The sequence below is a fragment of the Pinus tabuliformis genome, chromosome 7 (genome assembly GCF_031772625.1).
Source record: "Pinus tabuliformis cultivar Carrire ecotype Pingquan chromosome 7, CPIR1, whole genome shotgun sequence".
Taxonomy (NCBI): Eukaryota; Viridiplantae; Streptophyta; class Pinopsida; order Pinales; family Pinaceae; genus Pinus; species Pinus tabuliformis.
In genome coordinates, this window is record NC_142293.1 from 830,681,710 (window position 1) to 830,825,888 (window position 144,179).

At 37.5% G+C, this 144,179-nt stretch overlaps 1 protein-coding gene across 1 annotated transcript; it reads right to left on the bottom strand.

The window, feature by feature from the left end:
* Positions 1-44,368: 44,368 nt before the first annotated feature.
* Positions 44,369-45,355, bottom strand: LOC149250189 (uncharacterized). The gene has a single exon (XM_089453573.1). The coding sequence runs from the start codon at positions 45,353-45,355 to the stop codon at positions 44,369-44,371; it is 987 nt and encodes a 328-aa protein (XP_089309699.1).
* Positions 45,356-144,179: the final 98,824 nt, after the last annotated feature.

Below are 144,179 nucleotides of genomic sequence, written 5' to 3' on the forward strand. Positions count from 1 at the left end.
GTACTTGCAATCAGATCTACCTAATCATCTCAACTATTTATTTATTTATTTATATTTATATTTTTTCTCTCTCTCTTAATGCATCCCCCATGGTATCCTCCATCAATCTTCCTTGTTGTCCATATACAACATCCAAGGTGAAGGTGGAAAATGGGGACTTATCAATAGAAGTGTAAATTTCTCTATTATAAGAGTGTTGTATATATACTAGATTTTCATCCCAAAGATTTAGATGCTTTTGATTGTAACCCCTCAAAACTTGCACCAAATTCTTACTAATCACTTTTCTTTTCCCAATTGTATTTGGATGGAATGTTGTAAATATCTTTATTTCCATGTCCATATTCTCCCGCAATGTAGTCCCAAATGAAACAAGAAATATAATGGTCCTATTTGAAATGATACTCCTTAGTATCCCAAAGTACCTCCATATATATTTAAAGGACAAGTTTCTTTTTTGATGGTCTTTTTACCGGGCATGAGAAGGCAGATCTTGTGGATCTTTTCAACTAGCATGAATGGGTATTCATGTCCCTTCCTAGTTCTTGGTAATTGTCCCACAAATTCCATGGAAATGTTTTCCCAAGGATGAGTGGGTACATGTAAGGGATGTTATAGACCCTATTTCTTGTTACTAGGCTTGCTAGAACAACAAAAATAATTTTAATGAATTTTCAAGGAATTTATTGTAATGAATATTTCTACATTTTCTTGTATTATGGAGCAGTACACATATTGTTGGAAAAGTAACTAGGTTTGGTCTTTATATTAATTTGTATCTTATGTAAATGAAGAAAATTAATTTTATTTGTTCAAGCATGAGTTTCATGCTGAAGTTTAGGTTAATCATTTTCTTGATGATTTTAGGGATTATTGAGTCAAGAAGAATATTTGTAATTCATTAAAGTCCCATTTGGACTCTTTGTAACAAAAGAAAAATATTAATTTTTGAGTCATTTTGTCCTCCATACACCAATTCAAACATGCCATGATAAGTAGGCTTTGCTAGGCACCTTTTATCTCTCTTGGATGACTATATATAAAGGAGACCTTATCCTCATTTGAGACACAAAATTGAAGTTCGATGTATGAAATTCTCAAAAGTAAGGAAGAGGGAAAAATAGGAAGAAGGAGAGGCCTAAAGAATAAAAATATGATATTATTCCTTGAGCTGTTCTACCCACATGTGTGAAGATAACTATGGTTTTTGTGCAAAGTTTCAGGGCTGGAGATTGCAGGCCGAATTGTAGAACTGAAGAAGATGGATGAAATTTTGACTAGGAGGAGATTTTGTGAAGCGTGACCATCTTTGACTTGATTAAAGAATACTTTTGGATGGATAACTTGGTTCTTGGATAAGGTCTTGGTCTTTAGATCTTGGAGGTTTCATTTTGATCCAATTCTATAAGAAGAGGATTGTTTGGGTTTTCCATAGTTGTGGGGTTTTTCCCTGGTCTGGATCCTATATCTTATGTTCTTTGTGATCTTCATTTTTTTGGTAATTTCTTGATGAAGTAGTAAAACTAAATAATAAAAGGCCAACAAATATCACAGGTAATTATCAAGTTAAAGAGAATCAAGTTTAATCTACAAATATCTTGATTTTCTAACACGGTATCAGAGCTAAGGTGAATGGAAGATAGTCTGAAGGTCACAACTTGTTGACATTTTGAAAATGAATAAAGACTATTGTTCTACTACAAGAAGGATTCAGAAGAAGCAACAAGTTATGTAGATAGTAGACTGTATAAAAGTTCATGCTCTAGGCATAACAAATAATATGAAAATCCCTCTACAATAGTAATACAAATCTGATAGATGAGTTTTGGAGAACAACTATACAAGTTATCTTGTGATACGAATTGATGCAACTATAATATGAAGTCTAAACCTTCAAGTATGATCCAAATTAGGATGCTAGAAGTGATAATCAAGGTATAATATAATAATATAATGCAAATAATGATGTGAGATATGATGCAAGCTATGATGCGAGATCTATATATATATATATATATTCTCCAAGTAAGGATGATATAAAGACCTGTGATGAATACCTGTAGATTGATATGCACTAAGGATCATTTAATTACAGTGGCATTCATTATTTATATACAATATGAAGGCTCGTTCTATGATGGACCACTACGATGGCACCAAGGATAGTTTAACATTGCTTCCTCTCGTGGCTCATATTGGATTGTGGACAAAAGTGGTTCAATGATTTACCTTGTGACACAAAAATATCGCTAAAAACTCTACAAATTCCATGTGAAGGTTGATTTTTGAAAGTCAAGGTGGGTTTCTAAGGAGACTGTAATCTAATCTTCAAAGTGAAACACATCAAGGAAGATTTCTCTAATTTAGCCATAGATCTGAAGGACCCCGGTGAAGGACTTTTCAAGACTGTTTGGAGGATCAAGTATGAAAGGAAGCAAGCTGATGTAATAGAGGAGAAGTTTGGAAAATTTGGTGCACAATTGAGGAGGGTTTCATCTCTGAATCATGCAACAAAATTTCTATGTTGATTCCAAAGGACATATCACCTTTTGGAGGAGGTCAATAGGCCTAAGAGGAGGCCTAACCTAGGACACAAGCATAGGAAGAGGCTACGAGAAAGACATGTTTGTTTTGGAGGGTAAAATGCAATATTTGCAACTGTGTGTTAGTGTTGACATGTGCCCTGACCAGGGCTAAATGACCTTGGTAAATGTGCATAGGAGTCAAGGACAAGAGGAGTAGAAAACATGGTATATTTCTCTCTTTTTTTGATGTGTTTCCAGTGGATAGAAGGTCCATATTTGGGAAATGGTTGAAGGTCATATTAAGGCTATCAAGAGGGAAGAAACTAGGTGATATTGGGAGACGTAAGTGGATATATGAGAATGACGTTGAGTTTGCTAGGAGAGTCAGTGATTTGGAGGCCTAGTGGTTGATCCCTTAAAGGAATAAGTGGCATCCTAAGTAGGCTAGTGAATCATATCTAAGTTAACAATTGGAAAAGAACATTTGGCTGAAGTTTAGAGGGCTAGTTATGAGCAGAAGAAGGAAGATTCTCATAGTCAAGAAGGGAAAAAACCTCTATGTGGTTGCAACTTGAAAGAAAGGCCTGTTTTGGAGGTAGAGTTTCCTAGTAGGTCTTCCAAAAAAAGGTCACACTATCTATGGAAACTTCTCAGGAAGAAGGCCCTTTGGTGAGAGTTTTCTACTGTGTTTTGCAGGTACAAGGAAGCCCTAGACATAGCTAAATGGTGCAGGCTCATATCTGAGATTTTTTAGAGGGCATACTTGAAGAAACTCTTTGTACAGTGAATACAAGAGTTGGCTCACTTTTGTGTGAGAAAATGTGTGAAAAACCCTAAAGACAATGAAACAATGGAACTTCACTATCAAGTTGGTTGTGCTTGGAAGACCTTATGATAGTAATATTAGAGAAACTAAGTCACTATTGAAAGGAAGTTTGATTGGTTCCTTAAGGACTGGTAATTTGAAGCAACGATAGGATAGTTAGAGGGCTACTTGAAGGTTTATTTGAAGACCCTGAGAGTTAGATATTTTGGAAAGATGAGAATAGTAACTAGGAGGAAGAATTATTTGTGACTATAGTGTTGTGTTCACTGATAGAGACTGATTGGAAAGGTTAGACAAGTTGTGTTCAAAACAATGGAGTGGCTAACCTTGTGATAATTAGCCAGTTGAAGGAACTGTGTGATGGACTATCTTCAAGGTAGAAATCATTGTAGGAAGAAGTGTAGTTCAAGAAGTATTGTTGGACAAAGTTGAGAATGCAATACTTGAAGACCTCAAGTAAAAAATTATAAACTGACATTAGGAGGTAGATTTGAAGCCCTAAGTTCAAGAAGTTGCAAGATGAGAAAAATCACCGATAAGAGCGCTAGTTGAGGAAACTACAATTATAACATGTAGTTGATGCAAAGGGAGTATGAGTACTTCTTACACACGCTGAGGCTTGTTGATGAATTCTCCCTATTTAAGAGGAAGTGAACATGGATTCTCCTTTGAGGCTGAGAGAGAGTAAGGTTGGAAACTGGTTCTCCCTGTATCATGTAGTAGGCAAGGACTAACCACCGTAAGTCTAGTGCATGCATCACATATAGGGAAAATGGATTGAATAAAGCATGGTTCTCCTTGTGCCAGGTACTGTGACAGATCGGGATTTATATCCTAATTCAAGTACATGGACATAGATAGGGAGGATGGTGGATTGGATAAGCATCTTGGACAAACATTCTTGAGTCTTGTACTGTGACAAATTAGGATGGAGATCCTGAGTTAAGTACATGGACTTTGATAAGAATGATCCGATGGACAAACATTTCCTTGAGGGAAATAGTCTGATGGATGACATACTTTGGGTATCCTAGGTGGAGTATGTATCTTGTTGAGGCGGTGTGGTGTCCCATGAAATTCCTCCCAACATTGTGCTTTGATCTTCTAGAAAGATAGAGCGTACCTTTCAAAGCCTTGGTAATGCGACAATGCTGGCTACGATGATAATATTTATTCTTATCAATATAAATCCCTTCTTATGAGAACATTTCAACTTGAGATAGACTTGTTGAGTTATTATGAATACCTACCTAGTTAAGGAGTGTTGGAAAAGTAACTAGGTTCAGTATTCATATTAATTTGTATTTTATGTAAAGGAAGGCAAATAATTTTATTTTTTCAAGCATGGATTTCATGTGCAATTCTAGGTTAAGCATGTTCTTCATGATTTTAGGGATTGTTGAGTCAAGAAGAATAATTGTCATTCATTAAAGTCCCATTTGGACTCTTTGTAACAATATAAAATATTATTTTTGAGTCATTTTGTCCTACAAACACCAAGTTAGACCTCCCATGATAAGTCAGATCTTTTGGGAACCTTTTTGATCTCTTGGATGACTATATATAGAGGAGACCTTGTCCTCATTTGAGACACAATAATGATGTACGATGTATGCAATTATCAGAAGTAAGGAAGAGGAAAAAATATGAAGAAGGAGAGACCTAAAGAAGAAAAATATGATTCAAGCTCTTGAACTATTCTACCCACATGTGTGAAGAGATCTAGGGTTTCTGTGTAAAGTTGCAGGGTTGAAGATTGCAGGCCGAATCACAAAACTAAAGAAGATGGATGAAATTTTGACTTAGAGTAGATTTTGTGAATCATGATCATCTTTGACTTTATTGAAGAAGACTTTTGGAATGCTGACTTGGTGCTTAGAAGAGGTCTTGGTCTTTGGGTATTGGAGGTCTCATTTTGATCTGATTCTATAAGAAGAGGGTTGTTTGGGTTTTCCCCAGTTCTGGGGTTTTTCCTTCGCATGGAGCCTATATTTTGTGTTCTTTGTGATCTTCATTGTTTTGGTAATTGATTCATGAAAAAGTAAAACTAAATAATAAAAGGCCAACAAATATCACAAGTACTTATAAAGTTAAGGAGAATCAACTTTAATATACAAATACCTTGATTCTCTAACACATATCACCATACATTGGTCACTGTCTTCTCTACACAAAAATTCCCTGAAACCATGGAGGTGTGAGCCTATTTGATTAGCTGTAATAGATCACTTTTAGGAACAAAAATATTGTCTAGCCTATAGAGTAACCAATTCTAGAGATGATAGTCAATTGTGCTATCTCCATTGTCTACATGAATCTAGCTTTGAAATTGTTCAAACTTTTTCTTAAAGTCCTCATCCTCTACACATGCCTCTCTATATGCACCATGGATGAAAGGATTCACATGCATTAGATTTACCAAAACTATAATTTTTGATGTGGATGCCCTTGAAATCATGTTAGCCAACTAGATTGCGCCTCCCTTATTATACTTTATTACTAAATGAAACTGTTGTAAGAACCCCATCTACATGTCGTGTGTAGTATTTTGTAGATTACTCAAGTCCTGTATATATTGTAACAACTAGTGATTTGTGTGGATGACGGTATGCTTTCCCATCATATAGTGTTTTCACTTTTTGACAACTTGTACTAGGGCATAGAGCTCCTTGTTGTAGGTAGGGTATTTGAGAACCAACCCATGAAATAATTCAGAATGGTAGCATACATTCCTCCCTCCCTACATGAAGTCTGTTTCAATGGAATTCCCACTAGAATTTGTCCACTAGATTCTATAACTTTGGTAATGGGAGAAATTGCTTGAATGATATTCTTCTTCAAATATTCAAAGGCATTTTGTTTACCTTCCCCCACTAGAAGTTTTTGTGAATCACTATTATAGCATGGAGTGGGCAACCACTATTAAAAATGATGCTATGAATTTCCTCAGGTATTGTGCTTCCCCAATGAAACTCCTAACTTTAAAGACATTTCTAGGCACCAACCACCTCATGATGGAATCCATATTTTAAAGAACTATCTTGATTTCCTCTCCACCAATCACATAACACAAATACACTAATGACAATTGTGCAAACTCACATTTCTTGAGAATTTCTAGTAGCTAGTGCTTCTTCAAAGTCTCCAACACTTCCATTAAGTGAAATATGTGCTCCTCCCAGATGATCAATAAAAAATGAATATAGATAAGGATGCAACACATCATTCATTAATATCATGAATGTACATGGTGCACTGCATAGACAAAATAGCATGACCATCCACTCATATAAACCTTCTATGGTTTTGAATGCAATAGTTTAGGCGTCTTATTTTTTGACTTGAACTTGGTGATACCTTGATTTTAAATCCAGCTGGGTGAAATATTTCATTTTGCTACAATTGATTTAATAGATCATTAATCTTGGGTTAGGGGTACCTGTTACCAAGTGTAATCTTGTTTAATCCTTTATAATAAATGAAAATTCGCTAAGTCCCATCCATATTTGGAACAATTATGATGGACGACCCATAAGGTGAGGTACTTGGTTGAATCACACCTTACTCTATCAATTGCTTCTTCACTTCACTTGATTCTAGAATGGACTATTTATATAACACAAATTTGGAAATGGAGAGTCCAACAACAATTAGATCTCATGCTCCACTTTCGTCTTGGGTGGTATCCCTTTAGGCTCCTAAAACACTCCCTTGTATGCATGTGAAAATTGTTTCAGTTGTTATTTTTTCTCTTTAGTACACCCTTCAAGAATTAATTTACCCTTATTGACTCCTCATTAGATTAATTTTCTCTTAAAAACGTTAAAAAAATTTTCTTTCTAGAACTGATCAATTTCTTGTATTGGTTGGCACTTACCAGTGAAATATTGGACTTTCTTTGTTCACCTTGATGATGAATTATTTATAATCCTTGAGGAGGTGGTATTTTTTGGTTCTATGCATGAATATTTCATCTCACATGTATGTATAGGGACTTCCAAACACAACTCCACATACATGAAGTGGAACTATATCCAATTTTACTTCATCAATAAAATTAGCACTGATAGAAAATTTTATCCTAAAATGTTTTGTTACCTCAATTTATGCATCCTTATTTACCTATCCTAATGGATATGGGCCAGGATGATATTGAACCTCCAATCAAGTTTGTTGACTAGATTCACTACTATGAAATTAGCTTATGAACTTGGGTCGAATAGGGCATTGATGTTGGTCTTCTTGACCTAAATATCAATGTGGAAGAGCTTGATCATTTCCTTCTCTTCCTAATGATCAAGGGTACTTGGATTCACTTCCTTCTATGGTGAGGCACATACAATATTTTTTTCCGTGTTAGAGACAATTTCCACTTGATTTCTCGAATTTTTGGTGTAAGATTCTTTTCTTCATATGATTCTTCCGGTTCTTCTAGTTTAGCTGTGGATGTAATTTCCAACAGTTCTCCTCTATGTGGCCATCAATGTTTCAATGATTATTAAGATCCTTGCACTAATGTGAAATGGTTGTTGTATTCTTACCCTTTCCCTCTTTCCACTTCTTCGTTTCTTGGAAGCTTCCCAATGCTCTTTCTTTTTCGAACCACTTGACTTCTCTTTATTTTGGCCCATGTTTCTAGGTATTGTGCTTGTACACAAGCCTCATCCATTTTTCTGGTCTTGAACAACATCACCTACTTTTGTATATGGGTGTAAACCCCCCAAATACATAAGGAGTACATTTGGGCTCTTGGGAGAGATACCTAGCATGATGTCCATCTTCCGAAATTTAGTGGTGTACTCCTGTACACTCTAACCTTGCCTTTAGTTGAAGTAGTGCCACCAAATCCATTCATCCTATACATACCCAATATGGAAGAATTAGGAATTTATGATGGTTTTAAATTCCTTCCATTTAGTTACTATGGAATAACCCTCTATCATATTTGTATCCATATGGATTTCCCATTGGGTTATGGTATAGCCCTCTCACTTTAATCTAGAAAATGATGTTTTTGTTCCTCATTTATGTGGCTAAAGTAAAGCTTCTAATTATTGAAACCAATGATTTAATTTTAAAGTATCAATATCACCTTGGTACAACTTTATTTCCATGTTTGATTTTATCTTTAGGAGGGACTTTTAATCATTCATGACACTCAAACTTGACTACTCCTTTTTGGGTTCTATCATTGACTCCTCCTCAGGATCTTCTTGATTCCATGATTTTCCCTCTAATTTGTCCCCTGAGTTGGAACCTCTATCCTCTCCAGTCAACCCAAGCTTGTTGTTTAGGGAAACTATGAGGAGGTTCACATTATAGGATATATTTGTGCCTTGTGCTTCTTCCTTTGCTAAATCTCGAGGGTTATTATGAAAAAATTCTTTAGCCATGGCTAGGGTTCTATAAATTTGTTCTTAAACTACTTCTTGGATCCATTGAAACTTCGCACAATATTACCTGAAGAAACATGCTCTGATGCCAATATGATACATAAGATACCATGGATATTTCACTTTACAATTCATCACAAAAAAATTGATAAAAACAGTTTGAAATCTATAGTATGAGGGTTAATTTCCTCAGATTCTAGATTTATTAATTACTATTTTTAGCTTATGCATGTAATAGATAAAATACGCAAAATAGATAACAATAAAAATACAAGCACACCTTAACTACAATGAACATAAGATATGCTCTCTAAAGCCATTACAAGAGAAAATCCAACTTAAATGTGAGGTCAATTTTCTCTCTCTTCCTCTGGAATGGAAACTATCCAATTACAAAAGGAGAATACACTCTTTGTGGAGTTACCTAAGACCCGTGGCTTGATAGACTGCTATAGACACTAAACTACCTCTGTTAGGATCTCCCACTCCCACTCCCAAGTTTTTTTTCTACTATAAAACATGGTACTTGTGACATCCTTGGCCCTACCTTGTTTTTGTAATATTTAATTATGACTAAAATGCCAATGTGGAGAACACCGACTAGTTGGCACCTTTAGTAAGCATTAAAAATAATTATTGAAAAATTAGTTAATTTCTGACTAATGGAAAAACTACCTTATGGATCTATATCCTGATGGAATATTGCTTGCTTGCATGCCTTGCAAGTCATAACCCAACCAAATTAAATCATTGAGCCACTAGTTGCAGGTTAATCACACCATCCAACATATTTTAGTAAGATATGTGATTGAATAGAAGCCACTGCTTGGAAAGCGTTCAATAGATTGGATTGGGGTGCTAAGGGGAAGAGTGCTATGCCCATTCTCCCTCGTGAATTGAGGAGAAAATGGAAGAAAGAGGGTAGTTCCTAATTCTAGAAGGAGATCAAAGAGTCAACGGAACACTTTCTAAGACACACAAAGAGTTGCAGAAGAAAAGTTTATATATTAACATCATAAGAAAAGTGAGATAATCAAAGTGTGATGGATCTAGATTCATCATCTATCTGTAGTGATAATTCGTTATGTTGTAGTGGATCCAAAATTTTCATCTAAGAGTATTAAATTGGATTTGTTTAGATAAGGAGGTTGTTCATTATTTTATCTTTTTGGTTCCTGGGTAAGATGATAGTCATATGCGTGAGATTTATCTCTAAATCTTCCTCGCGGAAGAATTGAGGATACTAAAAGTTGAGTTTGGAGTTGTGGGTCAAGAGTGTAGAAGAAAGAGAAATGGTGGAGCTAATTGTTGAACCCCATGTTTGATTTGAACTACTCTAAAATTGGGTGAATCCTGTGAATCAACTTAGAGAAGAGTGGGCCACTGTGGATTACTACTAGAGAGTAGAAGATAAACCATCCAAATAGTGAACTCTATCTATCGATTCTTTAGCCTTTGGTATGAAATCCTTGAGAAAGTAACATCTAAGAATTTGGATCCAACTCAGGGGTTGTCAGCTGCAAGAAAAACTATAGTGTAACTGGCCTATGGTTGGGTGGAGAGTGGAAGTCCCCCATTTTTTTGCCAACCATTCTAACACACTTAGATAAGTATAAATGTTATGCATATTTGGATTATGGGCTATGGAAATCCTTGTTATGTTATTGACTAATGCATGGTATTCTATATTCATGAATTACTACTTAACGTTCACTATTATATTCATGATTGACAACTATCTTACGTATCTAGGCTTATAATTAATGTTTACACTGTGAATTTTGTTTACATCCTCATGGTTGGGAGGCCATATTATATGTTATGAGTTGAATGAATAATTGGATTGTTCTGGTGATTACTTAGTTGATGAATGATGTAATAATATGTGGGCTTATCACACTCATATTAGTGCTATGATTGATGTACTCATCTCTCATTGAATAAGTGTAACCAATCCGAAACAGATAATAGAGATACATTATTATGCATGCTTCACCTTGCACAATGTTGTGATGAATGTGAATTGATTTTTCGAGCCATGGTCTTATCTCTCATTTGGTTTGGTGAATTTTGAGCCTTTATAGGGCCCAAGTGTTTATTTTGGTCATGGAATGGTACTTTGAAGGTTGAGTTTCAAGGCCTGGTCCACGTCTACTGGGAATTTCAGTGTTTGGGATATTTTCATTTTCCTTAGAAACTTTTCCATTTTCCTCATTCATTAGTGCATTGGTAGAATCCATAAATCCAAGGGTTCAGGCCTAGTAGGGAGTAGCCACTTTTTGTGATGGCCCATATTTCTCCAAGACTAATTTTCCTTCTAATTGAAGTTCACATCCAAAGGTGTCATTCCTTGTGACCCAGATATGACTTGGGTCAAATTTCATTTTGTGGGATCTATATTGAACTCAATGTACAACAAACAAATCTAAGGGTCTAGGGGTTTAGAAGTGGCTTGAGCTAACACATATGTAGAGGCTCATATATGACCTAGGATAGATATCAATTAGTGGGCCTAATGTTGGACTAAATACACAAGAATTAGATATGGGGATTCAGAGGTATGGGGATGGCGAGGGTGGATACCTTTCGATAGCCCATATACATTTTGAACCAAAAATCGTTCTCAACGTTGGAGGTTTGGCCCACCAACACAAAGTTCTCTTAGTAAAACCTATCCATAAGGTTATCTGGGAGTATGGGGATCCTGGTGTGGCAAGTTATCTCCCAAATGTGTAGGCCCAGATCTAACTAAGTCTAGATAAACTTGTGGTGTAGTGGATGGTTTTGTGGACATTATGCAGTGTTGGCGTGGAAGTTCGACGAGATCCAGGTAGGGACTAGTGGGTGCCACATGGTGTTCTTGTGCTGACATAACCTATTTTAATAGGAGAAAAGTTCTAACAATCATAACTTTTGATTCAGATCTTGGATTGAGGTAAATCTTACATCATTAAAAATCTCTCTATGAGATGGTCATAATGGAGGTATCAAAAAATTGATTTTTGAAAAGTTTGAAAAGTGAGGTTTTTAGTAGCCCCATCTTCATAACAAAGATTGGAGGTTGAGTCAAAACAAACAAATAACACCTCCCACATCCCAATATGAGCCAAGGGGGTGGGAGGGAGTGTTATAGAGTGTTATCAAAGCAAAGATTCAACATTGGACCCTTGGGAATAAAATTAGAGCTATGATATAGAGTTAGGTTGGAGATTTGGTTAAAGCTCTAAGCCTAGTGGGCTAAAACAAATTAATTCGTTATATGAATACCAATTTAAGCCAATATTTTATGTACTTAGTAACTTGATGAATTTCCTATATGTTGTTTGTTTTCTAGGATATGTAACTAACATGAGTTTTGGTTGTGTGAATAGATTTATATCAACATGATTAATGATGACATACCAAGTCCGTAGTTAATATGGTTATGTTCGTGTTTACTAACAACTATGTGTGTGTGATAGTAGATAAGAGTAATAACTTGAAGCTTGATGTAGCAAGATAAACATGCAAGATTAACATGTAGAATGTTGACTAGATTCCCTAGAGCGGTCCAACAAATTGCAAAAGTTTGTGGCATAGTGATGGTACCATAACTATGAAGGGGGATCTCTTAATTTATCTATTGCTAGTCTTAATACATTTCTTTAATATTTTGAGAAGTTTTCATATGTTGAGGCATGATAAAATGCAAGAGATGAACTAGTTCAATGATGCATGACCATTGTATAGATATTAAATAAGGATATGCTAGATGCATGAAGACATGCTAGGTGCATATTATAATGGATACACATGAATAAAGGGTCAAAATAGTCTATTTTCATAACATGATTCAGATGACCCACTAGAGAACATAATAGGAGCAACAAAGCCTATGGTTAAGAGAAAATAAGCGGTTGCTTCCATTCAATAGTTTCTCTAGACAAGTGTTCTAAGAATTATTAATTGTGGCCCTTGTACACTTAAAGCATTGTTTGCATGCTATAATTAAGTACATGATACAAGTATATTATTTGAGATTGAATGAAATAAGGATAATTTTATAAGGAAGTGGTATTGATATAATGTAAAATGAGACAATTGATATGCATATGAGTGCAAGGAGTGGAAGTGACATATTGTAGCTGCTACAAAAACCTCCAAAATTTTGGCTTACACTCAATTTTGGAGCCTTCCTTGGTCTTGCACATTGTTGTCGCAAACACTGAAACTCATTTCATGTACTTTCTTGAAGTATTTTTCTCCCCTTTGCAAGTTGGGTAAACTATCATATTTTCGCATGATTGGTTGTCGCACAATGTGTAGAAGCTTGTTCTAGTGGTTTCAAGGGTTTATATTTGTGTATATGAGTTTTTCTAACCATGTAATTGCAAGGTGTATCTTAAGTGTCGCACTTGTCGTAACTGGTCATAAAGTTGTCGCACGGAGTGAAATTCATTTTTCATGTGTCCTGGCTGATCTATGTTGTTGTGTCATCAGATATTCCAAGTGTGAGATCACAATATAAGTCTTATCACTGTTCACATCAGTATAACTAGTCTTACACTTAGTTATTTCTGAGAAGTCTTCCCGACCAAGCAACTTAGCTTCATCTGACCTCTATGAATTGCGCACTGCACAATTTCAGTCCTCTAACTGTGACCTTGCCCCTTGGCACTTTGCAATGCATAGTTCCTATCTCCTAGGACTGCTGCACTGCGTAGTTTCTGGGCTCAAGCTTTGTCTTTGGCCTCCAAAATTGTGTAATCCTTTCTCTCAGCCTATCCCTAACTATGCACTACACAATAACAAGCCTCAAGCTCATTCCCTGAGCCTTTGAACTGTAGAATTGTGTAATTTACTAGCCTCCCTTGTCTCTCGATACTACGCAGTATGTCCTCTCAGAGTCCACCCCCTTAACCTGTCTCACTGGCTCCTAGAATTGCGCAGTTTTATTCCTTAGTCCAACCTAAACTAAGCACTGTGTAGTTTCATGGCTCAAGCCTCACCCTTGGCTACTTAAACTATGCAACTATGTAATCATTGAGCCCTCTCTCCCGACTTGTCACTTTTTTTGACTCAGTCAATGGATCAGAATGAACCATCTTAAACTAGGGGGTTTTCGAACTAATTGCATCTCGTCATGAGTGAATTGCAGATATAGGTACCTTACCATGCTATGGCGAGATAATAAAGAACGAGATGAAGGAGGGAGACATGCCAAAAGACACTCTTGTAGTTGGACATGAAAGTTGATCAATCAAAAGAAATCAAAGGGACATCAGTGTACGATCACAACTCAAGACTTAAGATCATCGAAGATTCCTTATCACCAAGTCATACTAAGGTGAAAATAAGAGCATTCTCAAGAAAACACTCAACACACAAAAACAAAAGTGGCTTGAGACTGCCACAAAATCAAGCAGTCCATGTCAAAAGTGTCATTTCATGTCATGTCATGAGTTGTCATATGCCACCACATCATTGTGGATCATGTAAATGGTATTCAAAATGTATTGTAAAGTGGAAGTCCAAAGGACACACATGGAATATAAAAAGTCATGTAATTTGAAAAGTCATAGGAAGTCAAACAGTCATGAGGGTAGTCAAAGAGTCATAAGGAAGGGTAAGCATCACCCCTTGGTTATATGTACTCCCTCATTGTATGAGAAAAGGAATTTTCACCTTGGCTCCTCCCGCAAAGCATTAGAGAGATAAGATAGTTCTTTTGGGGAGTTAGGAGAGGCTCCAATGCTCCACTAGTGGAGCTAGTGATGTTCATTATATACATGTGTCTTGGAGATTTTACTTAATAACATAAGCCTTATAGGCCACCACGTTCTTCATGCATGGATTATGAATGTTTGTAAGACTATTTTGCGGATGTTTGTACTTCATGTTTTCTTTCACACATGCTAAGATAGTTGAACTATTTCGATTGTTTTAGTATTTATCTTATTCAAAATGTGTTGTAATGGTTGTCATTGTTGTCCCATCCTTGTGGACTACTCCGCGGGATATTGAACAAACCTTTCTCATTTGTTGGTTGTAATGACCCTCACATTCCTTTTGGACTATTCCACTAGATTTTAGATGAATATTTTTGGTTCAAGTGTGTCGCTTCTTGGGTGGTACTATTACCTCTCTCTTAGAGGCTCACTTTTCTCCCCTCTCCGCAGTAGAAGAACTTTGACATATTTGCAACTGAACACTCACCAGGCATACCTTCTTGCTTTTCGAAGACACCATTTCATCCCTCTCTCTTGCTGATAGTTAGAGCCAAGGAAAATATTTAAGGATTCGGCAACCAAGCCTTTATACTAGATGGGACTCCTACACCAAATGGTGTGAGGTCTAATTGGGACTTAATATCGGGGAGATCCCCTTAATGTTGGTGGGTCCATCACCGTCAACAAGACCCTATGACTATTACAAGAAAGAAATTTAGTCTTAGAGCCTACAAAGAGTTTGAGATAATTTATTTTTACATGTACTAAAATTTCTATGATTATTCATGTGATTGATAACCTTGATTAATTACTAATGAGGACTATAATTTTAGCTTACAAAACTGCATCAAATGGAATATGTGAATGAAGGATAAATCAAGAAGGACTTGACTAGGCCCACAATGTTACATCTATAAAAATGGCTTGAGAAGGGAGTTTCTCTTAACTGAAATTTGTGCTTGGCTTATATATTTTATTTTCAAAATAATATGAATGCGTGATGTTAAGCAAATAAGAAACTTGTAATTGCTATGTTTTGGGTTATACAACAAGGTTACCAAATGAATTCCATGTCACATGAAATATTCATATGGAAAGTGCGCAAGTATGATTCCTTGTGATTAACTACAGCATGAAGGAAAGTACCATGCTTACACTTATGGTTTTGAGATTTGTTGTGTGAATAATTGAAAATAACAGATGATGAAAGTTGGCTCTAAAAATAACAATGCATGGATAAAATGGAATATGTGCATGTATGGCACATGCATGATGCAATGTATATGCACATCTTTAGGTAGTTGGTAAAAGATAATGTCTGAATATGTAAATTGGATACTTATTGCTAATGCCCTTTATGAAAATCTCATGGAAAATTGTAAGTTGAATTAATAGAGCTATAACTAATATGTGAATTTGAGATAATTTCAGGGAATGTTGAATATTGCAACAACATGTATACTAAAATTCAACTAGAATCCTTGAAAGTGCTTCAACTGAGAGTTCTTGTACTGATAGCCAAGTAAACAAGGAAAACAATAAGCAAAGGTTAAAATGTAAAGAAAAGGAATTTGGTATCTTCTGGTTTTCAAAATTAATCTATGTATTGGATGAATTCCCATGTTGGAGTATGGTTAAGGTAGGAAGCTCTCAATGTGAAAATACTACAATGACTTTGTAATGCACGTAAAACAAAATGGAGAACTAACTTGCTCATGAATTTGAAGATTTGCATCTCTCATTTTTTTATTCCTTGCGGTTGTCGTAATAAATGTTTGATTGTATTGTGAAATGCTTAGAATGAATGAAATGTACATATATTATTCTATGATAGTTACATTTGAGTATCTTTAAAAATAGTTGAGACTAATAGAATTGTTATGTGTGTAATAATTTTGATATCACTTAAGGATGTTGTAAAATTTTGCAATAAAGAGATTGTATGTGTCAACACTTACAACTGTTTGGCTATTTGAAAGTTTAAATTACATGAAGAGTGTTGGAATGATATAGAGGCCACCATCACATAATATCACCAATTTCAAGGTAGCCAACATCATGACTAAAAGTCTCATGTTTATGAGATTTGGCTTCTTAATGAAGCAAATTTGGGTAACTAAAGTGTTATGGTTTGAAATTTTTTGAGTATATTTCATGGGAACAAAATGTTGTGACACAGTTGGAATGATGGATCAAGGAGCCCATGAATAAAATATTGTGGTGATATTGAATCCCTTTGACACATTGATCACTTGTTGATAGTGCTGGACCCACCAACATTCAAGGGATCTCCCCAATATGAAGTCCCAATTAGACCTCGCATCATTTGGTGTAGGAGGCCCATTCGGAATACGACCCGATTTCCGATGCAGTGGGTTTTAATGATGTGCCTTGCCTGCAACAACGCATAGAGTGGTGTATGATGACTTTGGTGGGAACAAGTGTGTGACTCCGCGGAAGGTCAAGTATGATGAATGAAGGTTCTAACACATAAAGGGAAAATGTGCGAGTCCCTTAGAAGCCTGTAATAGTACTTCACTTGGAAGGAACACACAAGCATAAGTCTATCACATGCTAGCTTGTAAAATAGTTCACAAGTTAATTGAGATGGAAATATACAACAACACACATTCAAAAAGATTCGTACCAATGCAAAATAAATAGTTCATAAGCATAAGCATAATTGAAATAACATACATTGCAAACATAACAAGAATCATCCTACTATATTCACAACATATGCATGAAAACGTGTTGGACCTGAAGTTCCAATCATACATATATCATTGATGGAACAATAGCCGCAATAGTGAAACCTGAAGTCAACCCATGCTCCTCCAAATAAAGATACTCCCTCTATGCTACGGAGAAGCCAAGGCTCTCACAAACTCCTAAGCTCCTAATTCTAAGTGTACGTCTAGCCAAAATCTTGGCTCCCCAAAATCCCTTTACATGATTTATGAGGGTCTATTTCTAACAAAAGGGGTGACCATTCACTTCCCCTTGTGACTCTTGGACTTCCCTCATGACTCTTCAACTTCTTTACAAGATGACTCTCTACATTTATTACATCATGACTCTTGACATTCCAATATTGACACTTGGAATTCCACATACAAATTAATTACAAAATAATATTATAATACACTCGTACCCATATAAGAAAAAAATTGGTACAACCAACTAGACATCCAAATAATACAAAACAGTCAAGCTTGAGTGTGGGGAAACTGCAGCTCAACAACTTCCACTTGATGTTTCTCGATTACGTAGTGGTGCCAAGCTTTGTACTGCGTCATGAAATCCCCAAACTGTGTGATGGTGTCAGGATAAAACTGGACTCTAGCCTCCATGGCATTCAGGTACATTGATTTGGAACAAGTTTGTGTTTCCTTCTTGAGCAGAACCAACATCGTGTTGATTTGGATAGGGCCAAAAAAGTACTTCTGCATATTTTGTCTATTTACTTCAAGATATTCCTCGATGCATATCTGTCTCAAATGTTCCAATTATTCTTCAATCTCCTTCCTGACCTGATTCTTGTGTTTGGTCTCCATGAGTGAGCCAACTGATGGGATCCCATGTGATTTCACCAAGAATTCCAGGCTGTTGTAAAATCATGCATATGAGGCTTGGGTGTTGGAAATGAATGAGGAGAGCCATTTTTTTTTATCCTAGATGAGCATCCGAACCTTTTCTTTCTCCAACTCTGCCTATTGCCTTGTCTTCTTTACCAATTCAAGCGTTGCCCCTTTGCATTACATTGACCATTCATGCACGACAACAATAGATGATTGTACAACCTTGAGAGTGTTGACATGATATTTACATTTTTACTGCAATCCATGCGAGTGGATAATTTCCTTATACACAGTAACAAGCTCCTCATAAAAATTTTGCATGGTCTCTCCCAGTGTCGATACTTCACCGAGTATCATTGCCTTTAGTTATTCCTGATAGAATTGTGTGAGAGTTGCATTTTATAACTCTACTCGGAGTTGTTGTACCTCTTGCCTAATAGCTTGCAAGTTCTTTGACAATTGTTTTTTCTCGGCCATCAAATAGTCTATGTTTGACTTTGTAGCATCTGCAAAGGCTAAGTTGGTTGCAACAATGGCACTTGGATTTATTCTAGTGTGTGTCATGATTACCCTTTCTCTGGTGAATGTAGGAGATGCGAGGTCATCCAGAAAATTTTTCTTCCTTGTTTGTACAATTTTTTTCTAAATCTTGTCATAAGTTAGATTGTACGTGTCCATAACCGGACAATCATCGAGAGGAACAATTTCATCTTTCTCTGCTAGAGGATGGGGAGACTAAATGGTGACCTACTATATACTTTGCATCAGGTCAACATATTGATTTTGTGGCTCTGGGTCCTCCTCCATGTCTTGTATTTTTATCAACTCTTCAATCTCTTGAGTGAGCTCCTTATACTGCATCTGTTTGATCTCCTCCTCTAGGTGTCAGTTTTGTTCTTTGGCTTGTCTTCATGCAACTTATCCTTCTTCTACTCTTTGCCCTTCTTCTTCTTCCTACCTTTGAATTTATTCTGCCAATCTCTTATGCTCTCATTCTTCCCTCTGCTTCTCTTCTGCTTCATGCATCCTTTGTTTCCTCTTCTTCTCTCCTGCTATGCTCACTTTAATTAAGAATTGATCTACTTTCATCTCGCGACTTCACTCTCCCCCTGGACTATGCACAACTTTCTTCTTTCCCTTATCTCACACTGGGTTGTGCTCTTCTGTTGGTACTGCCTCTGGAGCGATTTCTTTCTATGAAGTAACTTGCGATGTTCCAACAAAGCTGATTGGTTCATGGGACTTGGAGGCATTATAACAATTCTTTCATGTTCCTCCTTTGGTCAGTGAAAGGTTCCGCTTAGCCACTTGAAATGGATCCACACACAATGGTCTCTAAAAACATTCTGGGGATCGTATGGATTGAAGTCCAGAGTATCGAATGAAAAATTTTGTATCGCCTTTCCTTCAATATCCACGAATTTCATATTATTGATCTTGTACAATCTGATTTTCATAGGAAGAGTTGGCCAAGGTGATTTCTTCTGCCCGTGTAAAGTTTCTAACAACCCTGTGGATAGATGATACACAACTTCTTGCATGACTAACTTATCAGTGTCATACCTAGATAAAAGACACAGAGACTTCTGTCACCGAACACCCTGAGGAACGTGCCATTCAGTGAGGAAAACCAATCTTCTATCTCGGACACTACTTCCATTACCTCACGTGACCTAAAAGGTGGCTCTTCCTTAAAGATAAACTTGTACAATAGAATGAGGAAGTGACCAGTAAACTTCCCCATTACTCCTCTATGGTTGCCCTTCGAAAGTATCTTGCAATGAATGTGCACGGCAGGGTCTTTTGGTGTCCAAGCCCAATTCATGCCAGGGAATGCATTATATGTGCATATTGCATCTAATAGATATGTAGACATATAAAATATAGCTTTTCGCACTTGGGAGGATTATGGGAAATTGCTACATGGATCTTCAGCTGTTGAGCCAACAAATCTGACCAATTGACTGGTTTAGCTTCATTTACAACCTGGTTCAGCAAAAATTCCCACCCTTCAGGGAAGGTCTCAGTGCTCTATTGACCGTATATTCTGCAACATAGAATGATCAAGAGCTAATAGGCCCTCTTGAGAGACTTTGTCTTGTAGGTGTTAGTGAGTGTTTGAAAAATTTTTGTTAGATCTTTCACCCAACCTTTAACAATATCGTTGGTGCTCAAGTAGCTGGTAGCAACATAAAAGTAAGAATCCATGAGAAATTCTGACTTCAAAAAATGATACATGAGATGATAATCTAGCACCAGAAAAGAAGAAAGCCTTTGTTCATTGGCATTGGTCAGAGTCATAGTCTTTGGATCTGTATGAGAAACTATGCAACTGACAACGTCTGCACATGGGAAAGCCAAATAGCTACATGAAATATTTTGTAACCTTGATTTCTGGACATTAAAATACACCTGCTGGTCTTCAAGGTTCTCTTCAAATATTTTTGATGAGAATTCTTCATTCACTTTCTGCCATATGATATCTGATTCCTTTTCTATGAACAATTGAGTATCTGTGTAAACTGGCAAGTTCATTGGCATACTCTCAACTACCTCCCTAATGCTGATTTTTGTGGTATCCTTTGAAGAAGATATATTTGGTGAAAAGACAAATTAACTTCAACAAATCAACTTACAAAGCAATATAACAACATCAATCATTAGATTGACTGGGAAAATTACGCAATTCTTGAGGTGAAGGAGGGATACTGGCTGCGTGAACTGCACATTGCGCAGTATTAGTGGCCAAGGGATGGGCTTGAGCCCATTAACTATGCAATGCGTAGTTGGGCCAGCTAGGTATTGCGCATTGTGCGTCTCAGAGGCCAAGCTAATAGCTTGAGCCTTGGACTTGCGCAATGCCCAACTATACAAGGAAAACACTGACCAAGGGATGAGTAGATCTTCCCAATAAGAGTGTGGGAAACAAGTATATATGAGTGATGGTTCAAGTTGAATTGTATATCTAACTTAGTATGGATAGATCAATGCAAAACAAGTGCAAAATATCAACATGCAAAAGGAAAATCAAACATGCATGGAGAGTTGCTGAAACGACAACCACTAATGGGAAAAACAAGAAAACGAATGTGACACTTGTGAAAGGAGAAATATGGATCAAACAAACACTTTTACAAGATAATATACATTAAAAAACCCGCAACCATTAAAATAAACAAGTAAAACAACACACACAAAATCCAAACGACAAAAAGTGACAGAAAAAGCGACAAAAGATGACAAAAGAAAAACTCACCCGGGAAAGCGCTCCAAACTCCACCGAAGTATCCTTGATCTCCTTGGGAATGCTTGAGCTCCAAGATCAAATATAAAAATGAGCTCTAGGGTTTCCATTATATAGATCTAGTTTCATTACGGTTCAAGACGCGCATGCCTAAAATCAAGGAAAAAGCGACACTTGGTGGAAAGTTCCAAAAATAGTAAGTGTGCCACCTTTGGGAAACTAATTTGATTTTTTCATTTTTTAGAAAACTTTCCATGTACATTTGCAATAAGGATTGTGCAATTCCTGAGAATGGTCAACTTCTTGGCTTAGTGCTTTGCACAGTTTCCGAGCTCATGAGATGCTTTGCATAGTTTCCATCATCAAGGCTAGGTTGCCATTTAGAATTGCACAATTTTCATGCTCAAGGATGGCCTACCAAGATGAATTGCGCAGTTTCTAGAGGTAAGGTTGACCTCCTTCCAATATTGCGCACTCTCTGGAGGGAAGCCCAACAATGTTGTAAGGTTAATTCAAAAGTTAGCTTGTGATTGAAAGATATCAAACTAGGATCAATACATCACAATAAAAGCATGAAAAGATAAGTCTTTTATCATAGCATGAATAGTTGACGATAATGAAAGATAAGCTTTTATGGATGGAAGGAAGGCTCCAAAATCTAAGCATGGGAAAAATTTTGCAGGGTAGTTGTAGCAGCTACAACACTTGGCGACACACTAGTAGAACTCCAGTTCTCTGTATGGGTCTCATCTCATGCAAAACAAGTATAACTCTTTAGGAAGTATTGTTCAATTTATTGATCACCATAACTTTTTCACTTAGCTTGAGTTAAAGATATAGTCCCTCCCATTATCTTCATCGGTGGCACACTTAACCAAGCCAAGTCAAACTCATTTGTTTCGATTAGGGATTAGGATCATATAGATATACAAGTGAACATGATTATCATAGTTTTAGTTTTCATCCCTGGTGTTGCTCCGCTGCTAGCAGGCCTGGATAGTACCCTGACAAGTCACTTCAGGAACACAAACATTTCTCCACTGCTAACGTGCTTGGACAGTACCCCGACGGAGTTGCTTGCTTCACCTCTCTGTGTATGAATACTTTCTCTTCTTTCGCCTTTTATTATTTTTTTCTTTTCATTTTGTTCAAAGAACTGTGCATAGGCACTTATTAATTTCATAGGGAAGAATATGGATCTGACTTATTGAGAGCAAAATAGGTTGTCCCTTCAAAGAAGGATATTTATACACCTCTGACATACTTGTTAAAGTTTTCTCCCCTCCTTACTGTACTCAAATTAGCTGAAAAACAACCAAAAATCATAAAATACTGATTAGAGTAGGTGGTACTAGTGATAATTTCAAGCATCGTGATTCCACTATGGTTTTCTCTGAGAAAGATCATATTTTCCATCAGGGTAACATTGACTGAAAAATGCAAGATTCACACAAAGAGAGAATAAGAAAATAGCCAAGCATTGACAGTAGCACAACTTCCTCTTGAAATTCACCATGCTTGCTTCGGAAACCAAACACAATCTCGCATGAAAGCTACTCTACAACTGAAAAGAAAAGGAAGAACGGGGCAAAAAGTAAATAAAACAAAACGCAAGAAATAAAAGAAACAAACTAGCCCTACTCTTACACTAACTGAGAATAGGCCATACTTACATAAAATGAAACTTCCAATGTAACCACCGATGCATTGACTGGCCTATATGGACGAGGGAATGTATATCAAGAAAGATATTCAAATATAACACCAAGAAAGAAATATAGAGTGATACATATCGTAACATTCGAAGTTTGAAAATATACGCAGAAAAATATGACAGAAAAACACATGGAAGAGAATTATGGTGTTCGAACACACTACAAAAATATCTCATGCAAGAATAATCTTTCAAACTTGCAAATTGGGCGATTATAAAGAAAGAATAAAACTTGTGTTTCACAACAGAGCTTGCCAAGTATGAATCTTCCAAATATTGAGTGATAGGATCATGCAAAACAGATGGAGGATGCGAAAATCGAGCTACATACTAATTTGCAATTTGCACAGAGGAGTGATGAGGAGCCTTGAAAGATACAAGATTATTCTAATTAGGACTGGAACTGGCCTTAAGGCTGTGAGAACCTGACATAACCATCAGCTCAGGCTAAAGTTCCTCAACAACTTGCAGAAGTTCCAAAACATTAGAAGGTAGATCATAAAAAACCGGTGGCTTAGAAATATCAACAACAGAAAAATTAGATTCATGACTAGATGAATCAGTGAAAAGATCACGACAACCATGATCAGAAAGTTCAAGATAAAAAACAGAGGCATCCTCATGATCTGATGAATCGTAAAGAGGGGAAGATTAGAGACAATAAATTTCACCCTCTAATTCTTCACAAAGATCGGATGATGGATTGGAGAGATAAAGAAGAGAAGATTTTTCCTCTCCACATTTGGATGTAAAACTGACGTTCTACTAGTTCTGAGTGTGATTAAAAATGACATCATCAGAAACTGATTCTCTGGAAGATTTAGCAGGGATGAAAAAAATGCGGAATATGTCAGGATAATTAGGGAGAGGTGCGAAAGGATAAAAATCAACCTTCATCACAGATTCTTGTTCAGAGATAGACTCCCACACATAGTCATTGTAAATAATATCATAGGTTCACTACTCAACATTGAATCCATCCTGAACTTGATCCCAATGAACATCAAAATAAAAAGTTGAAACATGTGAACCAAACAAATCATAATTATGAGGACCAAAGGAACTAATGGATGGAGGATGAGGAGATATCACATCATCGTAGATGTCAGATTCGTAGTCCAAACCTACGTTAAAATTCCGAGTATTTGGGGTGGGATAATATGGTGATAAATTAGTGGAAGAATTCTCAAGTTCTCCCAGTTCAACCTACGGAAATGAAGTTGTTTGATAAGGGGAAGATGAAGAGTCACTTGGAAAATTGACTTTGTTTGTCACTAATTTTTGAGCTCCATAACTGAGGTATGTTGGGAGACTTTCAAAAGACTCATATTCTTGTGGATCCATCGAAATATGAATAAGAAATTCAAATTTCCCTTTCATAAAATTCCAATTAATATCATCTTCAGAAAATTCAAAATAGAAAATGAATGAAATGATCATGAAAATCGTTAAGAGATTCATAAGGTGCTTTTCGCAATTGCATGATTTTTTTGAAAATAGATTTGTAATCATATCTGTCAAAGGCACGGTAAATCTCCTTGACAAGATGTTCGAAAGAGTGAATGAAATCAGCTGGAAATGTGTAACACCATTCCTTTACACGTGCTTCAAACGTGAGGACAAACAACCTGCACGTAGTATCCTCACAGTGAATATTATGTTTAGTGCAAAATTCAAAAAAACAAGTGGTGTGCTCGAGAATGGTTGTTCCACCCTCGCCATCGAATTTCAGATTTGACAAGTCATTGATTATTCCCACGGGCACTTTCAAATTTGTGGTTCTAGAAAAACATGTCGGGGTTAATATTTGGGAAGAATCCATTAAAGATACGGAAATTTCAAACAGACTTCATGGGCTCAACTTGTCATCTGGCCCTCCTTCTAGCGCCAGAAATGTTGACAATGCTAGACCTGCCAACATTCAGGCGATATCCTTGATATTAATTCCCAATTATACTTCACACCATTTGGTGTAGGAGCCCCATCTGGAATATGACCTGGTCACTGATTCAATAGGTTTTAATGATGTGCCTTGCCTGCAATAATGCAGAGAGTGGTGTATGGTGACTTTGGTGGGAACAAGTGTGTCAATCTGCATAAGGTCAAGTGTGATTCATGAAGGTTATAACACACAAAGAGAAAATGAGTGAGTCCCTTAGAATCTTGTAATAGTACTCAGCTTCGAAGGAACACACGAGCATAAAGACATCACAAGGTAGTCTGTAAAATAGTTCACAAGTTAACTGTGATGGAAATATACAACAACACACATTCGAAAAGAATCTTACCAATGTAAATGAAATAGTTCGCAAACATAAGTGTAAGTGAAATACCATACATTGCAAACATAACAATTATAATCCTACTATATTCGCAACATATACATGAAAATGTGTTGCCTCTGAGCTTTTATTAAAGTGAAATTTCCAATCATACATATGCCATTGACGAACCACTAGTGCCAATAGTGGAACATGATGTCAACACCTTCTCCTCCAAAATAAGATATTCCCTCTATGCTACGGAGAAGCCAAGGCTCTCACAAACTCCCAAGCTCCCGATTCTAAGCCTAAGCCTAGCCAAAAGCTTGGCTCCCCAAAATCCCTTTACATGAGTTATGAGGGCATATTTATAACTAAAGGGGTTACCATTCACTTCCCCTTGTGACTCTTGGAATTCCCTTGTGATACTTCAACTTCTTTACAAGATGAATCTTTACATTCATTACATCATGGCTCTTCACATTCCAATATTGACACTTGGAATTCCACTTACAAATTAATTAAAAAATAAAGTTATAATTGTCTCCGAGTCAGTTCCTCATCATTGTTGGTGCACTACGGTCTGGGACTGGAACTGTTAAGTCAAATTAGTATCCTTATCCAAAGCTAGCACGAGTAGATCCAGGTCCAAATTCAGTCGTTGATCCAGTTGACCAAGTGAAAGCACTCGTACCCATATAAGAAAAAATTAGGTAGAGCCAACTAGACAACCTAATTAGACAAAACAATCAGGCTTGAGTTTGGGGAAACTCCATCTCAACAACTTCCACTTGATGTTTCTCGATTATATAGTGGTGCCAAGCTTTGTACTGCATGATGGCATCCCCAAAATATGCGATGGTGTCAAGTTGGAAACAAAATATACCCTCCATGGCATTCGGGTACACTGATTTGGAACTGATTTGTGTTTCCTTCTTGAGTAGGAGCAACATCATGTTGATTTGAACAAGGCCACCAATGTACTTCTACATATTTTGTCTGTTTACTCCAAGATCTTCCTTGATGGATATTTGTCTCAAATGTTCCAATTATTCTTCAATCTCCGGCTTGACCTAATTCTTGCATTTGGTCTCCGTCAGTGAGTTGACTAATGGGATTCCGTGTGATTTCACCAAGAAGTCTTGGCTGTTGTAAAATCATGCAAAATGAGGTTGGAGTGTTGGAAATGAGCAAGGTGAGATGTTTGTTATTGTAGATGAGCATCCAAACCTTTTCTTTCTCCAACTCTACCTCTTGCCTTGTCTTATTTCCCAATTCAAGCGGTGCCCCTTTGTATTGCATTGACCATTCATGCATGACAACAATAGATGATTGTACAACCTTGAGAGTTTTGACATGATATTTACATTTATGCTGAAATCCATGCAACTGGAAAACTGCCTTATGCATGGTAACAAGCTCCTAAAAAATATTCTGAATGGTCTCTCCTAGTGCTGCTACTTCACCGAGTATCGATTCCTTTAGTTCTTTGTGATAGACCTGTGCGGGAGTTGTGTTATGTAGCTCTACTAGGAGTTGTTCAACCTCTTTCATAGTAGCTTGCAAGTTCTTTGCCAATTTTTTATTCTCAGCCATCAAATAGTCTGTGTTTGACTTTGTAAGACCTGCAAAGGCCAAGTTGGTTGTGGAAATGGCACCTGGATTTCTTCTGGTGTTATTACCCTTTCTCTGATGAATGCAGGAGATGCGAGGTAGTCCAGAACATGTTTCTTCCTTTATTGTACAATCTTTTTCTGAAGTTCGTCATAAGTCATATTGTACGTGTCCGTAACTAGACCATCATCGAGAGGAACAATTTCCTCTTCCTCGCTTGGAGCTTGCTTTGCTGGAGGCTGGTGAGACTAAATGGTGATCTGTTGTGTACTTGGAATCAGGTCGACATCTTGATTTTATGGCTCTAATTCCTCCTCCATCTTGGATTTCAATCAAATCCTTAATCTCTTGAGCGAGCTCCTTATCCTGCATTTTTTTTCTCTCCTCCTTTAGTTTCTAGTTCTTTTCTTCAGCTTGTCTTCATGAAACTTATTCTTCTTCTACTCTTCACCTTTCTTATTCTTCCTGCTTCTACCTTTCTTCCTCCAATCTCTTCTGCTCTCGTTCTTCCCTTTTCTTCTTTTATGCTTCCTGCATCCTTTGTTTCCTCTTCTTCTCTACTGTTATGGCCACTTTAAGTATGACTAGATCTATTTTCATCTTGTAGCTTTTCTCTCTCCTTGGACTGTGCACAACTTTCATATTTCCCTTCTCGTGCACTGGGTTTTTCTCTTCTACTAGTACTACCTCTAGAGTGATTTCTTTCTGCGGAGTAACTTGCAATGTTGCAGTGAAGCTAACTGGTTCGTGGGACTTGGAGGCATTATAACAATTCTTCCATGGTTCCTCCTCCAACCAGTGAAAGGTATCGCTTAGCCACTGGAAATGGATCCGTGCACAATGGTATCTACAAACATTATTGGGATCATACGGATTCAATTCGAGAGTACCGAATGAAAAATTTTCTATCACTTTTCCGTCGGTATCTATGAATTTCAGATTCTTGATCTTGTACAATCCAATTTTCACAGGAAGAGTTGGCCAAGGTGATTCCTTCCCTGGCAAAGCTACTGACAACCTTGTGGAGAGATGATACATAACTTCTTGCATGACTAACTTATTGGTGGCATATCTCGATAAAATATACAAAGACTTATGTTCGCCGAACATCTTGAGGAATGTGCCATTTGGTGAGGCAAATCAATCTGCTATCTGCGACACTGCTTCCATTGCCCCACATGACATTCAAGGTGGATCTTCCTCAAATATCAACTTGTGTAATGGAATGAGGAAGTGATCAGTCAACTTTTCCATTACTCCTCTATGGTTTCACTATGAAAGTAGCTTGAAATGAATGTGCATCGTAGGGTCTCATGATGTCCAAGTCCAATTCATGTCAGGGAATCCATTATGTGCACAAATTGCATCTAGTAGATATGCATACATGTAAAATCTAGCTTGCCCACCCTTGGGAGGATTCATGAAATTGCCTACATGGATCTTCATATGTCAAACGAACAAATCTAAACAGTTGAATGGTTTACCTTCATTCATAACCCGATTCAAAAAAAAATCTCACCCTTTAGGAAAGGTCTCGATGCTCTGCTGACCTTATATTTTGCAACATAGAATGATAAGGAGCTGATAGGCCCTCCTGATAGACTTTGTCTTGTAGGTGTTGGTGGGTGTATGACAGAATTTTGTTGGCTCTTTCACCCAATCATTAAAAATATCCTTGGTGCTTAGGTATTTGGTGGCAGCATAAAAGTAATAATCCATGAGCGATTTTGGATTCGGAAAATGATACATGAGATGATAATATGGTGCTAGAAAAGAAGAAAGCCTTTGTCTGTTGGCATTGTTTAGAGTCATAGTCTTTGGATCTATATGAGAAACTATCTAGCTTACAACATCTACACATAGGAAAGCAAGATATCAGCATGCAACCTTATGTAACCCTGACTTCTGGACATAAACATACACCTTCCAGTCTTCAAGGTTCCTTTTTGAAGCTTCTTGCTAAGAATGCTTCATTCACTTTATGCCATGTGATATATGATTTCTTTTCTATGAACAATTGAGTATCTGCATAAACTAGAAAGTTCATTAGTTTACTCTCAACTACCTCCCTGATGCCACTTTTTGTGGTATCCTTGGAAGAAAATCTCTTTAGTGATATAATGTCAGTGACTGATGAAGAGAAGGGCTCAACAACTGTACTACATGCAGGAGGAAAATACACTAATGGAAAAGACATATTAGCTTTAACAAATCAACTTGAAAAGCAAGATCACAACATCAACTAGTGGAATGACTGGGAACATTGTGTAGTTCTTGAGGTGAAGGAGGGATACTCATTGCTTGAACTGCGTAATGTGTAGTCTCAGCACCCAGTGGTGCAACATGAGGCTAGATACTGTGCACTGCACAGTTCTGCCTGGGTAGACTAAGGTTGAGACTGCGCATTAGGAAATCTCAATGACCAAGGGATGTGCTTGAGCCTTGGAGCTATTGGGCCAGTCAGGTACTATGCATTATGCAGTCTCAGAGGCCAAGCTAACAGCTTGAGCCTTGGACTTGCGCAATGCCTAACTAGACAAGGCAAACAATGACAAAGAGATGAGAATATATGGCCGATAAGAGTGTGGGAAACAAGCAGATTTGAGTGATGGGGCAAGTTGAAGTGCATATCTAACTAAGTATGGATGATTAATGAAAAATAAGTGCAGAAAGTTAACATGCAAAAGGAAAAATAAACATGCATGGAGAGTCACCGAAACAACGACCACTGACGGGAAAAACAAGAAAACTAATGCAACACTTGTGAAAGGTGAAAAAAAGATCGAAACAACATTTGTACAAGCTAATATACATTAAAACACCAGTAACCATGAAAAGAAATGAGTAAAACAACACTCACAGAAGACAAACGACAAAAAGTGACAAAAAAAGCGACAAAAGATGATAAAAGAAAAACTCACTTAGAAAAGCACCGCAAACACCACTAAAGGCTCCTTGATCTCCTTGGGAATGCTACAACTATAAAATGTACAAATGAGATATATAGGTGTCCATTATATACATGTAGTCCTATTAGGGTTTATGACACGCATGCCTAAAATTAAGGAAAAAGTGACACTTGGTGGAAAGTTTCAAAAGTAGTAAGTGTTCCACCTTTGGGAAACTAATTAATGACTCCCTATTTCCTAGGGATGTTTTTTTTTTCCTTTTTCCTTTTTATTTTTCGGGACACTTTCCATGCACACTTTCAAGAAGGATTGCACAATTCCTGATGACTAGGAAACTTCTTGACTCAGTGCATTGCGCAATTTTTGAGCTAATGAGATGTTTTGCGCAATTTCCATCATCAAGGATGTTTTGCACAATTTTCATGCTCAAGGATGACTTGCCAAGAAGAATTGCATAGTTTCTGGAGGAAAGGCAGGTCTGCCTTCCAATATTGTGCAATTTCTAGAGGCAAACCCAACAATGCTACAAGGTCAAGTCAAAAGTTAGCTTGTGTTTGAAAGATATCAAACCAGGATCAATACATCACATTCAAAGCATGAAAAAATAAGTATTTAATGTTAGCATGAATACTTGATGATAGTGAAAGATAAGCACCTATGGACTGAAGGAAGGATCCAAAATCTAAGCATGGGAAAATTTTTGGAGGGTGGTTGTAGCAGCTACAACATCACCTCATGGTAGCAAGTCATAAGTAACACCTTGACTGTAAGACCCCATGAGCAATGCAATGGAGCATGAGAGACAAGCACTTGGATATGATACTCCATGCACAATATAATAGAGCATGCTAGATTGAAACTTGACTATAAGACTGTAACAATAACCACATGCGGGAAAACCCTTGGCTAGGTAGACTACTGAGAATAGGGGTTTCCTGGGCTCAGAAGGGTGAGTAGATGATGATGGCCCATGCAGGAAAACCCTTGTATAGGTGGACTACCCAAAATGGGGGTTTCCGTGGCTTGGAAGGGTGAGTAACTAATGGGAGAAGAAATTCATCACACACCCACAAGGATGTGATCATAAGAGAGCCTTCTCAATCGAGACAGTAAAATTAACTTGTTACTTGGGAAGCAAAATGAGGCTAAGAATAACCATAGAGATAATTATCGAATTAAAGTGTTACCTATTAAAATTTCGACTTAATTTGATTTAAATTTATTATGGTTAATCTCACGAGAAATATATGCTTGTAATATAAGTGAGTTTATGAATGATTCAATAAGGATAAATGATGTTGATTACAAGGTGACATCTAAAAAGTGCAACGAGAGTGTAATGGAGCTAAACACCGTAGGGATTAGGCCATTGTGGTGACATTGGAACCCAATGCATTGGGTGTATCCAAGAATACAATGAGATGAATATGCTCTCTCTAGATTCCACGTGGAGAAACATACAACCAGGCTAGAATGTGCTCGAATACCAGATGGTCTAGAGGTGACTAGACCATGGAAAATGAAATGTAATGGATAAAAAATGGAAAATTGGGATAAGAAATATGTCATTGATGTAAGGGATGTAATTGTAAATCTAAATTTTGTTTATATTCATTATTTATAGAACAACAAGGATGGTGTTCCTTTAAGGGAGTGGGGTTTGTGAAATCCCTCGCCTTACCCTGTTTTTGTAATATTAAATTACAACTAAAGTTCTAGTGTGGAGAGCCATGACTAGATGATACACTGATTAAGAATTACAATTAATTATTGAAAATTAATTAATTGATGAGTGATGTATGAAATACATTATGAATCCATAGTCTGATGGAATCTTGCTTTCTTGCATTCCTTGAAATACATAACCCAACCAAATTAAATTGTTGAGCCACTAGTTGCAAGCCAATCACACTGTCTCACATATTTTGGTAAGAGATGTGATTGAAGAGAATCCACTGCATGACAGGAATTCAATAGATTGGATTAGGGTGATAAGGTGTAGAGGGCAGTTCCCATTCATCCTCGTGGATTGAGGAGGAAATGAAAGAAAGAGTACGATGGCTAATTCCCAGAGGAGATTGGAGAGATAAAGGAGTACTTTCTCAGACACATGAAGAGTCAAAGAAGAAAAATATATATGTGAAAATTATAAGAGAAGTGGGATAACTGAAGTGTGATGGATCTAGATTGATCATCTAGCTATAGTGACCATCTATTGTGTAGTTGTGGATCCAAACTATTCATCTAAGAGTGTTTACTTGGATTTGTTCAAATGGGGAGGTTATTCATCAATTTATCTTTTTGGTTTATGGTCACATGTGTGATATTTCTCTCTTAATATTCCTTGTTGGAGAATAGAGGATGTTAAAAGATGAGCATGGAGGTATGGAGCAAGATTGAAGAAGATAGAGCAATGGTGGAGCTGATTGTTGAACCCTATGTTTGATTTGAACTACTGTAAACTTGGGTGAAGCCCATGAACGAGCTTAGAGGAGAGTGGGTCACTATGGGTTTATTTCAAAGAGAAGATGATAAACCATCTAGACTATGGACTCCCTCTCCTAAGTGTTAACCTTTGGTGTTAAATATCTGAGAAAGAAATCCTTCAGGCTATGGATCTAGCTTAGGGGTGGTATGTTGTAAGAAAGACTACAGTGTACTAGCCTATGGATGGATGGAAAGTGAAAGTCCCTCTAGTTTCCAACCATTCCAACACACAAATAAGTATAAATGCTATGCATATTTACATTGTTAGCTATGATAATACTTGTTATGTTATTGACTAATGCATGGTCTTGTATATTCATAAATTAATGCTTGAGGTTCATTGTTATATTCACGATTGGTAACTATCCTAAGTATGTATGCTTATAATGATGTTTGCACTATGAATTTTTCTATTGTACTCATGGTTGGGAGGCCATATTATATACAATGAATTGACTAACTACATGGATTGTGTTGGTGATTAGATAGTTCATGAGTGATATGATAATCTATTGGCTTATTCTCACTCGTATTAGTGCTATGATTGATGGACTCATCTCTCATGGAACAAGTGTATCCAGTATGCAACAGACAACAAAGCTAGATTATTATTCTTACTTCACCTTATACAATGTTGTGATTTATGTGAATTATTTAGAGCCACGATTTTATGTCTCATTTGGTTTGGTGCACTTCAAGCCTTTCTAAGGTACAAGTGTTAATTTTGGTTATGACATGGTACTTTTAGGGTTTAGTTTCAGGGCATTGTCGAGGTCTACCAAGAATTTTTTCATTTGGGTTATTATCCTTTGCCATAGAAACTCTTCCATTTTCCTCGTTCCTTAGCATGTTAGTAGAATATGGGAATTCGAGCATCTGGGGTCAGAAGGGAATAGAAAATTTTGTGACTAATTAGATTTATCCAAGATCAAATTTCCTTCTAAGTGAATTTTCAACTAGAGGTGTCATTCCTTGTCATGGCCCATATATGACCTAGGTCATATTTCATTTGGTGGGCTCTACACTGAACTGAATGTATAATAAATGCATTCATCGATATAGGGGTCCAATAGTAGTGAGGGATAACACATTTTTAGAGGCCCAAATATGATCTGGCTCAGATATCATTTGGCGGGCCCCATGCAGGACTTAATACACATGAAACATATTCAAGGATTCGGGGGTCTCAGGACGGTGAGGATGCATACCTTTTAATAACTCAAATATATTCTAAGCTAAATATTTTTGTTAGTGCTCTAAGGCTGGCCCAACAATAGAAATTTGTCATATCAAAACCTCTCCATAAGGATATATGGGACTTTAGGGATTTGGGTGTGGAAAGTGATTACACAAATGTGCAGGCTTAGATCTACATAAGGTCAGATACACTCATGGTGTAACAGAGGGTTTCTTGGACCTGTTGTCGCTGCAATCAACACCCTCCAAATTTTTTCTCACACTTAAATTTTGGAGCTTACTGAGGACCTTACAATCTGTCACTCCATGGTTACTCCATGATTGTTTGATGTTTTTCAAAGTGTTCAAGTCTTCTTCCTAGTTTCAAACTGTCAAGTCACTTGCACTCACATGCACAATCTTCGATGATTTCATGAGAACACTTCCTTTATGAATGTTTGATTAGGCATATCATCATCCATCAAGATAGCTCCTGTGCAATTTTCAACTCAAGATGACAACCAGTGCACACTTTCGTCGACAATCCCCCTTACTTTGGTTATGTATTACACAGAGTTTTCTCAACTATCGCTTTTGCACACCTTCTCTTTCACAAGTGTCACTTCCACACTTGCAACTGTCCCTTTTTATTGTTTTCAATTTCATAAGTGGATTTTTTGTGTTATCTTAACTTTGGCATGTGTCACTTTCAAGGTCATTCACATTTTGCAAGTGTCGTCTTTTGTTTTCCTCATGTGACAAATGCGCCTTTTTTTATTCTCACTCCTACATGTGTCACACCTTTGCACATCACCAAATTTAGTTCTGGCGCACTATTCTACATTATATGGTCTTACATATCATTAGAATATGCGCTAGACACATTCCTACAACTTAGCGAACCATTTGGTTACAATCTTAATAGTTGTTGTAACTTGTGTTCTAGGTGTCATATTGTGTCATTTCAACTGTCGCACTTAGACATCAGTGTCACCTTTTTGTCATTTAGAGGTGTGATTGTCATTCATGATTCCTGTGTATCTTTTTGACTTGTATTGGTGGTTCTGTGTGTGTGATCCCTCTTTTACTTTGTTTATCCCACACTCAGTCATTTCAGAGCCCTTCTTGGTCCTTTAGCCCAATGCAAGTTGTGAATCTGTTTACCCTCTTATTTAGTGTGTATCTCAATCTATCCATAGGCCTCAATGATGCAATCCTACTCCCAAAGGTTGGTGCAATAAGTCCCTCTCAATATTACCCCAAATATGTTGCACATTATGATCCTCCCAAGGGTAGTCACTTGACCCTTCTTGCTCATACTGACTCACTACACTGAATTTTGGTCATTTTTCCTTGCATGGTACATAGAGAATTCCTAGCTAACATCATGGACCTCTTTCATCCATTTTTAGATGAAAAAAAAATGCAATATTAAGATACTCCTATCCTCCCAGTGTAGTGAAAACCCTCCTAGGAAAAGTGGCTTCATCCCTATGGCCTCCCTCAATGAAAATCGCACTCCAAATGGTCAAGCACCCACTGTTGGGTCAAAATACACTATCCTAGGATGAAAATCACACTAAAAGCAACAATGACCCCTTTTTGAAGAAAATTGCGCTTTCTCTCAAGCCTCCTCTTCCTTTGAGCACATGGTGCACTCCCGAAGGTTGAAGCCTCACCCTTCCCCCTTCCCCAATGCGCTCTGTGCCCAAGAATGGTCTAACCTCTTCCTTTAGAGTACATGGCTTAGTAGAGAAGGCTGAAGGGGGCCTCCTCTTATCTTTTACCAACCAAACTATGCTCTCCTTGAAGTATCCTTTCCCTTTGAGTGCATAACGCAGTCCTGAAGGCTTAACCTTTCACCTTCCCTCCTTCCCAATGCACTCATGCACCCTAATCCCTCCTTTGACCCTTCCTTTGAGTGCATGGAATAGTAGTGAAGGCTAAAGTGTTCCTCCCCTCATGTTTGAGTGGTCAAACTACACTTTTAAGCTTTCCTCTTTTTTCTTTGGAGCGCATGGTGTGACCTTGAAGCATGAAGCTTTCAACCTGATCCATTTGAATTCCCCCACTACATTAGACCAAGGACAACTCTTCTTCATAGTGCATGGCATAGTGAAAATGAAAAATTGAGCCATCCTAAGCCACTAATGAGTTTGATTGGGCCCTGTTAATCAATACTACTTCATTTAACCCTCTGTTGGAACTCGTGTCTCATAATTGTAACTGTGTACTTGGATATTTCACCTTATAATTGAAGCTTGATGAGTGCCATATTTTCCTGCATGTATTATGAATGTATTAGAACTATTCATTGGATGTTTTCTAATATGTTTCGTTCACATGTACTAAGGAAATAGAACTATATTGGTGGCCTCAGTACTTGTCATGTTGAAGGTGTGTTGTATGCGGTTTAATGATCGTTGTGTCTAAGCAAACTATTTCGCTAGACAACTAAAGAATATTTCTTTCCTCGTGTGTCTATCTTGAGTTAGTAATATTACTTCCTTCTAGAGGCTCACCTTTGTCTCCCTCCTTGTGGAGGTCTCCTTTTACACATTACAATTGATGTTTCACAATGTCAACTTAATTGCTTGTTCAAGGGTTATGTATATAATCTTTTATGTTCTTCATTGAAACTAAGGTAAAACTTATGGTTACGATGGCTACAACGATACTGTGAATGAGGTTCCTACTACAAAAAATTTGAGGTATAATTGGGACTTCACATTGGGGATACCCCCTTTATGTTGACGGTATCCAACACCGTCAAAATTTTGGCACTAGAAGGCGGGCTAGATGACGAGTTGTGCTTGTTTAGCCTGTATTGAATTTCTTATCTTGAATGGATCTTTCCCAAAAAATAATTCCTAGATATTTTTATAAAGAACTTGATCTTACCATCCCTGCGGAAATCATTCAGTGACTTGTCTCAATTTAAGTTTGATGGCGAGAGTGAACTAACTGTCTATGAACAATTCTTTCAATTTATGCATTTTTGTATCTCTAATGGAATAAATTGTAAAGATTCCATGGCCAGGTTGTTCACCCTTACATTTGAAGGTCAAGTTAAGAAATGGTTTCATACATTATCTGTTACTTCTATCCATTCATTCAAGCAATTTTTTAAAGACATTCATGAACCCTTTGACAGTTATGATTATCAAGATGTATATGATAGAATCAATTTTCTTAGAATGGAACTTGGTGAATTTGCATAGGGTTTTCTTAATTGGTTTCTTCACCTTTTTTATGAATTTCCTGAAGGAATGGTTGATTCATATTTCATTATGGAAAAATTTCAAAATTTGATTCTACTCTCTTTTATATCTTTTGAATCTGAACCCTTGAATGATTCTCCCTCCCTAATTTTGTCTAACCATGAGACACCTAAATCTTCTGAGGAGGAACCTATTATTCCTTTTGTTCCTTTTCCTCCTCCTTTTCCAGTACCAATTTGGGTGCCCCCTAGTGATGATGTTAAAGTTGGGAGATCTGAAAATCAAACTGTTGATCTGTCCATTCAACCTCCATCCAATTCTTATGATCCACATCCTACTGAGGAAAACTTGGAATGGTTCAATAATTGCATGGAGCCTAAAGTGAAAGTTGATCCCTTGGGTTTTCAAGATCATATTAATGCACATAAGTCCAATCTTGAATCTGATCCAAATGAAAACTTGATTGTCTCCAGGGATACTTTAAAACCTCTACCACATATGTTTCATGATTCCTTGCTTCATGATCCGCTTGTTTCACTTACTTCAACTCAAAATGATAATTCACCGGTTGTCTCAAGAGGTAATCAAGAATTAGGTAATTTTATTTCACATGAAGAGGAGTAAAGTGTTGAAGATATGTATTATATTTCCTCCCTCATTCAATCTGACAATCTTGACTTTCCGACTGATCTCTGATATTTTAATATTGATAACCTATCGAGTGACTCAAAACCTTGCATCTAAGTTGAGACTTTGGATAACCATCACCATGAAATCCTTGTTTCGATTAACACATATGGTGGTGAATATCCAAGTATATCGAATGATGTGTTTTATTCTTCTTAGGGCTAGGATTTGCAAGGCACCGATTCAAAATATGTTCCTCGCGTTTTAAAATCTCCATTTGTGAAATGGGATGCTCTTTTAATTCAGAATGATACCAAATATTCTTTAATTCATACATCCTTTGATTTCAAATATGAAGTAGTAAGTTGTCAGGTTTTTGAATCTTTGGAAGATCCTAGTTAATTTGAGTGTCATATTGACCATTATACTGATGATAATGATGTTGATCCGTTATTATTTCAAGTTCAATCTTATTTAAGAACAATTGCGGCTCCTCCTCCTCATTCCTTCAATATTTCTTCATCCTTACAACACCATCTGACTAATCACAGTTGCAATCAGGTACAAGATGGTACGATACTACAATCAGAGGATGAAAGGTTTGAATCTATTATTCATGATCTATTCAACTGTAAATCCTATGTAAGTCAAGAGGAATATGTTCCAACTCTAAATGGTGAAGGGATTCTTCAAATTGATGTATCTAAATTTTATATCCATCAGGAATTTGATGTGTTTAATCCTAAATTTGATCAAGCCAATGGCATTGATAGTGTTTTAATTAATACATCAAATTATAGTGGTGCATGTATACATGTTTCTAAGCCACCCAAATTTGATGATCCACCATCAGAAAGTTCTGAAACCTGTCAAGAAGTCGAGGCACTTCAACTCCTATTGATGGTTATGTCAGGTCCTTACAATCTTGTTGAGATCTCTGAACTAAGTTGGATCCATATTTTCACGCATAATTCTTTCCTTAATATTCATCCATTGGTCATGAGTTCATTCTTAAAGGAATCTCTGTATTTTCAATTTGATCTTCATGATCTCCAAGATATAATTTCTGATTAGATGAAAGGTTCTTGTTTGGTTATTTCCTTTTCATCTCAAACCATTGAACTAGACTAAGGGTTCAAAAACACATCTTTCATAGATCCTTACAGTTTCAAGGCCCGTCATTTTGATGATCAAGATAAAGGTCATTTTGGGCGGAAGGATTTTTCTCTGTTAAACTCTTTTGAATCTAATCATATTATCATCTCTTTTGTGCATATCATGAAGCTAATAATATCCATGGCACATTTCATTTTCTGGAGTATTTTCAATTGCTTCAATCATTCAACCAACCAAAAACCTTGTGTTAGCACTGAGTTTGATTTAACATATATTTCTAATATTTTGTCAGCGCAGTATCCTGATTGGTTTCCTGGATGCACAATGTCAACAATTGTCTTGAATGCCCTAAAATTTCTTATTATTCACTATCCATGTAATTGGATACAAAGGGATCCGTTAGATTCTCGAGAATATTATATGTTAATCGGCCAATATGATCATAACATCAGATATTATCATTTTGATTCAAATGCATTAATTAAAAATTCATTTTCCTACAAGTCCCAGGGTCTTCAAATTGGTTGTAGTTAATATCATGATCCAATTGTTGAATGATTAGAGCAATCTTATGTGAAAATCTCTTATGCAAATAACAATTTTCAATCCTTTTTAATGTTTGCAAGCACTGAGAGTGAAAATGAATGTGTATTCGCAAGTAGCCTACAAGGTTTGTATAATTGACATTTCAAACAAAAAAGTAAAGCTAGAAATTGGTTCGAACCAGTTGATATGCCACATCCTTTTGGTAATAAGAAAGATCTTCAGTCTATTGTGCAATTTTTCAAGGTTCTTATATTTTCTATTGCACACAACTTCATATTGCTTTTAATTGCTCGTATCTTTGTGGGGGGCAGGTTGGGAACGATGATGGATAGATTGGAAATATCATTACACTTATCCCTGACGTGATAGTTGATTTGGTTAGGAGTAAGCTTAGTTGAATTTAGTTTCCTTTCCATTGTGTCCACTCTCTATCCTGCTCACCATTGAGTCTCCGCTTTTGTTTGTTTTCTTATTGTATATTCTTCATGTTGTTTTATGTTTTGCCTCCATTTTCTTGGTTCTTTTTGGATTTCTTTCCCTGTTTCGTCATGTATTTTCCTTTTTCTTTGTTCAATAAGATTTTGCATGAAAGATGCTTCTGTTTGGCTCAAAAGAAAAAGTGGAAAAAACTTAAAACGGGAAATTGCGATGACGAACAATGCTTGGATAATATGTTACCTCTTCTCTATCTTGGGTTTGTATATCTTTAAAGTCAATGATGTCTGAATGGAAAATACGATCCACTCGAATGAAAAATCCTTTGGTCGAACTATAAAGCCTGTATTTATTGTAGGATTCTCATTCCTCAACTCACCACTGTAAGTAAATATTGTCTTTCTTACTAATCTGGTATAGTAGAGAAAGGATAAAGGGAAAATATAAAGTGGACAAAACAATATCAAAAGTTATATAAATACTTCTCTAAAGGTAAAACCTCCTCTACTCTCCATAACTTGGGATCCCTCTTCCACCGATTGAAAATAATGAGTGCCAAAGCACAGTCCTATTATAAATAAATTAAGGGTGAAAGAAGAGAAAGGCTTCCTGCGCAGGGAGGTGAAGCAAGTGATTTTTCCGGGGTACTGTAATGATCTTTGGTATAAAAGCAATGTTTGTGGTCCTATAGTGACTTCGTCGAGTTACTGTCCAGGCTTGCTAGCAGTGGAGCAAAACCAGAGATGAAATTCATACTCTAAATATCTTAAACTTGTGGTGCATATTACCCTGTCCTAGATTGAAAAAATTGCGATATGACATATCTTTTGTGTGTTTTAACCGAGTAAGGTAATGAAGGGGATTATATATCTAAACGAATGAAGTAGGGAAGCCAAGTTAATTTTCAAGTTGAACCAATACTTCCTGAAATACTGAGACCTTTCACTTAGAATTAAACCTAAATAGAGAAGCTAGAGTTCTACCAATGTGTCACCAAGTGTTGTCGATGCAATAAACACCCTCCAAAATTTTTCTCACACTTGAATTTTGGAGCCTACTGAGGATATTATGATCTATTTCTCTATGGTTGCTCCATGATTGTTTGATGTTTTGCAAAGTGTTCAAGTCTTCTTCCTAGTTTCAAACTGTAAAGTCACTTGCACTCACATGCACAATATTGGATGATTTCATGAGATCAATTCCTTTATGAAAGCTTGAACAAGCATACCGCCATCAATAAAGATAGTTCCTATGCAATTTTCAACTCATGACGACCATTAGTGCATATTTTCATCCATAGTTCCCCTTACTTTGGTTGCGTATTACAAAGAGTTTTCTCAATTGTCGCTTTTGTGCACCTTCACTTTTACAAGTGTCGCTTCCACATTTGTGACTGTCACTTTTTCTTGTTTTCATTTTCATAAGTGGAGTTTTCATGTTATATTCTCTTTATCATGTGTCTCTTTCAAGGTCATGCACATTTTGCAAGTGTCATCTTATGTTTTCCTCATGTCGTAGGTGCCCCTTTTGTGATTCTCACTCATGCATGTGTCACACCTTTGAACATCCTCAAAGTTAGTTCTAGTGTAACATTCCACATTAGATGGTATTAATATCATTAGAATATGTGTTAGCCACATTCCTATAGCTTAGCACACCATTTGGTCATTATCCTCATAGTTGTCGTAACTTGTGTTCTAAGTTTCATAATGTGTCCTTTCAACTGTCACACTTAGACATAAGTGTTACTTTGTTGTCATTTCGAGGTTTGATTATCTTTTCCAAGGAAACAAAAAACACAATTTTCATTAAAGTAACTTAAGAAAATTACATGTTGTATATTCAACATGTATGAGATGCATTCTCTGGTGAAACATAACAATCATTGTTCATTACAATATTTATAGATATCATCACAAAGTAAATATATAAGCAGTATTAAACAAGATCCATATGGAGTCCATAAAAACTAAGTAAGACAAAAAGAAAAATAACATGGAATAATCATGAGGATTATTATGAAAAGTTCCATCCAGCTCAATGAATGGACGATGAAAAAATTGAAAAAAGTCCCCATCTTTGAATTCCTAAATTATCCATTGTCCCCTGTTCAGCTGTGCCACCTCTTTGGAAAGACGATCAACGATCTCATTCCTTTCCCTATATATGTGAGAGCATACAATAAAATAAAAATGTTATTTTAGAGTAATGACATCATCCAGTGTATCCATGAGTGTGTTCAAGTGACAGTGATAAGCCTTGTTGATCCAGTTTATAACCAGCAGTGAATCCCAAAAAATTTGAATCCTGTGACAATTTTGTTCCAGAGCAAAGAGGAGGAGGTGTCTTAGACTGTTTGGCTCAACATAATTATTATTTCGACTTCTTAGCCCCACTTTGATTTTGAAATACAGGTGCTCGTTTAAATGGAGTACTGCCCCCCCCCCCCCCCCAACAGCCCATGGCCTATGCCGAGCCATCAAAATAAGCCCAAGGAGAGATTTTATCAATGCTTTTGGGTGTGATGACCCGAGCTTGCTGACAGTCAATGTCCTCAGGAATCAGGTTGTATATGGCAGCAATGTTGTTACAGGTGGTGGACCATATGCTTTGAGCATTTTGAAAGATATGGCGATTCCTATTTAGCCAAATGCCCCAGCAAACAATCAGAGGGATATTTCTTGCTTTTTGGGAGGGAGCCTCAGACCACCAATGCAACCATGCTTCCTCAACGTTTTGTCCCTCCCATTTTTTCTTCAAGTTGAGAGAGTTGGTTATGGATGACCAAACTTGAGCAGTAATGGAACAATGAAGAAATAAATGGTCTGTGTCCTCGGGGTTGGAAAGGCAAAGGCAACATTTGGAGGGACCTTGGAAATCCCACTTCATAAGGTTTAGCTATGTTGGAACCTTGTTCGAGAGAATACACCACATGAACAACCTCATCTTATGGGGGGCTTTTAGTTTCCAAAGGTGGCACCACCACCAACAAATGATTCCCATGTCCTGTGCATTCATTATTATCGCATAACCAGCTTTTGGGGAGTACCTGCCATGAGGAGCAGGGGCCCAAATGAGTTCATCCTCTCACCCAGATAGCCTTATGTTTGCTTCCTCCAGTGCACCAATGAACTGGTGCCAAACTCCATTCCATCTATCCGGGATCCCCAGGTTTCTAGCGGCAAGCCAATGTTGCGGGGCCCAGGGAGGATGCCCTGCCTCGACAATTTGCGCAATCTGAGTGATGCTTATTCCTGAAAGAAAAAGTCTCAAATCCCTCAAGAGAATGTGAGCATTTCCGCTACCTGACTAGGGATCAATGCCTATTCTAACATGTTTACAATTTCCAATACTCCATGCCAATCCATCCTTGATTATACGTAAGGATTGGATGATGGCCTTCCAGATGATGGAACCACCCGGTATCGATTGGCAGGGTCTGTAGATCCAATCAATTATTGAAAGGGGATGGATAAACTTAAAATAGACCACCACTTTCCATAAGCTCTCATATTTGATGATTTGACAGCCCATATTGGCCACCAGAGCCTTTGCAAAGATGTGGAGGTCCTTTATTCCCCAACCAATATATTTTTTAGGCTTTCCAATCCTGTCCCTGTGGACCCAAGCAAACACTTGACCCACATTTTGACCCTGCCATATGAATATGCAACAAATCTATTGAATCCTATTGGGAATACCTTTGGGAATCCAGGCCAAAGTCATCTAGTAAATTGGGTTGGCCTCCAACACCAATTTTATTCAAGTTAGCCTGCCAGCTGTGGAGAGCCAACGTCACTTCCAGATGTTTATGTGACTTTCGATTTTTGCAATGAGCCAAGACCAGTCTGCAATGCGATACCCATTTGGCTTCAGCCTGAACCCAAGATATTTTAGGCCAGAGTCCAGCTCTTGTCTCACAAAAGCAAAATGTTGTAAAGCATACCTTTCCTCATTTTGTAGGCAGGCCACACAAATGATGGTGGATTTGTCATAATTAGGCTCCATACCTGTAGCTTTACAAAATAGTGATAGAATGTTCTTGAAACAAGAGGAATCACTGAAAGAACCATTTAAAAAAATAAGAACATCGTCTACAAACAATAGGTGGGAGAGAGATGTCATGTCTGAAATCATGACTCCCCCCAACTCTCCAACAGAGCAAGCATTTTTTATCAATATTCTTAGACCTTCCATGATTAACAAAAAAAGTAGGGGGGATAGAGGGCATCCCTATCTCAACCCATGTTCAACATGAAAAAAACCAGACACAACCCCATTGATGAGAATACTAAAAGATGTAGAAGAGAAACAACACATGATCTAGTTAATGAAGGAATGAGGGAAGCCAATATGAGTGAGGATGAGGTGTAGATAAAACCAGTTAGCCCGATCAAAGGCTTTGGAGAGGTTGATCTTGAGAATAATTGATTTTTTGCTTAGTTTATTGATCGAGTGAATGCCCTCTTGAGTGGTCCCTATGGCTTCATGGATCTAACAATGGCCGAGGAAAGAAAATTGTTCCTTGGAAATCATATTGGATAAGATTGGTTTTACACAATGAGCAATAATTTTGGATATAATTTTGTAGATGCAGTTATAGATGGATATTGGTCGAAAATCGTAAAAAATAAGGGGTTTTTCAACTTTGGGGATGAGGGCCAGGAAGGCCGAGTTGAAACCTACATACATCTAGCCTGTAATTCTACATTCCTCGATGGCCTATAAAAATCCAGGCCGATGAGCACGTTAAAAGTACTGTAGAATTCCATGGGCCACCCGTTTGGACCTCAGATTTTGTCCCTATTAAATCATTCCGGAGCTGCTTTTAATTCCCCCAGCGAAACCAACTTGGTTAAAGACTTCGCTTCTTCCATATGAACAAATCTAGGGAGAACCTTGGCGATGCAGAGAATATCGGGGAGGGTAGTTCCCCTGGGGGCCTTGTAAATATGAGAGAAATGGTGCATACCCATATCAACCAGCTAATTGAACAAACTAGCCTCCCTGCTCGAGTTGTCACGTAATTCCCAGATTGTATTGATGGACTTTCTCCCTCTGGCATATTGTTGAAAGAACTTGGAATTCTCATCCCCCACCTTTAACCAGATTGCTCTGCTTTTTAATCTCCAAGTTTCCTCTTTTTGTCTCAGCAGTCTGATTTTTTCTGATTCCAGTTTGATTAATTGATCCTTTGACTCAACAGTTGAATAACTGGAAAGCCCTGTGTTTTCCAATTTTTTAAGGACCCCTTCAATCCTTTTCAGCTCAGCCTCATCCATTTGCTGCTTTTTCCTCGCCCAGCTGATGGTTTTTGATTTTAAACGGGCCAAGTTGTTTGCAATAACCTCATCCGGGGGGACTCTGTTATCCGGGCTATAGTGAGTCCAATTTTCTCTTACTAGATTGTGGAAGTCTGCTTCAGAGAGCCAAGTTGAATTGAACTTAAATGGCGAATGGGGCTTGTGGTTGGCATCCCGAATCTCCAAGAAGATTAGGGAATGGTCAGATATCCCCCGAGATCCCACCCATTGATGAATGCAATCCAGACTGGCTAAGAGAGGGGCTCTTATTAGGAAACGGTCCAGTCTTCTGGCCAAAGCATCCACCCCAGTTCTTCGATTCCTCCAAGTGGGCAGTAGCTTTGCTGTTTCAATGTTCAGTAGGTCATGTGAATCCAACAATACTTCGAAGAAGGCTGTTAAGGGGTCGATCTGGGCTTTATTACCCCAGGATTCCGCCAGCCCTAAAGAGAAATTCAGGTCCCCTCCAATGATCAAATTTCCAGCTTGCATGAAATCAACTTCCAGGAGTCTTTCCCAAAAAGGTTCCCTATTGTGGCAAGGCCCATAGGTGTTGATGAGCCTGAGGGGGGAATTGATGTCAGCAGAGATGATATCAGCACCCAGGTAACCCTCCCCTCCCCAAACATTTTCCAATCTTATTGATCTTTTGTTATACCCCAGGGACATCCTCCCGAGCATCCTCTTACATCCAAGAAATGAAATGCCCAATCTGGAAGAATTTTTAAGAGCACATTGTTTAGAGTGCTCCCTTCCCCAGAGTTTCTTGCAAGAAAATTACATCCAAACTCTCCAAATAACATAACCTTTTTAGCGCTAGTTTCTTGTCCGAGCTGGCCAAACCCCTGCAATTGAAGGAGAGGCACTTCATGGGGTAACCTTTGTAGGGTTTCCCTTTGCTCTAAGGACCCCATCAATGGGAGACTGAATGCCCAAGGCCACCTCAATGCCATCCCTATTGATGGATTTGGATAAACAGGATTGTCTACCCCTTGGGGGCTTCAAGGGAAAGGATGGGAGGGGGTCCACATCCAGGCCGAAGGAAGAGGTCTGTGTAATAGGTAGGGAATGCAGGTTGTAGCAGTGAGAACCACTAGAGCTAGGGCAGCCTTTGGAAGCCAAGGAAGGACGTCTTGAGAAATGGTCTGGGAGGTGATGAGGGGCGAAGGAGGATCAAGTACCACTGGAAAATTTAAAGAACATAGTTTTCTAACCCCAGATCCCAGACTCGAAAATAACACAGAAGCAGATGCATTACTAACAAATAGATAATCATGTGTAAACATAGGAGAGGGAGGAAGAGTACTCGAAAACGACGTTGATTCTCTAGAGCAGGATCTGGTGGTTAGAGCTGCAATTGTCCCAGTGTCCATCCGTGAAGGATCTACCCCAGTCACGTCCCCACTCGGCACTGGAACACTAGGAAGGTCCACCAGAGAAGGTATCTCCACCTCCATTATTTGGGTGCTTTTCAAAACAAGTGACCTCAGGGGATCCGACTGTTTCCCAGAGGGAAGATCGCAGTCTTTGTAAAATTGTACTACCTCGTGGCATCGCTTGTGTCGAAAAGGGATGTTGTCATAGTCTAATATTTTCCACCTGTTTATCTCACCCATCTGAAGGCGATAACTCTCCACCATTCCTTCCCTAGTGTCTAGATGCACCAGAATTCTTGCGATTGCCATGTAGCCAGTGTCCTGATAAGAACGGTTGTGGTTTAGGTATACTCCCATGTCATCACCAATGCACCAGAAAATTTCCTCTGCCTAGAATTGGAGAGGGAGGCCAGGGAGACACAGCCAAATCGATCCTACTCCCATATTTTCTTTCTCAGGGTCAAACAACAATTACCAGTTCTTGAGAAGAACATGAGTTATTTCATTGTGCCAGTACCGAGTCAAGACCCAGTCACCCTATTACGGTTGTGAAAACATGAGGGCAAACCAGCCCCTAGAAATTGTGATGACGACATGGAGTTGCATCATTAGGTTCCCCCAAACCTCTATTGTCAATTTGTTTAGTCTTTCCAGGGTATAATTCCGTCCACTGGCTCTGCCTACCAGGACCGTACTCTGTCAGCACCGCTTGGTCCATGCTAATGCCAAACTCAAAAACTAGAAGTCATCCACGCTCCCGAACCTTAGATAGATTTGATCTATTTTCTCCCCCTGGTTTGGTTTGTAGTTTCATAGGTTGATGTGCTCCCTCATCCTGAGGGTTTTCATCTGAATCCGAGAACCTGTTATCTTTTGGCCCTAAATCCTACCTGGAGATGCCATTGAAAAACCTCAAATAATGGGTGTTTGAGGCAATAACTGGGGGGAAAACATCCTGTGCCACCCCAAGAACTCTATGGGAATCAACCAAAATACATCGCAACTCTGGTGCCATTTCACAGACCCCTACTGTAGCCACACCCGTGTAACCCTGAATAGATTCTGAAATCTACTAAGTATGAGCCTAATTTTGCAATTCCGAGGGGGACAGAATAGAAAGAAAGGGCGAGTCAGTACCTTCACCTTGAGAGAAAAGGATCTCGGACCCCGCAGCTATCGGTTGAGAAAACCCTAAACCCTGGAGGGTTACCTCCATATCTTCCATTAGCGAGGCTAGTTCGGCGACCTGCGCATCCGGTTGAAGGGTTGATTCTGGTTCCTTCACCACACCTGACATGTGTTTATCTTCCACCTAGATGTTCGACGAGGCCAAGGTGTCAGATGAATAGTCAAGTTGTTCCATATCCATGAATAAGCCTAATGTCATTTGGATGAGCCATTACTGTCCCGAGAAGACTGGGTGAAACCCTCGACAGACAGACCCCAGATGAAGACTTCAAGGAAACCAGCAATAACAGTGAAAACCACACCCTAATCATCGCATCTGTTGGAAAACCAACCCAAACTTCATCAGATGAAAACCTAAACAGAAACCTCAGGTAAAAATACAAGGTCGTTCCCCAAACTCTGTCTGAGAAAAAACAAAGGTTAAAACCAGGAAGAAAGGAAAGTTAATGATAATATCGGTCAGAAACCCTTTACCGACCGCGTCCTGAGCCCAAGTGCAGGAATAGAAAAACCGTCACCGGGAAAGGAGAAACATGAGTCACGTGAAAGCCCAGTAATGGTCATAGGAAGGTTACCGTTGAGGGAGCCTTTGTTACAACGCCAGACCCTGTAAAAAACCTGCAAAACCTAGCCTCACCATCAAAACCTTCAGACTCCCGCAGGTAGTTTCATTCCATCTCTAATTATTAGATGATGATTTCTAATTATTAGATGATAGAGGTGTGATTGTCATTCATGAGTCCTATGTATATTTCTGGATTTTATTGGTGGTTCTATGTGTGTGATCCAAGTTTGGGCCATGTCTAAATGCATTTCCCTCTTTTACTTTGTTGATCCCACACTTAGCCATTTTAGAGCCTTCTTGGTCCTTTAGCCTAGTGCAAGTTGTGAAGTGTTTTTCCCTCTTATCAAGTGTGGATATCAAACTATCCATAGGCCTCAATGATACAATCCTACCCCCACAGGTTGGTGCAATAAGTCCCTCTCAAGATTACCCCAAATATGTTGCACATTATGATCCTCCCAAGGGAAATCACTTGACCCTTCTTGTTCATAGGGACTCACTACACTTAATTTTGGTCACTTTTTCCTTGAATGACACATGGCGAATTCCTAGCTAACAACATGGACCTATTTCAACCATTTGTAGAGGCAAAACATACAATATAAAGATTCTCCTATCCTCCCAGTTCAATGAAAACCCTCCTTGGAAAAGTGGCTTCATCGCTATGGCCTCCCTTTAAGGTAACCCTAAATGGTCAAGCACCCATTTTTGGGTCAAAATACACTAGCGTAGGATGAAAAGTGCACTAAAAAGAAATAATGAACCCTTGTTGAAAAAAATACACTTTCTCTCAAGCCTCCTCTTCCTTTGAGCGCATGGAACACTCCCGAAGGCTGAAGTGCTAATGCGCTCTACGAAAAATCTTGGTATAACCTATTCCTCTAGAACACATGGCATATTAAGGAATTATGAAAGGAGCCTCCTCTTGTCTTTAACCAGTCAAACTGCGCTCTCCTTGAAGTATCCTTTCCCTTTGAGTGCATAACACAGTCCTAAAGGTTGAACCTTTCACCTTCCCTCCTTCCCAATGCGCTCATGCACCCTAAGCCTTCCTTTGACCCTTCCTTTGAGCACATGGCATAGTATGGAAGGATAAAGGATGCCTCCCCTCACCCTTTACTGGTTAAAATGTGCTTTTAATCTTTCCTCTCTTTTCTTTGGAGCGCATGGTGTGACCTTGAAGCGTGAACAATTCAACCTTGTCCCTTCGGCTTCCTCCACTGCGTTGGACCAACGATATCTCTTCCTCATAGTGCATCATGCATTAAAAATGAATAGTGGAGCCCTCCTAAGCCACTAATGTTTTGACTATGCCCTCTTAATCAAGTACTTCTTTTAACCCTCTCACAAGCCTATCACGAGCAGATCATTCCATGAGCTAGGTAGTGATAGAATATATGTTTTTAAGACTAATATTGCCCCATCATGAATGATTTTCATTGGCGGGAGTACCTTCCAAGCATGGAAGGGTGATACTCAAGAGAATATAGCAAGGATAAAGAATGAAGAAACCCCTGCACAGAAGAAGCACTATGGGAGCTGTCACGAGGAAATGAAGTAGATCATGGACCAAGATAGAAAGAAGATAATGCGTGATGACTCAAAGGATTCCAATATTGATCAAAGGCCCTTTGGAGGGTGAATATGAGAAACAAAGTAGATATTTTGTGAAGACAAAGCATAGAATAGATCTATCATCAAGAATCCCAGATGAAGCAACAAGAAATACAACTTGGCATTGCCACCTCATCATAAAGTCCATGTCATCATTGTCAAGTTGTAACTCGTACAAGTGTCATCATAATGGTCAATGTGTGTCCAAGTGTAATTCCACATCATCAGGTGGAATGTAATGATGTAGTTTCAAGAAAAGGACAAAATGTAATGTGTGGAAGTCCAAGAGTCACATGTGGATCATGAAGAGTCACATAGTCATATATGGAAAAGTATTGTATATAAGTACAAAAATCATTTATAAGTTCAAGAGTTGTTTAGAAGTCCAAAGGACACTAGAAGTCCAAGAGTGATGAGGGTAATCCAAGATTCATGGGGATATGAAATTTCACCCCTCCTTGCTATGAAAGAAACCTCATAACCCAAGCAAAGGGATTTTTGGAGGCTTAGGCTTTGTAGAGCGAGTGTTGGATTCTCTACTTGGCATAGGAGAGAAAAATATTCTTTGGAGAAGAAAGAAGTGACTTAATGTTCCACTATTGGAACTAGTGTCTCATCATTGTAACTGTGTACTTGGATCTTTCACCTTATAATTGAAGCTTGATGAGCCAACACATTTTCATGCATGTATTGTGAATGTCTTAGGACTATTCTTTGGATGTTTTCTATATATGTTTCGTTCACATGTACTAAGGAAATTGAACTATTTTGGTGGCCTCGATACTTATCTTGTTGAAGGTGTGTTGTATGTGGTTTAATAATCATTGTTTCTAAGTGAACTATTTCGCTAGACAACTAACAAATATTTCTTTCCTCATGTGTCTCTATTGGGTTAGTACTATTGCTTCCTTCTAGAGGATCACTTTTTTCTCCCCCGCATGGAAGTCTCATTTTACACATTACGATCAGTGTTTCACAATGTCAACTTACTTGCTTGTTCAAGGGTTATGTATATAATCTCTTATGTTATTCATTGAAACCAAGGAAAACCTTACAGTTACTATGGCTGGGTCGATATTCTGGATGTGGCTCCTACTCCAAAAAATGTGAGGTATAATTAGGACTTCACATTGAGGAGACCCCCATATGTTGGCGTCATCCAATATTGTATATAGGACCCTATGCTATGTTGGCGTGGAAGTGCCATGGGAGCCATAGAGGGGACATGTGGGTGCCACATGGCATTCTTATGCTGACTTGGCTTCTATTAATATGTGAAAAATTCTAACAGGCATAACTTTTGATCCAAAGCTCAGATTGAGGTAAGTTTTATATTGTCAAAAAGCTCTCGATGAGCTAGTTGTAATGGTGGTATCAGAAAATTATTTTCCACAAAGTTTGAAAGGTGAGGTTATTGGTAATCCCATATTCATAACAAACCTTGGAGGTTGGGTCAAAATAAACATGTGACACCTCCTATAGCTCAATGTTAGCTAAGGGGGTCGGAGAGGGTGTTATAGTACCATCGAAAATGAATGTAACCCATTTTCCTTCTAGTGATCCGATTATAACATAAATTTGTAGACAACTATCGATCAAGTTTGAATCCTTCAACTCTCTATTAGATTTACAACTTTAACCCTTATGTTGTCTTCTTCTTATTTTCCACATTGCTAGCCCCTTTAACATGAGTAATAGGGGTTAATGTGGCATCCTCTTGAACCATGGTGGTCAATCAAAATAGGTGAACATGTGGGAGGCATAAATTTTGAATTTGAGTCTGATTGACATGATTCTTGCACTTCATATTGATTTTTCCCTTATATATTTTTTGGCATTCTACAAAGAAAATAGGAAGTCAAATTGAATTAAACCATAGGCAAAATAATTTAAAATAAAATAAATTGAAACACAATTTGAACAACTTATAAAACCACAAAAATGAACCAAACAAGATTTAAAACAAAATATGTGTAAATCCGATAAGATCATAATTAAACCATTGAAAAAAGGAAATTTTAAGGGTCTCCATTATTTAATGAAGGATTCATCAAATAATGGGGGGTTGTTGTGAAAGATACACCAAGTGGCAACATACCAGAGGAAACAATTATCTGTGTATATCATTCTCCCCCAAAATACTTACTCACACAATGTTAAAGATAATCCTGCATGACCATAAGAATATAATTTCAGTAATGGGTACCACCATGTTTCCTCGAATAAGAAAATATTCTCATGAAGATAAAACATCAAGTAATTGACATACCACTTCTTTGAGCAAATTTGTGGGGTAACTATTCTTTAGCTTTAAAACCACAAATAATTACCTTTAAGAGTAATATGGAACTTTCACTCTAGATGAGTAAAACAATTACCTGTGTGTGTTCTTCACCCCTCTTTGACTTGGCATTGCTTTTCTACTCGTGGGAATCCATAGCCTCGACATAGGTGCCTTAGTATCATATAATCATGGACCCATTGCAAGCGGGAATCCATAGTCTCAAAGGGTTTCTTTGTAAAGATCACACTTTACAGTGTTTAAACTCCTTTTTTTAATTTTGATAACCCATTTGATTTGTATATTGTGTATGCAATATGTGTATAGGAAGTGCGGTAATAGGGAATCATTTTTATTTTCTTGCAAAACTCCTAGAGTTTTTCCTAAGGTTCTTCCCATTGTTATTCAATCTTCAATGCCATCAACTATTTTAATGTGAGTTTTATGGAGCTTAAAAGAAAATTCTTGTAAAAAACCTCAGGTTTGATGTGCTAGTGTTATATATATGAATCTTTGAAGACATAAATGTTCGACCATAAATATAGAAATTTTAAAACATTAAGTTGTGATACTTTTGGATTACGTTGTTAATAATCATTAAAACATAGTTCAAATATAACTGATGACATTTGTCTAGTATTAAAATTTCCTTCTAGAACATCATAATGATTAAGGGAAGCAAAGTATATAAACAAAAAAAAGAAAACCATAAAAGTGAAAACTAAAATATATTATATGTAAAAGCCCATAACAAGAAAAAACAACTTTGGTTGAATATGTCAATGCTAAAATGCAAATACGAAATGAAATCAACAAATAAATTAAAAGATTCCAAAGTTGTTTATTCAAAGATAAATAAAATTGGAATATAAAAACTAAAATCAAATTTTCTCTTACTTCAATTTAAACCAAAATAACCCGGATGCGGGTGAATTAACTGCGCATTAATGCAAGGGAGATGGAATGACGACGCTCAGCCCAGCCAGCTGGTGGCCAGCGCACCATCCCAGGCTCGGCCTTGGCACCTGCATACTCACCTCAAGCGAGAGCAGGCCAGCATGCAGAATTTCATAAATGCTCGCTCTGGCCGAGAAATTCAGATAGAACAATTCATTATGGCGCCTATTAACCCCTTTGCTCGCCCTCCGTCCTGCAGTGTCTGCCCGCTCCAAGCTGAAATCCCCTGCAATAGAACTGTTGTAGGAAAACGTTGCTGCCTGCTCTGTTGTCTGGCCTTCGGCAATGAATTCCATTATTCTCATTCCCAGTTCTGCCTCTGAGCCATTCCCCGGCACCCTCTGCTCATTCTCAGATTTCTTCCCAAGCCCTCAATTCTCTAGAGCCTCTCATCCGGCGCAGCGAGATGGTTCGGCATTGTATGCGGAGTCGCAAAGGAGGGGACTGTGGGGGCAGCTCTCGCTCTCAGGCTGCGCGCAATGAGGCTCCGCCTCCGCCTCTTGCTTCTCCTCCGCCTTCTCAGACTAGCTCTCTCCCTCCCAGTCCGCCTAGACGTCACTACCCTCACTCTGCCTTCCACTCGAACCATTTCAGGTTCCAGAGCAACCTGAACCGGCCCATAATTTCGGCTAATGTCACCATTATCTTTTCTGAAGAAGAAAGCTAGCTTAGTGCTCCTGCGCGCTTCTCTGCGAACCAAACTCAGAACATTCGCAGAATGGAATTCTGTTTGGGCCCTGAGCAGCCTCCGATGGATGAAGGCGGAGTTGCCTGCTGTGTCGACCTGAATGTTGATGGTGATTCTGGAGGCTACACCTGGCACCCAGGTGGCAATGCTTGGGGAGCCACCACTTCGTCTACCTTCGTGGGTAGCTCAAGCGGCACTCCTCCAGTTACGGGGATCCCAGGTGGCAACACTCCTGATGCCATTGCTGGCGGCTCAAGCGACTTACCTCTGGCGACTGGTCCTCCAGCTGGCAGGGCAGACGGTGATGCGGCGACAGAAGGCATGGTTTGGTATGGAAACGAATGTCCAGTTGTCGAGGAGGCTCCAGACTAGGATTTCCCAATGTGACGACACATGGCCTCCCAAAAGCCACCTCAGAGTTCTCATGCTGAATGGTCAGGTCCTGGTTTCTGTGGTTTTGTATTTAGTTCTATCTGGTCTTTCAACTGTTTCAGAATGGTGATTTCTCATGTCTTCATTCTGGTTTTGTTGTTGTTCTCCCGGTCTTTAATATGGTTTTTTGAAATTCCAAATTGGTTTCCCCAAATCTGGGGCAGTTATGTTTTCCAGAAGGGACTTAGTTGCTCTATGTTGAGGCTACAACCACATTGTAAATATTTTTGCCTTCCTTTTAATAGAATTAGCTTTTACAGAGAAAAAATAAATAAAAAAAATAAAAATAAGCAAATTAGTTTTCCAAAAAACTTGATGCACTCAAAATCTTGATAAGATACCTGCAAAAGCATGAAAGAAAAGATCTAAAGGTTTACAAGGTGTATTTCAAAGAAAACAAAATTTTAAACTTGATGTAGCTTCAATATTCATCTATTCTCGCAACTAAATTATGTTTACCTTTCATTATTCATATGCAAATCAACTAAGATTTTTTGAAGTGGAATTCCTTTCTATCATGACCAAGATGTTCAATTTACAAATATTTTTTATTAAAAATAATAAATGAGAAATAAAATTAGCTGGAATTAAACCATTCCTAAATAAAGAAAAATAAAAATGAAATAAATATTAACCTATTTTAGTAGCTATGAAATAAAGTGAAATTTATGTTATGTCCTTAACACAACTTAGATATTTCACTCTTTCTTTTACAACTAAACTTTTTGGAAACCAAAAATTAAACATATAACAATTAATTGCGCAATAGAAAATAAACTAATCTAATCTAATCTAATCTTCCCTACTACTATCCTACAATGCACTAGTTGGAAGTGAACTAAGTAAATTCAAAATGCCAATACAATCATTCGTGTAACTCCAAACTTGTATCCAAATGTTCATAAAAAAATAAAATGAATAGCATAAATTGGCGTAATATAACATAAGCAATAAAAGAATTATGAATCATGTTACTTAGAATTGTATCCATCATGACGAATATAAAAATATTACTATTTATAGGAAATTTTATTTGAAAATATTTCTCTAATCATGTTTTTATTATATTTTGGAATTCATTATGGTGAACATGAAATTGATAGTAGTAAAATATAAACAGAACATATATGTAGTGAGAGTTATCTAAAGTAATTTTAAGTATTATTTTTGATAAAATCAAATCATAATATTGTTAAAGGATTTTAGCTCAAGTGGTTTGTGAACAAATCGTTTCCTCAAATGCGTAGGTTCAAGTCTCTAGAGACATGTTGTAATTGGCCATTTGTGACATTTATGAAATAGTTTTACCTAGTGTAATAATGGAAACTGATCTTTTGAAGTTACTGATTCTCTAGAAATTCACATTTCGGTCTTAAAAAAAAAAACGTTAATATTGATGATATTTTTAATTCCATTTACATAAAACAAAGTGTTAACATTATTATACAGTGGGAAGATTTCCGAGAATGATTCTTCCAACCGAATTTCAATTGAATCGCCAAAATTAAATTGGAAGTTTATTGAGGATTATGAAGAGGTCACAGATTAATAGTAGAGTCAGTAAGAATTATATGGTGCAATTTCAAGTAATAGATCTTATGGAAGAGTAATTAAATTGATAATATTAATTTTGGACTATAAAGCAAGATGATGAGGCATAATCACTGATTGAAATTTCAATGTTTCACTCTCTTGATAGATCCTCCAATCCTCGTATTTTAATTTCCATCAATTTAGAAAGAATTAATTTGATTAGATAATGTGTAATATTCCACCAATTCATAAGGTATACTACCATTACTAAAACAATTGGCATACCAACATAACGTACTAAACAATCGAAATTATGTAGTCATATATACATTAATAATCATTAGTACAAAATGAAGAAGAATTACATTAAAAATGTAAAAAAATAATTTGCATGTGTGTGTGGGTGGGTGGGTGTTTTTTTTTGGGTAACCCAGCGGAACTCGGCAACTTGCACGACACAGGGCTATCAATAAACCTCTAGGGGTCTATAGCCTTTCCTCCTCTCCATAAATTGGTTCACAACCATGGGGATTTGAACCTTGGATTTCTTAGCTACCATGGAATCACATTACTTTGATCACCAATTGAGCTACCTCCTTGGGACAAAATAATATGTGTTTTTATTTATAAGAAACATATCATTTTTTTGTTGATTAAAAACTTCTATTGAATCATGAACATTTCCTTAAAATCAAATTCCTACCAACTTACCATTGTGGTCTACCACAAGGGAAACCAAATCGACGACAATGCATGATACTATGATCTTGACCCAACATCAAAAATTTCTAAATGAAATGGTGTTCTAGCTAGATGCCTGATAAAACACGACTTGAGAAGGTTGAAAAAATAACAACATAGTAGTTGTCATTTACCTTGGGCATATGTCTAACTAAGAAAAATAAACTTTTGAAATCGAAACTCCAACCAAGATTTTTGAACACTCATCATTGGTCGGAGGATTGTACTAGGTCTAGGTCCCATGCACTAGAGCCTATTGGAGGTTTAAGACCAAACTGGAGATGGACATAAATATGCGCTAATCAAGCATCAAGGTTGATCACGCAGGAGTGATGGTGGCATATGACTCTGTGAATTTCATTGATGCATCTAATGATCACATTATGGTCCTCATATTTATCTTTGAGCACTCGGCCAAAGAGTGTCTTCATTTTACAAGGGAGAGTAATAACATCAAAATATTGATTTCTCCTTCCCTTGATGTGACTAGGATCAAGCACTCAACTAGCAACTTGAATTTGGATTCCTGAGTTAGAATAAGTTTGGTGATCATTGGTGGTTAAGGGTTCCAATTGACGAATATTACCCTAGATTTCAGGGGGTAGAGGAGTGGAAGATGACGACAGTAAATTGGACCTATGTTTAGGCTTAGGGCATGCATGAAGGTCCTAAAACCCCAAACCCCGTTGGGATCTCATTCTATGATGTGGTATGGTAGTGAAGAGAATTCCAACTGTATAAATAAACAACCCCCATAAGAGATGAAATCCAATAGTAAAAACAAGACTTAGCCAGGGTAAAGCTAAGAAGATGATTAAGGGTTGGACCCAGACAAGTTGAGGGACAGGGTGAGGTGACCAACATAAAGAGGGAAGAACCAAGGGTAGGCATCAGGTGTAGATAAAATATTGTTGACGTCTAGAATTGTTCTTTTTTACTATCCTTTTTTCCCTCTTATTTCACCTTCTTATCACCATTTTGTAGCAATCTCAACATGTTCAAGGTCAAGTTCAACTCTTAAAAAGGTATTCATCATCCATAATTAGAATATCTGCTTCTTAATGAATTATAATGAAAATATTCTTACAATGACAAAATCACAAACATTCTGCAGCTAATATTGGTTTCCACAACAATGTTCATTGTTAGACAGGTTGCAACACTTCAAATAAAGGATGAAGACTACCTGGAGATGACAATTTTCCACCATATGGATAACCACCTATCAACACAACTTGGCAAGCTACAAGGATTGAGAGATCTAGAAGTCAAATTCAGAGTCAAACTCTAAAAATGACATGTAGTGATCACGTAAAAGTAGCAAAGGAATAAAACAATTCAAGCGAGCAAGATTGAAGACCCATTCAGTAGTTAGATTTTGGATCGAGATAAATCTCCTATGACTTTCTCTTTCAGTAGCAAGTCATAAAGGGATACAATTTTAAAGTGAATCTATCTCGTAGATGTCAAAACAGTCCATGTCGTGTCGGCATAAAACTCTCAAAATTGTTTTATGAAATTTGTATAAAGGTTGTAAGCCGAGACCTAAGACATAAGTTTTGAATATTAAAGTTTATAGTTGTTTTACTATGAAGACCGATATACTCTGTTTCAGCTTAATATAAGTTACCTTGCTCTCAATGCATACATGAAGATCTTGTGATTATTAGCTGGCCTGCACTCACGGGAGGCCCCCTGTCGAGCTGTGAAGTTTTGTTCATATTTTTATTTTGCATTACTTATCTTTAATATTCTAGTTTGTTTGTGAATTTTTTTTTCCAAGAAAAAATTGTACTTTTCATTATATTGAAATATTGAAAATTACATGTTAAAGTTGCTTCATATATAGAATATGCCAAAATTGTGGCCCATATGCCACTATACCGTAAAAATTCTAATATAGTTTGTTACATAGAGTCGTGCTCAAAAGGACAATAGCATAAATATGTACATAAATAGTTCAGCTGATAAAAAACATGTGTAGAAAAAGGATTTTTTCAATAAAAAAATGTGTAAATCATGATGCTTCGTCAACCAACTCCTGATGTTCTATAAATGGCTTGTGGAAATACTGATCGAAAGACTGCCCCTATTGTTCCTAAATTATCCAATGACCATAAGGTTGTTGCGCTGCCTCCTTGGAAAGGCTATCAGAAATCTGGTTCCTTTCCATGTATATATGATGACATGAAATAAAGTCAAATTGTGCTTTAAGAGTCATAATTTCATCCAAACAACTTCTGAGTGTGTGCACGTGACAATGGGCTTGAAGATTGAACTAATTAATAACGAGTTTGGAATCGCCAAATATCTATAGTTTTCAACAACCTTTGTCAAGGGAAAAAATGAGGAGAATCCTGAGGGTATTAATTTCAGAATAACTGTTGGTGTGCCTGCCTAAACCCATCTTCATTTTGAAGAAATGATCTTCAACTAAATACATGATGGCTCCACCTCCACATCCTATTTCTTGAGCCGATCCATCAAAATATGCCCAGGGTTTCGATTTGTCAATAGATTGTGGATAGATGATATGATGGTGTTTGTATTGTACTTCATCCAGTATTAAGGAGTATAAAGCCTCAATATGAGAACACACATATATCCAATCAAGTCTCTTATCTTGAAAAATGCATCGATTCCTTCCTAACGAAATGCCCCAGCAAACCAATATAGGGAGATTGTGCATTTTCATAATTTGTTTCCATTGTAGTTACATTTATGATAATTCTCATTTTGATTGCAGAGTACTCATAAAGAAAAAAGCACTAAAAAGATTTCAATTATTGAATGCATCTTCTTTCCAGCACTTAATCATTTCATAGCTTAAATCGATTTCTTAATTGTTGATAAAACACTCTTTAGAGGATAAGTACGCACACAAGTAATCATTCTCAAGTTGTAAAGATTTTCATCTCATTTTCTACAAGTAGATCCTTTTATGGTAATCTCTCTTTCATGCAATTAATATATATTTTCTTTGCTGCAATTTAGTGTAAGAATTTCCTTCTGCAAGTTAGTGTAGAATGATTTCAATTCTGCAAAATAGAATTAGATTGTTTCTTTCTTGAAATTTTGTTTTTAAGAATTTTCATTTTGTACAATTAGAAGAAAGTTTGAATTATGCAACCTATATAGATTTTCAATTTCTACAACGAAGTGGATCTGAATTCGGTTAATTAAGATTTAATATAACTTTAGATTGAAAGAACATGTGCGTAATTACTCTCCAATTTGTATCCATGCTTAGAACTAGTTTCATTTCTAGAATCAATTATTCACAAGAATAATCATAGCATATATAGTGCACATACATTTCACAAGTACACGAATCCTGGTTGACAATTAATGAAGTAAATTAAGAACAATTAATTTACCAAACAAGAACCAAGAAAAACATAGCAATAAAAAAGATTCTAAGGTCACCAGATCGTCTTGTAGACCAAGTACTAAATGCCACCATGTAGAGATAAATGAGCTAAGACTCTGAAAAATATTGGACATAGGAATGTTACCCATTTCTTCGCAGCCCATTAGAAATGTTTGAGTCCCTTCTTTCTCCTAGACAATGTGAATTCTCAGTTGAATTCCTTGCACAACCTTGCACCCGGTACCAATTCCTATAGAATTGAAGCTGCTAAAAAAATATAATCTCGGGGTATCAGGGCCTTTAGTTCCCGATAAACAAGAAATGTTAACGATACATTGAAATTTCCCCACCTATGGGGAGGATCCTTCGCTTGTAGTGCAAAAAAACTTGGGTCCACAAGAGGGAAAGAATGAGCTCCCAATGAAGGTTAAGTATATGATCATAGTGCCATATAATGATCATGAGGTTGTTGACGTGTGATTGCATGAAGAGGGATGGACACGCCACCCTGTAATATTCATAATTGGAAAATAACAGTAAATATAGAGCTATGAACTAGGAATAACAAGCAAAATATAAAATCGAGTACCCAAATTGGAATACTAATAAATATGAGCCATTTTATTATTCTGGGGAAATATGAGTACAAAATGAGAGAAAAATGGATCATGGGATTTCCAAGCAAGCTATGCAAACCCCAGGTGAAATTTTGCTGACCCAACTGCTAAAATAGCTCTAAACTAATAATATGCATTGCGCAGGAAATATCCTACAGATTGCCAAATGGAATTGGATGTTCTACTAAAAATGATGCCCAAAATGCTCTAAAATTGTAGCTGTGAGCTCCTCTCCTCAAACCTAGAAATACCCAGAAAAGGTTTGGACTATCTCCAAGCTAAAATCAAACCCACAATGTGGTGCAAATTCCTCAACTAACTAGCAATTTTCCATGCTATAAGAATGGGTATTTCAGGCCTGAATATAGCCCAGAAAATTATGTAAAATTAGCTGGAGACTCCTGTCAATAAACCCACAAAAACCTACATAGGTTTTGGGCTGAATCCATCGACCCCCAGTGATGCCAAGTGCAAATAACCCAATTTTGCCAAAAAACGTCCCACGGTACTATTACAGTTGAATTAGGCCCAAATCCACCACTAGAAATCTATCCTAACTCTGGCTAAATTCTCCATTGAGGAATAACTCCAATATTTGGCCCTTATCTCTCCTTAACGTCTATTCCTCCAACCTCTGCGCAAGCCTTCCTGGAGACCTTACACATTTACAGAAATGTAGAATTTCAACCCCAAGAATTCCCTCAAACTCAGCCTTGTTAATCACCACAAAAATCTCCATCTAAAATAAGGGAAAATACCTGCAAATCATTTGGCATTTTGCTCCTCCATAATTGATCTCCCCACAAGAAATTCGAGCCACCTCTACGCCCTAGAAGGAACAAATACTAGCTGAAGTAACTTGCAATTATGCCAATGGAAACTCTGAGCTAAGCTCCCAAAATTGCCTCACTAGGGAGACACTCTAAGTTCTCCAAAATGAGGGTGGGATTCCCACTCATAAATTCCTTGTGATGAAAAACATGGTTTTCTTGGCTAAGCATCTCAAGAGAAATAATGTTAAATTATCAAATGATCAAAGATACAAAAAGGAGGCCTCCAGGCTCTATTTATAATATTGGCTCTCTCTCCCTTGGTGGTCTCGACCTTCCACTAATTCACACCCCTTCCTTTCTCTCTCTCTTCTCACTAGTGCGAGTTTCCACTTGGGTTGAATTTTCTCTCCTTCTAGTCCCCACTCTCCATTAAAGATATAATTTTCCTTTTTCCTATGAACCCTGTTATAGACATATTTGTGCACTGCAACCCCAATCACATATGTCCATAAACCAAGGGCTTCTAAGTCCCTAAAAGTGTTGTTTCATACCCTAAAGGAGCAAGGTTAGCTGATTACATCATCTCCCAAAAGTTCTCCCTGAAAAACTACTTAGAACTGGTCAAAACTGGACCATACAGATTGCTCAGTGCTAAGGGTGCGATGCATCTCACCTGCCACATGCAAAAAGTGTGATGCATACTGGAAAGCCCTTCTGTAGGGTGTGATGAGCGAGAGCAGACAAATGGCAGAATCAATTTGCTAGGTGGAAACCCAGAGAATCTTCTAGAAGTTGCTCATTCGACACTTGCCTCTCTAAATTTGCCCAGGGATGAGTAAGAGATCATGAAATCTCCAAGTGGAACCAAGAACTATCAGAGAGATGACACTAATCAAAATCCCAAAAGCTGACTCACCCCCTTGCAAACATCTATATATGGATCCCTCATCCTAGAGATCCAGAGGCTGGAATCTTGTATTTTGTAAGGAAGTGTTGTTGGTTTCTCTGTGCAACATTGTATTGTTGGGTGATCTAAGCTTTTCATGAGGTGAAGAGGGCTTTCATGCTGGGAGGATGGCGTTGGGTCAGACCAATGGGTTGTAATCCTCTCTTCTACTACTTCTATCAATAAAGCTATTTTAGTTTTCCTCCATATTCTTGTATATCTCTTAATCGTGTATTGATATATGCATTTGTATGGTTGATATACATCTGATCCTATATTGTTTATGGTTATAGATCTCTATGATTTGATGGTATTATTCTACTTTGACTCTACAGGTGCTCTTTGAAGCGGGACAAGTAAGGAAGGAGTGGCGAATTTCTGTCAAAGGGGAAAGGAAACAAGCAAGGAGCCAAGCGAAAGACTGAGGTTGGTACTCTCTGCTTCTTTCTCATCTATCTCTCATAAAGGAAAACACAAGTGACTTTAGTTTGTTTGTTTCTAAGATAGCTACCCGTCTTAGTGGGAGTAGCAGCTTTGAATGGACACTAGTTTTCCCGATAACAAAATGGCGACTCCACTGGGGAGCGAATAGTTTGGTTGCTTGTCTCTATTTGCTTGCTTCATAAACTACAGACGGAGCCTGAAGTTAAGCCAACTAGCCTTCAAACTGCATTTGCTATGCAAGTGCAAAGTAGATCAACGTTGCTTCAATCAATCCTCGGGTTTGTTTATGAATTGAACAACTAACTTGTAAACATCCTAAGTGCCCTGGTGGTAGCTCAAGTAACCTCATTAGATCAGCCCCTATACTTTGTATTTACTGCCTATCATTAGCTCAGCCTAAATCCCTAAACTAAGCTGCAAACTGTGACCAAAGACCAAGTGAAAGTCTCATCCCTGGATCATCGCATTGTCTCCTTTTGACATTCTAGATGCATCGCACCTCCCATGTGCAGTAGGTGGGATGCATCCTTGTTTCCCAGTGTTACATGTGCGATGATCAGATAACACTGTTTCTGCCTCCAGATTTTGGTTTTTTCTTCATTGTCTTCAGCTTTATTAAGGAGTTTTGTTGTCTGTGATCAGTATACCACTATTGAAACTCCCTTCCTTTGCATTATTCAGCCTCCATTGTACAAAGAATTGTGAATGTTTTTATGTATTTTTTTCCATTTACAGTTCTCCTTTACAAAAAAGTAGCTTAATCGAATTGTCGTCTTTTGATTTGAAAGTGTCACAAGTGTCGTTTTCAATCAAAGAAAAGAATCCTACTCTTTTTTATGGTCGATTACACTGTTACTCTTGTATTTGATTTGAATTAATAGTATTTCAAGTGTCGAAAGCAGTTTTCAAATTGAAGTTGAAAGTGTCGCTCTTAGCCTTCCTTTCGTTTTTTGAATTCAAAATCGCAAAGTGTCGTCTTAGTCTTCCTTTCGTTTTTTGAATTTGAAATCGCAAAGTGTCATCTTGTCTTCCTTTCATTTTTTGAAGAGAAAATTGTTAGTATTGTCGCTTTGAAAGAAAAGATAGTTCAGATTTGTACTTAGCATTCTTTTTGTCATTCACACATTAAGAAAGCGGAAAACAAATACATGCATGTGCATTTGCATTTAGACTACTTGTTGATTTTGATTTAGGACAGTGCATCTAGTGTGTGCTCTCTGCTCTATGTTGAAAGAATTTCAATTCTCTTTCCTTAGTAGCTAGGATTTTCATTGCAAAAAGAAGAGTAAACCACTTTTTATCATCTTAGATTTCATATTTAGGAGTTGTATATCTACATCACGCAGTGAACCTTAAAGGCAAACTTCTTAAGAAAGATCAACTATAAAATAAATTCAATGAACATAAAAACGTTTTGGAACCTAACGCACAACATCTAGAAGTCTAGGCTAGAGACGTATTCCAGCGTCGTAAATCCTGGTAACTGTTGCTTTCATCATAGGTTGGGTGATTCCTCCTCTTTGAGACGACAAGTGCCAGTATGGACTTGTGCTCCCACATACCGTCGAGTATATATTGGGAGACCACAATAGGCTATATCCTTTATCCTTAGGAAGCCATGTATGCTGCCCTATCGATCGCAATGCACTAAACACAGCATTCGGGAAGATTGACTGTCGTACCATAAAAAGTATTCTGCAGTTTTTCAATTGGTTTGGTAATCCCTCTGTCTAGATTTCCAGAGTAGTCTCTTTTGTTCCTTTTCAGAATCCTTAAAGGAAAAGGTCCATCTGAGCACTTGTCACTTCAGGCTCCTTAAAAATCGAAGGTGACTAGAGTCATATTTAGTTTTTTCTCGACTCTTAAAAATTGAAAAAGAAAGTTGTGTCAAAGCATCATAAAATTTATTTTAATCAGAATAACGTCACTGCTCCCTTGTTGATCTTAGGTTGAGAAAATGGAGTCCACCAATCAAGGATTTCCCCTTGGGGGAAATCCTAGTCCTTTCTCCTCTTGGGGAGATGTTGGTGCAACTCATATGGCCAAGTTGTCCCTTCTAGGACTGACAATTGGCCTGCCAGTATGTCTTTTCTCGACCTCTGTCGTTCAAAGCACCGTGATTCCTCAGCAATCAAATCAGCAACTATATGATACTAGAGTTAGCCCCCAACCTTCTACTTCATTTGTTTCTCCCTCTCCTTCTTACTCTTCACTTGGTGAAGCTAGTAAAACTAAAAACCAAGTAACTGAGAAGAAGAAGAAAGGGAAGGAGAAGAAGAAGAAGGAGCCAACTGCGAAAAGGGGCAACCATACATCGTCTAGCGAAAATCCACACACTGCACCATCCAAACCTAAATCTCCATGTGTCATTTGCAAAGGGGACCATTATCATCGAGATTGTCCTTGCATCCCACGGATCTTAAGGTACTGGTCTCCCCGCTTGCACAATTCAGTGTCATCAACCTCTGACGATCATGTTGAGAGTACACCGTCAACTAGTGAAAACGAAGTCAATGGACAGAAAGGAAGATCTAAATTTCCTTGCAGACTGTGTGAAGGCGATCATGCCCTCCACCATTGTCCCTTCTTGGACGAAGCTAAAAGATTCTTGGATAACCGTCCTGCGTCACCACAGCAACTTCCTCCTGGATACAAGAAACTCTTGCCGAGTCCATCGCTAGTTGAAAATCCGACTGACACACCTTTGTTGTCGGTCGAAGCACCTATCATTGAAGATAAACCCTCTGAGTCCACCTCGGACCAAAGTCAACAGGTTGAGACGACAGTCGACCCCATCTTGTCTTTAGAGGATCCACCTTCAGATGATACTGTCACCAAAGAGAATGAGAACGACACCGTTCAAATTCTTTTCGTAAACACAGACTCCGATGAACATGGGGGAAATCTACCCGTTCCTTTACCACAGGAAGGAAGTTCGTCAGAGATTTATCCGGCCATTTATTCGGTCCCACCTCCAAGCAACCTAGTCGTTTCCTTCGATTGGAATCTACTAGGCAGACCCCGTCTACCATCTAATGTACCATTCCGAATCATAGTACAAGCTTACAGAATGATCATGGTTGGTACTATCATAGATGAAGGGGCTTATTTGAGTATCCTTTCCTCAACTGCTCGGAAAGCGCTTGGCTCGCCATCGCTTCTGCCTTAGATTCGAAATCTGATAGGCTTCAACAAAGGAACCAGTCGACCGTTAGGGATCCTTCCAAATTTTCCTATAACTTTGAGAAGGAAAACCGTTCATCTAAACGTGATGGTAGTCCAAGGACCTTTAGATTACAATCTACTCCTTGGGCGTGACTACATTTATAGCATGGGAGTTATTGTTTCCTCACTCTTTCGAGTGATGTGTTTTCCACATGAAGGCAGAGTGGTCCAGCTCGTAGACCAGCTTTCATTCCCCGGTTCACACATAGCTAATATTCAAATTCCATTCCTAATTGGTCTTTTTGCGCAAGGAATGTCTCATCAATCTCCAGTCCGTCCACCTGATGAGCGCGAGTGATTCGGTGATTGTGACTGAAACCCAGGGGGCATGCACCCTGGTCTGCTTCGGCAGGAAAACCTCAAATATAAGGTAGGTTTCCGCGTAGGAATATGACTAGTCTGACTATCCTGTCCGTTTAGGAAAATGGATCAGACTGGAAAAGGATTCCTCCGTGAGAAGGTAGGCCTTTCCCGATAGAGCCAAGGAAGTGTTTTGTCTGCAAATTGAATGGTAACCTGGAAACTCTACTTTTTTATACCTAGAGGCATGCAAACCTTTTTGCATGAAAGTGAAAAGCGACCATTTATTTTCTTAGTTTGTAGGTTCTTAACCCTTTAAACTCGTAGGATTGGTCGTTCCTAGCTTACATAATGAAAGGATCCGGAGCAAAGTTTCGAATGGGGCAAGCTCCCTAAAAAATGAACCTATCGATGAGACATCCTTATTATACGATTGGCACAAGTAGTTTTACACGAAGTTCAAGCTTGTTAAAAAATAAACCTAGCAATGAGCATATGTTCCACCAGAGTTTAAGCTCATTAAAAAATGAACCCACCTTAGGTAAATAACCACTGCGATCACATAATTATCAGCTTTTAAACCTTGGTCGTGTTCTTACCATCACCTCCACTCTTTTTTAGCCGATCATACGCCTCCATTTGATTGTTTACCCCTTTTGAGGAACAGTTGCGACGAGTGATCCTATTAGCCACTTTCTCTACACTACCGTGATTGAAAAAGTTCCAAACCTTATCTGGAACCAGCTGCTATCCAAAAACATCACTCGTTCCTCAAAAAACGAGTCTCCTTTAAGCTCTTTTCATCTGACTCGTAAAATATGAAAAGATTGCCGAGCAATTGGCCTCTCCAGCTCGTTAAAGTGATTGGAAGTGCCATCCCTCCTCTAGATTTTAATCTTTTTGGACCTGAGGGATTATTACACAAAAAGATCGAGCGTTTGTCTTGTTCGGCTCATTAAAACTATCAAAAAGTCATCCCTTTCGCATTATTTTATACTTTTTCGGACTTAAGGGATTATATTGGAGTTTCGTTTCCGTCTCTTTTCAGACTCTCTAAAATTGAAAATAACTGAGTTATCCTTGTCGTTAAACTTGTTAAAACAATAGTGACAAACTTGTCCATGCAGACAAGAGCGAGTCTCATTGTCGTTAGGCTCGTTAAAACATAGTGACAGGTTTGCCTGAAGAGAAAATTATAGAACAAACATATGTTATCCTCCTCAAGCTTGACAAAAATAAAGAGGTACTAGTCAGAAATGACTGGGGAAAATTGGGAAGAAAACTTGAAGAAACTTTATTGGTAACAGGTCGCTCTTGAACATGACACTTTCACTCCATCACCATGTTTGAGTCAGGTTGGGTTATTTCGTTTATCGGTCATATCACCATTGGTCCACCGTACCATCCACTTTTGGGGTTAACACTACCAATCCATTTCAATGTCGCCGATATGTTCAAGAGAAGTCGCTTAGAGAATTCAACAACCCAGCTTGTGTCTCATCCGCTACAATACCTTCACGCTTCATTCTTTCATGACCGCGACCCTGAACCTTGTATCATCAGATCATTTTCACCTCCACAAAATAATTTGCTCCATTCCGTGTCGTAGACGTGGGATTCATTAATGCCCTCCTACGACGGGTCACTTCTTGTCGACATTAGCTCATTATCCAAGAAGTAGACCTAGGAACAACCCTTTCAGTACTTTGAAGCTTGCATGCCTCAATGGCAAGTTTCTCACTTCCGGCGACATGTTTACATTAATGGCCTTCGACCGAAAGATTTTGCGTGGTGTTCGACATCAACTCATGTATTCACACCACGTGAATTGTATTGTAGTACCTTGAGGGTCATTATCATTATCGGTGATTCCTCTCGCGCCTGTTAACAGCTTACATCATTGGCTGGTAATCACTCGATGTATTTCCATGTTCGACGCCAGAACATCTTTTCACATGGACCGACTTGTACTTCGGGCGAAGATTGAATGAGTTTTGAAGAACCCGGATCTAGTTTCATCCATCCGGGCTGCGATATATTCAGGAAAATAAAGACATCAAATGTACATCATTGCTGCACAGATAATCATCCAAACCAAAGGATGATGGCTCTACCATAATCATCAGTCTGCTACACAGACGATTGTCTGTCCTATGTACATGAAAATGAATTTATAAAGCTGAGCATGGGAATGCCCGCCTCAGCTAGATCATGAAAATATTATGAAGATAATGTATTGTATTGTATCTTATTACAGGTCACCTTCCAGTTCGAAAAACCTCGGATCCTCATGATAAAGCATTTCACCCAACATCAAAAAGATTTACGACCTCATGCTTTAGGGGGCAATTTTTATAGACATATTTGGGCACTGCAACCCCAATCACATATGTCCATAAACCAAGGGCTTCTAAGTCCCTAAAAGTGTTGTTTCATACCCTAAAGGAGCAAGGTCAGTTGATTACATCATCTCCCAAAAGTTCTCCCTGAAAAAACTACTCAGAACTGTTCAAAACTGGACCATACAGATTGCTCAGTGCTAAGGGTGCGATGCATCTCACCTGCCACATGCAAAAAGTGTGATGCATACTGGAAAGCCCTTCTGTAGGGTGCGATGAGCAAGAGTAGACAAATGGTAGAAGCAGTTTGCTAGGTGGAAACCCAGAGAACCTTCTAGAAGTTGCTCATGCGACATTTGCCTCTCTGAATTCACCCAGGGATGAGTAAGAGATCATGAAATCTCCAAGTGGAACCAAGAGCTATCAAAGAGGTGAAACTAATCAAAATCCCAGAAGCTGACTCACCCCTTGCAAACATCTATATGGATCCGTCATCCTAGAGATCCAGAGGCTGGAATCTTGTATTTTGTAAGGAAGTTCTATTGGTTTCTTTGTGCAACATTGTATTGTTGGGTGATCTAAGATTTTCATGAGGTGAAGAGGGCTTTCATGCTGGGAGGATGGCGCTGGGTCAGACCAATGAGTTGTAATCCTCTCTTCTACTACTTCTATCAATAAAGTTATTTGAGTTTTCCTCCATATTCTTGTATATCTCTGAATCTTGTATTGATATATGCATTTGTATGGTTAATATACATCTGACCCTATATTTTTTATGGTTATAGATCTCTATGCTTTGATGGTATTATGCTGCTTTGAATCTATAGGTGCTCTTTGAAGTGGGACAAGTAAGGAAGGAGTGGCGAATTTCTGTCAAAGGGGAAAGGAAACAAGTAAGGAGCCAAGAAAAAGATTGAGGTTGGTACTCTCTGCTTCTTTCTCATCTATCTCTCATAAAGGAAAACACAAGTGACTTTAGTTTATTTGTTTCTAAGATAACTACCTGTCTTAGTGGGACTAGCAGCTCTGAATGGACACTAGTTTTCCCGATAACAAAGCCCCAATGTCAGAAATTTCTCCCCTTCTCCAAAATTTTCTCTAATGTGGAAAATTAAAATTAGGGATATTACAGTCCTCCCAAGTCCCCACCAAAAATTGCTTATCCTCAAGCAATACCTAAAAAATCACCCTCTTGATTAGTTGACCCAAAGAGTTACTGCAAACAATAACGAGGTCCCAAATGTTCCATTGATTCATCTCTCATCTTTGCATTGTCTTGCCATTGGGAAATCCCTCGATACAAGGATCTCAAGCCATCATGATCAACATGAAGCATCCCTAGCTCCAATCACTGTCCAACTTGAAATATGCACCAAACACCCTTTGCTTACCACCACTAAGTAGAGCATCATGATAATGTAGGAAATTTTCCAACTCCCCATGGAGTTACCCTACCGAGTAGTCCACGTGATGCACTCCAGGAGTAATCTCTTGAAGATACAACCCAATCCATGTGAGGATCAAGTCTCTCCGGCATGAGCTTACCCTGATATCCTCCAGCTAACCAACCTCCCATGTTGATGAAGTTCCCATGCCATTAGCGAGTCACTAAAGCCCATTAGAAGATCTGAATGATCGTCCCCTATAGTATCCAACTCATCCCTAAAGGTTGCTGAGCTATCAAGTACTATGATGCTTTGGTCCCATACTAGTCTCAGAAGGGTGCCACCATATTTTCGTTGCACCACTCTAATTCTAAGAGGATGTCCATAGGGCACACACTGTATCATCCTCCACTAAAACTTAGTGGAAAAATATCGATGAAGGCCAAGCTCATCCTACCCATGTATTTGTATGATGTCAATATCTACCCTTCCATTGATAATCTTGATCCTTAACTACAACTAGAAAAACTTCCCTCGCCATATAATGGAGGCGTCAACGATCCCCCATGTGTCAAGCCCAAATTGAGCTAGATCACCCTCTACTCTAGTCTTGCACCCCACGAAATGGAGTGGCATGTCAGCAACTGAATCCATGGATCCCATAACCAAATATGTTGCAACATATTCCCAACGACTACTGAAATCCACCTACACCACCTCTTTTCTCCATGCATGCAATCGATATATAGGCTCTAAACAACATGAAACAATCTAGCGCATGCAAAACTACCTTGCACCTTCCATACCACATCATGGGATTTGTTATCCTGTCTCCTGAAAGTGCACCCCAATACCACCTGGAGACTAAACATCTACCCATAAGAAAGGTCAACCACCTATTGTATATTCTTTTGTGACACCTCAAAGTGGCTCGCCCAAAATCTGTCATGCATCCCCTTAAGTGTGAACTCAAGTGTGGAACATACATACGTCCACAACAATCCACGCACTCCCCAAACCTGTACCTATTAGCTCATGCCTTGACCCAAATCCACCAATGAGAAGTCTCTTCCCTAGTGCATAGAGTCTCATCCAAATATCTCAAGTGACCTCCCCACACCCTGCTGCTCATGCATAGAGTGTCAAAGGGAAACAACCAAATCATTTGTGCCTGTAGGCGATGTAAGAGGGACATGCATGTGAGTCACTATGGATACCCTCAAATGTCGCTCATTTACATCCCCATCCCTAAGTCGCCTTGGAGGCAACACTCTAAGACCCCACTATGTAGTACCATACATTCTTGCATACCACCGAGTATCCCTATACTCCTCAGCATGCCACTCTACACTATGGCCTATCCCTATACACCATTGGATACCCCATGAGACTAGTGTACCATCTTGTACCGTCTCATACCCTTCCTTTGTCACTTTATCGGATAATCCCTATGTGTACTCAATGCAAATTGAGTTGCTACTAATCCATAGCACAAACCACCACACTATGACACACCACGATGCATCTCCATACCCACATGAAAACCACTGCTCGACAATGTATGCTCCTACACACCACTGGATTACATGGCCTAAAGCTGAGACAATGTTTGTCCACCTGCATCACCACCTACACCATCACATCACCATACCATTTGATGTATGGATTTTCCCTCCAAATCCCTCTTGAGGACCCACAAGGTGAATCTCCCTATGTACCACTAGCAATACAACCACTGCTCTATTCCTCTGTCTTCCTTGTGCCCCACATAACTGTGGAAAATCCCTAGCCCCATACAAGGAACTATCTAGTGCCCTTTTGATGCTACCTCCTTTGACAATCTCATGCATGAGTGTGTTGATCATCTACTAACCCCATCCATAACCATCATACCAAGATGGCCCATGGAGTCCCCTCTCAAATTGACTGGCCACTATTGTGAACTGAAACTCCCCTAACGATTGCATGTGCTCGATCGTTGGGTCAAATATGCCACCAATGTTATAGTCAATCTATGTGTCAGGTAAATGGTAAGTAGACCCACCATGATCCCAATGCCAACCTGGGCCTCCAGTATCCATGATTTCTGATGACCCTCACTCTAAACATGACAAACTCCATATTCCTAGCCCACTCCCCCAGGTATCAATTCATGATCTCTCGCCATCCACCCCCAAGGGAATGATTGAAATAACAAACTAATGTACACGAAACTAGCCCCCCATCCCATGAATTTTTCCCCCTGTGCATCTCATGTTGTCTCATCTCACTGGTCTGGTTGGCACAAAAATCCTATCGGGGTAATTTGGCATCTCTCTCTCTATTATGAAAAGGTAGCCTAACAATGTTTCAAGCCCCATCTAGATAATCCCAAAGAGAGCTACTTCCTGGAAGTACTACAACTCTGTTGATGGTCTGTGCATCTATTTGCTATAAATCGGTGGCTGGCCCAAAATACGAATGCTCGTCCTCCTCCACCATGGGCTCAACATGAGTCACAGACTAACCCTCCATGACTAGCTCACATTCGTCTATGTGTTATCCATGCTGCTATAAGCGTACGGGAACTCAGTAATGGCTTCGGGTACCTATGTGTCTCCTGAAACCCCATCTAGGAAGGGCTCCTCATCAATAGATGGCTTTATGGCGTATGCTCTGCTCTCTCCACCAAGATGTCAACCAGTGCTATCAAATAGGTCCTCACACTCTTGTGTGTCCTGTACCTCATTCTCAACCTTCTCCTTAGGCTCCTTATATCTAAATCTAGTTCTCCACCATTAGAAGAACCCCCTGGTCTTACCCTCTAACTGCCCCTATCTTGTCCACTCCTTTTGAGGAGATCTGGTGCCCTCATCCTGTTGATTTTCCCCACATGGTGTAAATGGTTGCACCCCCATGGAATGCACACCCCTAATGTCTTTGCTATAACGATGAGGATGTTTGGTCCATCACCTTCCTCAATTGGGCCAACCTCTCATTGTTCCAACAGATTCCGTCCTAGAATTCCTGCATATTGGATCTTCCTTTGGCCATGGGTTTGTCAATGGTTTCACCCATAACTATGCATACATGCCCAACACCTTCATGATCTTGCTATCTTCCCCACATCTGGCCAATATCATGCTATGATATCACTGTAATATTCCTAATTGGAAAATAATAGTAAATATAGAGCTATGAACTAGGAACAACAAGCAAAATATAAAATCAAGCACCCAAATTAGAACACCAATAAATATGAGCAAAAAATATGAGCCATTTTATTAATATGGGGAAATATAAGGACAAAAAAAGAGAAAAATGGAACCTGGGCTTGCCAAGCAAGCTATGCAAACCCCAAGTGAAATATCGCTGACCCAACTGTTGAAATGGCTCCAAACTAATAATATGCACTGCCCAGAAAATCTCCTATAGACTGCCAAATGGAATTGGATGTTTTGCTAAAAATAATGCATGAAATGCTATGAAATTGTAGTCATGAGCTCCCCTCCTCAAACCTGAAAATACCCAGAAAACGTTTAGCCTATCTCCAAGCCAAAATTGAACCCACAAAGTGGTGCATATTCCTCAGTTAACTAGCAATTCACCCTACTATAAGAATGAGGATTTCAGGCCTGAATATCGCCTAGAAAATTCTATAAAATTAGTTGGAGAATCCTCTCAATAAACCCATAAAAACCTAGAAATGGTTTGGGCTAAATCGACCAACCCCCCGCTACGCTCAACAGACTACCGCCCGGCATAAACCCTTATTCCTCATTCAACCTTACCATGTGTTATACCCGGTAAGGACATGAGCCATCCTAATCGTATCTATTACCCGTATCTATTATATATTCTCCTTGAAAGGCACATCCCATCACGTTTCAGAAACCCAATGAGGAATCCATCGTCTCGGAACCCCATCTTACGTTTCCTTTTACAAATCATAGCCAATCACAGTGACCCCCAACAAGTGAAAATCACCCAATTTAGCTAGAAAATGCCCCACAATACTGATACGAATGAATTAGGCCCAAATCCACCATTGGAAATTTATCCCAACTCTATATAAATTCTTCGTTGAGGAATACCTCCAATCCCTGGCCCTTATCTCTCCTCAACCTCTATTCCTCTAGCCTTTGTGCAGGCCTGCCTGGAGACCCTAGCACACTTCCAGAAATATAGAATTTCAACCCCAAGAATTCCCTCAAACTCAACCCTGTTAATCACCAAAAAAATCTCCGATTAAAATAAGGGAAAATACCTACAACTTATCTGGTGTTCTGATCCTCCTTAAGTGATCTCCCCACAAGAAATTCGAGCCACCTCTTCACCCTGGAAGGAACACATACGAGCTCAAGTAACTTGAAATTATTCCTAATGGAAACTCTAAGTTGATCTCCCCAAATTTCCTCACTAGAGAGACACTCGAAGTTCTCCGAAATGAGGGTGGAATTCCCACTCGGAAAATCCTTGTGCTAAACAACATGGTTGTCTTAGCTAAGAACCTCAAGATAACTAATGTTAAATTGTCAAATGATTAAAGATACCAAATTGAGGCCTCCAACCTCTATTTATAATTTTTGGCCCTCTCGCCCTTGGTGGTCCCCACCTTCCACTAATTCGCACGCCTTCCTTTAATCCAAGGAGAGGCAGTGGGGTGGCTGGCCTCCCCCTCCGCCCCCCATTACCGCTGACTCTTTATCCAACACCCCAATTGAGCAATTTCTAAGAAATACATCATTATTACAAAGTAGTGGAAAAATATTCGTGGAAAAATATTCATGGAAAATTATTCCAAAAAAATATTAATTGATATATTGAGATCACATTGAATATCATTACATACTTATGAATAATTTTCAAGAACAACACTTACCTCATCAATATCTTGAGTTGTAAGTTTGGACTCATATTTATGTATGGATGCTTTCACTAGAGAATTGGATCATAAATAACAAGATGAGAATTTATTATAACTTTTTGTACTATGACATATCTCATCTTGTACTATAAAACCTTTAGAATTGATGTCATGAGAACCTGACATAACCATCATAATAAGGTGAAGTGCTTCAATATCATCAATATACATTGGTTCATTAAAAATTGTTCATATCTCTATACAAGACAAATCAGGAGTATAAACACCATTAGATTAGTATGCACTGCGAAAACCCCCAATACTTAATTCAAAAGAGTGAAGGGAACTCTACTTGAATGGTTCATGAGGCACAATGCTTGCTAAGGTTTTGCAAATGGGGTAGCAAGCTAAGTGGGCTTGATTGTGGGGAAAACTCCACAATTAAGCGCGCTTGAGCCAGAGGCGATTTGGGATGGGTGACCTCCCAGGAAGCCCTGGTCACTGGGTGCAAGCCTCGGAAGTGATGATTGACACTATGTGATTCATTTCACTAGTTCCAATCCCACTTCTTCACCCCAGTGAGCATCACCTGATGCAATGAGTGCTAAGTGGACTATTAAAAATCATGAGAAATTAGTCAGTTACAACTACCTCTCATGGAAATGGTCATAGATGAATGACTTACTTAACACAGTTGAATCCAAAAATGATATCTAATATAATGCACTGCGAAAACCCCAAATACTTAAACCATTAGATGAACTAAATTCACATGCATGTAATTTTTCAAAGCTTTCCATAGAATGATAATTTTTTATTTCATAATCTTGAATATGACTAATATAAAATTCATAATTACCTTGATTTATAATAATTTCCTTGTCTTATGAGTAAGAATTTGTATATGAAGGGTTTTTAATGAAAAAAACAATTATCATAAGGATTACAATTAACAAATAAACCAAGATATAATGAAGAAAACTTTCAGAGCATACATAATTTATATTTCTCTGTTGGTTAAATGATTATCATTATTAGAAACTAATATTGAACTTAGTGAAATCAATTCTTTAGTGTTCATTTCAACACGGGAAGTACCAAAATGTAAATCAAAATTATCTCAAATAATTTTAGAGGCGTCATCAATATTTTGGTAATCATTATCACATTCCTAAAATTGTTCTATATTGTGTGATTGAATAACGATGTTAATATTATCAGTGAATTCAACATATTCATCACTAATATCTTTTGTAACATGTGTAGAATGATCTTTTTCTTCATTAAACTTTTTTATCTCTGTATCCAAGGGAGTGAGCAGAGATAGAGAAACCCTTCTAATAAATCCTCAGTAGAAGGTTTATTATTAAGAGGAGATCAATAACACATTAATCTAAATCTAAGAGGAAAATCTCCCATGGACTCACCTTCATACTTGCACAAATTTTCCAATTCCAAACATAGTTCTTCATAATCATAATCATCATGTGCAACATAAAATAATTTCATGAATTGTTTCCATGAATGAATAGATTCACCTAGTAATTATTGAAAACGGCCCCTGATTCTTCCTCTAAAGGTAAGAGTAAATTTTTTGTAGATATCGCTCTCATCAAATATATGTTAATTTTTGTAGATAAGATTAAGGTAATTATTGAAATTAGCCCCTGATTCTTCCTCTAAAGGTAAGAGTAAAATTTTTAAGGATATCACTCTCATCAAATATATGTTAATTTTTGTAGAGAAATATGATGAAACATAGTGATTTCACCTTCTCCATTAAAACTCAATTTTTGCAAGAGATTGGCTGTCTCTCTGGAACTACTCCCAATAGGCCTAGGCAAGTTGAAAGCATGTTCTTAAATAGAAATATGGGTCATTATTGATTTATTTTTTTAAATCAATACTCTAAATGGTTTTCTTGTTGACCCTCTTTCTAGTGGTAGTTGTTGATAGATGGAAAAAATCCTCCTTCAATAGTGATCATCACTCAATCAAGGCCCCAATCAAGTCTAATTAATTTGGTATGGTGATTTCCACTAGTATGTGGGCCTGGTTGTCACCAAATTATTTTGTAATCATTCTAAAATACCATCCAATTTAGATGAAATGATATTAATCTAAACTAAGACTAAACTACAATATTGTAAATGCAAATATGGTTATTACTATATTTAAGTAACCATCCCCTAATGGGAGCATGGGTAAATAATATCAAATATGACAGAAAAGGTCTATCATTGCGTAAAAGAAGAAATTCATTTACTCAAAGAAATAACACTCATAAAACTAATATCATTACTTTTTAGATAAATGGTTATCTAAAAAAAGTAAGATTGTGTTTCCTCATTTTTTCTATTTGTATTCATTAACACAAAAAAATGGTTTATGATAAAGAATCACACACCAAAACACTCAAATGAAATTTTTTAATCATCTTTCATGATAAAATAAAAAAAATGCATCCATCATTTAAAAAAAATTAGTCTGCTTAAACAAATGCAAGGTGCAAACTCTTAATTGAAATTGTAGTAGGAATACATAAGTTAGAATTCAAAATTTATGGTATTTTACAAAAGAGAAGAACTCTTGCTGAAAATGAGAAAAATATGGTCATAACATAAGAATTATCTTCTCATAATTTAGGAAAGAAATCGAAGTATTTCACAAGAATAATCTGGTTATTGTGGCATGAATATTCCTCTAATCTAACCATGGAAAATTATCTACTATTGAATTAGAGAAGTCTGATTTATTCAGCAATGATTTCATTTACTTGCAAAGCAACATATTTGGAACTTGTGGAGCTACATTGAGCTAATTGTTTCACTTTCCCTTTCCATTGAAAGATATTGGTATTGTTTATTTGAGCATTGTCTTTTATTTTGAGCACTAATATCAATACTTTCTTAGAAGCAATAACACTCACTCATGCATTTCATCTAGGTATTTTAGTGTAAGAAGGCTTCCAAGAGAGGCCCCAAGCCTCACAAAAATTAATCTCCGAGCATAAGCTTGGTTGATAGAAAGTATATGGAAAAAGACTTTGTTGGAAAGTTCTTCCATCTGGTACGAAGTAAGGTAAAAGTGTGTGACCCTATAGTTATGAAGGTGGATTGTCCCCTTGTAGGAACGAAGACACACGCTGGCTCATAAGGCTCAGGGGATGGGTATCATTAATGACAACTCCGTGCCCTCGCCCCCGTTTGAGCTATCTCCTAGGTTAGCTAAGGGGGGTGGTCCCTAATGAAAAGTTCAGTTAAAAAGGATGTGAGTTTCTTTTAGGAAACCAACTCACAAAAAGATAGAAAAGATAGATCAACGCCTTAGAATTCAGCCTCTTCAAGGGGGCAACCTACTTTACATTACACAAATGAGTAATTCTTGGATGATACAAATGACTAAACCTCCCTTCTATATATAGGAGTCTAAGTGGTCACAATATAATTAAGCTGACATAATAGTAATAACATAAGGGCACAAAAATAACAATAGTGGGTTTCTATGGGGCATACTAATAACAATATGGGGACAATAGGGGTACAATAATAACAATAAGGGATACAATGACAATAGTAATGGGGGAATCACTAGTATTATAGGGGGCTAACATGCCCCTCTCCTTCCGAAAAGCGTTGTCCTCAACACTTGAGTAGTTCTGGATGCTTCTGTATAAAATTCTCATCCTCCCATGTGGAATCTTCAACAGATAAGTTCTTCCACTTGATGAGATACTTTGAAATTGATTGATTTCGTAGCTGTCGAGTTCTTGTTTCTGTGACTGCTTCCGGTTCCAATATGATTTTTCCTTCCTCGTCAAGTTCTGGCAATATTGTTTGAACTGGGAGTCACCTATAACCTTCTTTAAACATGAAACATGGAAAACTGCGTGCACTCGAGAAGCTGCAAGAAGCTCAAATTTGTATGCCATAGTACCAATCTTTTGCAACACCTTGTACGGACCATAATACTTTGGTGATAATTTATTTTCCTTCTTAGCTTGCTTGAGGGACATTTGTTTATATGGTTGTAGCCGTAGGAATACCCAGTCACCTACATCAAAACTTCTTTTGATGCGATGTTGATCTGCCTATTGTTTCATTCTATTCTGCACCAACGTGAGGTTATCCTTTAAGAGTTGGATAACTTGTTGTTGATGCTCGATGTGATGATTCACTGCTTGAACCTTAGAATTTTCTCTTAAATATGATGTGATGGATGGTGGATGATATCCATAAAGTGCCATAAATGGGGTCATTTTTGCTACAGTATGGAAGGAAGTGTTATACCACCATTCAGCCAGAGGCAACCATTTGATCCATTGTGTATGTTTATCAAATACATAGCAACGAAAATATCCTTCCAAACATTTGTTTACTATCTCAGTTTTCCCATCAGATTGAGGATGATAAGATGAGCTATGAGCTAACTGAGTACCAAGACAAAAAAATAATTATGTCCAAAAATTTCTAGTGAAAATGGGATCTTTGCCGCTTACAATAATATTTGGGTTTCCATGTAGCTTTTTAATTGTTTCCATAAATGCAGTAGAAACTGTACTGGCTTTAAATGGATGTGATAATGCACAAAAGTGTGCATACTTCGTAAGTCTATCAACTACCACCATGATGACATGCTTTCCTTAGGACTTGGGTAAACCTGTGATAAAATACATTGAAAGCTCCTCCCAACGTTTGCTTGGAATGGATAAAGGTTGTAATAGACCTGGGGTCTTAATTGTTTCAACTTTATTTTGTTGGCAAACCAAACAGTCTGCCACAAACTTTTGAATATCCGATTTAAGGCCATCCCAGAAAAATTCCTTCTTAACCCTGTGGTAAGTTTTTAAAAATCTTGAGTGCCCTCCTAAGGGAGAAGTGTGCAATTCCATAAGAATCTTTTGTTTGAGTTGGTAATTCTTACATAGGTATAAATGATCTTTGTACCATAACGAATCATTTTTCTGGCTAAATGTATCAGATGTACTGGGATCTTGTTGTATCTTTCGAATGAGCGCCCACGCTTCTTCGTCATTCTTCCATTCCTCCCTTTCTTTGTTTATCCAATCTGGTTGGATAATAGAAATGACGCACAACAATGCTTCCACATCCTCATCCTTTCTTGAGAGTGCATCTACCACAACATTTTACTTCCCTTTTTTGTAGATGATTTCAAAGTCATAACCCAACATCTTTGTGACCCATTTTTGTTGCTCTTCAGAGGATAATTTTTGTTCTAAAAAGTATTTAAGACTATCATGATCCGTTTTTACCTTGAAGTGTCTTCTCATTAAGTAGGGTCACCATTTCTTAAGTGCATGTAGTATTGCCAACATTTCCTTCTCATAAATAGCTTTGTGTAAATACTTTCCCTTGATTGGATGACTTTTGAAAGCAATGGATCTTTCATATTGCATTAAAATAACACCAATTCCATTTCCCGAAGCATCACATTCCACAATAAAGGTTTTTGTGAAGTCTAGTGTAGCTAAGACCGGTGCTTGGCACATAGCCTCTTTAAGATGTTCGAAGGCCTTTGTTGCTTCTGGAGTCCATGAAAATGCATCTTTCTTCCATAATGTTATTAGAGGTGCTGCTATTCTCCCATAATTCTTAACAAACTTGCGATAATACCCTGTCAACCCGAGAAATCCTCGCAAATGCTTTATGGATGTGGGGATTTTCCATTCCTTAATGGCTTTAATTTTCCTAGGGTCTACCTTAACACCTTCATGAGATACAATATGACCCAAATATTCCAACTCTCGGACTCCAAAGAAACATTTGGAGCTTTTTGCATATAATTGTTTCTCCTCCAATAGTTTGAGCACCCTGTCAACATGTTCAACATGATCCTTCCAAGACTTGCTGTAGATTAGTATATCATCAAAAGATACTAACAAAAGTTTTCTAAGGAAGGGTTTGAAAATGGAATTCATCAAACCTTGAAATGTAGAAGGTGCATTGGTAAGGCCAAAAGGCATGACCAAAAATTCATAATGGCCCTCATGAGTTCTAAATGTTTTTTTCTGGAATGTCTTTAGTCTTCATTCTGATTTGATGATATCCTGAACGAAGATCCAACTTGGTGAAGTAAATTGATCCATGCAATTCATCCAATAATTCATCAATAACAGGAATGAGAAATTTATCTTTAATAGTGAGCTTGTTGAGCTCCCTATAATCTGGACACATGCGCCATGATCCATCCTTCTTGTGCACCAATACTACTGGAGCAGAGAAAGAACTTTGACTAGGTTGAATTATACCAGCCTCTAGCATTTCTGCAACCATTCGTTCAATTTCACTCTTTTGGGCATAGGAATATCCATACAGCCTGATGTTTGGAGGAACACTTTTCGGAATCAAATGAATAGCATGATCATGATCATGAATAGGTGGGAGACCTCTGGGAGTCTCAAATACCTTGGAATGATTGTCCAAGATCTTTTAGAGATCTAGAGAAATAGATGATTTCGATGTGGGAACCTCTAGCGAACATAATTGTGCAATTACACCTCGTTGTTCCTTCTTTAGAAGCTTTGTGCCGTTAGAGCTGATTATCTTTCCTAGTTTCCCTGCAATACCCCTTAATTCGACTTCCTTTCCTTCCGCACAAAATTTCATGAAAAGTTCTTGAAAATTAAAATCTATTGTACCCAGGGGTTGTAGCCATTGGACTCCTAGTACAACATCAGCACCACCCATTGGAATGGAAAGCATTGAGCAATTCAATACATACTCTCCCATGGATAGCTTGATATTATGGCACTTTCCCGAGCAATTTATGGTTCCTCCACTTGCAACCATCACTTGACACTCTGGTGCTGGATATAGGAAGCAATTCAATTCCTTTGCTATCTTACAATGAATAAAGTTATGGGTGCTTCCCGAATCAATCAACACTATTACCTTTTTCTTCTTGATATGCCCTTCTATCTTGATAGTTTGAGGAGTGGTAATTCCAGCCAATGCATTACAAGATATGGTCAAATTCATTTCTTCTTTATCTAGGGTTTTTCCTTGGAGTATATCCTCTTCTGTTGACATTTCTTGTTCCTTTTCTTCCTCCTCTTCACAATCTATGTAGAATAATTTCTTCAATTCTTCCATCTTATCGTCCATGCCATTCATCTTAGCGTCCATGCCATTCATCTTAGCTTCCACGCCATCCATCTTAACTTGCATGCCATTCCTATTAGCTTCCACGCCATCCATCTTAACTTTCATGCTATTCATATTAGCTTCCACGCCATTCATCTTGGCTTCATTTACCTTTAGTGAAAGTGAAATTTGTTGTACTTGGTCTTGTAATTTTGATATATCATGTTGCATTTCTTCTTCTTCTTCACGAGTCATGTTAGAGCTTTCATGTTGCGTACTAGGTGTTTCCATTTTCTTTCTTCGGGGAATTAATTAATGCTAATAATTATTCACTATTCACTTTGAATTCCTTCAAACTAATATTTCAAATCAATCTTATTCAAAATTTAATAAAAACTACACACCTTTTTTTTCACTTTGTAAGAGCTCGATATTGAATCTGTTTTATCTCTGTCACTGCGGATCTTGAATATCTGGAATCACATCCTGCAGTATCCCTTTGAGTCCCCTTTCTAACCCCACAAGTCTAATCAAGATTGGATTATCCAAGGAAGAGTTATGCCAAATCTCCCACGGTGACCTGATTATAGACTAGTTCAGTAGCATGAACTTGTACGACATGCCATGTGTCACTGTTTCAATCTTAGTATCTGAAACTGATACACAGAAAACTGCAGTTCGTCCTCTTTCTGATACTTCTTATGAAATTTCAATCCGATGCTCAAAACAAACGTTATGACTATTTTCCCCAGGTCACATGTTTGGAATTTAATTTAGGAGTCTACCAAAAACCCTAACTTCCTCAGATCTTATCTCCGCAAATATAGTGCTACAAGCTCTGAAGTTCGGACCCGAAGTTCAGAATGATTTCGGCTCAAATGGGTTTTTTTTGTAGCTTCTGAAACATCACAGAATACAAGTTATAGCGAAAATTCCACGATGACCTGTTTGGAGTAGCGAAACCCTAGAATCCAAAGCTCTGATATCAAATGTTAGGAAACCAACTCACAAAAAGATAGAAAAGATAAATCAACGCCTTAGAATTCAGCCTTTTCGAGGAGGCAACCTCCTTTACATTACACAAATGATCAATTCTTAGATGATACAAATGACTAAACCTCCCTTCTATACATAGGAGTCTAAGGGGTCACAATATAATCAAGCTGACATAACAGTGATAACATAAGGGCACAAAAATAACAATAGTGGGTTTCTATGGGGCATACTAATAACAATATGGGGACAATAGGGGCACAATAATAACAATAAGGGATACAATGACAATAGTAATGGGGGAATCACTAGTATTATAGGGGCCTAACAGTTTCTAGGAGAATTGTTAGATAGATTATCTCTTTAAGATTTATAAACAAAAACTACTATGAGCAATAACCATCATACGATAAGCATGAAATACATAAACAACCAGTGCCTTCCAAGTATTTTCTCTTTAAGAAATGAAATTGTATTTTGTTAAAATGAAGTGAAATACTTCAAAAATTGAAAGCAAAGCAATCCTGAAATGGAGACAAAGATGACATGAAAGAGTCAAAATGATAATCTACAATTAGTGTACAAGAACTAGATCAAGACATGCAAGTAGAACTCCATACTTGTCTAGTTAAAACCATGCTCTAGGTAGCAAATAAAATCCTTGAAAGCACAAGATATTGATCAAGAAAAATATTTAATTTAAATTTATGTGATTTTGGTAGGCTAGAGGAAAGGAAACTCCCTCTTTCAAAAACGTTTGATGAGATCCTCGAGGCAAACCGATTGGGTCCTTCTATTCTTGACCTTGGGAGTTAGTTCGTCTATTGGAGAGTCACCCCACGCCCAAGTAATCCTTCAACCAAATCAAAATATCTCTACACACTTGGAAAAACATGACAACAATCATAAAGGGATTAGATTATACAATGGAGGAGAAGGTTAGAAATTTCAGCAAAAATCTTCTAGTGCTCCTCTTCCTAGAGTATTTCTCTAACCCAAAAACCATATAAAATAGATAGCATATGTTAATCCAAACAAGTGGCAAAATGATAACTAGCATAATCCAACATACATGTAGAATGTAAAGCACAAAAATTGAAATAACATCACCTCAAGAAACGGAAAGAGAACACCAACACAATAGTACCCCAAAGTCCTTTTATTATATGAAAATGAATTCAAAATCCTTTTATTGTGGCATGAATATTCCTCTAATCTAACCATGGAAAATTATCTACTATCAAATTAGAGAAGTCTGGTTTTAGCCTCAAATCCTTTTGCTTGGTTAATCCCCTCACTCTCTCCATGATCATAATTCATGAAGGGAATGAAATGATATATAGATTTATAACCAAAATAAAAATATATAATGAAACTTGACTTCTATTAATAAATGGAAAGTGTTGAAACTTTATAAATGCACAATGAAAACAAACTAGCTCAAACAGTGGTAGCTTAACTCAAACAAGAGATCTGATGGCTATGCACTTTCACTAGACTCTCTTACAATGAGATTCTAAGGCATTTTTATCATAAAGAAGCAATGAGAAAACCTTAAATATCTAAAAACCTAACCCTAGGAGATGAAGTGCCAAAAGGCTTATGGGCCCCAATAGGGTAAGTAGGACCATCAACTTCATGGGGTCGTAACTTTGGCACACAATCTCTATTTGGGGTGTTTGATATTTTGTTGAAAAGCTCTAATGGAGAAGTACATTTTTAATTGCACTCGACAATCTAAGATTGTCGAGTGCCCGTTTCACCAAAAAACGTCATTTAGGGCCTCAAAACAACTCTGAAAGTTCAAGACAAAAAAATTTGTAGAAAAAATGCCAAAATAGAAAACAGTGTTGTGAGCCAATGGAATAGGTGGGTGGCCACCAATATCCACCAAGATCACTCCATCCATGGTATCCCTTTTAAAATATTTTACTTAATACTTTACATCCTAACCTTATTGTTGTTTTTTACAACAACCATTATTTTCCAATAGATGTTGTGATATTCTTTGCTAAAATTATTAGAAGAAAACCTTATGAAAATAAAGGAAATAATTTCCAACCAATAGAGTTGAAATAAGTTTTCTTTCTTTTCCAATTTTTGGGTTTTTTTGTTGCATAATAAATTTGGATTTGTTATCTACATGACTTTACTTGTATGCTTCGTAATTTGTTTTCAAGTTGGTTCTCCTCCTCTTAGTTGTCTAGTCATTTCCTCCATTCTCTCATTTTGCCACTTTCCTTAGCTTTCCAAATTATTATTGCAATTTTAATACCTAACACATCAATAAAAACCAAAAAAATAATTAATAATAGATGAAACTAAGTTTATCATAAAAACACAAACAAAAGTTGTGCACCAATTTCTTTCCAAAAAAAAAAAAAAAAAAAAGTAGTTTTACCATCAATACGATAAAAATAACTTTTATAGTATATTTCTTACACCCATAGCTATCTAATGATCTATTTCTTTAACTGTTTAATTTAACATTCTAAAACTCGATATATGGTCGTTGGAAGAAATAGCACTTAGTAGTTGTTGATTTGGTTCATGGATTAATTTTGTCCATTCATCTATAAATTTAATTTATTATCCCACTTGCACTAGGAAAACATAATTTGATGGTTTATACTGTTTTCCACTTTCCATTATAATATGTGTGGGGTAGATAAATACTGAAAAATTGGTGTAATTAACATATATGATATTTCTAATTCATGACATAAACAAATGTTTATATACTAGATAATGTAGGATAGTACTAAGGGTTAGTTCAATTGGTCCATTCCTCATTGTTAAAGAACATTTTCTATTGATAGGCTATAGGTGCAATTCTCTCTACACTCTCGGGGTTAGTCTTCGTGTTTGATTCAGTAAGAATGTGATCCCTTCAGGTAGATGGTGCAATTCTCTCCACACTCTCGGGGTTAGGCTCTGTGCTTGATCCAGTAGGAATGTGATCCCTTCGGGTGGATCTGCCTAGTACAATTATTTCATGGACGTATGATCATCGATCTTTGGGGTTTGTGAACCACATTAAAAAAAACAAACAAACAAACATATTTAGGATATTTCCAAGTCATGACATAAGAAAAATACAAGGTTTTGGTTGATCAAAATTATGGAAATAAATATATTAAATAATTAGATTAGGATTACTATAATAGTCAAATTTAAAATAAAAATAAAATCCTAATCTAGAATTTGAAAAATCTCAATTGAAGTTCCAACTATAGGGCCTAAGGGTCCACATATTTTGTTTACCTTCATTTGAAAAAAATAAAACCAAAATAAGAAAATCAATAAGCATGTTTTTTAGAATAATTTTGAAACACACAGTTGATCTATATTGGATCATTATATTGTTTTCTATCCATCTTGATGCTTCTAGGGCGTAAAATATCAGAGGAATGAGCTTACAGGGGCAATTTTAGCAACAATACCTAGTTTGAAGAATTGGGGTCAAAAACCTTTTGGGGGCCAGTTTGAGTCCTTAAATGATTTTTTTTTGGGGTAAAATTTTCTTCGTAAGTATGGAAACCCGTCGACACTATTCTACACTCAAAGATGTTTCCAACGGTGCAAGAATCATGTCAATTAGAGTTTGGAAAATTTATGCCTCATGGAAATTAATCTATCGTGATTGACCACCATAATTCAAGAGGATTCCATGTTAACCCTCATTACTCATGGAAAATGGGTTATCCACATGGGCCCTATGAAAAAGACTCCAGAAAGATTGAGTTATAACTCATATTAAAGGTTGAATGGGTCATTTTTTTACAGAGGGATGAATATTGTTTTGTATAAATATGTGTCTGATCATAGAAAATACCCAAAAAAAATTGTTACAATTATTCATCTAAATTCTTGTCCCTTGGTGAGTAGTTTCTGCTACATCATAAGGACTGCATAATATTTCATATTTCAATACATGCCTATAGGGGTACATTCTACAAATTCGGTCTAACAAAAACTAAAACTTGCAACTAGCATATATCAATGCATATTATTACTTTGCTCTTCTAATGGTAGTTGAGGTTTGGGAGTAATCCCCTTTCTTTCCTACTCGCAAAACTGGGATCCTTGAGGTTGAGAATCATTGCACATATTTGATCTTGTAGAGCGACAATTTGTTGACGAGGTGCATCAGTTTTATCTATTTGTCTAGCCAACCCTCCCTTCAGGTCTTGGGCTTCCTCCATAAGGTTTACAATTGTGGTTATCTACTCTTGTCACTTCATATTAATCACAAGAATCTCCAATTACATTGGATCCATTTTTCATAGGATCTACGTGCCTATCTCCTATCACTTACCTCTAGTGGACCCCGCTTTGTTGTTTGCGCCATATTCGTGATCTTTCCCAGAATAGGCCAGAGAAGACAAGGAGTCTTGTTTCTCTAGAAACTCTCTCGTTCTCTAGTGCAGCACCGTTGCAATCCTCAAATTCCATTTTGATTCCCAATCGCACTCAATAGTTAGTCATGACCACCAACTCATTTGGGTAACTTGGTTAACCAACAACACGACATGCCTCTCAATTTTGTTGAATATCTCAGTTCCCACCCATCCGAGTGTCCCTATAATATTGAGAGCTAAATTTCCATCCTGGAAGGTTAACAAACATGCAATCGACTCTTATATCGATTAAATTACATCTACACCTGCCCTTCGGGAGCCATAGTAGATCACATGGGTATAAGCACAAGCATAAACTTCTTCGCTCCCTCGCTGAGACCAAGAGTCACGTTTATACATAACTCTTCATAATTGTCTTCAATGCATATGAGATCATCACCATGTGCCAAAGGTCTGAAATTAAAGTGCTATGATGTCTTTCACATAGTGTGGTTTCAGTTGAAATGGTGGATAGTACTAATTGTATGCATTGAATTAACTAGGGATGTCATGCCCCTGCCTTCATTTTGGTGTTGCAACCCATGAAATCATGTGATTCACTAATTTGATTTAAATTTCTATATTGGACCATAAGATTTTTTTTTTATATCATCTTTTATCACGGTTTCCATAATTTGCATTGATTTAGATATTAAGACTAAGGAAGATTCCACCATCCCAGTGCCTTGTTCAGTTTTAATTGCCTGGCTTGGAACTGACAGGATTTATTGGAGCATTTGTTAGCTTCAATATCTTGAGTTCTCAGATGTGGAGGAATTTTTTTGAGAAATGTCCTCCAAGATCCTTCTTATTTGTTTCAATATAATTTCCAAGATCCTTTTTATTTGTTTCAATATATTTCCCAGATGTTTGTCCTCAGTTAATATTCTTTCAAAAAGAAATTGGATGATTATAAGTGAATCCCCTAGGATTATGATCTTTGTTATTTATAAATTTTTTGATAATGTGACTTCTTGTAAAAATCCATACACCTCTAATAGAGTAACTAAGTGTGGATAGAGAGATAGCATAACAAAGGGGGTTTTGTGTCCATAGCATCCCACAGACCACAGTCTCAGGAAACTCCATAAAGAGTGTTTTCTTCTTTGCACTTGCATCATTTCCATTCTAGACAAAAGATAGCATATAAGCCTTGCCTTCTAGTTAGATTTTTTCCTAAAAGGGTTTCCCAAAGCATATTTTGTTCATTGTGGTTTGTAAGTGATTGTATTTTACCTTCTGTTTTTTCTACATTTTATATATTGCATGCATAAATAACAACATCAGTAATAACATATTTGGAAACTAAAGGAATTGACCCTTTATAGTATAAATTTCAAATCATTTTAATAGATGTGTTGTGATGAACTATCCAATGGAATATCCATGACAGTTTATGGATCAATAGTTGAAGCAATTTTTTTTACGAACTCAAACAACAATTAAAAATAGTTTAATGATTCCCCATAGTAGGTGATAATTGATGACATGATAGAAAGTAAATAAGGGAAGTGATGGTGATGGGAGGTGGATGTTTGAATCACCTACCACTCATCGATCACATTTATATTGGTCTAATGCACACAAGGGAAGTCACATTGCCAATTTTATTTTTGTCTAGTGGAATAGGTTGACGACCTTCCCATTGTTGAATCATAATTGCATAGGAGGTCATCATGACCAAAGCATTTTTGTGGAAATTAAACAAGTGCAAATTTGTGGAATTGATACTCTCTGGTGGTACCTGGTAAGGAACCCATATGTTTCATAGCTTGATTGTGTTATGTGTATTCATTTTGGTTATCATTTTTGTCTAAGAATATTTTCAAATACTTGGGAAAACATCCTCTCCGTGGCCAGTTGTAAACTCCCAATCTTTGGTAAACAAGAATACAAGGTTTGGCCCAACATTAAGTAGGTATCATTAAACTTTTGTTGGAAGGTATAGGTTCCTCTCTCAATGAGAGATTCAACTATGAGTTTAAGAGGAAGGAATTAGTTTCTTAGTCGAATACAATAAAAAAGAATCCAAAAGCTTTGTTTAGTTCTTGTCTACAAAACTGTATCTGGTGGGTTTTTCCTTTTGGATAACCTCCCTTGCTCTGGCATGACATTCTAGTTTTGTTGTTTATAATTTTTAGTTAGTGCATTGTCTTAGTTTTACAAGATTCGAGTTCAATTTTTGTGGCACATTCTTGTTATCATGTCTCTTCCTTTATTTTTTTTTGAAGATAAGGATTCTTTGGAGAATCTTGTCAGTTATTTCTAATGTTTTAGGAACAAAGTGGGTTATACTTGGGTCTCATGTTCCTAGTTTCCCCTCAACCCTTTGGTTACATCCTCTCAGTGAAATATGATTTTTTTATTTCCTTCAAGTCTCCTCTCTAATACTTTTTCGTCCCTAGGTATTTCCAAGTAATTTGGTCAACACTCTTCGTGCGGTATTTCCATTTGAGTTTTCTTTTTCCCTTTGAAAATTTGGTACACACAAATTGCTTAGGGGGTCGAAGGGAGAGAAGAGGCCCTTATCAACCTTCTATTTCTGGAGCTCACTTCCCAGCAAAATGTTCGACTACAATCTATGTGAAATCCACCCCTCTGAAAATTTAAAGAGAGATACAAAATGCAAAACAAGAAGTACAAATAAAGAGTTGTTTTATAATAGATGCAGGGTTTGAGGAAGATGTTGGAGGTTGGGTTATAGATACAAGAAACACTAGATCCTGATAAAAAAGATACATAAAGATTGTTGATATATACTAGTAAATAAAGATTATAATGGGTAAAGTGTTGGTCAAGCGTTTAGATACCCAATAGGGAATTTTATTGTGTATAGATGAAATGCAGAAGCAGACAAGAAAGCTCATTGATAGTGTATTGGTACCAGACAAAAAGCTTCCAGATTTAGAGTTTTTCTACTTTAGAAGTGGACGATAAAGTCCTCGATACAACCCAAGCGAACTCACCTTCTAGATAGATGATACTTGTTTTCATTTTTTTATGCATATTAGTGGCAACAATACTTTAATCATAGGAAAGATTGGTCCTAAGTTTTCTAATATATCTTTAAACTATTTAAGACTTGATTATCTCTCTATTTTTGTTATTAAGTTCAGATAGTTTATGTGAAAAAAAGTTATGATGTTATGCTATTAGTCTAGTTTCCCCAGTGGAAGGTTAGTAGTCATAGCAACAATTCTATGTTTTTTGATGCAAAATAATATAAAAGTTGTCTGAATTTAAAAAAATAAAAATAAACAAAAATAAAAATGTGTTTGATGATTTATCCTTTTTGTCTTGGTTCAATTTAATCTTCTAGAAATTACAATCCAACACATCAAAAATGACATGTTATGAAATAGGTACATGGCACAAAGCCTCAACTTAAGTGATATACAAATTAAACCCTAATGGTATAATCAATTTTAGTTTAACATAGAAAATGACTAGCAACTATTCAAGTATTCAAGTAGAGTCTAAATGATTCAAGATGAATCTCATAAAGATCAACGTAGATGTTGAATATAAACAAGATGTTTAAAGGTACCTATGATTTAGAGTAATCAAGAGGTAATGATAACCGTAATCATCAAACTTCCAGATGTTGGATAGAATTTAGTTGTGAAAAGGTATCCAAAATCCATAGCATCTGAGAGTTTGAGGCAACGCTCATTACCAAGTTTTCGAATGGTGGATATAAATCTAAATTTAAAAGGTATTCAAAACATATGGGGGTTGAAATGCTAACCATCACTAATTTTTGGATGTGGATACACTCAACAATGAGAGACATTTCGTATCCAAGTATCCAACAACATGGTAGACTACTTACGAATCTTCTAGATCTAGATGTAAGTCATCTAAGAGAAAGGTATATGATATCTAGCATTCAGAGGGTTTAAAATGGTATTTGATTAAGTATGCTCTGCATGTGGATATAACCAAACCATGTAACCATTCCACATCACCTGCCACATCACTAAAATAAATCACATGAACATACATAAATTAGAGCCTTGAAAAGTTCAAATTATAATTTGCCTAGTGATTAATTAAAATCATAAAAATTAAGGAAAGAAAATTTGGATATCCTTCTAACTTCTATTATGATTGTCAGTACTCTTTAGATATGTCGTAATGATTTTTCCCTTATATATTTTTAGGCATTCTACAAAACAAATAAAATGTCGATTTAACAACATGACATAATTATGAACAACTTATAAAAACCATAAAAAAATAACCAAACATGATTAAAATGTCAGATTTTAAGCTTCTGCAACTTTCTTTTGGAAAAAGATAGTTTGGATTATCCATAGTATTGAAGGATCCCCATTATTTAATATAGGACTCATTAAATAATGGGGGGGCGTTGTGCAAGCTACAATAGTACCTAAGGCTAAGTGTCAAAAAGATGATATATGTGTGCAAGCATGAAGAGCTCAAGTTATTAATATTCATAGACTTGTCAAAAGAGTAAATTTATATTACTAATTATTTAGTTCAATGTGCCATATTTCTTGACACTTCATATGATTTATAGCGTCAACTAGAGTGTTGCCAGGGTTATATCTAATTGTCCCATGTGTGGCAACACTTCAGTTCCATACCCTTCTAGCACTAAAAATGGGTATTCTGTCCCTAATTATAGAATCTACTATAATTTAGCAAATGACCTGGAATTCAAATTGGTTAATGGGAGCTCTTATAAAAACTTCATTATCAATCCAACCACCATGAGGTTGGTTTTTAAACCTTGACCTCTAATTAAAGGTTCATATTTGACCCAAGATATGAATAACCAAGGACTGTAATTGAATTAGAGCTTGTCTTTCAATATCACAAGGATTAATATGATCATGCTCTATATTACTGACATCTGCATTGGATTGTAGCTCAACTGGTTTGTGTCATATGCATTAGTGAAGCGTGGGTAGCCATGGTGTACAAGAATGGCATATCTACTACTCATTTACAACATGTAGTTCTACCACTAATCACAAAACATGGGTACACCCTAGTGGGTGTAGGGCTTACATGAGTGTTCTCAAATTCAACCCAACATACCTGCAAGTGATGGATAGATAGTGGGTTGCACCGTTAGAACCTTCATGTAAGGCTTAAGCAGTCTGTGATCAAAACTTTGTTGGTTCACTTGATCCAATAAACTTTGATAGCCCGAAGAAACTATATTAAAGACTATATTTAAGATAATGTACATAGAAACTACCAAAAAAAGAAAGTAAGTGACTCAAACTATAACTATGAGTTTTTGTAATACATAAATGGTTTCTATTCAATTAGGTTAAATTAGTAAAACTTTATTCCTTTACATATATCCATTTGTATTAATCTCGGTTATTGTAAAAATAATAATAAAGCAACTCTAACTTTCATCAATGCATAATCTAATACATCATATATAGTTATAGAATATAATAAATTAGTTACCTGAAATATAAGTTTTCTCATTCACATAATGCAATCATCCATCCTTGCAATTTATTTAGTATTATGTACATTGAAAATTACTCAACATACTATTCAAATTTTATATTAAAAATTTCAATATGATTTTATTGATGTTTACATAAAAGAATAGGGTGCTCTATAAGGAAGATGTGTCCATATCTATTTATAAAATTAAGATTTTCTTTTCTTTTCTTCTTTTTTTTCCCTTCGCTTTGCGAAGAAATATTTGGACATATCTACCTAAAGGGATCACATCTCGTCAACTTATTGGCAGAGCCTAACCCCGAGGGTGTTTTGGAATAGTAGGAAGATACAGAAACAAACTGTATTTCTCGGGAGGAGAATTGACCCATGACCTCCCATTAGTGGGGTGCTTTAGCAACAAGAACTCTAGTAATTAAACTAACCCTCAAGACTTAAAATGAAAATTTTATTATTATAATTAAAAATAATATATATAATTTTTAATTAAAAATAAATAAAATTACTGAAATCATTTATATAAACCAATATTAATTTAAAATAACATACATCTATTTCAATTGAAAAATAAAATAAAATAAAAATTTAAAATTATATATAAACAAAAATTATTAAATAATTTTTTTATTCACATACTTGTATGTTAATTAATTTTTTTAATCCAATTTCGACATTTAATATTAAAATAAAATATAGAATTTCCGCACATATCATTGGCAATAAATCGTTTGTTAGATAATAATTATAACACTAGAAATCATAATAATTATAAAACTAAAAGGCAACCATCTTAATTTCAGAGTTATTACAATTTAAATGAACACATTTATTTGTAATTAAAAAAAAAAAAAATCTACAAACTTTTAGAGTAAAGATGATTGACATATACCAGCTTTAAAGTGTTCCATTCAAATTTAATATGATCTAAGATGATTGACATATACCAGCGTTAAAGTGTTCCATTCAAATTTAATATGATCTATAAACACAAGTTTTAAAGTTTTTGATCTTATAAAGTAATTGACTTATATAGATTTAAAAAAAACTATTAAATTTTTCCAATTTTATCTATGTAACATTTTCTTTTTAATTTTTAATTTTATACAACCAGGATTACATACCAAATTTTAAAATATCTTTCTCACTTATCATATAAAACATATATATTTGTTTAATAATAATTATAACGTTACAAATCCTAATGTATTTTTTAAATATAAATTGGAAAATTTATATCAATAAAATAAGTTATAGCAAAAGTTCAAAATAGAGATATAAAAGTGGCTTCCTATCATAGCAATATGATTCAAAAGACCCATTAATTATATTTTGAAAGTTCATCTAATGATTATGTTTAATACATTATTTTAACAAGGTTCAAACATTGGAAGAGCTCTGCAACCGCCGCCATGCCCTCGGCCGCCATGGTTTCTCAGATCGCCCCTGCTGCGAATGGAATCGAGTACCGCAGGCACAGATCAAGGGATTTATCCCTCACTGAAGACGCACAGGATGCTCATTTTGTGAATGCTGTGGCCGCAAACAAGATTACTCGCGCAGATCTCTTTGCAGAGTGCCCTGGAGTAGCACGGCATCAGCTCCCCGCTTTCACAAAAAGCTCATGGAGCCATCCTCAGCCTGTTGACGCAGCAGCCAAGGGCACTCCAGCAGAACCCCACGCAGTGTATCCACTAACCTTGGATACTGGGAAGGAAAAGCCTGCTTCGATGGGCGGTATGCCTCCTCCGCAAATGAGGCAAATCCAAGATACGAAAACCAATCTTCACGCATGCTGCCTCTCTGCACAGATCTGCAATGAAAAGAGGCATTCGGACTTTTCTGCATCATTCCAGATACAAATCAAGCTCATTACAGGCAAAACTATGCTACAATGGGTCAACCAGACGGATCTAGTGCAGAATCTCAAGCATACACTGAGCATCAAACTGGGAATCCCCTCTGCAGCTCAAAGGCTTCTCCATGAAGGTAAACAACTTGAGGATCCCTATCCCATTTCTTTTTTCGGCATTGAGAAAGATGCATGCATTATTTTAACCCTTCGTTTGAGGGGAGGAGCTGCTGGAGAGTCTTCCTCAGCTAAGGCATTTTCTTATAAAGATGCAGTCCATGCTAATAAGCCTGAAAAGACAGATCCGCCAGTTCAGGCTCCTCCCAAGCCCTTTCTGGTTGACAAATTGGAAGAGGTCCCCTCTGTTGAGATCTCTTACCCTGACTTAGCAGATGACACCCAGCAATTTGCTGAAAGGGCCATCATCTGCAGATTCAATGGTCTCTGGCCACGCTCAAAGGAACTTTATGACTGGATCAAGGACAACTGGACTCACCGATGCAAGATTTACTTCTGTGCAAAGGGATATTTTATAGTTTTGTTCGACAATCTCGAGGACTACACAGAGGCCTTAGAAGAAGGCCCTTGGTTCATGGGTTCGGCAGGCCTCTTCTTAACTCCATGGTTCCCAGACTTTGATCCAGCTTCTGCAGTCATCACAAAAGCCCCTGTCTGGATCAGACTTCCAAATCTCCCAATTCACCTGTGGCGCACAGAGGTATACAGGCAAATAGGCAACACTTTGGGTTGCTTCATAATGGGAGACTACAAGAGGGAAATGCAAGGTCTTTACACATATGCCAGAATTTGTGTGGAGCTAGATTTAAGCAAGGGATTGCCAGAGCAAATCAATCTCAAGATCAAGGACTCTGTTTGGACTCAGCTTCTAGACTACGAGAACACTGCCTTTCTGTGCCGCCATTGTCACCTTACAAGACACCTGCAGAACTCCTGCCCATCGCTGACAGCAAGATCGAAAAAGGGATTCAATGAAAAATCCAAGCCCAAGCGTTGGACTCCCTGCCCTCCTCCGCCGACTGGGAGCCCCAGCTCCCCAGGTTCGAAGGATGGGGATAGCGATTCAGAACCAGATCAGGAGCCTCAGCCGATGGATCCTCCCATGGATACCATGGGCCATCCCCCGGACACAGCAATCGCCCTGAAGTGCGGCCATGAGACCTCCTCAGAATCTGAAAAGGAATTCCAGATGTCAGAATTTCCTAGTCTTCAAGTTGTCCTAGCTCATCCTCCCCAGGATGGCTGGACAAAAGTCAACAAAAAGAAAGGGAAAAAACAATGCGTTGTAGCTTCTACCCCTATGGGGTAAAGATTATTTGGGATGTCTGTGATTACATGCTATCTGTTGTTGCCATTAGTTTGAATCTTTTCACCGGGACCGAGGTTGATGGATACATCATTTCCGGCCTGCCGGTCTCTTGCTTTTCCTGACTGTACTATATTTTCTACTTAATAGAATTACTCTTTACCGAGAAAAAAAAAATGATTATGTTTAATACTATTTTATATATCTTCTAAAGCTAATTTAATCTGACATTCTAAATATAAAAAGATATTTACAAACTTCAAAAATAAAAGAATTAAACTTAGCATATTTGGACATTGATCAGAGGGAAGGGTATCCATTGCATCTTTATCACCATTAGTTGCATCCTTGGTGTATATTGGCTTGTGGTGAGTAAGGGAATTCTTCTAGTATGCATAACTCATAGTATTTGTCTCACATATCAACTAAGCCTAATGTGTGGTAGATAGAGATGTCATGGCCTCTTTATGCGATGCAGTATCTCATTTCCATTGATGGCAAAATTTTGAACAAATGATTCCAATACTATTAATTGCTTCTTTTACTGAAACAAAATACCTATTACAATTTCCACCTTGAGACCAGTGTTCATTTCTCACTGGCCCAACTTGTCAAGAAAGGACCACAAGGATATGTCCAATTCTTTAATGGAATCATGGTGCCTTTATAGGGAGAGGCATGTTTCTAAAAGCTCCTTGTAATTCATTTGCTCTAGATGATATCACATAGGTTCGACACTTTCGAAGTCAAAAGGAAGAGGCACATACCACTTAACAAAATAAAATGTGCAAATCCCAAGTTGTTCCCACAAGAATGAGCACCCAGACCATTCCCAAGAACTAGTATCTTGGGCTAAAGTACTCAATTCAACAACATAATGCAAAACCAACGAATAATTTACCTTTCAAAGATGAAATTTCAAACCTTTTCACCTACTATGGTTCATTTGTCTGTGTCAAAGGATTGTCATATTCTAGGTGCCAAAGTTCTTTATGCACCAGTGCTACAATCCCATAAAAAGGTAAACAAATTGTAACTATTCCTGCTATGATAAGTGTTGTCTCCATTATCCCACCACCATAATAATTTGTTGGAGTAATGCACTAATCCAAGTGGATATCAGTGGTCATCCACCTACTCCACTGGGTAGTTTTTCTACATCTTTTTGGGTCCTAAACTTCCACGGTTGTTTTGAGGCCCTAAATGATGCTTTTTTGACATGCCAAGGACTAAGGCTATGCTCATAATCATAACTTGGGTTGGTTGAAATATGCAGTTCTCGACTAGATATTTCTAATAGGTTATCAAGTGTGCCAAATGGATATTGTATGCAAAAGTTATAACCTTGAGAAGTTTATGTACCAACTAACCCCAGTGGGGCCTATAAGCCTTTTGGTGTTTCATTTCCTAGAGATAGGTTTTTGGATTTTCAGGGTTTTCTCATTGTTTCTAATGTTAAAAAAGGCCTTTTGGCCTCATTGTAATTAACTCTGGTGAAGGAACATAAACGTCACATATCTTCCTAGAGATAAGCTACCACGAGCTAGTTTGTTTCATTTTGCATTTTTATAACTCCAACATCTTCCATTTATTAGTATAAGTCAAGTTTCATTGAATCTCTATGTTTTAGTCATAAATATGTATTTCATTTCGTTCCCTTAATAAATTTGGATCATTGGTATTAGGTTGGTCTTCTCTTATCTATTTTTTCGTGCATGTCCTCAATGAGCTCAAGGTATAAGGACTCGGGACTTGAACTGCTTGATTCCTTGCAAGACCATCCTTGCCAACCCCAAGGACCTTCCATGGCGAAATAAAAGAAAGATGAGGTAGCAAGAGATCCTATTAAACTATTGCTCGAGGAAGCCCTCGCATGACAAAAGAATGAAATGATGGATAATTTTGCCAAGATCCTTTAACAGATGCCAATAGATGACACATCTTCATCAAGTGGCCATTTTGGAAGCATTGCCCCCTTCAAGGTACAAGTCAAATTTGATATTTCTATATTTGAAGGCCAAATAGATGTAGATGCTCTGGACAAATGGTTAGATATACTAGAAGGGTATTTTTCTATCCACAAATTTTCCGATAGAGAAAATATTACCTTTGTGCTCCTTAAGACTACCCCCCATGTCAAGGATTTGTGGATGAATTACTATGAGCAAAATGCCATGGAGGAATCCACACTATTTGTTGTCACACCCACTTGAGACTCTTTTAGGGATACTAATAAGGAACAATATTATCCTATTAGAAACAACGATGACCAGTACATGAGATGGACCACGCTATGACAAGATAGTGACCAAACAATGCCAGATTTCACAAATATCTCCCATTTCTTGCACACCAATATAGGTATCAAATACTCCAAGAGACATCTAGTGCTCTAGCATTGTGGCTATCTGCACAAATACATCTAGATATAAATGGAGTTTCTAGACATCTCATTTGGTGCAACATACCGATATTTATCAAAATCAAACAAAAATTTAAACAGAAGAAGTGATACTTTTGATATGTGAATCTCTTACAGCATAAGTAGGGCAAGGGAATTCCCAAGTCATAGAATAAAGGACAGAGCTAGGGTGGACCACCCTAGGACAACCCATCTAATATGTAAGCTAATAATGGTAATGGGAAGACGAAGAAAGAGAAAGGAAAGTGGCGTGAGTTCCACAAGAGCCTCTCTCATAATATAATACACCCACTACTATACCTAGCCCCAACCAAGGGTAGAAGGAGGTAATTACTAGGTTGACCCAACCTCCAAATTCAAGTTATGGAAATGGGGTCTAATTTTTTTTTCAATCTTTTTTAACTTCCTCAAAACAAAGATGGATGACAATGTTGTGTCTGTCTCATCGAGACCTTTCCAATGATATACAATTTTCTTTGATCTAATTCTCATATCAAAGGATATGGTCGATTTAAATCTTGGTCAATCAAAGAGTGCCACATCATCAAGCCTACCACGTGGCTATCATAATCAACCACCACACTAACACTTGGGAGTGTTACTTTAGCTATCAACCCATTCATACAGCAGTCACGAACTAACCCATCTATATAACATAATATGTAGTACACAATGTGTGCGAGTGTGGGTCACTCCAAGGCCATGTCACCCCAGGAGTAAAATCCTGAAATTATCTTATGTGGTCCCATTGTTGAAACTTTCACGAACAATTCTTTCGGGGTTACTTGGATTTCCCTGTGGACCCTTCCTTCATTGTGTCTCCTCGTTATTTGTTATAACACCGCACATGCGGGACCATCCTTATCACTATATCCCGGATATTAAATCTCGGGAATTTCTTGTGCATTCCTCCGTCGATTCTTTCAGGGGGACATGGATCCTTCATGGACTCTTCTACTAACATGTATCAACGCCATCAGTTACCACCACACATCCAGACTTCACCATGCCACGCCATCCTGATACCATTGAAAACGTCCAAGGACAAGGTGTTGAGGTGACGTTAGCTCCCCTTTTCACTGGGGTGACGTAACCCTCCAAGTAGCCCCACCTTAGGTGTGCCACGTGTCATCCGATTCCATGCCACTTGGACCCTGAAAACCCTCAAATGTGTGTGACACATGTACTACTTGTTGGAACACCATGTGGCTCTCAAGCCATGTCACCTTCCATGTTGGGTGTGGGTCCCACCTGGTCCTATGAGGAATGGTAAAATTGAATTTTCATATTATAACAGTTTTGGGGTTCCTCCACCTAATGCACCAACACTTAATATTTGGCCCCACTACGCCGAATCACCCCGTAAATAAAATCTTGTGAGTTTCCACTTGGGGCTCCCATTGAAATCTCTGTGGTACCAAACCTCCATAACAAATGGGTAGCTCTAATCTCAAGACATATGACAATTGGGATCTCCCCCACCTATTCCCTTGGACATGGCCCCCGACTATATGGTGCTTATGGCGTAAGTCTCCATTCTCCTCCGGCCCTAGACCCACAACATAAGTATAAGGTTTAGGATCTTCCACCCTCGTGCTTGGTTATGATGCTCACACATATGGATAGGGCCAAGTCCCTTAACACGTCGAACTTTACCCTAGGTCATTTCCATATATGTATAGATAGACGTAAAGCTTGATTCTGGTGGGTTTTCAAGGGCTTGAACTACTTTGGCCCAAACTCATCTAGCAAAAGCATAACTAAACTATGATTTCATCACACATACACACACATATATACATCGATATAAGTATATCCAAGGCCATCTCTCTTGAGCTTAGTAATATTTAGAAAGGTCTTAAATAACCATTTCCTTTGATTCTATAACACATGCATGGGGGTTTGTTCATTCATTTTCATTATGGCTCTTTAGACCAATTTTGTTCTCATAACAACTCACCACAAGATACAAGTCTCTTAGCCAATAATAAATAGAAAAATAAAAATAAAAAAATCCCATGGGTACATATAGGAAACCTTTTATTACTCAAGACATATACAAGAACTCACCATTCCTTAAGCAAGTAGGAAATCAAATTTCATGTCATATCACAGGTATTAGACCAACACATTAAATCCACATCAATACAGGCCTCAATCCAACATAATAATTTAAACCATTCCACATCTACGCCTTTAGGACAACCATGTTTAATTAGTTAGGGATACATTGTTCTTCAACATTACAAGCCATAATAGAGAAATGCATTAAACAAGCATAAAGCATTCAGACATGAGAGTCATAAGAAGAAACTTAACTTTGATAAATTGAGTTGGAAACTGAGATATGGACTTCAACTCACCACTTGACCTTAGACACACTGCAACCAAGTCTTTCTTGTAGTATTCACCCCTGAGCCAAATTCCAGAGCTTGAGGATGAGTACTTTAGGGATTAAACCAAATCTTCCATCTGAAACAGGGACTCCAGAAAACCATCCACCTCCACCCACCAGTTACTTCATGAATTTAGTGTCTCACAGGGAATCCTTAGGTGATACCTTCACCCTCAAATCAACGAGGGAATCCAAAGGTTGTTCCTCCACCCTCAGATCAACAAGGGAATCTAGAGGTTGTACTGCCACACTCCAATCAACAAGGGGATTCAGAGGTTGTTCCTCTACCCTCAAATCAGCAAGGGGACCTAGAGGTTGTGTCCCCACCCTCAAAACAACAAAGAAACCAAAGCACACTGTATAACCAAGAAAACAAGCAAAGGGAAGCTAAAGAACTCTCCTACCAAAATCCAAGGAACAGGACTCCACCCAAGTTGCCAAGGGAATCTAGAGAAAAAGAATCTCCACCCTCCAGTCTTATAGGGGATCGAGAGACTACTATCCGCACCTATGATATATTCTTCCATCTCCCAATGGTCAAATGATGAATGGCTCTACTCCCTGTGTTCTGACGGCATCATAGAGTTTCTCCTCTTCTTCCTTCCCACGCTATGACCCTTATTTTCCTCCTTTATAGCATGGTTTTGTCTTCTCTTGTTCTCTATGCATCCAAATCATGCATGAGAGTGCTCCCCATGTATATGATCTCCCCCCCCGTTGTGCGTAGGATGTCTTGTCCCCAAGAATGCTTGTCCTTCCATTACATCATCACCACCATATTTTGGTCATGTGACCAAACATTATTTTTTCCCCCTTCCTTATTAGCTATGGTGGTTTTGTCATAACTTACTAGTGGAAAGAATGTTGTGTGCCAACACTCACTTCCTCCCCACTTCCTGTTGGTTGACTTCTTTGTTTCCCCAAATTCCAATGCAATCCATCCTCTATTTAATTTTTTCCTTTCTACCTTGTAGATATTTCCAAGGCAAGCATGCTCTGTTGTCTTCCTTTCCTGCTCCATTAATTTTTAAACCAATCCACTTACAACAAACTTGCTAGCCTTCATTAGTTTTCATGAAACAATTCAAGCTTCCTTCAAATATCAAGCAACCTCCTTCCTCAAACTATGTAATCCGTGTCTAAATTCTTAGGCCTTTTCAACTACAATCAAAATTTATGAAATATTAATGAAGGGGAATTATCCTAGGGATATTACAAACTCATCCCCCTTGGAGGAACACCATTCTCGGTGTTCTATAACTAAACACAAAATAGAAACATGCTTTAAAACCAAGCTCAATAGATTAGGGGATTTGTATACACAACATTTTACATAATTTATCTACATTTTCTTCAACTGAAAAACAAGAAATGATATACTTCTCGCATTTGGTCGGCCATTTCCCATGTGGCTTCCTCGGGCCCAAAGTGTCCACTGCACTTTGACTTGCTCTATGGCTTGATTTTGGAGAATGATCTGCCTCTGATCCAGGATGCATAGAGTTTCTGGTTGTAATTCTCCCTCTGGTTCTACCTGTAACATAGACCAATTAATTACATGGTTAGCATCCTATACATATCTTTTAAGCAATGAAACATGGAAAACATCATGAAATTTCATTGATGGTGGCAAGGCCAACCTATAAGATATTTACCCTATCCTTTCAAGTACTTCAAATAGTGTAGAAAACCATGGTGCCAACTTGGAACATGCCTCGAACTTCAAGGAGTTCTTATTGGGTCTAACCCACAAGTAAACATGTTTCCAACCTGGGAACTCCTTGTGCACTCTATGTTGGTCTGCATAGCTCTTTTTCCTATCCTGTGCCACCTTTAACTTCTTTTTGATAGTTTACATTTCTTGTTCCATTTTCCTCAACATATTAGGCCCAATAAGAACCTTATTCATTAGATCACTCTAGCTGAAAGGAGTATTACAACTTCTCCCATATAGTGCTTTAAATGGGCTCATCTCAGTGATTCCTAATATTGATTGTTGTATGTAAATTCTATAAGTGGAAGATACTCTTCCCACTTCCTTGGCTAGTGCATTACATCCATTCTTAGCATGTCCTCAATATTTCTTTTTCCTCTCTATTTTCCCATTAGTCCGAGGATGATATGTTGTACTAGAGGCCAACTCTATTATCAAGCCTGCAAATAATTCCTTCCAAAATTTTGAAGTAAATTTGGCATCTCTATCCAAGATGATTTTCTTGGGAACTCCATGCAATCCCATGATTTCCTCTATGAAAATTTGAGCCACATCACTTGTTAAGTTTGTAGACTTAATAGCCACAAAGTGAGCCACTTTTCTCAACTTATCAACTACTACCATGATTGCATCAAGTCGCTTAAAATTCTTTGGCATCCCTGTAATAAAGTACATAGAAATCACTTCCCACTTCCATTCTAGAATGGAATGGGCTATAACGAGCTAATTGGGTGTTTGCACTTACTTTTTGGCACTCTATGCACTTGGAGATGAAATTCACCAGCTCCCTTTTCAAATCGGGCCAATAGTAAAATTTCTTGATGGCTGATAGAATCTTTTGATAACTTGGATGACCGAAGTATGGATTTACATGAAACTATTTTAGTATGAGTTTCTTCAAGTCGTTGTCATTTGGCACATAGATTCAATTTTTGAATCTAATCAACCCATCATTGGTAAGGTTGTATTCCTTATCTTTTTCACCTTCACATGCTTGTTGCAATTTCACTTTCAGTTGTTGATGTTTTTCATCTAGCTACCCTGCATTTTTAATCTTTTCTTCAAGATCATTTCCATAGGAATTTATGGTAGCTATATGATTTATTTGCATTATTCTACTGAGTGCATCAACCACTCTATTCTCCTTGCCTTTAATATACTTGATTTCAAAATCAAGTTAACTTAGTGTGGCCTGTGATGAGTCTTGGTATTAAAACAAGAATGTTGCAACTCCTAGGGATACCAACTTTAATTTATCAATTTGGAGTTCATACAAGCTTAAGAGGTGTCAATGCTATATGCACAACAAGAAAGATTCTACTCAAGTTGTTCTGAAGCAATGAATTGAATTGAGATGTGCAGAGACCACTTTGCAAAATCCAAAAAGGAAAACTACCTAGCTTAACTTTGCAAGAAAATAGATAATTGAAGCATTACTTGTCCTACTGCATGAAAGAAACACTAATCTATTTGCATGGAAGGAAATGTTGGAAAATAAATCCTAATCTATTTTGCAGAAGGTAAATAACATGAAAGTAACCCTAAGCTAGTTGCATGAAAGTAAATGCCATGAAAGTGACTCTAATATATATTGCATGGAAAAAAATCTATGTTATTTCAATCAAAGTGAATTATATTCCACTTTCAAAGAACAATAAAATTCTCAAAAGTGATCAAGGTAAACTACTTTTATGCTACTTAACTCATAACCAAATAATATACCCTAGTTGTAGAATTGAAACTATAGTGATGGAAGGAAGGTATCTAAAGGGTTTTTGATCTTCTCAAGTTCATTTTCAAGGCTTAGAGGACGTTGTGGAGTGATGAGAAGCAAAAATAAGGCTTTAGAGGCAATTTTGGGTGTGTTTTGAAGAATTTTGTGTAATGCTACATGATTGCTACAAGATGCCATGTTTTGCTACATGATTGCATCTGATAGAAATATAAAGGTTCTAGGAGAATTTTGAAGGTGGGAGAAGGTGAAAGGAGGCTATGTGAGGGTGAAAGAGACCTTGCCAAGCCCAGATATACTCATTATACTAACTTGTGCAAGGGGGAGAAAAAAACTAACAATCTGTTGTAGCTCGGTGGTGTAATTTCTAGTACACGGGGAGTTTGGAGAAATTAATGGGGATGGAAGGAGTGTTGAAGGAGGTGATTCTCATGCATAAAAATGATTCTACTCTACTCTATGAACCAACATATTTCATCTGCACACAAAATAAATGTTCAACTAACAAAGACAAAGTGATTAAATGACTGCTAAAACACTAATTGCAGAAAGAAAAATGCATGTGAAAGGATGAGTTGAATTTGGAATAGAATCTAACTATTGCATAAAAGAGAAACTATTTTTGGTGCTTTTCCACATAGGTTACATAACCAAGCTTCCCAAGGGAGCTCACTCACCAACCTGCAGAGGAAATGCTTTTCTTATAAACCATATTTGCATAAAGAAACACAACTAGACTAAGTGCATGCAAAAGAAAGGCATAAAGAAATGTATAGAATAAGGGGCTTGAGTACTTGGGTTGGGACCTAACCCAAGGAAACTTAGCTCCTTTGAAGCAAACTTGGACTGGAAACAAAATGATTCTTTTCATTAACCTCAAAATTGTTCAAACATGTAACATGAAAATGGAAATAACAAGCAAAAGTATCCTTCTCTAATAGTCACTATATTGCCTCTGGAATTTGAATCCTGCTGAGATGTTAGTCTCTCTTATTTATACAAAAGTAAGTGAAAATCATCCTTCTTGAAGAGAGGGTTTCTTCCCTCCAAAACTCCTACAAAAGTGGATCTAGTCTCCTAGTGTACTCACAGTCACTGAGGGGTAGTAACTGCTCATGATCCAGTCGAGTTTTTGATGAGCTAACGAAAGGAACAAGTTTCATAAATAGTCTATTGTTGGTCTCCAATGTGGTATGCGCAATAAATCCTATTTGTCCTACACGTTCAATGCATTAGGCTACAGTATATGACAAATATTCCCTAACCTTCCTAAGAATACATTATAACTTGAAAAAGGTATTATCAAATGCAAAAAAGAGGTTAAATTGTGTCAATTGATGGTTAGATGGGCCTTGAATTGTACCTTTTTGGGAGGCCCATCATATAGCCCTACATAAAGTGTTGCTCATCCTCTGAGAAACTTAGTCACCTAATTGTACCTCATTCATGGCCTTGGTGGCATTCCTAACATCCCAAGCTACTTCAGAAGGAATACCTTCTTCAGAATTGAAACTTGCCTTCTTTTCAATCTCAACCCACTCTCTTTGTTCTTCTACATGGTCCCTATTTTCTTATATATACATAAAACCCTTCGGGTTATCTCCCCGAGCTTGAACTACTTTGGCCCAAACTCAGCCAACGAAGGCATAAGTAAACTATGAGTTCATCACACGCACACACATATACATAGATGTAAGTATATCCAATGCCATCTCTCTTGATCTTAGTAATATTCAGACTGGGCTTAAATAACCATTTCCTTCGATTCTATAATGCATACACAAGGGTCTACCCATTCATTTTCATTATGCCTCTTTAGACAAATTTCGTTCTCATAATAGCTCACCAAGCTACAAGTCTATTGGTCAATAATAAATAAAAAACAAGCCCATGAGTACTGACAATACACCTTTTATTACTCATGACATATATAATAACTCACCATTCCTTAAGCAAGCAGGAAATTAGATTCATGTCACATCAGAGTTATTGGACCAGCACACTAAATCCATATCAATACAGGATTTAGGCCAACACGGGAACTTAAACCATTCCATACCCATGTATTTAAGACAAGGATGTTCAATCATTCAAGGATACCTCATTCTTTAGCATTACCAACCATCATAGAGTAATGCATTAAACAATCATAAAGAATTTAGACACGAGATTCATAAGCAGACACTTATCTTTGATAGATTGAGTTAGAAAATGAGATTGGGACTGTAACTCAACACCCAACCTTATACATGTTGCATCCAAGTCTTTCATGGAGTAGTCACCCCTGAGCCAGATTCCAGAGCTTTAATATGAGTGCTTTAGATATTAGAACAAATTTGTCATCTAAAATAGAGACTCCAAAGGACCATCCACCTCCACCCACCAACTACTTCATGTAGTCAATGTCTCACATGCAATCCATATGTCTGTCACCTCTAACCTTAAAATCAACAAGGGAATCTAGAGGCTATACCTCCAGCCTTAAATCAGCAAGGAAATGTAGAGGATGTGCCTCCACCCTCAAATCAAAAAGGGAATCTAGAGGTTGTGCCTCCACCCTCAAATTAGCTAGGGGATCTAGAGTTTGTGCCTCCACCCTCAAATAAACAAGGGGATCTAGAGGTTGTGCCTCCACCCTCAAAACAACTAGGGAATCCAGAGCACACTATAAAACCAAGAAATTAAGCAGAGGGAAGCTAAAGAACTCTACTACCAAAAATCCAAGGAACAAGCCTCCACCCAAGTTAGTAAGGGAATCTAGAGAAAATTCATCTCCACCCTCTAGTCTTACAGGGGAACCAGAGACTATTTTCCTCACTTATGAGTTATTCTTCCACCTCTCAATTATGAAATAATGAGTGGCTCTACTCCTCGCATTCTGATGGCATCACAGAGTTTTCTCCTCTTCTTCCTTCTTGCAATATGTCCCTTCTTTTCCTCCTCTATAGCACAATTTTTTCTTCTCTTGTTCTCTACATATCCAAATTGGTTTTCCCCTTATGTGTGAGAGTGCTCCTTGTGTGTAAAATCTACCCCACCCCTAATTTGTGTATCATGTCCCATCACAGAGAATGTTTGTCCTTTCATTACGTCATCATCATCATCTTTTGGTCGTGTGGGAAGACATCATTGTTGCCCTTTTCCTTCTTGGCTACCATGGTTCTACCATAACTGACTTGTGGAGAGAATGTTGTCTGTTAGCACTCCCTTCCTCCCCACTTCTTGTTGGTTGACTTCTTTGTTTCCCCAACTTCCAAGGTAGCTCATCCTCTATTTATTTTTGTCCTTTTTCTTTGTATATTTTTCCAAGGCATGCATTGTCTCCTCCTTTCCTACTCCATTAATTTGTAAACAATACATTTATGGAAAACCTACCATCCTTCAATGGTTGTTATGAAACAAGTCAAGCTTCCTTCAAATCCCAAATAGCCTCCTTCCTCAAACTCTAGAATCTATGTCCCAATTCTTAGGCCTTTTTAACCACAATCAATATGTATGAAATATTTACAATGAAGGGGAATTACCTTTAGGTTTTCATATATAACATTTATGAATGTAATGCAAGGTAGTCATTGGTGCTCAAGGTGAAATCTTCAGAGTTAGATTTAGGTTTTGATTGTGAATCAGAACTAGACAAGGGGAAGTAGATCATTGATGCAAAACCCAATGCCTCTAATGCTACCACCAAGGTCTAAAAAAGTGAAGTTGAAGATATGGAGGAAAGTGAGAACCATTTTTACTCACAAATGTGGGTGAAGGGTTCTCCAATTCACTTCATTGAAAATAAAGAAGTTAAAATAACCTCATCTCAACAATGGTCATCAAGTGTTTGGACCTGCTGACAACACCACACTCGTAAACATACACCATATGGTGGCTCTTCCAAGGGTGATATCTTTGCATTGGTCAATAATGTCTCTTTCTCTATGACATCAAACCCTTCAAGGATGAGTTATTGTGTGATATTGCTCCCCTTGAAGCTTGTGATGTTCTTTTAGGCTAACCATACTTGTGGAAGCGCCACAATGTATATGAATCTAAACCTCTTAGTTTTAGTATTATTTTGGGAAGAAAAAAGGATACCAAAGGTAGCTCCACCTAGTACCGTTATTTTGATCTTTGCTAAGCAATTTAGTAAGGTCATCTCTCGGATTGGGAAATTTGTCTTCTTCATGATTCTCTCTCAAAGGAGAATATTGTGGCCACATCTGTGGTCTCCACATAGGGCCCCTCCATGCAATAAAATCAAGTGGACAAGGTCATGGAAGAATACAAAGACATATTCTCCTCACTCATTGAGGTATCTCTACACTTTTAGGTCAAGCATTCAATTAATGTCTTCCACGATGCACCTCGACCCAATGGGCCAATCTACTACTTGTCTCTTATAGAAAATGAGGAAATCAAGCATGATATCCAAGATTTGCTCCAAAAGGGGACATCTGATTGATTTCCTCACACTGTGGAATGCCAGTTGCACTCATGCAGAAGAAATATGGGACATGGTGAATCTACATTAATTATTGGGCCCTAAAAAAAATCACAATTAGGAATTAATACGTGATTTTTTAGATTGATGACCTTCTTGGCCAGCTCAAGGTTTTCGATTACTTCAATAAGATTGATTTGAATTTCGGATACCACCAAGCCCCAATATAACCAATTGATGTATGGAACACTTATTTCAAATCCAAGGAGGATTTTTTTTAATGATTAGTCATTCACTTTGATTTAGCGAATTCCCCAATAACTTTTATGAGGCTAATGGGTGATATATTGTGGCATTTGACCAATTATTTTGCAGTTGTATATGTGGATGATATAAAACTGTAGCAAGAGTTGGGTAGAACACTTGCATCATATTCAACAACTCCTTCACACTCTATGGCGGCACAAGCTATTTGATAACTTGGATAAATGCTCCTTCAGCATGAACAAGGTCAAATACCTAGGCTACATTATTGATGAGCAAGGTTTTCATATGGATCCAGCCAAGATCCAAGTCATTCAGGATTGGCCAACCCCGACGAATTTAACAGAGCTTCATAGCTTCTTATGCCTTACTAACTTCTACCAAAGATTCATGTGGGCCTTCTACTATATTGACTAGCCCTTTAGTCAACTGACCAAGGGAGGAGAAAAAGAAAAGTTTTTTTGGTATGAGTCACAATAGAAGGCATTCAATGATATAAAACAAAACCTTTTCTCTACACCAGTCCTCACCTCACCAAACCTTCAACAACCAATTGAGATTGAGATAAATTCCTCTAACTACATTATTGGTGCAGTTCTCACTCAACAAGGACTTCAAATGGCCTATCACAGTGAAACACTCTCTGATACTATCCAGAGATACCCCACCAATGATAAGGTGATGTATTCCATTTTGCAGGCTTTCCAACAATGGAAGCATTATATTATGGGGAAAGAGATGATCATCCACATTGATCATAGGCCTCTACATTTTATGCAAACAAAAGGGAAGTTACAAAATGACTGCCATAAAAAATGGTCCACAAACTTGCAACATTTCCATTTGGACATCAAATACAACAAGGGTAGCACCAATCATGTCACTGACTTCCTTAGTTGGCCCCGAGTTGTGGCGCTAACCACAATTCTTAACTCTTATGGGAATGAGACCTATAGGTGGACACAATTATATAATAGTGACATGGAATTCAATTCCACATACCAAATGTTGATTGTAGGAAAGCAAGTTCCAGACTTCCACCTCCAGGATGCACTGTTGTGCTACCTGTTCCACCTTTGTGTTCCTTCAATTGAACATTCCAAGCTAATCTTTGAGGCACATTACAATTGTGTAGTAAGGCACTTTGGTGTGGACAAGACGGTGGTAGAGCTTTGACAATATTTCTGTTGGCCAAATCTTCGATATGATGTCTAGTGGTATATCAAATCATGCATCACTTGTGCCATTGCTTACCCACCATCAAAAAGTAGAGGTTGTACACTCCTCTGCCTACCCTAAACAATCCCTGAGAGTCAGCCTCCATGGATTACATGTTAGTTTTTCCATCCACCAAGCATCGCGAAGATTGTGTGTTTGTGGTGGTCGACTGGTTCTCTGAGATGCTCATTCGGATACCATGCGAGATGAGTATCATAGCTAGTGCCACTACTAAAATATTATTTGATCATGATTGGGTTCATTTCTTGCTTCTTTACATAGCAGGTTCCTCAATACCTTCTAATCTAGCCTATGGTGTCTCACAAATACCAAGTTGACCAAATCGACTGTCTTTCATCCCTAATTAGATAAACAAAAAAAAGTGGTCAATATGATGATTGTGCATATGTTTCACATGTACAACTCCAATCACCTGCATACATGGGATGAAAACCTTCCATAATTTTAGCATAGTTATAATAAAGCTCTCCACAACTCTATTGGCCATTTTCTTTTTCAAATGTGCTTGAGGTTCCAACCATTGGCCCCAATTGATGTAGCTATTCCCATTGAATCTTCTTCAATCGAGTCCTCCCATTATCAAATAAATGCAGACATGGCAACCATATTTGTTGAGCAAACACCTCCAACAACAGGTCCATGATATCTTGCAAAAGGGTAATTCCAAGTACAAGCAGCGACATGACGAGCACATGGTTCCACATAAGTTTCAGCTTGGTTATAATTTATCATCGCATTTATAGAAAGAAAACCTCACATGCCCCAAGAGGAATATCAACCCATGCCAATATTGTTCATACACAATAACAAAGGTGAGGGTGATAATGCTTGTGAATTGAGCAATCCCCCATTCCTTGGCTTGCACCCAATGTTCAATGTGAAACTCCTTCAACCATGTCATCCACCTCTATTGGACACCCATAGGTAGCTGACCAATTGGCCCCCATAAATATCAATCCTAATTGCATTGAATAGTCTACAATAGATTAGATCATGGATACCAAGACAAAGGATACCTGCCAACAACACATCCAACTCTACCAAGTTGTGAAATCAGGCAATTTCTTCACCAAGGAAAGTGGCTCACCATGAGCCATATTCATCATAAGTTTCCCCATTTGATGGGGGCACCAAACATAATGGATACCATTTCTTCTTAAGGGGGAAGGACTGATCCCGGTGGATATCAGTGGTTATCGACCTACTCCACTAGCTCAAAGCATAGTTCTCCATCTTTGTAGTTTTTCGACAGTTATTCAAGTTCTAAAATTTTGGGGCCATTTTGAGGCCCTAATGATGATTTTTTCACATGGAAAGGTCAATAGAAATATGTAGTTCTCAGCTATACATTTCCAACGTGGTACCGAGTGCACCAAACTGATATTGTATGCAAAAGTTATAACCCTAGGAAGTTGGTGTCAACAAACTCCAATGAGGCCCACAAGCCTTTTCGAAATTCATCTCCAAGGGTTAGATTTTTGGATGTTTAGAGTTTCCTCATTGCTTATGATGTTAAAAAGGGCCTTTTGGCCTCATTGTAACTTACTTTAGCGAACGCACGTAGTCGTCACATCTCTTCTCAAATATTAGCTACCACTATTTGAGCTAGTTTGTTTCATTCTGCATCCTTATAGTTTCAACTCCCTTAATTTCTAAATAAAAGTCAAGTTTCAATTTATCTCTATGTTTTGGTTATAAATCTATATTTCATTTCATTCCCTTCTTAAATTTGGATCATGCACTCATTATGTTTTGAGGGAGACTACATAAGCATGTAGTGACAATAAATGAGCCTTATAGCATTGTCTGTTTGGTCCCTGTAATACTAGTGATTACCCCATTACTATTGTAGTTGTATCCCTTATTAATATTGTTGTGCCCCTGTTGCCCCCATATTGTTATTACTGTGCCCCATTGAATCCCTCTATTGTTATTTTTGTGGCTTTATATTATTATTGTTAGGTCGGTTGGGTTATATTGTGACTCTTTAGACTCCTATATATAGAAAGGAGGTTTTGTCATTTGAATCATCAAAGAATCATTCATTTATGTAATGTAAAGGAGGTTTCCCCCTCGAAGAGGCTGAATTCTAAGGCGTTGATCTATCTTTTCTATCTTTTTGTGAGTTGGTTTCATAACATTTGGTATCAGAGCTTTGGATTCTAGGGTTTCGCTGCTCCAAACAGGTCATCGTGGCATTTTCACTATAACTTTTTTCTGCGACGTTTCAGAAGCTAAAAAAAAAACCCATTTGAGAAGAAATTGCACTGAATCTCGGGTCTGAATTTCAGAGCCTTTTGCGCTATATTTGCGGAGATATGATCTAAGGAAGTTGGTCTTTTTGCAGACTCCTGAATTACATTCCAAACAGGTGACCTGGGGAAAATCGTCATAACTTTCTCTCTGAGCATCGGATTGAAATTTCATAAGAAGGTACAGAAAGAGAACAGACTGTAGTTTCTTGCATATCCTTTTTAGAGCCAAAGGTGGAAACAGGGACATGTGGCACGTCGTACAAGTTCACTCTACTGAACTAGTCTATAATCATGTCACTGTGGGAGATTTGATATAACTCTTCCTTGGAGAATCCAATTGGGATCAGATTGGTGGCATTGGAAAGAGGACACAGAGAGCTACTACAGATCACAATTTCAGAACTAGATGATCCAAAATTACAGAGATACATCAGAGGCAATATCGAGCTCCTACAAAGTGAAAAAAGGTGTGTAGATTTTTTTAAATTTTTGCTTAAGCTTGGTTTGAAAAATTATTTTGAAGAAATTCAAAGGGCATAGTAGAGCATTATTATCGGTAACTGATGCCCCGAGGAAAGAAAATGCAAACACCTAGTAAGCAACCTGAAAGCTCTAGCATGACTCATGAAGAAGAGGAAGAAATGCTACATGATATATCAAAATTACAAGACCAAGTGCAACAAATTTCACTCTCACAAAAGCTAACAGAAGCTAAGATAAATGGCGTGGAATCTAAGATAAAGGGCGTGGAAGCTAAGATGGATGATTTGAAGACAGATTTGAAGAGAGACATGGCAGATTTGAAGACAGATTTGACAAATTTTCTACAAGAAATACTTACTAATGGTGAAAAGGTAGTAAAGGAAACTCATGATGCGAACAAAAGAAATGTTAATCATGATTTCATAGACTCTAATGTTGGATCGAAGACCCACCATATTCCAAAAATCGATATGAGGAAGTTTGATGGCAAGGATCCCGCAACATGGATATTACAGATGGAGCAATTTTTCGATAATGTGCAAAACACACAAAAGGTACGTATTGCAACTTTATATTTGGAACCAAATCAGTTTGTATGGTATCAATGGCTTTGCTCTCGTAAACAAATTATCACTTGGGCAATTTTTACGGAAGAATTGATAGCACATTATGAGGATACAAAAAGCAACTTTTTTTAGCCAATTGATAAGTCTCAAACAAAAGGGTTCAATAATGGAGCACATTGAGGAGTTCCAAAAATTGAACATAAGGGTAAAAAATATTCCAGAGGAGCATAGGATTGATGTGTTCATAGGGTCTTTAAAGGATAATATCCAACATGATGTTCGCCTTTGGGAACCTGATTCATTAGAGAAGGCATTCAGGTTAGCAAGAAAAATGGAAAGCAAAATTATGGCAACCAGGAAGCATACCACTCACAACTATAAAGATGGAAGTGTTGTTGCCCCTAGTCTTCCACAACCTATAAGGTTGACACCACAACAATTGGAAGAAAAAAGAGCAAAAGGGCTTTGTTACAGTTGTGATAGCAAATACACTAAAGGTCATAAGTGTGCTGAGAAGAAATTATTCTACATAGATTGTGAAGAGGAAGAAGAAAAGGAGCAAGAAAGGTCAAAAGAAGAGGATATACTCCAGGAACAAAGCCTAGATAAAGAAGAAATGAATCCGACCATATCTTGTAATGCATTGGCGGGAATTACCACTCCTCAAACCATCAAGATAGAAGGACAAATCAAGAAGAAAAAGGTAATAGTGTTGATTGATTCAGGAAGTACCCACAATTTTATTCATTGTAAGGTAGCAAAAGAATTGAATTGCTTCTTATATCCAGCACCAGAGTGTCAAGTGATGGTTGCAAATGGAGGAACAATAAATTGCTCTGGAAAGTGCCATAATATCAAGCTATCCATGGGAGAATATGTATTGACTAGCCCAATGCTTTCCATTCCAATGGGAGGTGTTGATGTTGTACTAGGAGTCCAATGGCTACAATCCTTGGGTACAATAGCTTTTAATTTTCATGAAATTTTCTGTGGAAGGAAAGGAAGTTGAATTAAGGGGTATTGCAGGGAAACCGGAAAGATAATCAGCTCTAATGGTATGACAAAGCTTCTAAAAAAGGAACAAAGAGGTGTAATTGCACAATTATGTTCGCTAGATGTTTCCACATTGGAATCATCTATTTCTCCAGATCTCCAAAAAGTCTTGGACAATCATTCCAAGGTATTTGAGACTCCCAAAGGTCTCCCACCTATTCGTGATCATGATCATGCTATTCATCTGATTCCAGGAAGTGTTCCTCCAAACATCAGGCCGTACAGATATCCCTATGCCCAAAAGAGTGAAATTGAACGTATGGTTGCAGAAATGCTAGAGGCTGGTATAATTCAACCGAGTCAAAGTTCTTTCTCTGCTCCAGTAGTATTGGTGCACAAGAAGGATGGATCATGGCGCATGTGTCCAGATTATAGGGAGCTCAACAAGCTCACTATTAAAGATAAGTTTCCCATTCCTGTCATTGATGAATTACTGGATGAATTGCATGGATCAATTTACTTCACCAAGTTGGATCTTCGTTCAGGATATCATCAAATCAGAATGAAGACTGAAGACATTCCGAAAACAGCATTTAGAACTCATGAGGGTCATTATGAATTTTTGGTCATGCCTTTTGGCCTTACCAATGCACCTTCAACATTTCAAGGTTTGATGAATTCAATTTTCAAACCATTCCTTAGAAAATTTGTGTTAGTATTTTTTGATGATATACTAATCTACAACAAGTCTTGGAAGGATCATGTTGAACATGTTGACAGGGTGCTACAACTATTGGAGGAGAAACAATTATATGCAAAAAGATCCAAATGTTTCTTTGGAGTACAAGAGGTGGAATATCTGGGTCATATTGTATCTCATGAAGGAGTTAAGGTAGACCCTAGCAAAATTAAAGCCATTAAGGAATGGAAAATCCCCACATCCATAAAGCATCTGCGAGGATTTCTCGGGTTGACAGGGTATTATCGCAAGTTTGTTAAGAATTATGGGAGAATAGCAGCACCTCTAACAACATTATTGAAGAAAGATGCATTTTCATGGACTCCAACAACAAAGGCCTTCGAACATCTTAAAGAGGCAATGTGCCAAGCACCGGTCTTAGCTACACCGGACTTCACAAAAACCTTTATTGTGGAATGTGATGCTTCAGGAAATGGAATTGGTGCTGTTTTAATGCAAGATGAAAGACCCATTGCTTTTGAAAGTCGTCCAATCAAGGGAAAGTTTTTTACACAAAGCTATTTATGAGAAGGAAATGTTGGCAATACTCCATGCACTTAAGAAATGGCGACCCTACCTAATGGGAAGACACTTCAAGGTAAAAACGGATCATGATAGCCTTAAATACTTTTTAGAACAAAGATTATCCTCTGAAGAGCAACAAAAGTGGGTCACAAAGATGTTGGGTTATGACTTTGAAATCATCTACAAAAAAGGGAAGCAAAATGTGGTGGCAGATGCACTCTCAAGAAAGGATGAGGATGTGGAAGCATTGTTGTGCGCCATTTCTATTATCCAACCAGATTGGATAAACGAAGCAAGGGAGGAATGGAAGAATGACGAAGAAGTGTGGGCACTTATTCGAAAGTTACAACAAGATTCCAGTACGTCTGATACATTTAGCTGGCAAAATGATTCGTTATGGTACAAAGATCGCTTATACCTCTGTAAGAATTCCCAGCTAAAACAAAAGATTCTTATGGAATTGCACACTTCTCCCTTAGGAGGGCACTCAGGATTTTTAAAAACTTACCACAGGGTTAAGAAGGAATTTTTTTGGGATGGCCTTAAATCAGATATTCAAAAGTTTGTGGCGGAATGTTTGGTTTGCCAACAAAATAAAGTTGAAACAATTAAGACACCGGGTCTATTACAACCTTTATCCATTCCAAGCCAACGTTGGGAGGAGGTTTCAATGGATTTTATCACAGGTTTACCCAAGTCTGAGGGAAAGAGTGTCATCATGGTGGTAGTTGACAGACTTACCAAGTATGCACACTTTTGTGCATTATCACATCCATTTAAAGCCAGTACAGTTTCTACTGCATTTATGGAAACAATTCAAAAGCTACATGGAAACCCAAAGATTATTGTAAGTGACAGAGATCCCATTTTCACTGGAAATTTTTGGACAGAATTATTTTCTTGTCTTGGTACTCAGTTAGCTCATAGCTCATCTTATCATCCTCAATCTGATGGGCAAACTGAGATAGTAAACAAATGTTTGGAAGGATATCTTCGTTGCTTTGTATCTGATAAACAGACACAATGGGTCAAATGGTTGCCTCTGGCTGAATGGTGGTATAACACTTCCTTCCATACAACAACAAAAATGACCCCATTTATGGCACTTTATGGATATCAGCCACCATCCATCACATCATATTTAAGAGAAAATTCTAAGGTTCAAGCAGTGGAACATCACATCGAACATCAACAACAAGTCCTCCAACTCTTAAAGGATAACCTCGTGTTGGCACAGAATAGAATGAAACAACAGGCAAATCAACATCGCAGCAAAAGAAGTTTTGATGTAGGTGATTGGGTATTCCTACGGCTACAACCATATAAGAAAATGTCCCTCAAGCAAGCTAAGAAGGATAATAAATTATCACCAAAGTATTATGGTCTATACAAGGTGTTGCAAAAGATTGGTACTATGGCATACAAATTGGAGCTTCCTGCAGCTTCTCGATTGCACCCATTTTTCCATGTTTCATGTTTAAAGAAGGTTATAGGCGACAAGCTCCCAGTTCAAACAATATTGCCAGAACTTGACGAGGAAGGAAAAATTATATTGGAACCAGAAGCAGTCACAAAAACAAGAACTCGACAGCTACGAAATCGATCAATTTCGGAGTATCTTATCAAGTGGAAGAACTTATCCGCTAAAGATTCCACATGGGAGGATGAGAATTTTATACAGAAGCATCCAGAACTACTCAAGCATTGAGGACAACACTTTTTTTGAAGGAGAGGGGCATGTTGGGTCCCTATAATACTAGTGATTACCCCATTACTATTGTAGTTGTATCCCTTATTAATATTGTTGTGCCCCTGTTGCCCCCATATTGTTATTATTGTGCCCCATAGAATCCCTCTATTGTTATTTTTGTGGCTTTATATTATTATTGTTTGGTTGGCTGGGTTATATTGTGACTCTTTAGACTCCTATATATAGAAAGGAGGTTTTGTCATTTGAATCATCAAAGAATCATTCATTTGTGTAATGTAAAGGAGGTTTCCCCCTTGAAGAGGCTGAATTCTAAGGCGTTGATCTATCTTTTCTATCTTTTTGTGAGCTGGTTTCATAACATTGTCCTTGATTTGGATTTGATTATTATATTATTTGTCATCTGCATTGAAGCTTTCAAAGCGGAAAAAGTGGAGAAATCAACTCACAGGACCATTTTTACTAGTGGGACCTAGTATGGCAAATTGGGGTCTGAAACCTTCTACAATTATTTTGACGTATTAAATGGTGTTTTTTGGGGGTAAAATTTTGAAGCTTAAATGCAACAATTTTCTATGTTATTCTACATGCATATATCTTTCCAATGGCACAATATAGTCTTAATTAGAGTTCATATGAAAAAGTTATGCCACTTGAAATTTGACCTGCCTGTTTTGACCATTGTGATTCAAGGGGATGCCATGTTAGACCCCATTATTCATGGAAGAGGGGCTAGCCATGTGATCATGATGAACAAGACTCTAGAAAAGTTGATATTGTGACTCTAGTTAAGACTTGAAGAAGTCAAACATAACCACTAGTAGGATATCAGATTGTGTTATAACCAAGCCATTAGGAGGAAAAGGGGTTCCATGCTATTCGAGTGCATTTTGTTCCATAGATGAGAAAAGTAGTTGAGAGGGATGGTGTGGAGTAGGTAAATATCCTCTGCAGACAGAGGTGATCCCTCTAGCCCTAGAGTGGGTCTAGCCGCAAACAGAACAACCTAATGAAAACTTCCTTAAACTAGAATCGAATAAGAGGGCCTACCTCTTAGAATGCTACTCCGCTTGATGATGACCTCGCTCCTTTGCTCCAGCTTCCTTTGAGTTCTTCTCCTTCAAATACCTGAAACAAATACACAAGAGACAACAACAAATGTAATAGCATACAATCACATTCAATTTACTTAAAAATTCAAGGAATCTTAAGCCATCAAATGTAATATGACACTCAATGTAGGAAATAAATCATTAGTTGTATTGATATAAAGCTCAGAAAGAGATACAACCAAAGCCTTGACGTTGCAAGTCTCCTCCGATGTATCTGGGTTCCAACACCACTTCTAGCATCTCATGGTTAGCCTCAACAATGGAATTTTAAGGCTTTTTCCCTTTAGTTCCAAACCAAACCAAACACACTATTCTCCCTTTACACACATAAACTAGAAGGCAAAAAGCTATAGATATCTTGCTGGCTATTCAAGCTCCAAAAAGACTAGTTCAACTTGGAAAAGGAGTAGTTTATATAATTTTTATGGAGGGGAGATGGTTCCTCTTATGATGGGAGAGGGATTATCTCTTTTGTTTTTTCCATCTTTATAGGGGAAAGGAGCCCAAACAGACTCCCTCAACTCTATCTAGCCCAACCATTTACCAAACTTCCATTCACGAAGTTTCTAGAGCTGGAAGCTTCGACTCCATTTTTTAAAAACTTGCCAAAAGAGGATTGGCTTGAGTGGTAAAAGGCTCACTTGCACCATTCGGCACCAGTAGTGGTTTCAAACTCTGCAAATTGGCGCAGGGAAAGAACTGAACACTAGCGCCGGTCTTGAAAACTGGGATTGAAGGAATATTCTTCAGAAATGATGCAAGAGGGGAATGTTCTGCTTATGAATAGGGATGTAAAGGCATGCTTTTCATGATGGGAAAGCATATAAAGTTCATTGTAGAGGTCCTCCAAGAGCGAGGAACAGGGAGTATAGGGACAATGACAAAATGTTGTGTAACAGATGGGGAGATAGAAAATAGAGAGTATTTTGTGGACTATAGTACCACACTAGCCACAAGCCTCACTTCTTTGTACTTGCATCCATTTTCCATTCAGAAAAAGACAACATAGGGACCTCACCTTCCAGTTGGGTTTTCTCTCGAAAGGGTTTCTTAGGTCATATCTTGTGTTAATTTGTGGCTTGTGAGCTTTATTACACTGTTCTCTATTTTTTGCATAGTTATAATTTTCATGCATAACAATAAACAACAATTTGCAGATCCAAGAATCTAAGGAGAAATAAACCCTCATACTGTATATTTTAGATTTTAAGCATAATATTTATCATATCTGTGGTGACGAATTGTCCAGTGGAAAACCCATGAAAATTTACAAATCATATTGGTATCAAAGTAAGTTTGTTTGGGTATATTGTGGGGAGTTGCAGGGGATCCATATCGATTAAGTTGAAAGTCACGAAAGCCCATTCATGGCTAATTAATTTGTGAATAACCCTCGTGATCCCACATGGGAGAGGTTTTTGCAGCTAGAAGCACAACTTGCAGATATAAACTATAATGTGAACCTCCTCATGGTTGCCCTAAACAACAAGCTTGGGTTATTCATAGAAGATGGGGATTCTAATGTCGGAGTCCAATTAAAGGGGAGACTAGTAGATTGGGAAGAAATAGAGAAGGAGTTGAAACCCAAAAAAGATCAACTGAGTTCAAGTGTCATGAACCATTCACATTACATATTAAAAAAGGAAGTGCAGGTTAACATCAAACCATAGCAACGTGAGATTTACACTCTAATGCTAAATCATTGTTTGCAACAATAAAAAAAAAATTATTTTAGTGTCTATCATATAGAAGAATAACATACTAATTTCATTCTCTTGGTTGAGATTAGAGGGCCATGCCTTGACTTGTTGAGAAAGCCACATGGAAACCTTGAGGTTGGAGGGAGATCCTCCAGTGACTAAGTAGGATGATTTCAAAACCCTCATAAAGTCACAATTTTACCCTCTCGAGTATGTAGAGGACCAGTGGATCTAATGGCAATACTTTAGGTAGAAGCAGGGGTAAAGTGTATAAGAGTACACCAAAAATTTCATAAATATGGCCATAATGTTGGGTATCTCCCCAAAGAACCAAAACACACTCCTCAAGTATCTTGGGAGTGTACATGGCCATCTAAAAAAGAAAGTGATGTTGTTTAAACCTATATTGGTGGAAAAGGCTTGTGTATAAGCACAAAACCTAGAGAACATAGGCTAGAAGAAAGGGAAATCAAATGGGTCGAAGAAAAAGGATCACCAAGATGTTTTTGAGGAGGGGAAAAAGAAGTGGAAAAGAGGGCAAGACAAGAAGACAACAACCACAACACACAAGTGCAAAGATCCCAACAACCACTGGAACCACTGTAATATTAATAATCATACAAAAGAGCAGTTTTGAAAGTTGCACCTAGCGCTTAACAAGAAGAATAAAATGAGACATGCAAAGAAGAGGAACCTCATGATCAACAATTTGAGAAAATAGGTTGAAAGTATCTCGGATGTGGATGAGAAGGTCGTATGCACATTAGTGCAAAAGGAAGTGAATCTGAGTAGCCTTCAGCAGCATGAAGAGAACAAAAATATCATACTCTTCCATATCAATATACAGGTCAAGAAGATAAAGTTTGATGCTCTGGTTGAACTAAGATTACAGGTGAATCTCATTGCAGCAGAATTGGTAAAAAAAATTGGGATAGGAAGTTTGTGATCATCCAAATCTATATCCATTGGGATGGTTGAATAAGGATGCAAATAAAGCTAACCAAATAGTGCAAAATTAGATTGTCTATTGGTGTTTATTTTACTGATGAAGTAGAACTAGATGTCGTTCCCTTTGATGTATGTGGAGTGGTGTTTGGAAGTTCCTATATGTACAAGCGGAATGCAATCTTCATGCAGAGAGCCAACTAGTACCACCTCATCAAGGATGGAAAATCCTTTACCATCAATGCACATAAGGGAAAGTCAAAAATTTCGTTGGTAAATTCCAACCAAGCCAATGAAATGATTAGTTTTAGCAAGAAATAAGTTTTACTATTTTTAAGAGAAAATAAGTCTATAAACGAGTCAGAAAGAAATATTCATCACTGGAGGGGTATATCAAGAAACAACAACAACAACAACAAGAATACAAGGAAGTGTTCTAAGCGCCTAAAGGGATATCGCCCAAGAGGGAAGTGGAGCACATGATCCAACTATTTTTTGAACTCCTCGTTTCAAAACATTGGGCCATAAAGGTGGTCTATTATAGAAGAAAGTGAGGTGAATAGGCAGTGGCAGTAGCTACTAGAACATGGTGGTATTTGACCAAGTACCTCACCATGTGGGTCGTCCATCATCATTATTCCAAAGAAGGATGGGACTTGGTGTATGTGTATTGATTATAGTGTTAAACAAAATAATTCTCAAGAACACGTACCCCTTACCTAGGATAGATTATATGTTATATTAGTTGTAGCCAGCCAAATACTTCATCAAACTAGACTTAATGTTAGGATATCACTAGGTCTAATTCAGAGAAGAAGACACCTAGAAGACTTCCTACAAAACCAAGGTTGGTTTGTATGAGTGGTTATTCATTCCATTTGGCCTATAGAATGCCCAAACTACGTTTATGAGGTTAATTAATGATATATTGTGCCCCTTTATAAATTCATTTTCTATTATCTATTTGGGTGATATACTAGTATTTAGTGCAACCTGGGAGGAACACATCTCACATTTGACATTGATGCTAGAGGCATTAAAGAAGCACCAACTACTAGCATATATTAATAAGCATGAGTTTTCACACAAGTATTTGGTGTATATGGGGTATTTGGGGTATTTGGTAGGTGGAGGAGAGTTGAAGATATATCCTGCCAAGATGGAGGCCACCATGAAATGGTTGACACTTGTTGATGTTTCTAAGTTTAGGAGTTTCGTTGGGGCAACACAATACCTGAGGAAATTCATAGCCTCATTTTCAACAATAGAAAAACCACTCCATGCCATAACAACAAGTGGTAAAGTTTATGGTTAGGAAAGGGTCAGTAGAGGGCCTTTGAGAAGTTAAAGAAGAAAATTATTCAAGATATAGTTCTAGCATTACTGAACTTGCAACATCACTTTGAAATGGAGACATGTGTGAATGGGTATGCTATGGGAGTGGTCTTGATGCAAGGAGGAAGGTATGTATGCTACCATTCTAAAGAATTTCATGGGGGGAATTGTTAACTACCTTCCTTATGACAAGAATCTGTATGCCCTGACACATGTTATGAAGAAGTGGTAACATTATTTTATGGGAAAGGAGACAATAATCCACATAGATCACCAACTGCTACAATATATACAAGCCTAGAGTATGCTACAACAAACCAATTATTACAAGTGGATGGGATTTTTATAACAATTTCATTTAGTGATCAAGTATAATAAGGGTAGCACAAACAAGTTCGCTGACATGCTTTCAAGGCCACCTACATCAAATATCACAACTTTGGGAACTTTTATGCACATGGATTCATTCACCCATGATGCATACAAAGAGGCATATTCAAAAGATGAGGAATTTAAGGAGGTGTTTCGTCAATTGCAAATTAGTCATGTGCATTATGGTGATATCATAGTTGATTACCATCTCAAATATGAGTTACTCAACATGCTAGATAAGTTATCTATTCCTAAAGGTGAGTGAATACAATGGATTATAGAGGCTCACACCTCCAAGGTTGCAAGGCACTTTGGTATAGGGAAGATAGTGGCCAACTTACAAAGATATGTATAATAACCCAAGATGTAAGAACATGTAGTTAGGTTCATAAGATAATGCATGCTTTGTTGTACTCGCAATCCTAGTAACAGGAAACAAGGTCTATATCATCCTTTACATGTACACACTAGTCCTTGGGAAAGCATTTTTGTGGATTTTGTGAGAGGTTTTGCAACAACCAGGAAGGGGCATGACTACATGTTTGTGGTAGTTGACAGGTTCAACAATATGTGTGTTATAACACCCTATAAAAAGACCATCAATGGGGAACAAACAGCGAACTTGTTCTTTGGATAGGTCTGGATGCACTTTGGGATACCAAGGAGCATCATTTCAGACAAGGATTTCTTAGTGCATTTTGGATTCCATCCACAAACAGATGAGCAGACAAGTAGTCAAAAAGATTTTGGTGTAGCTTTTGACAAGTTAGAATTAAAAGCAATCTAAGATTTGGGACAAAATATGGTGTATATATATAACACTCTTATAACAAATCAGTCCACACTTCTAACGGTAAGTCCGCATTTGAAACTTGTTTTGGACATTTTCCACACTCACCTTTGGATATTGCATATGGGGAGCAAGTATGAGTGAAGGAAGATCTTACAGGGGATGCCTTAAGGGCATAAAAAATTGTTGAGAAGATCAAGCAAATCCATCTACAAGTATATGAGACATTATAAAAGTCATGGCAAAAATATAAGGTCGGGCATGATAAGCACAAAATATAGAAGCCCATTAAGTTGGGAGATAAAGTATGGTTACAATTGAACAAGGATATGCTACAAGGACCTAGTAAGAAAATCAAGGCTCTATGATATGGTCCCTTTGAGATACTAAAAAAGGTGAAAGATAATGCCTATAAATTCATGCTACCACCATACATGCACATTTAATTAGTGATGAATGTAGACAAATTGAAACTCTATGAGCCTTCCATGCTAGATCAAGAAGAGGAAAAGTCTTGCTTTTTGTAGAGGATTTGGCACCAGATGCTTAGGCAGAGTTGAAAGAGGATATATTTTTTCGGAACAGGTCCAAAACTACAAGGCATGGGAACCATGACTTTTGGCAGATTAGGTTGAAAGGACAACTTCCAAGAAAGGCTAAATGGTACACCAGAGAGAAGGTGGAGGAAAATTTTCCCCAACTCATTATGTAGAAGCTTTTGGGGACCAAAATCCTCCCAAAATGGGGAGGTGTGATCCAAATTGATCATTATATTGTTTTTCATCTATCTTGAAGCTTCTTGAGTGGAAAAAGTGGAGGAATCAACTCAAAAGACCATTTTTTACCAACAGGGCCCAGTTTGGAAAATTGAATTCTGAAACACTCTAGGAGAAGTTTAAGTAATCAAATCACACTTTTTGGGATAAAAATGTGTTGCTTGTGTAACATATTTTCTTTCTATTCTACACACATATACCTTTCCAACGGTAAAATAAGCACCTCAATTGGAGTCTGTATGCAAAAGTTATGCCACTTGAAAGTTGACCTTCCTATTTTTCCACCATGATTTGAGAGGATGCCATGTCAACCCCATTATTATTGGAAGAGGGGTTATCCATATTATCATGATGAATAAGACTCTAGAAGAGTTGATATTATAGCTATATTTAAGAGTTGGAATCAAACTTAACCACTACTAGGTTATTGAGTTGTATTATAACCGGGCTATTAGGAGGAAAAGGGGTTCCATTCTATTAAACCACATTTTGTTCCATAGATAATAAAAGTAGCTATGAGGGATCAGGAGAGAGAAAATATAGAGGATTTGTGCACTGTAGTATCCCACCATACACAAGCCTCCTTTGTACTTTGTTAAACAACACAAATAGATAGGAAAGATATGTAAGATAAAACATGACAGTCCATATTATTCACAAAGGTATACATTTATACATTCTCTAATGACCCTTGGTTTCCATATTCCAAGTGGTCTCTTGGACTCCACTCCAACCCTTAGAGGATTAGGTGTTCAACATTCCGCCCTTAATATGAAGGGGTATATACAAGTCCAAGAAGAGAGAGATAATACAAAAATAAAACAATAGGTTGAATGTGCTCTCTGAAATAATGGTATAAGGTGGGAGAACTCAAGGTCTCAACCGATGGTGGTTTAAGGATGACTGCAAACAATGGAACACTTAATGACATTCCTAGAACTCTTCCAAATCTGGCTAGAAGTTGAAGCTTCTGCTAGAGGAAGAGCTCCTATGAAAATGGAGACCTTTGGGTCTCAACCTGGAACGCTTAATGCAATTCCTGAAACAATTCCAAATCTATAAAGAAGTTGTTATTCTTCTACTAGAGGAAGTGCCCCTAATGATTTGAAGATGGAGACCATCAACTTGGAAAAGGGAGGTCTCAACCTATGGAGAAAAGGGAGAACCTCAACCTATGGTATTTTAAGGAAGGCTACCAACCAAAAGGTATGCTTATGGGATTCTATGTCTTAGGCTACAACTCTGAATTTGGGTATGGTTGTCTCTAGCTATAGGCTCAGGAAGCAAGTTTAGGCTATGGCTCAGTCTCACTTGATGTATCTTTGAAGCTTATAGATGATCATCAATTCCCCCCCTATTAGATACAAGGTGAGAAGATGAAGAAAAATCAACTACAAGACTTTTCAAAACTTGAGAACAAATTTTTTGATATTAACAAAATATCTTCTTGGTTGTTGAAAGCCATTACTAAGAAAAAATCCATCCAAGATGAATCTTCATTCTTGCAGGAGGCTTGTGTTTGAAGCATTTGTTTGAATGATGAGTGTTTTTACCACAATGCTCACACAAATGAAGATCAAAACAATGATCTTTCACCTGGCCAACTCTGTCACAATATTGGCATTTGCAAATCTGTTGTTTTAGAGGAGGAGCAAGAACGGGTGAAGATGAACCGCCATAGGGAAGCACAACACTTTTAAATTGAATAGGCTTAGTGTTGTCTAGAATATGAAAGGACACGTCTTTTTCATATCCAAGGCTGGTTTTGTGCTTGTTGTTGACAGGCTCTTCCCAAGGTCTGATGATAGGCTTGGGAAGTGCAAATTGGACTTTTGTTTATGTGTGCAAAATTGTTCTTGAAATTGATTCATGATGGGGATCAAACTTAACATTACTGACTTGATCACTTAGTGGCTACTCATAGGAGTCTGTCTCAAACTCAAATAGGGGATTGTTTTGAACAAAGACTAGTTTAGAATTATGTCAACACCGTTCTAGTTCATCTTGATGTATCTATGACTCAAGCTGAAAAAATTTAATCTTTTCTTGTGCGTTTTACAGATAGATTCTAATGTCAAAAAGAGTGTCCTTGCTAATATTAATTGCGCTTTCAATAGTAGATATGATTATAGTTCTCAATAAATCTAATAAACTGTCATTTTTACCCATTTAGAAAAGAATTATCTACTGAAAATGGAAATGGTTACATAGATCTTTCAATTTCCAAAGAAACCAAAGCCTTATTGTCTACCCTTTGTTTGTGTAATTATCAACATTCTTGATACCCTTCTATTCAAAAATACCAATACAATGTAATATGCATGGACTTATATGCCAATACTTCAATACACCATGTCAACATTAATGTGTGCATATACCAAACTCATATGAAATGAACATCGAATCACATTCAATTTTCAATATAACACAACAACGAATTTAATTCCATTCACCAACACATATCAAAAAACTTATATGCCATTCACCAATGCCTCAACATTCACCAACGCTTTAACATCAACATGGTCTTCAAGAAAGGAAATCAACACACAACATTCAATATTTAATCAATGCAGCACCAACTTCAACGTAGATAACATACCAGGAATTTATTCAACGATGAACCAGAAATATGGCCTAAAATAAGACAACGAACTAGTGTTTCCAACAATGACAAATGCACATGTAAATAGATCATAGAATAACCAAACTCTACTACAACTTCACTGCTTCAATCTCCAATTGGATGATAGTGCACATATAACCAATATCCAATGTATAACCAACATATACACAAATTTTGGAGAAAAAATGAAACAACTCAACGCAACAATTAACTAGTATTCAAGTAAAAACCATCATACATACCATAATCAACATCCCCTGACTTAGCTAGAAATGTGCATCACAACATCTGATTATTGATAATTAATTCACAGTCATCATGAATATAGTCTAATCTAGTTCATTTCTATTTTTCCCTCATTCACGACGATAGGTGACATGAATAGCATTAAACCTGAACTATAATGGTTGTGATTTCATTTGTTTCCTTGTGACACGTTTAGTGAATGAAATTGATCTCCTTGTGATTTTAGGGTTTCAACATCATGGATGGATCCCCAAATCAGATGCCTGTAGGAATAATTCAATGATAATGATAATGACACATGTACAACGGGAGAGATTTTGGCTACTGTCAAGGAGTAGCATGCAGTAACATCCAATGAACTTAAGGACTCAACTAATCGCTCATGACATTTAATAATACACACATAGATGTGCTAGTAGAAATAGAGAGGCATTCCCACATAGAGATACGACTACATAAATTCCAAGGTTCAAGTCACAAGGAACACACTAAGAAAATATATCCAACGTCTGAACATAGTTTTCTTAGTGAAAATCATGGATTGGTTGCAGTGGCTCAAGGATTGTTACCTACCTCAAGTGTGATGATAACTGGTATAGAAAGCTAAGTTCGACCTCTCACAACCCTTTAATGGTTCACTAACCACAGTTTCGTTACACTAAAAAAGTAGCCTAATGTGATTGACAAAATTGAACGTTACAACCTAGACCTTGACAAACATATACTCAACAAGGAAAACACATATCATGGAAACATACAAACCATTAGAGTATCAACAAAGCATATGACAGACCCTGGTAATGCAGGTTGAGAGAAAACCTTTGAATTTGCAAACCTGGGACGTGAGTTTTAACTATTTCAGGATTACGAGCAGAGATGTAGGACTGACATGAACAAAAAGGCCACAAAAATAGTGGCTCAAATTGGAGCAAGGCCATAATTCGCCTACTTTTATACCATGTTAAACAACACAAATAGATAGGCAAGATATGCAAGATAAAACATGGCATTCCATATTATTCACAAAGGTATACATTTATACATTTTTAATGACCCTTGGATTCCATATTCCAAGTGGTCTCTTGGACTCTAGTGACTATTCATATTCCACGCCAACCCTTAGTGGATTAAGTGTCAAACATACTTGCATCCATTTTCCATTTAGAGAAGGAGAGTAGAGTGGCCTCACCTTCAAATTGGGTTTTCTCTCGAAAGGGTTTCCCAGTTATATCTTGTGTTAATTTGTGGTTTGTGATTTTTATGTCATTGTCATTTGTTTCTTGCATCATTACAATTTGCATGCATACACAATAAATAATAATTCATAGATCCAAAAATCTAAGGAGAAATAAACCCTCATAGTGTAGATTTTGGATTTTAAGCATATTTTTTATCGGATCTATTGTGACAAACTATCTAGTTGAATATTCACGATAGTTTACCTGATTGATTCACTAGCCTCAATGATGTGCAAGCTTCCACTTATTGTAGGCTCTAAATTTATTGAGGCACCCACCTCCTTCTTCAATTCTATGTGGGCCACTTGTCATAATATTTCAACCTACATCCACTTGTTCTTCAATGTAGTATTTTAAAACTGATCATGTTGTTGTTTTCATAATATTGTTGTCAATGTGTCATAATCTATCCATACTCTATTCCAACCTTTTCATCAACATGCTCACATAAAACCCTTCTCAGAGCATGTTATGCCCACATGCATAACTCTAACTATCATTCACTCATAATCCTTCAAAACACATAACGATGATCCTGGATATACAAAATATATCATCAAGGCTTTTCATGCCTTCATAAAATTTTCACCATTGAACCCCAATCATCATTTATGGAATCCAATTTGGCTTAAAAATGAGCCTAGAAAACCCCAAAAAATATATAAAATCAAATATTAAATTAAACATTCTACAAAATGATGTTTCCAAGGCGTGCTCTACAAAATTCCCATTTTTCAACAATCGATTCTAAAAAAAGGCTCACTACTCAATGTTTAATTATTCTACAAAATGGGGAAAAAACAACTTGCCAATAACATTTTTATGAAAAAATATTGATTGAGCTTGACTAGATTCAAACCTATGACCAACACTGTACGAACCAAGCCACACATCAAACCAACTAGATGCACAAGTCATTACCCCTCACCATATCACAAATATACATACCAAAGTTCAAGTGGAAATACAAAGATAATAATGTGTGAGGCCTTCATAGCTTATGGAGCTCACGCTGTAAACATATCAACAATCTGTAGTCCTCAAAATCAAACCAGAAAGTGAACACTTGAAACCATAATGCTCGACCTTTGGGCTACCGCCTTAGAATTATGTCATCAAAACAGTTCAAATTGTGTGTTGATTTGAGTCATGGCATAGTTGTGTGTGTGTGTGTGTGTGTGTGTGTGTGTGTGTGTGTGTGTATGTCTGTGTGTGCGTGTGTGTGTGTGTGTGTTGTGTTGACCCATGAGTATTTGGTGTCGACCATCATTCGCCCATGTAATATAATCTTATACCCTTTTCCCTTAGGCGTTGACCATTTGACCTCCTCCATGTGACTTGATATTTTTTCTGAACCCCTTTCAGTCACTCATGTGACTGTGCCATGTGACCCCTACCCTAGTCATCCAAGGTCGCCTGTATCATGATGTTAGTGTGACATTATCATGCCATGTGGCAACTTGTGAAGGGTTCCATGTGCCACCTTTTTTTACTTTTCATCAGTCAAAATGTGTCAAATGTACTTGCCACATGGCAAGTCCTGGAGGTGCCACATCACCTTGTTATTGTTGAAAAGTGTAACTAGGTTCAGTCTACATAATGATATATGTGATTGTGATTTTATGTAATTGATGAAAAGAAGAAAAATATAATTATTATTGTAATGCTTATCTCATGGGGTTCATGAGCAAGGAATTTTATTTTTAGTAATGGCCCCCATTGTGGGCCTTTAGGATTTGTCATCTAGTCATAAAAGTCAATTTGAGTCAATGGCATGTATGAAGGACACTTATTGGGCATGTTACATTTGTTGGCATTATGACTCATATTTGACACAGGTATTGTCCTTGATGGCAACTCACTCAGATGAAAGATCACAGTTCAACAGGTTAATAGCTCAAAGTTACAGATCAGACTTCACAGGATGAGGAAAGAGAAGTATATGCAGGTTCACCTTGACAAAGTAGCACATACACACAGGTTAACAGACCAAAAGGAGTGTATACGTACACACGCACTTTCACAGAATGAAAGGCGTGTATATCTTGAAAAACTAAGTTTTGGTCCAAGGTATTTGGTCCATGGTATTTTGATCCATGGTATTGGTCCAAGATATATGGTTCGAGGTATTGACCCTAAGTATTTGGTCCAAAGTATTGGTCCTAAGTGGTTTTGGTCCATGGTATTGAGTAAGGCCTAAGACTATAAAAGGATGAGAAGATCATTAGGCAAGTTACTCAAGTATTGAATATATGATGAAGAGCAAGATCTAATGTACAGGTTATTGGGTTATGGTGCATAGCTGGATCTGAACCAAGGATGAACCTTAGCACTTGATGAAGGAGAAGATCTAATGATGGGTCAAGATCTTAAGGCTTGAAGTGAAGTACCTTTATGTGGTTTTATCATTTATTTGAATAATTGGCGCATGTTGTAGTCTGTAAATATGATGATCTGGGTATAACTAAAGTCTGGAATTGTTGTAATGTTTAAATCATCATTTACAGATCTGTATGCAGGTTCACTTTAGAAAAGGCCTGTATACATGCTGGTTTTTCTTATCAAAACAACGTATATATCTTAAATTTGATTTGCAAATCTGTACGCATGTTCGCCTTAAGAAAAGAGCGTATGCACACAACTTCGACACATGGAAGTAGTGTATATCTTATAAAATGTGTTTTAGCTACTTCTGTGTGCTGTTGCAGTATTCTAGGTTCTAGCTTGGGTTCTGGTTACTGTATTCTGGTTACAGCATTCTGAAATATCAGATTGAAGGGTTGTCAAAGTGATTGATTGATTTAGTTGTGGTTGGTGTAAAGAAGATTGGTTGATGCAAATATATTTGATGATTGAATGATGTTATTGATGGATCCAATCTGAAAATTTATGAAACGTGGTCCCTGGAAGAAAATAGAAGGTTGTAGTCTTCTATAGGTCGGCACCTATGTACTAGTAAACATATCATCTATTACAAGAGCTAGGGGGTTGTAGCTCCCTTCCAGGAGAAGCTGGAGAATGAGAGAAGGTTGTAGCCTTCTGCAGGTAGAAGCCCACGTACTGGTATAAGTCTGCAACAGTACAAAAATTGTAAAAAGAATATAGAGACGATAGCAGCAGGTGGTTTTCACCCACATTGGGTTTCCACTTTATATCTTGTATTCATGTGTGTGATTGTCTGTTATGTTTTTACTGCACCTGGTTACTATTTATATGGTTCTGATGCACTGATTAAAGATCAACATATGATGAATTTGAATCATAAGTTTGCAGGATATACACTAGTTGCCTTAAGAACAGTTGCGTATACACGTGAGTTCCATTAACTGAAGTAGTGTATATGAATCTGATTATGGAAATGAAAAATTATTGACTTGCTAATAATGATTCACCCCCCTCTCAGTATTATTTCCAACAATTGGTATTAGAGCAGGTCCTTCAGAAGAAGCTTGATCGCTTGAAGGAAGATCCATCATCATGAGTAATCAAGAAAGAGAGGGATCCATGATACCACCAATCTTTGATGGAAGAAACTTCATTTATTGGAAGGTAAGAACCATAGCCTATCTTCAATCTCTTGGAATAGATGTCTGGGAAATCGTGGAAGGAGGATATACATTTCCATCAGCAATTCCTACAGATGCGGCAGGTAAAAAGTAATATGAAACTAATGCCAAGGTTGTCAATACATTATTGGGAATTCTGTCACAACCAAAATTGTCAAAGTTATGCAGCTCAAATCCACCAAAGAAATATGGGACAAAATCATTCTAAGCTATGAAGGAGACTCTCAGGTAAAACGTGCAAAACTACAAACTCTCAAAATGCACAATGATGAAAGTATAGCTAGTTACTTCTTACATATAGATGAGATTGTTAATTGCATGAAGAATTTGGGTAAAGAGATAAAAGAAGTTACTTTAGTTGAAAAGGTTTTAAGATCCTTGTCTGCTAAGTTTGAACCAAAAGTATCTTCCATAGAAGAAAAGCAGGATCTTCAGACTATTACTATGACACAGCTGCACGGAATCTTAACTGCTTTCGAGATGAGAAAAGGAGGTCCATCAGATATGAGAGAAGCCACATTTAAAGCTTCAGGAAAAGAAGAACTTAATGAATCAGGACATATTTCAGAAGGAGAAGAAGAAGCAAACTTTGTCAAGAACCTTCAACGGGGTTCTGGAAGATTCAGAGGTAAACTACCTTTCAAATGTTTTGCTTGTGGAAGAGTCAGTCATTATGCTACCAAATGTCCTCATAAAGATAAGTTTGATAAAGGTAAGGAATCTGCAAAATGGAATAGAAAACAAAGTGTAAGTAAAAAGAGCTACTATACTCATGAAGATAGCGATGGTTTATCAAATAGTGATGAAGATGAAAATAGCAATGACTATAGACTTCTGATGGCTTATGAAGATGATGATTTTGTAGATGCTTTAGATGAATATGACCTTTATGAAGAAATCTCTAAACTCAAAATATGTTTAGAAGAAAACTGTATGATTATAGATACCTTAACATTCCAACTTGCTGAAAGAGAAAAACACAATGAAAAGCTAGAATGTGAAATTATGGGTCTAAGAAAGGATCTTGAGAAAACAAAAGCTCTCAATCTTAGATTTGTTAAAGGATCAGATACCTTAAATGAAATTATCAAAGTGCAGTGCTCTCCTTTGATAAAGACAGGTCTTGGATACACTAAAGAAACATCTCAATCATAGAAGCCGTCAATCTCCACTAAAATCTATCGTAATGCAACAAAGAGTAGTGAACAGTTCAACAATCATCAACAAAGGCATAAAGCAGATCACCAGGTGAATCAGGTTCAATTTACTTCAAGGATGAACAGAGGCCACAATCAACCTCAGGTAAATCACACTCAATTTGCTTCAAAGAATATCAATCAACAAGTCAGTAGAAGGAACTTAAACTACTATTATCAGGTCAATAGATTCAATAATAGCAAGGACTTCTTTAATGGTCAATGTTTCTCATGTCATAACTTTGGACACAAAGCTTCTCAATGTGTTGCTTACAAAACTATCATGACTAGAGAAGCTCAAAATCAAAGAAATGTGACAGGGATCAAGAAAAGTTCCTATAATAGCTTTTCTCTTCTTGAAAATGAAATGGAATGCTCAATCTGTGACAACTTTGGCCATGAAGAATCTAAATGCAGGAGTAAATTTCGACAAATAGCTCAAAAGGAGCAAACTCCATTAAATCCCAAAATATAGAGAAAGAAAGAACTGCAAACAGAAAGATGCAATATAGCCTTGTATGCAGAAGGACAAGAAAACCAGTGGTACATCAACAGTGGATGCTCAAAACACATGGTAGGTGACAGAGAAAAACTACACTCATATAATGCCTTAGAAAAGGAAAAGAGTGTCTCATTTGGAAATGACACTCTCGCTGTCATAAAAGGTAAAGGCTCTGTTTTCTTGAAAGAAAAAGTTAAAGCTGAGAATGTTATGTATGTTGATGGCTTAAAGCATAATCTGTTGAGTGTGAGTCAAATGTGTGATCAAGGAAATGAATTAATGTTTCGATCAAATGGATGTGTTGTTCGTGAGCTTGATACAAGAGAAACCATGATTAAAGGGACAAGAACTCCAAACAACCTATTCATACTCAAGGGAGGACAAAAACAGTGTTATCTAAAAAAAATGATGAACACTGGCTATGGTATAGAAGATTGGGGCATCTAAGTTTTTCTCAAATAAGAAAAGCATGTAGATTCCAGGCTATTCGTGATCTTCCTGATATCAGCATTCCAGAAAATACAATATGCAAATCATGTCAATTTGGTAAGCAAAACAGATCGCACTTCCCTAAAAAGGAAGGATCAGCTAGTAATCCTCTTGAACTTGTTCATACTGATTTATGTGGACCATCAAGGAAAAAGTCACCTCGTGGAGAAGAATACTTTATATTGTACATTGATGATTTTTCCCAAATGTGTTGGATATGACTTCTAAAGCATAAAGATGAAGCATTTGAAAAGTTCAAAGCCTTCAAAACTTTGGTTGAAAATGAATCATATCGCAAAATCAAATGCCTCAAATCTGATCGAGGAGGGGAATTTACTTCGGATGAATTTTTTGACTTTTGTGAAGAACATGGAATAAAAAGGCAATTCTCCACCGCAAGGACTCCTTAGCAAAATGGAGTGGTAGAAAGGATGAACAGAACTGTTCAACAAATGTGTCGTGTTATGCTAGATGAGTATGGAACTCCTGCAACCTTATGGGGTGAAGCTGCATCCGCTACCATCACTATTCTCAATCAAGCAAATGTTCGGGTAAACAACACTCAAACTCCACATGAACTTTGGTATGGTAAGACTCCTACCGTAAAATACTTAAAAAAATTTGGAAGCAAATGTTACATCAAAATGACTGATGAAAACTTGGTAAGTTTGAACCTAGAGAAGATGAAGGTATTCTCCTTGGTTACTCTTCCCGAAGTAAAGGATATAAATGTTATAATAAAAGACGGGAAAATTATTGAAAGTATTGATGTTGTGGTTGATGAAGCATGCAAAAATCCAAAACCAATAAAAAACGAAGATTATGAAGAAGATGAGGATTATCCTTCCACATCAAATCACACTAATTCTGAATAAGAAACCAGTGAAGCACCAGAAGAAGAGATAAAAATTGAGGAAAAGACTCCATCCAGGTATGTTCAGAAAAATCATCCAGAGACTCAAATTTTGGGACAGAAAGAGGCAGGTGTGCAGACAAGAAGAACTATGACAGAAGCTTCAAGCTATCTAGTATTGCTATCCTCCACCGAACCTCAAAATGTAAATGAAGCATGCAAAGATGAATGTTGGGTCAAGGCCATGAATGAAGAACTTGAGTAAATTGAAAAGAATAATACTTGGGAATTAGTTCCTAGACCTCATGATAAGAATATCATAGGAAGTAAATGGATATTCAAAAACAAGTTGAATGGAAATGGAGAAGTTATTAGAAACAAGGCCAAACTTGTTTGTAAAGGATATGCTCAACAAGAAGGTATATATTTTGAAGAAACTTTTGCACCTGTTGCTAGACTTGAAGCCATAAGAATGTTCCTTGCTCTTTCTAGTTATCAGAAATTCAAAGTATACCAAATTGATGTAAAATCTGCCTTTCTTAATGGATACTTAGAAGAAGAAGTCTATATTGAGCAACCAGATGGATTCATTCTTGGAAATGATGCAAAACTTGTATGCAGACTCAGAAAGGCTCTCTATGGTCTAAAACAAGCTCTAAGGGCTTGGTATTACCGTCTTGACAAATATCTCCATCAACAAGGTTTTTCAAAGGGATCAGCTGATAGCAATCTATATACAAAGATTGACAATAATAAATTGCTAATACTTGTTGTGTATGTTGATGATATCATTTTTGGAAGCAATGAAGAAGCCATGAGTCAGAATTTTGCTTCGGTAATGCAGCAAGAATTTGAAATGTCCTTGCTTGGTGAGCTTACATATTTTCTTGGTCTACAAGTTCAACAAAATAAAGATGGTATTTTTCTGTCACAAACCAAATATCTCAAACAGATCTTGAAAAAATACGGCATGGAAGATTCTAAACCAGTATGTACCCCAATGGTAACAGGATGCAGTCTCAACTCAAATGATGAATCAACAGCAGTACATCAACCAACTTACAGATCCATGATTGGCAGTCTGCTTTATCTAACAGGTACCCGACCAGACATCATGCATGCAGTAGGAATAGTTGGAAGATTCCAAGCAAATCCAAAGGAATCACACCTTCAGGTAGTCAAAAGGATTTTCAAATATCTTCAAGGGACACAGAATTTTGGTTTATGGTATCCTAGAGATACAGATCTTACACTTCATGCATATACAGATGCAGATTGGGCAGGAAGCGTTGATGATAGAAAAAGAACTAGTGGTGGTGCATTCTATATGGGTTCCAGATTAGTGTCTTGGTTCAGCAAGAAACAAAGTTCAATTGCATTATCTACAGCTGAAGCAGAATATGTGGTTGCTGCACACAACTCCTTTGGATGATGCAAACATTGCAAGACATTCAGATCACATGTACTCCACCCATCTCCATTCTATGTGATAATACAAGTGCCATCAGTATTTCAAAGAATCCAGTCATGCATTCCAAGACCAAGCACATACCCATAAAATATCATTTTCTACGTGAACAAGTGCTTGAACAAAAGGTCAAATTGGAGTATGTTTCCTCCAAGGAACAGGTTGCTGATATATTCACCAAACCGCTACCTAGAGAGACATTTGAATATCTCAGATAGAAGTTGGGAGTAGTTGATGCATCATTCTGCTGTTAAAACCTACCTATTTCAGAGAAAGGTGGTTATATGCGAGTTTCATGAAGCGTAGTCGCGTACATGCACCGGTTTCTGTGGATACAGTCGCGTATATGTTGGTTTGAGGAAAAGCAGTGGGCCAGACTCAGGAAGAAAGGAGTCTTATATGGTTTAGTGAATTATCTGCTCTTCTTGATGATGGTTACAATCTGTGGATGACATGTGGAAATATGTTGGCTCTCATAAGTTATGGATAACTTGATAAATATTTGTTTGATGATGATGCCTTGATAACTCTTCTATTATATGAAATGATCAGATCTGACAATGATCATATGGCACAGGTTTAGGGGGAGCATATGCTTCTAATAATGCATTGTTGGCATTATCTTAGAAGATCTTGGTAGAGATTCACACAATTGTTTTTGATTCAGGGGGAGAACATGGTTGCTGGACTAGATGTTGATTGACAAATGCTGCCGATGATAGTTGCTGATGACTATCATGGTCTTGGTATATGTTATATATGTCATGTATATCTTTTTATGAAAAGGTCATGAAATGACCTATTTTGTTACCCCACTATGCATGGGATGGATGATGTAATGTTTTTGTTTTGACATGTATAAACAATTGGTATATCCCCACTTGGTTGGGAGATGGATGTATGTATGTCATTGGTAAAAGGAAGGTCATTTATGATGTTTGTATAGAGTCATGTTCTTCTTTTAGAACATCTTTTTGTAGACCTTGCTTATATTCAAGGGGAGGATGGACTTGTTCATGAAGCTCAATCATCACACTTCAGCATATCAGAGAATTCAGCATGTATTCAGGGGGAGCATGACCCTTTGCCCTTGATGACAAAGGGGTAGAGTGACTTGGGGTTGCCATCAAGTCCAAAGGGGGAGATTGTTGGCATTATGACTCATATTTGACACAGGTATTGTCCTTGATGGCAACTCACTCATATGACAGATCACAGTTCAGCAGGTTAACAGCTTAGAGTTACAGATCAGACTTCAGAGAATGATGAAATAGAAGTATATGCAGATTCACCTTGACAAAGTAGCGTATACATGCAGGTTAACATACCAAAAGGAGCGTATACATACACACGCACTTTCACAGAATGAAAGGCGCGTATATCTTGAAAAACTAAGTTTTGGTCCAAGTTATTTGGTCCATGGTATTTTGATCCATGGTATTGGTCCAAGATATATGGTACGAGGTATTGACCCTAAGTATTTGGTCCAAGGTATTGGTCCTAGGTGGTTTTGGTCCATGGTATTGAGTAAGGCCTAAGACTAAAGGATGAGAAGATCATTAGGCAAGTCACTCAAGTATTGAATATCTGATGAAGAGCAAGATCTAGTGTATAGGTTATTGGGTTATGGTGCATAGCTGGATTTGAACCAAGGATGAACCTTAGCGCTTGATGAAGGAGAAGATCTAATGATGGGTCAAGATCTTAAGGCTTGAAGTGAAGTATCTTTATGTGGTTTGATCATTTATTTGAATAACTGGCGCATGTTGTAGTCTATAAATATGATGATTTGGATATAACTGAAGTCTGGAATTGTTGTAATGCTTAAATCATCATTTACAGATCTATACGCAAGTTCACTTTAGAAAAGGCGCATATACACATTGTTTTTGCTTATCAAAACAGCGTATATATCTTAAATTTGATTTTCAGATCTGTACACAGGTTCGCCTTGAGAAAAGAGCGTATGCACAGTGTCGGTCTTAAGCCCTCCATCGGTGATCAATAGCTCTTTGCATATGCATTTGTAGGTGTCTCATCAGCATCAGTCTTGCATCCCGTTAGGCATGCCATAACACTGATGGAGGAGCTGGTCTTGTTCCCTTCTTGGCTTTGCTGGATCAGGTCATACAACAATGTAATTGAGTCATACTTGTTTTTGTTTTTGTCTTGAGGTCCCATGGTCTTAGGTCTAGGGTTTTGAGTCAAAATCTTTTCAAGGTCATGAGTCATGGTCAGCAAGTGCCCAGCAAGCCGGAAGGAGTTTTGTACATATGTTTCATTATCATTTTCTTCAGCTACAGTTCATTTTATGCCTTGGATTTAAAAACCCTGTTTTTAAGTCCAAGGCCATGTGGAATTTGAAAAAATAAAGAAATTCTCAAAAATTTGTAAAAGTGCCGGCAATAACCCTGGTTCCTTCACTACAGTCCCTCAGGCGGTCAACCTGCAAAAAGAACGGAGTCAAACGCATCAAAAGAGCTCATTTCAGGACAAAAAGACTCTAAACAGTGTTTAAAAGCAAAGCAAGTTGAAAACATTCGAAAGTGGGTTCTAAAGTTAAATTTTTTTTAAAAGTGACCCTATAAAAGCTAATTTCCCTCTCAATTCACTCTTATTGTGCATTTGAAAGTCCAAAAATATGTGTTAGAGGCGGAAGGAGCAAATTCGGGCAAGTTTCTGCAAAGCACAAGTGTTAAAGGTGCGCGCGACCATTCTGAACAGGTGCGCGACCATCTGGGTGCGCGCGACCAGTTACAGGCCAACGCGCAGTGTTAAATAACACAGGCGCGACCATTTACAGGGGCGCGACCAGTCTGAGCCCGTGCGCGACCAGAACTTCTGTTTGCCCTAAAAACTCACTCAAACGCTGAAATTACCCTCAAATTCTCTCAAGTTATTAAGGTATGCCTCCTCCACGGGTTGTATGATGATGTTATGGTTTCAAAGGAAGGTAATAGTCACAATTTCATGAAAGAAATCAATAGAAGATAGGTTGAATGATGGCTGTTTTGCAAGCAATATGCATGGACAGTTTGTTTGTTTTTCAAGGCAATTTTTCCCTTATGTCCCTCCTTTCATTTTCCCATGTAAATTACATATGTTAACATGTCATATTTATTGATCTCATTTGCAAATTAATCATACCAACCCTACCCCTAAATCCTATCAAACCCTAGTCCCCTCTAATCATTTCAAACCCTACCTTTTCCCCATGTTATATGCTCAAAACCTAAACACTAGTATACACAGCAAATTATATATCAAATGCACAGCAAAAGAATGAACAGAAAACATTGTAAAAAACAAATAGAAAAGTGATGACAAGGCATACATTCAAGAATTGTAAAAAAAATAGTGAAAATTGCTACTTGCATAGCCTTAGAAAAAATAAAGAAAAATGTCATCTTGCTGTATAATGTCAAAGGCTACAAGCTGTATAAAATTCATGACAAAATTCATTAAAGGTATCAGCTGCATAGCTATCAAAAAAGACCAGTTTTGCTGTGATTAGGGTTTTGCATTAACATGGTATTCTTCCCCATCCTTAAGACTCTGTTTTTCCCCACCTATTCCCTATATTAAAACCCTAATTCAATTGCATTTCCCTTCAGTTAAACTCCTTATGCAATTGAATGTCCCTCCCCATGATCAAAGCACACAGTGAAACCCTAATTCCCCATGGTAAAAGCATGATGAAGCTGCCTCTGTTCTAAATGAATTGCTGTTATGTAAATTAGATTGGCAGTGATTTGTAAAGAGGGTTTCATGGTCCCCCTAAACCTAATTCCTAATATCCTCTTTTTTCCCTAATTCCCAAGTTACCAATTCCTTCTTCCTTCCGCTGCAGAATAATCACAGCAACCCCTTCCCATCATCTTGCAATCAAATACCCTAAACCCCTGTTTTTTATTAGCATCAAATGGATATTTTCACATGAGTAAAAACAGAGTATGCTCCTCAATGACATTCTAAACAAAATGAAATGAGCTGCCTGTTACTTGTACACAGTTGATGCTACCCTATTCCCATTTGCCCATGACATCCTTCCCTCCATCATGATGATTTTCATTGTCCTTTCCCTTGGTGCTTGAAAAACACAGTTTCCCTAAATAAAGTATTGATTTGCAAATGTGGAAAGATGGAATGACATGTTTAGCATTATGTGATGTTTTCCTTCAGAATTCCCTGCTTATATATATATTTTTCCCTTTCCTATATGTAAATTCCCTCCCCTAACATATCCCTCATGATGTTTCCCCTTGAAAACAGCATACTTCACAGCATTTTGCAGGCAGGGCAGCGGTCATTTTGACTTGTTTATTCCACCTTGCTCAATAACACCATGTCAACTACTGAGACTAATGAGCAAGGTGATGACCGATCATCATCTACTGAGATTGAGACACAGCGGAGGCCTCGTAGGGGAGGCAAAGGTGGTCATCATAGAGGTTACAAGTTTGCAAGGCAAAAATGAAAATTCTCCAAAGGAAGCTGTCAGAGGCCCAGAAGAAGAAGAAAAGGACAAACCCACTCCGCATCTTGGCTGAGGCATCCCTCACTCATCATGGTACTGATCAGCCTTGATCTAGCATCAAAATCTGAAAATTTTGAGAATTTTGGAGCATTTTGCAAATTTTTGGTAAAATTACAGGTTTTTCCTAGGAACCGGTCTCACCCCGGGTGAGACCAGTTTGAAGGGCTGCTCGGAATTTTGAAAACTTGGCATTTTTGGAAAGGGAATTCAAAAAGAAAAATTACCAATACTTGGGAGAAGCCTGATTTTGAGTTTTGAGCCTCCAAAAGCTCAAAATACACCTAAAAAATGACTTTCTGCCCACTTTTTGAGTTGCAGAAAGTGACCTTGGGAGAAATGGTTTTTGAGGGGTCAAATCAACACCAAATTCAGAAATTCCACTTGGGATGGAAAGTAGACAGGCCAAGCTTTCCAATGAGCCATCTTGCACCTGATTTGGACCAGTGGAACCCACTCAAAAACAGCTGTGAAGGGGCGCGACCAGAACTTCCAGATTTGCCAGAATTGCCATTTTCGGTCAAAAAACACTGTTTTGACTATGGTTGACCATTTTTACTTGTAGATGATGGATGAATGTAATATTTTCATGGCACTTTGATAGGTTTTATCTTTCTTTACTCTTCTAGAAGCTTCTTTGATGTAAATAGTGAATAATTAATGCATGGATGAGTTAGCTAAGTAATAGAGGCAAGTTGTTGGGCTGCCTATTTTCTAGTTCTTAGTTTAGAATTAGTTCAAACTGCTCCTAGGAAGCTGAGCTCGACCCCTAGAGGTGGGGAAAGGAGTTAGATGGTCTAGGAGGTCTATATTATGCTCTCTCCTTCTCATTTTCATGGTTGGACTCTTGTGTAAGGAAGCTTTATTGTATATTGTGCATCTATTTCTGCAATTGAAGGCAAGGAAAGCCAGGGTTTTACAGACATCTTTGAGGATTCTTGTGGATCAGATTGCTGATGGTGTGTTCTCTACATGTTCTTGTAAGTTTGTTTATGTGTTTCACATCTCTCTTATGCTTCTAAATTGGACAGATGAAGTGGTAAAGTTTGAACTCATGTTTTGACATGCTCAGCTTTTTAGTTTGTTCAATTTTAATGTTTTCTACTGTCTAGAGAGGATTCGAATTGTGTGTTTGCCCTCTTTAGCTTCTCCTCTATCATCTCTGATCATCCATCTCAGATTAAGACATCAGCACTCATTCCTACCTTGCCCCTTAGATCCCCCTGTGAAAACTGTGCTCAATCCCCGCACTTTGAATTGCACTTCCACCAATGCCACCAAAAACCCTAAAAATCATTAAATCAACCCCCTTATCAATTTACTAGCCTAAAATCTTTATTATTAATGGGTCAGCCTAATCATATTGAAAGATCTATCGAATCTGACCCGAGAGAGCCTTCTCATACCTCGTAGGGCTAGCTACGAGGTGAAATGGTTTGATGTAGCCTTGAGAGTTTGTCTATCTCAGCCTAGGTGAATTCCAAGCGCTAACACGAGGTATTGACCCTAAGTATTTGGTCCAAGGTATTGGTCCTAAGTGGTTTTGGTCCATGGTATTGAGTAAGGCCTAAGACTAAAGGATGAGAAGATCATTAGGCAAGTCACTCAAGTATTGAATATCTGATGAAGAGCAAGATCTAGTGTATAGGTTATTGGGTTATGGTGCATAGCTGGATTTGAACCAAGGATGAACCTTAGCGCTTGATGAAGGAGAAGATCTAATGATGCGTCAAGATCTTAAGGCTTGAAGTGAAGTATCTTTATGTGGTTTGATCATTTATTTGAATAACTGGCGCATGTTGTAGTCTATAAATATGATGATTTGGATATAACTGAAGTCTGGAATTGTTGTAATGCTTAAATCATCATTTACAGATCTATACGCAAGTTCACTTTAGAAAAGGCGCATATACACATTGTTTTTGCTTATCAAAACAGCGTATATATCTTAAATTTGATTTTCAGATCTGTACACAGGTTCGCCTTGAGAAAAGAGCGTATGCACATAGCTTCGACACATGGAAGTAGCGTATATCTTATAAAATATGTTTTAGCTGCTTCTGTTTTCTATTGCAGTATTTTGGGTTCTGGCTTGGGTTTTGGTTACTGTATTCTGGTTGCAACATTCTGAAAGATCAGATTGAAGGGTTGTCAAAGTGATTGATTGATTCAGTTGTGGTTGGTGTAAAGGAGATTGGTTGATGCATATATATTTGATGGTTGAATGATGTTATTGATGGATCCAGTCTGAAAATTTATGAAACGTGGTCCCTAGAAGAAAAGAGAAGGTTGTAGCCTTCTGTAGGCCGGCACCTACGTACTAGTAAACATATCAGGTAGTATAAGGGCTAGGGGGTTGTAGCTCCCTTCTAGGAGAAGCTAGAGAACGAGAGAAGGTTGTAGCCTTCTGCAGGTAGAAGCCTGCGTACTAGTATAATTCTGCACCAGTACAAAAACTGTAAAAAGAAGTTTTATTAAAAAGAAGATAGAGACGATTGCAGTAGGTGGTTTTCACCCACATTGGGTTTCCACCTTATATCTTGTGTTCATGTGTGTGATTGTTTGTTCTGTTTTTACTACACCTGGTTACTGTTTATATGGTTCTGATGCACTGATTAAAGATCAACATATGATGAATTAACTGAATCATAAGTTTGCAGGATATATGCTAGTTGCCTTAAACACAGTTGCGTATACACGCGAGTTCCATTAACTAAAGTAGCGTATATGAATCTGATTATGGAAATGAAAAATTATTGACTTGCTAATACTGATTCACCTCCCCCCCCCCTCTCAGTATTATTTCCAACAACATTTTATATGAATGAATTTTAAGTATGAAAGCCCTCCAAGACAAGCACAAAACCTCTCCTTCAAGTTGGCTTTAAGAAGAATAATAATATCTTCACTAAAGGACACGTCATCTCATCTTCATGTCAAGTCAGCTTATTATCATGGAAAACAACTATAAATAGGCCACTTGACCTCATTTCATAGCAATAATTTTCGGTCAAGTTCTGAAGTTTGTAAGTGACGCGAAGATTAGAGAAAGGGTCAAGAAATACGTCCTATAGCCATCGAAGTGAAGCAAAGGGAGAGTGAGGTCTGCAGTATTATTTGGATCTATTTTAGGGTCCATTTTGGGACACATGTGAGAAGAAGGAAGAGGAATTTTGCTGCAGAAAGAGCTGAGAGGTATTACAATCCTCTTAGGTAGACGAGTTGGAAATATGACAAGTCGAAGAGGAATCTGAGGCAAGCTAGAAGGAGTCCCTATGCAAAGAAATCCTAATTCTAGGAGGCTGAAACTAGTAAAGGTCTGAAGCAAAAGAAAGCCAAAGTTGAAGGGAAGATGAGAAGAAGGAAGAAGCAAAAGGTTAACTATCATTGACTAAGTATCTCATTAATGAGGTTATGTGTCTTGATCTTGAAGTGGAAAATAGGTCAAGGGTCTTGGTCTTGGTATTCGCCAATGGAAGCATCTATAAGAATAAGAATTTGTTTGGGTTTTCCTCTCAAGTGGCAGAGGTTTTGGCCC

Bases quoted from the DNA above. Each gene is read 5' to 3' on its own strand.
- LOC149250189 (XM_089453573.1), bottom strand. From the start codon at position 45,355: ATGTCCCTGGGGTATAACAAAAGATCAATAAGATTGGAAAATGTTTGG.